This window comes from Nothoprocta perdicaria, unplaced genomic scaffold (assembly GCF_003342845.1).
Source record: "Nothoprocta perdicaria isolate Ctin4 unplaced genomic scaffold, notPer1 scaffold_11, whole genome shotgun sequence".
NCBI lineage: Eukaryota > Metazoa > Chordata > Aves > Tinamiformes > Tinamidae > Nothoprocta > Nothoprocta perdicaria.
The window spans coordinates 6,474,647-6,618,825 of NW_020454205.1; the positions used below are offsets into that span (position 1 = coordinate 6,474,647).

General features: G+C 42.3%; 2 protein-coding genes across 2 annotated transcripts; both read right to left on the reverse strand.

Annotated features, from left to right (window-relative positions):
- Nucleotides 1–13,558: 13,558 nt before the first annotated feature.
- On the reverse strand, nt 13,559–52,106 carry BARD1 (BRCA1 associated RING domain 1). Its single transcript, XM_026049485.1, has 11 exons — nt 51,940–52,106; nt 51,750–51,806; nt 48,373–48,518; nt 40,227–41,224; nt 35,217–35,297; nt 34,338–34,510; nt 28,391–28,499; nt 26,982–27,117; nt 25,937–26,029; nt 15,693–15,790; nt 13,559–15,053 (listed from the first exon to the last, which is right to left on the reverse strand). The coding sequence occupies exons 1-11, from the start codon at nt 52,104–52,106 to the stop codon at nt 14,724–14,726; spliced, it is 2,388 nt and encodes a 795-aa protein (XP_025905270.1). The 3' UTR covers nt 13,559–14,723.
- A 1,519-nt stretch (nt 52,107–53,625) lies between these two features.
- ABCA12 (ATP binding cassette subfamily A member 12) lies at nt 53,626–111,809 on the reverse strand. Its single transcript, XM_026048015.1, has 50 exons — nt 111,775–111,809; nt 110,794–110,979; nt 109,840–110,018; nt 107,610–107,722; nt 106,746–106,851; nt 102,507–106,628; nt 101,756–101,871; nt 100,959–101,065; nt 99,197–99,450; nt 98,955–99,067; nt 98,332–98,456; nt 97,307–97,480; nt 96,212–96,376; nt 95,363–95,564; nt 94,643–94,782; nt 94,061–94,180; nt 92,812–92,902; nt 91,390–91,569; nt 89,766–90,063; nt 87,357–87,471; nt 85,697–86,026; nt 84,953–85,022; nt 84,718–84,852; nt 83,880–84,035; nt 82,950–83,127; nt 81,207–81,425; nt 80,385–80,581; nt 80,005–80,165; nt 78,560–78,784; nt 78,269–78,407; nt 76,669–76,921; nt 75,342–75,428; nt 74,323–74,416; nt 72,725–72,852; nt 71,575–71,662; nt 70,471–70,576; nt 67,719–67,773; nt 67,022–67,199; nt 64,946–65,061; nt 64,186–64,345; nt 62,574–62,842; nt 61,738–61,948; nt 59,972–60,081; nt 59,234–59,378; nt 58,674–58,808; nt 57,241–57,344; nt 56,952–57,044; nt 56,391–56,496; nt 55,579–55,716; nt 53,626–54,348 (listed from the first exon to the last, which is right to left on the reverse strand). Exons 1-50 carry the CDS (start codon nt 111,802–111,804, stop codon nt 54,223–54,225), a joined length of 11,448 nt encoding a protein of 3,815 aa, XP_025903800.1. The 5' UTR covers nt 111,805–111,809; the 3' UTR covers nt 53,626–54,222.
- Between the last annotated feature and the right edge of the window lie 32,370 nt (nt 111,810–144,179).

A 144,179-nucleotide genomic window follows, 5' to 3' on the forward strand; every position in this document is an offset into this window, starting at 1 on the left:
AGCGTCCTTCCCATCCACCTGCTTTTCTTGGTGGCAAAATACGGCCTGAACTGGGATTCTCAGCCCTTTTCATCACTAGCCACCAAGCAAGCAATGAGTTGCCCACTGCACCTTTGAGACTTCTTTGCACATTTTGCTGCCATTTTATATTTGATGCCATTTCACAGACATGGAAATTTGCTTTCAGTTCACAAACACCATTTGGTATCTCCAGCTGCATCATTATTTACACTGATTAGTAGTTACTCTAATTAATTACAGCTTAATTACTGTAGTTAATGTTTGTACAGTGCCTGGAACAAGTACAGCGCTATACGTGCTACATATTCTTATTTTTTTCATTATTAATTAAACATCATCTACATTTCCGTGCTGTGCTACTTCACTATTTTCCAAAAGGCAGTGCTCTTTGGCCCACCAGGTAGTATCTTACTCACAGCTTCCAACAGGCTGCTTTGCAGTGAGCTGCCACGCGGCCTGGGAAGAGCCTTTTATTTTAGCTCTGTGACTTCGGTGGGACAGATTGCTGAACAACATAAAAATGTGCTTTTTTACATCTTTTCAGGCTACTGAGTCCAAAAACAGAAGACGCTAATCATAGAGGCCCTTCCCTGGGACCTTCACAGTGCCTGAACTAGAGAGATCACTTTGTGCAACACAAAGTTCTCTTTGCTGCAGTGGGGAAGAGTGGGGTGTTTCAGCAGTGGTCAATATTAAAAATAAAACATATATACATATATATATGTATGTATACACACACACACATATATATATATTCAGTTCACGGCAACCTGGTGCCACAGGAGGAGGCATCCCAGCTCCAGACAGCTCATACATGTAGGCTCCGCCTAACTGGGCCCAGCAGAAAGTACCATCCCAGCAGGGCTGAGGCGACGGCCTGGTGCTGTGTCCATAAGCACCTGGTAATAAAACCCCTCTCCACTGCCACTGCACTGAGCACTCTCTGCACTTGTGCTCCAGCTCTCTTTTTTCCTTTCTTCTTCTTCTTTGCGTTTTTAGTTCATTTCTCCCTTTAATTAATTGCAGCGCTGGGCCAGCCAGACCCATTAACTACTCTTCTCATTTAGCCCTTTCAGAGATGCAGTTGCAGATGCAATTTAATTTGTTGACCCATGATCGATAGCAATTAATACCATCTCTTTAATCTTGTTGAAAGGTTCGTCCTGGGCTTCCAGAGGCTGCTGTCTCAAGGGAAAGGTGTCTGCTACATATGTTATTAGATGGGGGATCACAACCTCCTCCGCAGGCACCGTCCTTCCCTGTTCCGCTGAGGTGACGTGCAGGGAGATGTCTGATCTCAGCAGAAGTTGTGTCCCAGCTACCAGCAGTCAATGGGGTTCAGTATCTGCGATATCTTTGCAGCAGGAGGCACATCTCAAAACCCACTACTCACGCAACCCTTTCTAAGGTCTTCTGCAAGGTTGACACTGGCTCCATGAACTGAGATAGGAAAAAACCAGTGGAGAACAGCCACGTGATGGCTCTAAATGCTCCCTGCACTTCAATGTGATGCCGTTTCTTACTCCCGCAATATGAAGCAGGTGGCACAGCCTCCTTCTCCTCGCCAAGTGGACAAGCTTGTCCTCATTAAGGACCGTTCCTGAGCCATGGCGGTTGCAACGTGCATGGGCCCTGTGCATGACCCTCTCCGCGTGCTCAAAGATCCAGGGTAAATGAAGTTCTGAGCTGCATTTCGACCACCTGACCCACGTTGGGCTCAGGAAAGTTGTGTGTCCCGGCATCCACGTGGCCAGGAGCACAGCCCCTTTTCCATACAACTTTCCTCTGGAGAAAGGTAATGGAGTCTGGCAAAGGGAAGGAGGAAGAGCGAGCTATCAGGAGCTATTAGACTTGTTTCAGTGGGACAGAGCAGAATTTCAGTAATAATTAATGCCACTATTAAAGATGCTCATTTAGATTATAAGGCATCTGGTATGAGAAAGGACACAGTGAAGGTATTTTTGAGCATTACAGCACACAAAATACTTCCTGCTAGTTATAGAGGCACCCATGAAAGCTCATAGCAAAACCCCTGGGCCACTGTCCCACAACGCTATCCCTATGGACCATCCAACATGGCATTTCAGAAGCAGCCTGGCTTCTTGCTTTGAGAAACCGCCAAGTCACAAGACCACCTAGTTTTGGAAACAATGTGAATTTGGAAAGCAAAAAATTGGAGCTTTCCAGGCTTTGCTTCACCCACCTGAATGAGGCTCAATAGCTGCCTTGCAGAGGGAAGTGCACCGGGAGCTGGGCACAGCTTGGGTAGCCCGCTCTGCCTTGCAGGGCCCTGTTTTCTGCCTCAAAGGGATTCAGAAGCGACCGTAATAAACCCTGTTAGCTGCAGGGTGTCATTTACATCCTTTACATCAAGCGCTTGGTTAATAAAAATCATTCCAGATTAATAAATAGGAAACGGTGACGCTGGCTGCGTCATTAGCTGGATTGATGGATGCAGCCTCTGCCTCGCAGGGACAGTTTCTCTAGACTTCCCAGTGGCCAGCTGTGCTCCTGCAGTTGGCCTGGATTAGTTATTGTGCTTTTTTTTTAAATAACAAAAGCTTTGGGGGAGTTCTCTGGTGGTGTTTTTGAGGGGGTGGCAAAGGGCTTCCCAGGGAAATTTGTCTTTAATGTTTGGAGACAGAGAGATGCTGGAGCGGTGCGGTGTTCAAACAGACTGCCTTCATTCCCTTCACCCACACAGATGAACGTGCCCGTTTCCAGGGGAAGGTGGGCAGGGGTGAGGAAGGAAACACATGAAAACGCGAGGACCTCGCTCTCTCTCACAAACAATCCACTCCTATACGTGCCAAAATGCTCATTTTTCAGTCCATTAAGTTCCATTCAGTGCACCTAGAACACGGCTGGAATCAAGAGAATGGTGAAGGTTTCGGGTTTTAATTTCACTCACATGAAAAATTCTGCACGCTCCGCGCTAGCGTCAGTACTTATGCAGCAAAGGCCCCGCAGGAAGCATGAGGCCAAGGTTAAAGCACTTCTAAGTCAAGACGCTATGATACCCATAGAAGCAATTTTCCATTGTATTGCATATTTTCTGGTACTTTATTGGCGTGAATAGAAGCTGTGAGCAAAAAGGGTGCACAGGGACCCATATCGGCTGCAGCCGGCTTTAAATTTTCCCTAACTTTCTCTAGATTCAAGGTTACTTTCCCGCCTGCCAGCGTCCTGTGTGCTTTGGCTAATTGTATTTCTAAACAGTTAGTAAAGGCTGCCCCTCCCCGACTGCATTAAAAGGAAATAAATGGAGATGTGCTTGAAAAATAAAGCATCACTTTGGAGCCCCTTGGCGCCCTGGCCAGCCTGGCAGTTGGAGGATGCTTTTCGTAGTGGGACTGCTCAGATAAGCATTGAGAACTGTTGCAGGGCAAGAATGATGAATAAATCGGCTTTCTGCCATCTCCACGCCACAAAAAAACACACACAAAAAAAGGAGAAATTACTTCCATTCATGAGCCAGGGTAGACAAGGCAGTAACTCTGGAGCCTGGGCCTGGGGAAACCTTGAGGTGTCGTGGCCTTTCTGTCACCATGAAAGGCTGCTGCTGGCTCCACTGCAAAGCACCAGCACCCGCAGCGCAATCCAGCAAGGGAAAGAAACTGAGAGGGTCAGAAAACACTAAAACAAGAAAGAAACAGAGAAATGACCAGGATGCAATCGCTACCATGAAGATGCTCAAGAGTAACAGGACCCTCAGTGTAATTTTCTCATATTCATCAATGATGAGTGTATGTTAACCCAAGGCCAGTTATTCTGTACTTCCTTGCTGTCCCTGAAAAGGGGTGTTTTCCTCAGGTCTGCACCACTGAACTTGGTAGCTCGCCAGCCACTGTTATTGGGATGCACTGTGTAATAACCAAGTGACAATGGCTGAGAATTCAGTATCAGTATGATAGATTACATCAAAATATGGGCCAATTTAGCTATATTAAATTAGTGTGTGGCCTCAGATTCCTAAAGAGAAGCAGCTGGTATAAAAATGATATAACTATTGATGCAGCGTATTATGAGTTTCATTCTTTTTATTTTTTTATTAAGAAATTTTTCATCCCTCTTCAGCTATGGAAACCCCTTGAGATAAAGGGTGCAGGCATAGTTACCTGCAAAACAAGGCCTTTATTACTTGTTCTGAAACAGATCATTTACAACAAGAAGTGGTATTAATATAAGTTCAGGGACAGCCATTTGCAGGGTGCAGCGTTTCATATCACTGAGAGCAAGAGCTAACTTTGGGAAGGAAAATGAAATGTTAAGCAAAAGGCCATTTCCAAGAGAAATAGTCCCACTGTACATCACTGAACTAATAAAAGCAAGCAACCCTGTAGCACAGGGAAATCCCTCCTTCAGGTTTCTCTTCGGCAGCAATTTTAACCCCATTTCTCTGTGTCTAGACCGTGTGCAATCTCAGAACAGAATTACAGACTTCTATGAGTTTTGTTTGTCAATTTATGTAGCTTTTTGTTGCCCACCTACTTTTTCCTCATCTCGGTCTTTTTCATTTACATATATATATTTCATGGAAGTACAATTAACACTGAAGAGGGAGATAGCACTTTTTTTTTTCCTTTGGTTCACTTTATCAAAGGAAGGCTGATTCTGCTGAGTTTGTAAGGGGAAATACAGAAATGAACAGCTACATTTTCAGGCTGTGCTTTACAAATCCAGCAGGAACCAGTTAGACAAAAAGAAGGGACCTAAAGAAGGATCTCTTGCAACAACAGGACCAGCCTTCAGTCACTCCCATGCAGTTGGCTTTCCTAGTGGTTCTTTTCTCCAAAATCCATCAAAACCATCGTGGCAACTGAGCAGGAACAGCAATTCTGAAATCCCAAATGGAGAAGTCAGCTCACTGGAAGTCATGATAGCAAATCAAAAGCAGAGCCTATAAACAAGGACTGCTGCTTAGTTTGCATGATAGAGAAGCTTAAGAGCTTGGAAGAGGACTCCTGCAGTCTTGAGCTTCTTGCTGTGTCCTTTTTACACCTCTCTGTGCACTAAAAATCTCTGTGGTGAGAAGTGTTACTGTGGAGCTAATCTCACTCTGTCTTTGGAACAGGGCCCCCAGACTCTTCCGAGGTCAGCTCAGGGGCTCATAGCACATCCCTTGCCCCCTTCCATTTCTGCCTTTTCGGATCTCTCACACACACACACACACACACACACGTTTCACCAACAACTTTTCTCTAGCAGCAACTAAGCTACAGACTCATAGCAATACTAGCAGTGAGCCTGTGAGGGCTCCTACTGCCTTAAGGCACATGCATAGAGCCAATACTTAGCGTACCCTTGGCCTTAAGGAAGTATCATTCAGCACCTATAGTGAATATGGCACATAGGCAGCTCATAGCCTTCATCAAATGGCACCATGGTGTTTTCAAAATCGGCATCCAAACTGAAATACATAAAGACAAAGGAGCCCAAGGAGTGGGATATGATTTACTGAAGGACTCTCCCATAGCCAGGACTGGCATCTTTGACTCCTGTCTTGGGTTCCTGCCTTGGATCTAGGCACCAGACTGTGCCACATGTGCCACAATGTGGGCACAAGGATAAAAGAGAAGTTACACAACGATAATGGACAGGACTAAAGAGAACCGAAGAGCTGCTCTGCCCGGACGAAGAGGCTACCTCTCATCTCCTCATCAGTGAAACCCATCACTGCAGGTGAGCCATCCTTCAAAATGAAATGCTGCTACAATAACAGATCTCAAGTGTCCCCTGAAGCCACGCTGTTCGATATTTATAATCGCTTAATAAACACATGAGAAATGGCACTGTACAGCCCTACATAATCTATGTGCAATGATCCTCGGTGACAAAGTGTAAGTGACCAAATCCCTTTCCAGGTCTAATGATATTTTGCTCTACTAAGCTAGTGATATATCTCATATGGCAAAAATAAAGCACTCATGCATAAAATTAATACAGTAAGCTCTGAAGTCATAAAGCTTTCAATCTGTGATATATTGGATGGGAAAATGACTAACCTGTAATTCAAGTTCTCCCAGTGCCTTATTCCCTATAGGGTCTAGGGTCACCTAAGCATTGCATGATCAAACTGGGCTGTTTCAGCAGCACATGAATTATTAACAAACTGGTTATGAAGCCCATTAGGGTCATGTGCATAAAAAGCCCGATGAGGACACAGACAGCGAGTTCTCCTCATAGAGGTCAACTGTTTCCTTTCCTTCCAAAGCTGTATGAGAAAACTTAGAACAACTTGCCTCCATCCATTTTGTCGTCCTCTCCTCATTCGTTGTAGAGGATGTCATGACGTGACCAAACACATTCTGATACTTACTGAAGTAAGAAAGCTGGAAGTCTTTCTAGGCAGAATTCCCTGTTTTTTAATAGCACAAGTACAATTCCCATGGGCCTCTGATATGATTGGGATCATTTCAGCAGGAAACTATCAACACAAGCAATGTGCACAAGGCATTTATGTCACACGCCATTTCCAGAAACACCACCTTATTTTTTCATCCTGTGAGCCTGCTCCATGCCTATGTACACAGCAGATCTGAGCACAAGCACCAGGCTGGCTCCGAGGGTCTGGATCACACGTGGACCATGCCTGCAGTTGTGGACCATTGCTGGTTCACTCATGCTGTGTAGGCTTCTAGCAGCTCCTCCAGAGCCTGGGCCTTCTGTGCTGCAACACCTTTGAGCTCTGCCAGGAAGGTGCCTTGCCATTATAAAGCATTTCCCAAGCAGCATCTAGCAAGGGGCCAATGAAGAGCCAAGCACACAGCTGCAATTAGGAAAACCTTAGTAAAAACATGATCACTAGTGTCAAAAACTGTTACTGCCTTGGACAAATTACCTGTCTGCATACCTTTTCAGTATCCCACACGTTCAGTATAATAGTGCAGGGAGCAAAAAATCCAACTTGAAGACAGCCTTTCAAGGTCTTTCTATGAGAAAAATGCAGACACTGCTTCCTCCAAGCACAGGTGTGGCAGGGAACCACATACAAGAACATGCTGTGGACTCCATCGATCTGCAATCTATCCCTGTTGCAATCAGAAAATAATAATCATCCTTTGTATTTGAAATGATCAAAGCACTTTAAAAAATATATCCAACTGAAGCTCCTCAATCAGGAACACTGCCAAGTTATCAAATCAATAACTTGTTAGATACTTGAAGTATGGGAATATGTGAAAGCTATCACATGAGTTCTTTGTTAATAAACTGCTACAGTAATTATCATTAGAATAGAAATGTAAAGATATGGATCAGAAATATGGTTCTTAATTAAGTGAAATTGAAGGGCTGATGAGATTTTTTTTTTCCTTTTGGCTTTGATTCTGGGTTTGTTTCTGTAGGCAGCTCCTCTCACTTCATGTAAAGACCCTGCTGTAGGACCTCAACCTGCAATGTTCATTATGGAGCTGCCCACACTGGTGCTCAGATGAGACTAGCACAGCTTTTCTCCAGGGACCACAGATTTTAATGCAGTCACTCTGACATGAATCCTCTGTCCAAAGAAAATGGCACCAGCAAGGAACAAAGAGAAGATTCAGGAAATAAGAGCTCCTGGCCCTTCTCTAAAGTTCAATCCAAAGACAAGATATAATTAGAGGTTGGCCAATTATCAGGACAAAAATTGATATAATGGCTTAGGGAAGGAGGGGAAAAACATTTGATAAAGGTCCAGAAATAGCCTGTATTTTAAAGCTAGCTTGGATGTCTATGGGGTAGTCAGTCTAAAGGACCCTGACAGCATTTTTCCTTCAGTTACTTATAGCTGACACGTGGGTGAATGCACAGCTTCACTTGCAAGGTAGGAGATCAGGAGAGAAAGAGAGAGAGAGAGAGAGAGAAAGAGAGAGAGAGAGAGAGAGAAAGAGAGAGAGAGAGAGAGAGAGAGAGAGAGAGAGAGAGAGAAGAGAAGGACTAGTGGATGCACATGAAAATTACCTCAGATTCCTTCATTTGGGAATAGTGTCATTTGCTGGACACACAGTTTTGAGAGGGTAATGCTTAAAAGTGCTTCCCTTCCTCCCCTCCCCACAAGAAAAACAAGGCAGTCTCAGTAGTTACCGTAATGTGCACTAACGAGCTATGGGAATAGGCAACACATCCCAAGGGCTGGTTAGAGCCTGCTTTCCAGACATGTTTCACTGCCACGATCAAATATTGTAAAGTGTACAAAGATTTATCAGCCTGTAGGACATGGGAGGAAATTACAATTTAGCCTCCTCAGCAGTCACAGCTAAAAGTCAGCTCCCTCAAACAGAGGCACTGGCAGTCCAGCTTCACTTGGAGCCACTTTGGAAACCTGCAGCGTGAGCTGGGACTCCCTTGCGATGCCAGCACACATGGACATGGGGACCCATCTTTTGCCACTACTCTTGAGGAGTGCACATGCTGGGTGCCAGGAGGAGGTGACCGATGACTTTGTGCCTTTGTGTCTTCTGAAGACTCTCCTCTCTTGTTCTGTTCCTATTGTTCTGTTCCTATTCTGTCGCTTCCTTGCTCAGATCCATTGTGATAATGCCATCTCAAACAGGACAGAGTATTGCAGGCTGCAATCCAGAGATCGATCTGAAGCCGGTACTGTGGGCTGGAGCTGCGTTTGCTTCTGACCTGCAGATACCACAGAACTTGTCCTTTGAATGGAGGAAGTGAAAAGAAGGTTATGGGATTTTCCTCAGATTTTCACAATGTAGGTGGAATGCAACAGGAACATTTTGCAGATTGAATCCTGGCTCTTTTTCTCCCTGCCCCTCCCCTGTCTGCTGCCTGGAGCATCCTCAGAGACCTCATGCCAACAACTTGCCTTGCTGCAGGCCCAGCTTGCGCTACCCTAGACCAGGACACGGTTAGACTGAGTGCCCGAGCACCTTCCCAACTCCCTGGGCAAGTCTTGGGTCCTATGGATAGTGGAGAAACTGCGTGGTGAGTGTGACCTGAACTAGCTAATCCCAGCCTGCTCCCAAGCCACACAGGCACCTGCTACTGCTGCATAGACCACAGGACCTTCTTAACGCGGCGCACACTTTCCCCCTTATTGTGTCACGGTTTATTTCATTAACCAGTTTTTCTAACAAAACAAAACCCAATAGTCTATGCAAAGTCTTGAAAGAGTCCATAAAAGGGGAAAAAAGGGGGGGAAAAAAAAAACCCCGCATATTTATTCCAGGCTCTTCCTCATACCTTGTTCAACAGGTGTGGAACAGGCAAAGAACCAGGGAGCAGAAACCTTGCACTGTGTATGTGGACTGATCTGGGGAGAACATCTGTCCCCAATTTTTCAGTTAAGCAAAACTGTGAATTTTAATTTAATAAAAACCATTTGCCTACAACCACAAATAATATTGGTCAAGGTTGGATGAGTTTAGAACCGAAGCCTGGCCCCAGTTCAGCAGCATGTTATGACTGCTTTAGAGCGCCTTAGGGCAGAAAATGTTTCCATTTCCACATAGCTGCTGGGACTCGAATGCTAAGAGCAGGAATGAAGCACTGCATCAGGCTACAGGGGCTAAGTGTGAGGAGGTCATGGGCAATATTTAAATTCAGAATCAATACTGCTTTTGTGGGGGCCATACGCACACCCCAAAGAGCAGCTGTTTTGAAACTAGATTGTATCAGCCATATGGGCAACTCTGGCCTTATGCAGTCAACATGATGGCCCATGAAGGATTTCAACCCAGAGCACAGCCTGGCTCCTTTGCCCTTGCCTGCTACTCTCATCCTCCGAGCTGTCCTAGGAAAAGCTCAGGGCACACAAGCCCAAAAGCAAGGCAGAGCATATGGGTATTATATTGCTGTACAGTATAAAAGTATAAAAGAAAAACAGGGGAAAAAAGACTCAGCACCGCAGACTTATTGAATTAAACATTATTGTGGCTAAAACAATCAATACACTATTGATCACATCATCCATATTAATATTTAATTCAATTAAAAGGCTCCCAGTTTGCTTAAAAAAAAGTCTTGCAGATCCTTTGTGCTGCAGAGAAAAAAAAATGTTAAGTTTTGCTACAGACCATGAATTCCAGGTGGAGCAGCGCTATCCATCTTAACAGATCTGGGTTTTATCGGACACCAGCTGTTCCAGCTTTGTCCTTCCAGGAGAGCAGGTGAGAAGCATTTCCCCTCCTGTGGCTCCCCAGTGCAACGGTGGGGATGCTGGAGCAGAGCAGCATGTGGGGCAGTCCAAGTCTCACCTTCCTATCGCACGGGATCCACCGCTGGCTGAAGGGGAAAGTGCCTCTTTGCCCTGGAAATAATGGAAAAGTGGGAAATTTCCTCCCTTCCCTCCCATCTGATTGCACATAAAACTTCCTCCTGCTTTTAAGGGTAATTTAGCACTAGTTAAACTACTGTTAATTTAAAGCAAACAAGTCTGGAAAGACAGAACATGCTGCACTATTAAAAAGAGCTGAATCTTCATTCGTTCCATAAGAGAGACATTTTCCATTTCCTGACTGATATTATCTGGCTGTCCAAAGACATCTTTCTATAGTTTTTAAACTGATATTTAAGCCTGGTCTTAAGCCTGGTGTGGTCTGCTCTGTTATCAGAGAGGAAGATTCGAATCTTTCCAAACTGCTGCTTCTTGCAAAGTACAGAAGAAAGTCAGGGAAGAGACACGCAGGCCAAATTGATTAACGATGTTAGGGTGACATCAAACCCACTCCATTTCCAAGAGCAAAAACAGGTCACCATCTGGCACTGAAGTACCAAATAGCTTAAAAAGGGAAAAAAGTAGAGCCTTGTTCTGTGTTTCCTACTCATATTGAGCCAGAGTGAGGACCTTTAGCTCAAGCCTAACGAAGGACGTGGCTTAGCTGAAGCACTTGCTGCCATTTGCTCTGGAAGAGGTGCAAGTCTTTGGACCTTTCCACACTTGCTATCCATCAGAAAGAGGAATTAAGACAGGACAGATGAGCACCTTTCATATGTTCCGAATCTGCTTCGGGACCAAAAGGAAGCACTACTGTTTGCTATTAACTTACTTCCCTCTTGTTTCTTTAAAACACTTAAAAATAACGCAGCATTGAGCTCTCTTACATTACTTTAGTGCTTTTTATGGGCCACAATTTTCTTCAGAAAAGTCACTTGTGAGCATCTCAGATAACAAACAGTCTCAAGCCTCAAGGCAGCAACATAGAAGAGAATTATTCTGCAGCAAGTGGAGCAAAGTCCTAAGAGAACTATTTCCCAAGTTATCTCCACCGTAACTGCACTTCCTCTGATGTGCTCACCATACAAATATTTAAGAAAATTAATCTCTTGCCTTCAATAATTATCTAATCTCTGCTTCAGAAAGAGTAGAAAGATATTTCAGGGATAAGAAAAAAACGTAAGATTTTTGAAAAAGAGCATGCAATTTAAGACAGAAAAATCCAGAAGTCTGAATTATTCTATAATTATATCGCGTTGAACCTCACACAACACAACCAACGCTACTAGAAGCAACCTTCATACTCTCACATTTCACTTTTGTATATACAGCTACCTTAAAAAAATGCAACATATGCATGTATAATAATCTCTCTCTATATAAATATGTATATTTATATACACAGACATCAACCCTCCAGATAATTTGCCTTAGATAAGAGGTCAGAGCCATTCCAAAAGCTTAGATGAATTCCACAGGATGCTGCCTGAAAATCAATAGCCTTTCTGAGGTCCCCAGCATTGACAAGGTAGGACTTAAGTTTCCATGATCCAGTAAGAAAATCTTGGACTCCAACCTCTTTAAATGCCCCCAATTATTGATGCACTTTAAATGCAAGCATTTTAACAGGAGAAAAGCACAATAAATTACCATAGCCTAACACAAGCCCAGGGAGCTCTGTGCATCGTCTTCAGCTACAGTCACAAGAAGATAGACTGGAAAGCATTAGCATACATGACTCTCTTCCCAGCTTTCATCTATTTTCAGCTCAGAGGAGTTTCCTGAAGTAGTCAAAGTTTTTGTCTTTTTAGTAACCTTTAATGGACTTCAACAAACTCATCCAGCCTCTGCTTCAGACCATACCAAGACATACAGCACCCAGAAGGGTCTCTGGCTCTCAGCTACCCAAGTCTACTCGTATTTCATGCAGTATCTCTTCTATTTGGAGCCTGCCTCCCACTAGCTCCTTTTAATGCACCCTTGAACTAGAAGAGACAGTGAAAAATGATCCCTACACACCCTTCTCCCCATGACTCATGATTTTATAACCTTGCTTTTATGAGTCAAGACTCATCCAATGGATTAAGGAGCTTGATTTATCCATAGTACAAGTCTCTTTTTAGACACATTTTATTGAGTGCTACCCCTGCTTAGAATTAGCAGCAACAGTTGTGAATAATAAGCAGGGTCTGTCATTGAACTCAAGTTTTTCTGTACTTACTGATCACTTCAAGAGCAGTTTCACATTTGTTTCTATCCTGGCATCAAAATCCAGATTATTCCACTCTTTCGAAATCCAGAAGTCTATGCAAGTTGGATTCAAACTTTGAATCCTTGAAGAAACCTGAAGGAGATGGGCCAGTGTCAATCTCAAGCACATTTCACTTAAAATTTGTGGAAAAAAAAAAACCCAATAACTGCTCTTCGGTATGAGGCCATGAGATTCTTAATATGATTCAATGGCAACCTTGGCTTGAAAACAGGACTTGATTCAGAAGAACCAAAGCAGATGCAAGCAAAATTAAAAGCAAGACTTTAAGACATCCAGAAGTAAGGCTTAAAATTTAAGGCTCCATGCTCCAATAAAGTTTCTTTTCCACTCCCAGGAAAGAATAAACGGCTCTTAAAATCTGTAAATCCCCTGCCTCTACAGGGGAGAGGCAGAGATTACAGAAGGTCAAACTCCTTTCCCGCACCGGGCAGAAAAGCTGCGTTCTTGAGACTTTTGCTGAAATTCACTGCTACTTCTGCAAAGAATACTGCAATAGGTATATTGATGCACTATGAAATGTCAAGTTAAAATGAGCTACAATTGCCAAAATAAATGACCAAGCGCACACATTATTGACTCAGTAGCTTATTTTCTGCCAGTGTTTATCTGCACCAACCCCCTGCTCTGCCAGAACAACAGAAAAATCCATTCATCCCATGGGTTGTTCCATTTATTAATGAGCCTTGCATTTGTGCTTGCTCACCCAGACAAGCAAGTACTTGAGAACTGCATTTAGTGAAGAGTAATGACTCAGTCCAGCCTGAGCGATAGATCAAGACGCTCCAGCTTCAAAAGTCTAGGAAACACTATTGAAAACTCTACCTGTTACACACACAGTGGGTAGTTCTGAGTTGCACAAAGGATACTCAAATGTGGTGTGGGATCTGCCATGGGAACAGTTACAAAAACTGACCTGCACTGCAGAGCTCATCTAGCAGATAGGAAGGATATATTATTTTCATGCCTGTAAAAAAATCAAATGTGAATACTTCCATTTTCCTGCTGAGGTACATGTGGACTACTACTCTTTAGCTAAACCCAAGCAATGAGGTACACCAAAAGTGACTGGCACCAGAGGTTTTATTACAGACTACATACGAAAAGAACACGGACACAAAAATCTTGGTTTTATCCCACAATCATTCTCATTGTATAATCATCGTTACAAGACCCCATATCCACGTTATCTGTTCCAAAACTAAGGCAACACACAAGAAAGCCATTATATGACATAAGAACAGACAGTTCTTATGAAAAAGGAGAAAGATTCTGACAATAAGTTATTTAGAAAGAATTAAAAATTGATTATTACAGATAAGCAAGAATCAACCATCACTTGAAAGTAGCCAGATACACTAGTACAACTGTGCAAAAAGTGAAGCATGGGTTTTTTTTGTGGTCGTTATATTTTTTTTTCCAAATTAACCATGATATCAATCATCTGTACTTACAGAAGCATTTCTGATTATAGAGAATCCAATACTTTAAAACATTCAGAAAAGAGACTCTTACACAGGCTATACATTTGCAAGTGCGAAGGGAGATGCTTTGGGGGGATAAAGCATTACTCTTGCTACAAATAACTAAATTTAGATTAAAAATTTTAGAGAGAGTTTCAAAAACCATCTACTGTCATACGACTTCAGGCCACTAGTTCTACTTTAATTTCCACTGAGCTTACCCTATGGCATTTTGACAAGGTCTCCCTGCCATGCTCAGCTGTGAAATATTACTAAGGAAATTAACTGCTGCCCAACAGAAGAGACATCTATATATGCAAATGACTAGATTCAAAAGCATAAAGGGTTTTTTTTTTCCTTTAAAATAGGAATTTTGGCCTGAGAGATCTTGACATGCACGGTAGATCCTTGTCAACACACAGTAGATGCACGAGGAATGTGGTCATGCTCTACTGCCTATGAAGGGCTCGTTTCAAACCAAGGATGTTCAAAGAGGTCTGGTTTTGTAAAGTTTTTGTTAGAAAGTATGTCACTGATCACTGCAGTGATGTTAAATGTAAAATAAAGCTTACTAGATAATTGAAGGCACATTTCTCAATGCAGTAGCTTTACATCTTTTCTCCACAGCAAGTTCATTTATTTCAACACATCAGTGATCTTCGTAAATCATTTGAAGTAATCTAAGCTCTGCTGTATTCCTAAGTGCAAAAGATGAATCATAGCTTCAACTCTCCCTACCCTCAACACAGGCCAGTGTCAAACTGTTTTCCAACCGCTCCTCATTCACCACGCAGCCTTGCACATGATACAGGGATAATCACTTTACCGGCAGCAGCTGAAAAGACATCACACAGTCCACGAGCCAGCTGGAGGGGGCCATCCACACCTTACCCTGACGAATCTTCTCTGGCTTGAATTTAGAAGCTGTGTCGTAGATGACGTACTGCGTGCAAAATCGCTGGTCAGAAGCGGGTTCTGCGTGATAGGCCACCGTGTTGACCGTCTGCGTCACATCGCTCTCGGGCTTCGGCTGCCGAACTAGGACTTGCCCTCCTGCTGCTTTGACCAGCTCTGAAAGATCGCTCTTCTGGGGACGGGTGAAGGATCCCAAAAAATAGAAGTAGCAGCCATCAAACAACTTTGGCAGCTAGTTGGAAAGAGAAAGGTAAACAGATGCTCACAAATGCACACAGGAAAAAAATGAAAAGGAACAATCAGTACCTACAAAAAATACAATCAAAACCAGAAGCTGGATCGGTAACCTAGTAAGATCCTCAATATAATTACAGAGCCAAGTAAAGCCATGCTTAAACTTGAAGTAGGCTTTACTATGTATCTGTTTCCCAGTGCAAAGATTAGCTCCATGACATTCCACCTTACAAAACACTTAATGAATTCCAGCTCCATCGTAACCCAGGAATTATCCAGTATAAGGGGGTCCTGTAATGAAACAGGAAATTCAAATATCTATCTGTCCTTAAAGATCATTTCAACTGGGTTGCACTGGAGAGGAGTCCAAGCAGGCACCACTGCCTGTGCCTTAAAGCTTCACCGTGAATGTACCAGAATGTTCCCCCTAACAAGGTTAAGGTAACACACCCCCTAATACAGAAAAATTGCTGCTTGATGGATGGTCACAATTCTCTCAATCACCTTGCACATAATCAAATTTCTGTACAAGAGCACATTAAAATTTTACATCTACTGCACCTGCCAATGTGGCAAAGTGCAAAATGACATGACCCAAAGGTCATTAAGTCAATCTGTCTCAAGCAATAAAACTCACCAGCTGTTCCCTGTTGAGCCGGCCTCTTTGTGGGCCGCCTTGGACTTCATACTTCTCCTCTTGTTCTCGCGCCTTGGTTTGCAGACAGGCTCGTACCCCTTATACAAGGGCAAGAGGGAAAGCGTTAGTTCCAATTTCCAGGATTATTTCTGAGAGGAATCCCTGTAGTTTAACAGAAGCTTGCATTTCCTTTTAGGGACTAAACAGTTACACTAAGATAAAAGGATTGCCTACAATGCAAAGTCTTGTACACAAATGGCATCAAAACTTTGTCCAATTTAGTTTTTTTTTAAAAAAAAACTTGAAAAGAATTTACAATAGTTAAAAGATGCAAGTTAGATGGAGGAAAAAAAATATCCCACAAAAAGTGCTGTGAACATTAGGAATTATCAGCTTCTCCTCTCACCTACCAAAGGTCAACTACGTAATGTCAAATGTCAGATTTGCCGATCATTTGGAAACCTAAAGCCAGCATGCAGAACCAGCACCACAGTTACAAAGTAAGAGCAATTGCTTGATAAAGAGCAATTACAAAGCAAGTACAAAGCTGTTTCTGAGCAGCTATGGACTCAAACAGCAATCAGATGGGATTTCAAGGTCCCTAAGTTCAGCACAAACAGGAGATTTATGCTAGGGCTCCACACTGGCATTCATTTTTGTTACTATCACTGCATAATGAGATTGCCTTCTACAGTCAGCATGGCTTCGCCTTGTTCTAAGGGCTAGTTATTTTTTCCCAGTCTAGACTGTGCTGATGCTAATGTATTGCTAACATTAGTGGAACGCTCTACCTGACCTGACTGTGGAAAGAGAAATTGCTTTCATCGCCCACCCAAGGATGCAGCATTTTGCCTGCACATGCAGTGCACTCATTAATAAGAACTACCAGAGAGAGTTTGCAAAGCTGATTTTGGAAACGGTTCGTGAGGATTGCCAAGCTGTCAAGGTTGTGACTTTTACAGTGGCATCCTTGCAGAATGTTTCTGAAGTAGGCAACCTACTTCCACCTTGCAAATAGAGAATCAGAGCATTTCAACAAAATACAATTGACAGAACAAAACCACAACTAAAATGATGGGTTTGATCCTAAAAAGGAAGAAAGCCTAAAGACTAAGAAAGGAAGCATCACTGACAGACATACCTGGATACTATGGCAGCAAGTAGCACAACAAAAACCTGAAAGCCAACTGCTACTGATTTAGCAATAGTTTATATAAACTCAAAACCAATAGAAATTAATATTCTAGATTCTAGCTTTTTCAGTTTATTTACATGAAAAGAGATAATTTGATACAAAAGCTGTAACAAAGATTACAAACCTTCCTTTGTTATGTATGTTGACAAGCATAAGAAAATAGCAGTGACTTGTTGCATGCTGTAACATCACATGCCTCCCTCCATGGACAAGTATAAAGTTGCACCCTGAGGTTTGATACAGTTAATCTCTTCAACAAAAAGTCAACATGAACATACACAAAGCTAAAAGAGTAACCTAGTCATGTAGTTTCAGGAAAAGCAACATGCATATTCATTACCAATAACAGCCCTGAATACTGATAAGGTACTCAGGGTACTCATAACTTGAGAATAAATCAAAGTTATTTCAGTAACTCTGCTCCTCCCCATTTTTTTTAAACCGTCAAGGTTTAAGCCAACAAAGTTTCCTTTGTCAATTTGCCTCTACCTTAGTCTAAGGTTATTCTTTCCTTTCAAAAAATGGAATGTTAATGGGTACATCTTACGAGAAAGGCGATGCCATCTCATCTAGTCTTAAAAACAGAACCATTCATTCATTATAAAGAACATGTTTTAATTCAGTCTGCCATCAAAAGCTCAATTTCAAGGATTTCCGCTACAGAGCGGAGATTTTTATAAGGTGGGTACATCACAAATGGAGCAGCTAGTGCCAGCATCAGTAAATGAAGCAAATTCGATATGAAAGTAATAAAAGGTTGAATGAACACAGAACACTATGATGTCTTTATGTAGAGGTACTTTCCTGAAAAAAGCTAAAATTAAGTCATGAAGTGACTGTAATGTTAGCAGAATGCCTGTTTTAGCCAAAAAATGCAAACCTCTAAGTCTGTTTGGCATATGTATGTCTGCCCATTTCCCACTGCCAAGTTGTCCAAGAAATTTGTGTGCGCCAAAGTTCATTGTTATACACAATAAAAATCCTCCAAGACAGCAAAAGGAGATACTCATCTAGATTTGTCCTATTTTCACACTATTCACACTTATCCACCATTTATACATGCTTTCTTAAAGCTCGAAATATGCAAAAAAATCATTCAGCTAGTGGTTTTTGCATGAACAGCATTCCCATTCATTTTAACTTAACCAACTAGAATCAGAAACAGTATGTGCCACAAAACTACCAAGACACAGGTGGTAGTATTCTAGATAGGAAATAAATGAATAAATAGCCATGGATTTAAATTTTCAGCACCCAGCTGTTTTCATTTCTAAGACAAATAAGTTAAGAGATGGCACTGGTAGGTCTACACACTTCTTTGTGGAACAAGACACTCTTGATATGTTTCTTAATGATGAAACAATAGTATTTTTTTCTTCCAGAGCATATTATTCATGAAAGTTTAAATCAGAACTTGCTGTGACTCATGGGTCCTGCCACATAGATTAAAACAAATACTTTGGGGGGACCATTGGGCTCAGGGACTTCTCAAACAGCTTCCTCCAATGTTTTGCCTGTGTGCGTGCAGCACAGAAGTCACCAAAACCCTTGAGCTCTGCAGTGGTGCTTCAAGCTTCCAAACACTTCAGGGCAGCATAATGACTAGGTGGCAAGAGGATCCCTCTGAAAGAGGCAGTACAGACAGTTTAACAGCTGGAGAAGAGCACTGCAAACAAGGAAGTGAAACAAATGACATGCCAGATGTCACCAGAATCACAGTCTATATATTCAATTAATTGCCATAATTAAAAGGTGTTTGATGAAGGTGCTTACAACTCCAAGGTGAACAATTATGGAATAATCATCCATGGAAGAAGATTTCTTACAAAAAAATAGCAAGAAGTTAAAATAATTTAAGTGACAGAGACCAGTTTGCAAGCTGCCCATTAAGTGCCACACGGTTCAGATGCATTTCTTGTGATGCCTGCGTCTCTTGACACCAGGAAGATTTTGCAAGTTCAAGAGCTAAATGATTCAGACATAATAAAGACATCTGCAAAACAAGATTGGAATTGTCTCCTGTTGTCATTTATAAAAAAAGATAGAAGCACAACTTGAGTCCTCTAATTAATTATGCAAACCTCTAATGCATGCACTTATTTGTCTATTCTCTGCTCATCTTTTCCTACACAAAACTTTCCATCAAGTTACTCCTCTAGACCACCAATTCCATGCTACTGTTTTCAGATATAGTGACCCTCATGAGATATAACAGCCTAAATAACATTTGCACACTTCATTTTTGCATCAAAGTATGATCAGCTTCACTTGCATTGCAGTAGCTTCTGGAAGCATCAGATCTGGAGCAGGTACAACCACCACAAAAAGACCATCAGTCCTTGCACTAAATCCTCCCCTCAATTTTACATATAAAATAGGAAGGATACAGACGAATGATTAGAGCACACTGTAGGGTCTTAAACTCTCTTTAAATACCATCAAGGCTTTTATTTTCTCTGATAACTTTTGAGCGCTAAACTAAGTTGATTCAATAAAGATCAAGTCTCTCTCTTGAATAGATCCTATTAATTTTAAAGGCTGCTAATACGTACAAATGGCTGGAAAACCTGACAGCTGCCTTTTTATGGTCCCTCCACCAGCCTTAGCATCCTGATTAAGGGAACTGATAAAAGGAAATAAAGTGCTATACTGTATGCAGAGGCATATCACTGAACTGCCTTCACAGGGACATTTTCAGAAGCTCTGCTGACCTCCTGCTACCCCTGTTCAAGGCAGAGGTACAGTGCCCTTTGACTCCAAACAGGAGCCACGTTAAACAGGTTATAGGCTGCCATCCGCTAAGCATCATATTGAAAAACTACTAATGAGAATTGGATGCTGAAAAAACAGTTAAATGGATTCACCAAAAAGAATTTTGTTATTATCCTATTAAACAAGCAATTATCACATCACCCATACTCTACCTCCCTTCTAAAATATGTTGTTTTGGAAATGGATGTTTTAAATACTTATGTTTAAAAGAAAAAGCATCAGAACAGGACTGATAACCCTGGAAGGCAAGGGCATCCCTAAAGGAGTTTTTGTAGGTCAGATAGTAACAGTGTTATAATAGGAAAACGGAAAAGTTTGGGGAAAGAAAACTTTTGAGAATACAACTAAAATGGAGCAGGGCATTAGAGAACATTATTTTACTCCTTAAACTAGCAGTCTTTGCTTTCTTCACAGTTAAACCTGAGCAGATTTCTAGTCTACAGAATAGAATGAGACCACTCTTTAATCAGGAGCTCAAAAGAAATCCTTATTTATTCCTTGACTGTACTATCAAAAGAGCCTCAGACCAGGTAAGTGTGAAGGTGATGAAACTTGTTTAATTCCATCTCTTCCCTGAAGAGCACGCTCACTCTTCTAGAAGCCCTCTAGTTTATTCACAGTACTTGGATCAGTTATCTGCATAAGGGCAAGACTGATGCTAATACAAGGGTTGTTTTCCCATTTGAAATGGACCAGAAGGGTTTTTTTTTTTTTTTTTTTTTTTTTTTGGCAATATGCAATATTAATGAGTTCGGGCACATTTACAACAGCTTACTGCTTACCTAGCAAATGACCACAGATGTGAAAGCATCATGTAAGGTTCCTTGTAAGAAAAGAGAACGTTAGAAGTTAAAAAGCCTCTTAAACAGTTGATTTTTCAATAGTTATTTCGAGCTAGCACATTGCACAGATGTAAAGATCATGTGCATCAGATTCTAGCAGAAGCGCAGCCTGCGTTAGAGTCTCCAGAAAATTCCGCAGGTGAAAGTGTTGAGCCTAGGACATTGAGACAAGGAGAAAATAGTTTTTTCCCCTCATTGGCAAGATCAGTAAAGCATCACTACTTATACTAACTCTTATTATTTCACCAAACCACTTCCTCTACCTTATCAACTTTTAGTATACAAGGACACACAATGAATAGAAATAGAAACCCACTTTAGCAGTATCATTAATTGACCTTTAACAAAACTGGACATACTAGTACTAGAAAAAGAAACATTATTACTGGCAAAATTTATTAGGATGAGAGGCCTATAATCATCATTCTTCCAAGTCTTATGGTTTATAATGAAATAACTAATCTGCAAAATCAGCTTAAACAAGGCGAAGAAGGAACTGGATGGCAAGAACAAGTTGCAATCGCCCACAGATACCCAGGGGTAGCTCTCAGTAACTCTATTAGCCTTGCTGGAGTTTTGCTGGATTTGCATTAATGAAGCAAAGAGCAAAGGTTAGTCCCCAAAATCTCTTAGAACAGCTAATAGTAATTTAGAGATACATAACAGCAACTAAAAGATAAAATACTACACGTTCTACATCTAATAGAGATGGAAACTGAAGCTTCCTTGATTCACTCTGCACTGGGCTTATGCAGATTAAATAAAGCCTGATGAGATCACTTTCCTGGAAAAGAAGGAAAGCTGGTCGGAGAGAAAGCCTTAGAGAAATTTGGCAAGACTAGCTTCAAATTGCTTTCATCAAGAGTATTACTGGTCTCTACAAGAGCGTGCAGAAAGGCTTAAGAAAGTGATTTTCATACTCTCCTGTATGCTTATAAAGTAACCCCAGATCAGGTTTTTGTGAGGTGAGATTGAGATCTCGTTGGGTAAAACAAAAATGGTCCCTTTTTCCAGCACAGGAGCTATCACAAGATGCTGCAGAGATTAAAATGAGTCTCCTTAGGAAGGGAGTTGACAAGTGAATTCAGGTGATCGTTATTAAACATGACAGACCAGATGCTCAGGAAGTCCTCAAACAGTGATTGCCAGAAGCTAGCAGTATGCAATATGAACATCATTATATTGCTTTAAAAATAGAAGTATCTTTTCTTTAATAAAGCACCATTACAGCTATTCTCTTGACTGATCATCAAAATGACTGGAGGTAGCTGTTCCTAAGGAGTAAAGGTTAGGTTAACCCTCACTAGAAGTGCTCATCCTCATTCCCAATTCTGTTAAATACTCTTAAATTAACAAGCTCACATTCCCTATCCTTTCCTTCACAACGAACTTCCTAAATAGGAGGTTTTCTTCCAATCAAAAAATGAGGGAGCACCAGGTCTAGGCACCAGGGTCTCCTCCTCCTCCTGTTTCAACCCATCCCATTCAGCTCCACAGAGCAAGGCAAACATCATTACCATCACCATCATTACCATTAACATCATTTGCTCCCCCATTTTCTTCCCTGCAAATCCCAGGAGCTTCCTAGTCCAGACTTGTGCTGACCTAAAGTGAAGCAGCCTCTCTCCTCTTCCCCATAAGGTGCAGCTGCAGTGGGAGGGCCAAACTTTCATACTACAGATATGAAACTTTCCTCTCTGCTGCAGAGCCAATAGAGCAAAAAGACGTCCCATTCCCCAAATACTTCTACCAATTGATGAAAGTGTGGGTGCTTTTGTAGAAGGATGCAGGTGAAATAAATCTCCAACTGTTAAACAAAGGTGAAATTCCACTGATCTATAGTTTTGAGTTGTTTCAAGGAAGGGAAGGCTTGACTACTCTCAGCCTCTGCTCTAAACCATGTCTATGAGTGGCAGGGACAGCTCAAGAAGCCATGAGCTCAAGCTGGCTTTGCCCTTCTCTTGTTTAACAGCCTGAACACAGATGGGTGCATTGCTTGAAGATATTCAGAAAGGTGGTTTTGCCACCTAATATTGTCACTTTTGCAAACTGCTGGCCATTCAGCTCAACTTTTTTAAGCCCATAAAGGCAAAGCAGGACTTTTTGCATTCTTGTAAGTGATCAGAGCTGACCCAGCAATGCTGCTTATTCCTGCATCCATTCCCCTTCCCGCAGCAATGGGAGACTCAGCGTTCTGCCAGGGACTTGGCTGCAGAGCCTGGCACGAGCTCCTTTCCATGCATATTGTCACCGAGATCATTCCTCTTTCCCTGCTTTAGCAGATGACATTCCAAGTTTAAGGGGGGGAAAAAAAAACAAAAGCTGAAAAGCTATTAAAGATTTCTGCTCCTTTTAATTACAGTGTTCTTCTACAATCTATAAAAAGCAGTGAGGAAATACGGTAATACTTGAATCTTTGTCTCCAGCTACTTGCCGAAGGGTAACGATACGCTACTTTTGTGCCCCTATTACGGTCCCAGAAATAATGAAGGCAATAAAATAATGAAAGCAATGAAAGATGTGGCCAAGGGCAAGGAGCACAGTGACGATGGTGTCTCAATTGAATTCTGCATGCTGTGAGAGAGGATATATTGCTGACAGTGCATTATGTATGGAAAATATGGAACTAGCAACCGGTTACGTGAAAATATTCTTCTGTGAAGATGCTACACAGTGGCACTATCCTTTCATCTTAACCCTCTAGCGCAAGACAAAAGGCAAGCCCAAAAACAGAGATATATTTTTTTTAATCCTAACGTGTGCAGGCTTCGTGCTTTGCTCAAATCCTGCTGGAAAATTCCACATCACCTCTTCCCTGACACCAAGGAATGCTCTATCTCCGTGCATAGGCACATAAGCTGTAGCACCACAGAATTATACATAGAGATGAAAGACGAGGAAGGAGATTGCTTTGAAACACAGCATGAAAGCCCACCGTAATGGAAGAGTTCATATAAATGCAGACCTTAATTGAACTTTTTTTGCAAGCATGCTATATCTGTTTGGAAGTGGAATAATTACGCTGGCTGCATCTTTAAAAATAGTCAAATGCAGCTTACTTTGTAGGAAAATAAATTAAATATTCACTTGTATGCATAGTCAGCATTTCACTAAGTGCTAAATCAAGCTTTGTTTTTTTCCAAGTAATTCGGTGAAGTTTGGGGACACGAATTTACTTGAGTGAATGGTTCAGAACAGCAAACTATATTAAACTCTTCAGCTTGTTTGCAGCAGCTTTGACAGCAGCACGCCAGACTCTGGGAAGTCTGTGTCACATTTCAGCAGACCTTTCCAAACTGAAGCCAAGATAAACAAACAGAGGAAGTATGGAAAAGCAAAGGACCTCTTCTCCTAGACAAATGTTCCATCAGCAGGAGTCCCATTATTTGTTATAACAATCTTTAACTTGTAATGACTCCGAAGAAGACTAATAACAGACTGGTGGGAACAGATGGAGTGATGCTGTTAATTATAGGCACTTAGCTGCATCAGACCCCATGAGTTATTACTAACATTTCCCACTAGGGAGGAGAATCGCTCGCTTTTAAGTAGTATGTTGCTTACTAAGCTGAGAGCATTATCAGACAGGAGTGTACTAATCAGTACTCTAACAACTCAAAATAGGAGTCAATTGCTAAAAAAATATGAAAATATCCAGAATAATTCCCATCCCCCAATCTATTTGTTTTTCTAATCTCACTTCTAAAAAGTTCTTCCACAAGGATTTAAACACAAATTTAATCTTCCTACCACTCAAAGGAAGAAAGCAACAAACCTTTACTGGCAGTATTAATTTTCCTAGTATCTGACTAGCAAAAAGATAAAAATCGGGAAAGAGAAAGAAGCTCAGCAAGCATAGGGAAGATATGCCAAGCTCCTGATGTGTTGAAAGGGGCTTTGAGCAAAGAACCTGCATCAAATTCAGCCCAGAAAGAGATGTTTCAGTCTTCATTAAGCATGATATTACTGCCCAAAACTCCTTGTCCTATTGCACTACCTAAATATCAGTTTGAGGCCCAAGCTTGCTGCTGCAGCCCCACATCCAAACAGAATTACTTCTTCTTGGCAAGGATCTGAAGTTAAACACACTGCATTCGCAAGCATAAACTGTATTTCTTGCAGTTACATTTGCAGCAAGAAGTTACTGTTATTTGTAGTGATCACAGTACAAAGGCTGTGCACATTTTCTTTTTCCAAAAGCTTGTAAGAGCTCAAACAGAAGCCAATGGAGCTGATGTAGAACACAGCTGAGAGGACACATATTCACCAAACTCTTTTAAAAGGAGTAAAGAACAAATCTATTGACTATCATGAAGCCAAACAACTCTGAAAAAGCCTGGTTTATAGAGATCCTGATGTGCCCTTCTTTGAAAAAACACTGTACTCCTAAGGGGCTTTAAGCAATATTAGCGACTGTAGAAAATTACATCATTAAAAATCATTATATTCTCATGTGCATTCAGACAGTAGAAAACCATAATGAATTTGTCTATGAATTCTTCCATTGATAATTAATTCCTTTGCAATGTACCTATTAGCTAAAAATGACTGAGCTCTAAAGGTCAAGGGGAAGACGATGGCTTTTACAACTACTGTGAAAGCAGATATTAGAGAAACACATTAGAAAGATTAATAAAAATCATAACTTGGGACAGAAGTTCAGAGAACAACTGCGTGGCAAAGCCAACACTGTACAACACTAGTGGCAGACTGCATGACTTGAAACCAGCTACTTACATGCTAGGAGGATGCTACACAAGCCACCTTCTCTTGGAGGTTATTTCATTTGAAGAAATACAACCTGCAGAGCTTGCAGGTGCAAAAACAAGTACTGATAATTACATATTTGCTCATCCATTGAAAGCACGAGCAGAACACGGCAGCTAGAGCTGGCAACTCATCCCTGTGTTAGCTTAGGATCAGTAACCACATGGGCTTGTGCAGCTTTTGCAGGAGAAAGAAAAGGTAGGAAGTGCACATGGCAGTTATCATCAGCAGACAGCATAAGGTTGTTTGCACTTTAACATCCAACAGATCTCAATTTATATACAGATAGGCCACACCATTTACTTGTGAAGTTCAAGAACTTAATGCACTCCTTCCTTCTCTGCCAGAGTATTTACCATAATCTTCCAAATCATTCTTAATGTAACAGTGAGTAAATTCATTCTCCACTGATACATGAGGTAATGACCTACTCAATGCATCCAATATTGCAATACACATGCTTGCCAGGGAAGAAGTAATTATATTTAATCAAAACCCTTGTCACTCATAAGATTAAAATGCACACTTCATGTTAAGCTGCTATCAATATTAGGGCAGTTGGTGAGAGGGGAAAAAAGAAAAAAAAAACAAAAACCACACAGAATTTTCTCAGGAATTCTATCTACAACTGCAGAGGGAAGAAAGAATTTCATGTATTTAATACTCACATTCAAACTTGAGAACCCAGCATCCAGTCAAAACAGCCATCATGCATTTGACAGTGCTCGGCATTGGAGCATCAGGGACAACAAGATGAGTTACTAGAAGAAAGATTACACGAGAAGGACTAAAAGCTCCCAAAAAACCAAAACCATGCCCGTATGAAAAGCATCTATCACCACTTAAACTAAACAGGTCTAATGACTTAGCAATCGCTTTCCAGATGATTTCTGAGCTTTTTGTTTTGGAATAAACACTTACAGGAGTGACATTAGAAGTTTCGTGGGTTTTAAAATATATTTGCTGTGGAAAAGGTAAGTCACTTTTTTACAGTTCCAAGCTTACACTTAATGTCTCCAAAGTTGGTTCAGGTTTACAGGCTAATGTTTTTCTACCCTTTCTTAAGTTTTATTCAACTCTGGCAGGAATTTTTACTATTGAATTCAGTGCTTTACCACAAGGCTAACAGGACTCTCAGTTTTGGAGGAGTAATCAGGAAATACATGGAAGAGGGGGAAATCATTTCCATCCCTCATGAGCAGGAAGAGTAATACTCCAAGGAAATAAACTAACAGCATTAAGAGATAGAATGAAGACAATTTTAAATAATACATTGCCGAACTACTCATGTCTCCTAGAAGCCTCCTGCCTCAGCAAGTAGCCAGGTATGCAGACTGCTCCCCCAAACTTGGGCAGGAAACAAGCAACTAAACAACCATGCACCTCTTCCCCTCTCTCCAGCCCCTCTAAAGCCCCTCTTGAGAGGCTCAGGACCCTGGGGCAAATCCCAAACAGTCTCATTTTCCCCTTTGCCTTTCGGCAAGAAAAGCACGTAGAATCTTATTACACCAGTTAATGTGCAATACCACACACTTTCTTTCTACTACTGCTATAAATAATAGCAGTAGTTATTCCTGTTATTAGGAACTCCGGTTAGTAGTTGTTCCTGTTATTAGGAACAATACTCACTCCAGCTAATATCTTAACAGATAAAGTGCAGATGCTCAGTTGCTTGCAGCATTTGGACACAGAGGTTTCAACAAGAGTACATACCTGTGCTGTTAAATTCAGTACATCTTCGAGCCTTCAGAGCTGCTGCTAGCTTATTCAGCAATTTCTGCTGCTCTGAACTAAGATTGCTCCCAAGAATACCAAGAGGTCCCTCCCTTGGCTGGCTAGGGCTCATTGGCTGCAGTAAAAAGAAAAGTAGTCCTACATAAGCCGAATATTCAGGAACATAAAGAAAGCAACTAATCTGTTTGACAGTTTTATTAAATATAGAATAAGCACTTTGAAAAACAATTCATGGCAAGCTTAGCGGACAGGGTGCATAAATAAATCTATATATAACAAACTAGCTATAGAGTGAAAGTTGACATTATAAGTATTGTTTAGTTTACGGGTGGTACCAAAATAATTTTATGCATCAATATTTAAAAACAAAAAAGACAAAGACAAACTGGTGGGCACGCATTCAGTTGGTACAAGAGTTGACTGTTGCTGATCAGTCATGCTGATTGCAATGTTGAAGGATGAAAAAAATGTCAATATAGTAAAGTCTCCAACAGTTGTACTATCAATATGTTGAATAACATATCAAATTAAGACCTGTTTTTCCTTGCACTAAAAGATGTCCAGGACATTGCCCTGGGAGTAATCCATGCCTACATGCCTACAGTTCTGTACAAAGCAAAAGTTGCTCACTCAAATTCTCAAGTTTTATTCCAGCAAGGATGTATATGGTGCACCCTAACTCCTGGGTTTTGGCAAGTGCTTCCAGGTCCCCCATACCAGACAATTTAAAGACCTCAGAATTAGGATCAAGCAACTCAAATGAGCTGGTAACTAACCACAAAGATACACACACATGCCATAGGAAATAGAAAATCTTACTTTGCTTACAAAAAAAAAAAAAAAAAAAGCTGCATTAGCTTGCATTTGCTACAGTTGGGAAAAACAATAAAACTTACTCTTGCTGATTTAGTTTGCCTTTGGCCAAGGGGCATCTCATTACCTCGAAGAGGAGGGAACACAACAGGCTGTATATCCTGAAGGGACTAGGATGCTTAAAATAAGCCAGCTCAGTTTATTCATCATTCATTAGGAAGCACAAAGCATTTCATACACAATAACTTGTTGAGCCTGGATAATCTGATTTTGCTTACAAGCCTTCAGAAGCCTTAGGCAAAAAATAATAAAAAAAATGTTGTTTTCAATGACTGAGTTGATATCTTTATTGTTGAATGAAGGAAGATACTGGAACAGTCCAATGAAAGTATGTGAAAAGCCCCTGCAGCAAACACTTTCACACTTTCAGCCCATTTAGTGGGCAGAACAGGATTTAGGTGTGCAGAGAGCCAACCAATTTTCCACCTCCCTGTAAGGGAGGTGTCATACTTTACTTGGACCCAAACCCTCGACACTTACAGGATGAACTTATGTTTTTAATAACACACACTTACCTCAGAGGGTTGGTTAAGTGGCAGTGATGCATTTCTCATTGGTAACTGTAGCACAGACTTCATCTTTTCACTTTCCGCATAGTCCACAGGCCGCAAACCAAATATATTACTGGCAAAACAAACACAGTTGGATTTAAGTAAATAAAATGTGACTTGATTCTCAGCTGCTGGGTGCATTAGCTGGGTAGTTCTTCTCCCCCACTTTCTTATTAATATGCAATTTCAGCTAAAACATACAAAGCTTCGAGTAAGAATCGCAGGCAAGACAGATGGATACCGAGTTACAAGCTGCTGCATTCAGCTGAGGAGAAATAGATGTTCAGAGCAGCATGTTAAGTTAAATAAACTACAGCCCTTGTTAAACTGTTTTGAGATGCGCTTTGATATCATTCACAAGACCCAGAAATTTCAGTTCTAATCTTTCATTGCAGTCAGAGAACCAAGAAAACGCATTTCAACTCCAAAAATAAACATGCATTCTGCATCTGAACCCACCAAGTAGTGTCATGCAGCAGCCAAAGGAAAACATTTGCTAAGAGCAAAATACACATGAAACATTAAGTTAAGCCTTGGAAACATGACCCTTCATGGCTGTTATGGCTGTACTCCTTGTCCCTCTTAGCTTCCGTATGCGCCTGAGCTTTGCATAGATAAACCAGCCACAGAAACCACACTACCAAACGCCTGCTGGTCTCCTCCTGCTTCATCCGCAGAGCTATAGGCGACTGTGGATCTATCCACGAGGTTTGGTAAGTCAACAGCTTGATGGGCAACCCTTCTGCCTTCAAAGACACCTCAGAAGCTCCTACCTACGTGCAGCATTTGAGCTTGACGTGGTTATGCTTTTACCAGAAACACCATCTGCTTCTTGCTCAGGAACTGTGGTGCTCTCGCACTTCCAGAATTAGCATGGGTCTTAACAAAATACCACTCCGCAGAACACATGCAGCCAATTCATTCAAAATTGGAGTTGGCTTGCCAGTTTTGTTGATATTATGCAGTGTCTCCAAAGCTACCTTCCAACGTGGCCATTTCATAGTTACTATACATGTTTCAAGCTCCCTTTTCTCCCCCATCCATTTGCCACCAGTCAGACAGACATGGTTTGCTATATACATAGAGTGCAGCTGTGACATTGTTCCTCTTAGCAGTTCTGGAGCTGCAGGACAGCAGCGATGGGAGCAACCTGAACCTGCAGAACAGGCATAACAACATTTGCTAGGAAATATGCTGCTTTGCCAGGGAAAATCATGACATATGACCAGGGATGATATTCTGCTTTCTTTGCCCTTTGTGAGAGTAAAAGCTACTCCAGCTGCTGATCTTCTCTGCACCTCCAGCGGCACTTGCTCTCCAAACACATAATAAGACCTATTGGAAGGAGATAGCTTGTCATGGAGAACAAAACCATGGCTCGCTATCTGCAACCTGGCAAGCTTAGTCATTGAAGCAATGAAATATTTAAAGGTGTCACAGAAACCTGCTGCAGCTTTGAAGCACTGTCCTTACTTAACCACGTGCCCCTGCAAAGAGGAATTCAAAGAGGGTTTATCACAAATTCCACATAAAGGCACAAGCAGATCCAGTCTGCACTAAAGTACCGATCATAAAGTCTTAACTTTGACTTAACTGGGAGGAGGATCAGAGCGGGTAAAGTTGAGCCAGGCCCTCCCATCCTCCTGTGTGACCGCAGCTCTCTGACACATGGACCCTTTGGAATATGCGGATCCGTAAAAACCCCGCGGCCTCCCGGAGGGCCTGGCTGCAAGGGCTGACGCTGCCAACCCCCAGCACTGCCACCCTCCCAAGGAGGCAGCGGCCAGCGCACTGCTAATTGGGCTCGCTAAGAGATAATTGGGGAAATCTAGGCCCAGCCTGGCGAGTTGCAGCCCATTAAATCCTGTCCTGCTGCTCCTGCTTTGTGGCACCCGGGCAGGGTGGCTTTTGTCTGTGTTTAAATAAAGGCCAGATCTGTCAGGACAGTTCCTTTGTACCCCACAGCCTCAGAAACACACATTAGCACATACACAAATATCATCTTTAAAATAGATGGTTAAAGCTGTACTGGGGACTGCGAAAGGAGAAAATCCACGAGGGCACCCGGGGAGACCGGGAGTTCCTGCCAGTTCAGTAGTACAGAAAGGAAGCCCATCTCTGATCGCATTCAATTTTAAGGCATTTTTTCCTTTTCTTGTTGTTTTCTTAAAAAGCATTTCAGTGGCTTCTTCCCAGGGTATTGCAAACCCTGCCTTATCATTATGCATTACTAGGGCTCGTGGCTGTTCAATACAATGTTAAGGTGCAACAGTTAAAATAAGCTGCAGCAAGAAACATGAAAGCTCAGATTTCAACAAATAAACCCATCACCAGGGCTGCTGTGCTTGTGAAAAAAGTGGCTCAGAGAGGAGAGACAGGAGGGCTCAGGAAGAAAAAGCCAACCTCAACACAGGGAAAACACTCACATGTCCAACACACTCAAGGATTTTTTTTTTTTTTTTTTTTAAAGTTTTCACAACTTTTGCAAAGAATAAGGACAAACTAGTTTTTTTCTTTCTACACAGGCACTCCCTAGCTCTCTAAGAAGTAAATAACCATCAATCCGAAAGACTGTCTTAGCCCTTGTAGCTCTGCTACAGGGATTACTACAGATATCAAGGATGCTAGAAATGGCTGCTGCTTCTCAACACTGCGAACAGGATGAGGGAACAGACATGTGGCCACAGGAGCAGCTGTGCCAGCATAGGTGGGGATATAGCATGGAAACAAAAACCTCAAGGTGCTGCCAAAGAGATGTGCTCACTTCTATCTTCATTCTAGCAAGTTAAAGAAGAAAACTCCCACCACAGAAACACCGCAAACATTTTCCTCCCTGTTCTCTAGGTCTGAAGTTGGTTCAGAATGGATCTAAGTGCACACGCCTGCTTACCAAGCCGTGTGCTCCGTGAGGACAGATGCAATTGTTTGTGCAGGAGACAAGCATGTCTGATACGGAAGCCAGAACACCCCGTCTCTAAAAATACACCTGTCTAGCAGAGTGCAAGTGGGCTTTCTGCACATTGATTTAAACATTCAAGAGTCAGATGTATCCTTTGATGCAAACAGTCTCCTATTAGTCAGTCATCAAGGTAGTGAATAGTCAGTGGAGGGCTCTTACAGCTAGAACAAACTCCAATCAAAGAGCCGAGGGATGTCTGTGCTGAGAACAAAGCGGGGCCGATGAGGAGTGGTGCAATAGGAGTTGCTGAGTGCGACTTTACAGGAGATGACAGGTGCTATCTGCAGGACTGACAGATCAAAGAGTATCTTAGGAAGAAGCTTCAGAATGAAGATTCAGTGTATGGGGCAACACTGCTCTCAGGTATGAGGAGCAGGGTTCCTTTGCTCTGGTTAGACACAGAAACTTGACAGCTACTTTCCATACACTTCACGAAACTTTTAGGAAATAACTGAGCAAGCAGAGCACAGAAAATAAACACAGACTCTCCTGACAATTCTTTACAGGCCCCAGACTTGTAGTTTCCAATACAGGCAAGCAATATTCATGAAATACCTTCAAGTCAAGGTTTCTCACCTGCTTCATTTTCACACCCAAAGCTACTTAGTGTTTCACAGCCAAGCGCAAGCCACTTCATCCCCAACCTTACAGAGAGTTCAGTACTCAGCAGAAGACCTGAAACCAGCTCCTAATCTTGTACTGCAACCAATTCGCAGGTAGAAATCTGGCCAATTTTGGACTCGCCAGTGTGCACTTGTATTTTGAGTGCCAAACCTGTGAGGAAGCAAACTGAATCCACATAGCCAGAAACACCAGCTTAAGCATCCGAACAGGGCCAGGTTTCTAATTTACTTACTGCCAGCAGGAAGCCAAGCATATTATCTTGCACTTGGATAGCAATATCTTGCACTATCTTGACTTCAGCTCAGGAAAAGCAGACAAAATTCAGTCAGCGCAGCCTGCAATCACCTGCAGGTTATGAAGATTTTTTTACCTCTATGTCATTCAAAATCCTTAGACCAGAGTCTGTCCCTACTTACCTGGAATTGTTCAGAATCAGACTTAATGTACAGAAAGACAACTAACACATCTAAAAAAAATGAGGCAACAAAACAATTTCTACTAATGCTGAACTTATTGTGCATGAAGAGCGGGCACGATAGCCCATTTGAGTGAAAGCATTTATGAAGTGCTGTGAAATTGCAAATGCACAGATCTCATTTTTCAAATCACTTGGCTTGCTGTGAAGCAAGGAAAAAAATTCAAGAGGGCGAGCACAGGAAAAAAAGCTATAAAAATATAAATTAGCTATGTGTAGGAGATTAACTTAAAAAAATTAACTAGACCAGCGGGACAATTAATAGGTCCACTGGTCCATATAATATTTTCCATTTGCAGTTCATATCTTCCCCAGTCAGTGAAAACTTTGAATGGCAAATGAAGTGCCACAAGCACTAAATCTTGCAGATTTCAATAAATAAACACAAAGAAATACGGAAATTGCAGTATTGCTTTCTAGCAAACTGAGCAGTTCTCACTTGCATTCAGTTTCTCCAAGGATTGTGTAACTGCTTCCTATTATATACTGCTACTTTCTACATCCTATATACTAATATATGAGGGAAAGAGATGCACAAACTTGGAATGAGATGTGCTTGCCGAGCCTCCAGACCCGACTGCCTAAACGGCCTCAGGTGTCCAATGGCTAGTGCTGCACTCCTACCTGCACATCTCTCCACGTGAGATCTCTTAGGAAGTGAATATAGTGGATATGGATACACATGCTCACAGAATTACAAGTCTTAAAGGAAATATTTCATCCTGCACAACCAACAAGTGTAATACTAAATTTCAAAACTATTGCTCTAAGAGGGCTGTTCAACAGAGGCAACGACCACTAAAACACAAGGACATTAAAAACAAAACAAAAAGATAGGTTAAAATCTCTTGTTTTGACTCTAGAACTACGGGTGTGTGTGTGTTGGTGTGTGTGAGGGAGTCATGCTACATATTTTACAGGTTTTAGCATTCACATTTGTTCAACTTACCAAAAATAAAAAGATTGAGTACACACACTCAAACAATGATTTTTTTCCCCCTGGAGATAATGAAGAATTCCTTTAATATAGCAGGATAAAGACGGCCCTCTCCAGGGCTGAAGGTTGGCTTACTGAGAGCCTTAAGAACCAAAATGAATCTTCTGTCATAAAAAAAAAAAAAAAAAAAAAAAAAGGAGAAGGAAAAAAAAACACATGTAATGACCGACGAGACTCTGAACACCCTGGAGATTAAGTCAAGGATATTGCTCATTTAGAAGCCGTAAGAAGGCATTTCAGATACTTAGAAGAACTGCAAGAGGTAGGTAGTTTCCTGAAACATATCTAAATTAACAGAACTGTGACACATCTCATGTCACATTATGAGAACATATAGCCGCATTCAGTGGAAAGCTATGCCAAAATGACACTAACAAACGTTTCCTTCAATGACTGAAAAGCTTCTTTTTCAACAGAAAGAGACCCACTGTTTGTAGACTCTGCAGTGTTAAATCTCTCAGTGCCCAAGTCCTGTCAAGGAGTTGCAAAGCTGCTGTCTGTGCAATACTTTCAAATACCAAATAGAGACGTGATAAGTGTCACACAAACAGTCACAGATGCTCAAGTGGCTGGAAAATTAGCTCCTGAAGTTGTCAGCTTCTTTTAAGGTGTAATGCGCTGGTCTTTGTGGTTCAAGATGACAGTGAAGATGAACAACTGATCCTTACTTTACTTTTTCAAACTTAAGTTTCCTTACTCTGCTATATTCAAGACTGTTTTTGAAAACTCCACAGGGTTTAACACTTACCACAAACACTGCAAAGTAAAATGCATATATTGTATTAATAGCTTTGGTTCATATTTAACCAAACACATTCCATAGGTGGAATAAAGTACAACTTGTCCCATTACTCACACTGCATCACGGGATGCACCATGCAAAAGCAGCAGCTTGACCACGCTCACGTGCCCGTTCTTGGCAGCATCATGAAGTGGGGAGTCGTTCTGATAGCCAGTAGTATTCACCAGTGCTCTGTGCTGCAGCAACAGCTCCACCACCTCCTTGTGCCCGTGGTTACATGCCTCGTGCTAGGTGAGGAAATCCGTAAGTAAGTAATGAGAAAACTCAAATGAAACAGAATTAAGAGGAAACATCTCTGTTGCACAAGTTAAAGATTCTTTTCTTAAAATATCTCTCAGTAGATGGTCAAGGAAGATGATGCAAAAACACTGCATCACATTCCTAATGTGAATTAAGTTTGGAAACTGTTACTCAAAAAGCACGAAAAAGGAGCTAAATAAAGACCAACTGGATGCAAATCAGACTAGAGAGAAGAAAGTCTACTAGATAACAGACTTGGTCAAAAGTGCTCTTCAAAAATGAAAGAAATTATGGCTGGAAAGAGTCCTTTATTTATTTGCTTTAAATCAAGTGTGCAAGACTCTTCATTCCACCACTCCATACACTTCCAAAAGGGAAAGAGCAGCTGAGGGCATTAACAATCCATGAAGTGCACTCATTTCAGAAAACAGGCATGGGTAAAAACTGCAAAATCACAAGCTGACAAACTTGTTTAATATGTCTCACCCTAGCAAAAGACAGGTGGATTTGGGCAGGAAAACAGTTGCTAACAGCTATTCCTTTTACACTTATTTATCAGAACTTCTTCACTTGGTAGACATTAAGGTGACAGGGAATTACGGAAGAGGGTCTAAAATATAAGAGGAAGGACAGAAGGGATGAAATATAAAACCTGATCAAAAGATAAAATGACAAAAAGCCTACAATACTCACCAGTGGTGTCCAACCAGCATTGTCTTTGACATTAGGATCAGCTCCATTTTTTAGTAGCTGTTCAACAGCCGCTAAATCACCCTACATAAGAAAATAAAGAGTTATCATTAAGAAGCAAAGGTTAACTACAACAAAAATTAACAATGCAGATTAATTTAGTTTCAATAAAAATGAAATGATAAGTCTCCTACTGAGGAACTGTGAAGATAAAAAATTTAAATAGCTTAGGATTCATCACTGTTTATCAGTGTTGAAATGAAGAAGTACCTGCCCAAACAACTTAACCAATGAACGGTGCAAGTTAGGCACAAAAGACTGTTTTAATGCAGAATACATAGCTGGACAAGTCTGTTGATCACAATCTACTCATTAGGAGCAATTGCAGGGGTTTAAGTCCAAGATATTTATTCAGAATTTGAGCCTCCTTAAAATTATTATTTTTTTCCAAATTATTCTAAATAACTGGTTAGAATCATGCATAGGTAAAACAGATTAACATGTTTGACAAATCCATCAGCTGTAGTTCCTCAAGTCAAAAGTAAAATTAAAGTGTTTTTCTTTAGAACTGCAATTATAGGCAGGACTTTTACCTCTGGTCGTTACTCTATTGCAACAGCTTTCATTGCACATCTGCAGAAAATACCATTGGGGAAAGCAACGAGAGGGAAAACACTATTCTGAGGGCTCATTATAAAGGAGGGCGCACAAGGAGAGAAAGAGGGAAACTGATGCAGAGATTGAGAGAAGAGTGAGCCCAAATAGAAAGATGGTCAAGAAAGCTACAGCACAGAATTTCTGAAACAAAGGCTTTGATACTCTTCAAGACAAGCATAGGGAAGAAAGTTGGTAAGACTGGACCATATATAGATGCAGCTATATACAGGCTAGGAGAAGCTGACACATGGGAGTCTCCGCAGTACAAATCTTTTTTAAAAAGTGACCCCCAAAAAACAAACAAACAAAAAACCACCAAGAGATTGGAAGAGGCTCTGAGTTCTTCTTTCTTCTTTTGGCAGCGCTGGCCCAAGCAGCCCATGCATCCCCCTCCTTTTTCTAAAGCACTGAATGGCTGTAATCTTTTATTTTATAATTTGGAAAAAATGTCAAGGCAGCAAACTTTGCTTAGCAGAAATGATTCCAACATGCAACAAATATAAATTCAAAATTCACACACACAGAGCGCTCAGAATCACTGGCTTTGCAGCAGTCAAGCAAATCAACATATCAGAGTTAAGTTCCCAGGCATTACATTCACAGTCTAGGCATCCCAGCAAAATATGAAGCTTTTGCAGCTACGGAACATGCTGCTCTTGCCAGAATACTTCTTGGTTGCAAGGAAACACACATACGAATCTCAGGAGTTATTCAGAGGCAGCTTAGAGGGTCATCAACATGATATCATTTTCTACAGACAGGAGATACAATTACCTGTAATGAATAAATGTGAGCTTGGCTCTTAAAGCTAAGTTTGCAAACATCTACAGGGAGGGTTTGACATTTCAACAGCACTTGTACAGAGAAGCCAGCAGAGCCAGTAGCTCGTGTGGGCATTCGGTAGCATCACAGCTGTTCAGAGCAGCTGCATGAACATTAATTTGTAAAATATTACTGCAGTTTTATTAAAGGAAATACCACAGGTGTGGACAAGAGTGCTAACAACATACACAGAATGAAGACTAGGTCTAAAATTAGAAAGGTTGGGATTTCTCAGTTCAGAGAGGAATTCTGAAGAGAAAGGGATTTGTGAGAAGCTACAGAAAGAAAATTGTTGTCACCTACAACTTGCAGGTAACCATAATAGCTAAGGGAAGTTATTCTTTCTATCATACTGTACAAGGACTGGCAAGGTGCTGTCAGTCAGGATTACAGGTGAATTGTTAAGAAAATTATTCACAGCCTATAAATTAATTTCCGGATATATTTCTTCTTCAAGCTCTTAATTCAAATGCAGTGGGCATGCTCATAGGACATGCTTTTTACCCCCTAAAAGGCCTTTAACTGCTATATTGTGAAAATCTGGTATAAAATAAAAACTGAAAAAGCTGACATTTAGCAGGAATGTGCTGAAGTCCCTCCTGCAAGGTGGTACCATCTGAGGGTGATATAGGGGAGCATGTGCCTGGCACATGGCCTAGTTCTATTGAAGTTGATAAGATTACTCATACACTTAAATTAGTTACTTAATTGTGAACAGGAAAGGTTTAGCCCCTAGCAGAGTGCCAACCCTATTTAGGCCAGCCACGAATACCTTCCATCTTTTCAAGCCTCTTCCCTAAAACTAAGGCAGTGGAGAGACCACACCTATATCCAGCTATGGTTTTGAGATTACTAGTTCAAACCTGCTCCAAAATGTTTGATTACTACAAAAATAGATATTTTGTACACCGAGTCCATTGAGGTTGCTTGTTCCAGCAGCACCACCATACAAACACTTATTCTTAGTGACAACAAAGTGATCCAACTACATGGTTCTTCCTCTGCTACAGCTTAGAGGAGCCCTGGAGAAAAATCAACAAGGCAAAGAGAGACACAGGAAAGGCATTGGGGCCATCTGTCGGCAGATCTAGAAGAAAGCGTCACCTAAGTGCACACAGAGGAGGGCATTTTCACAGGAATTAAAGACATCTCCCTCCCAATGAGGATTTGAATTCTATGGTTGCTGATGACAAGAAGAACCCTCACCTGGCGTAGACCTTCTCTCCCTCGTCACTCAAACCCTAGCATCAACTAGGTCATAAGACAAATGGATTGATGGTCAGGAACTATTTAACTTTTAACTTCAGTCCTATTTAATTTTCTGAAAACCTGCACTGTATCAAATAATACTTCACTGCTAAAATAGCTATAATCACAACAACATTGTACTGTGAACCTCCCCATCAGCTCCCTTGTCGCAGCAGAAGACAGAAATGCAACTTGAATGACTTGACCACAGCAGTATAAAGGGGTTTTGTGTCCATACAGATTTAAGGCTCTGTACTAACAATCTAAGTAGTAAAAACAGTGCTGCAGTTTACAATCATACCTAAGAGCCAAGCCAGTGCTTCAAGCTGCTTATTATTTTAGCATAAAGAATTCAGCTATGGAAGGGGCATTGATGGGGCAATTCCCTATCAGTTTAGGCTATCAGAAATGCAATAGGTCACACTGTGTATTTTAACTGATTGGAAATTTTAACCCTAATGACTATGGAAGAAGATAAACATGACTGCTGTTTACTACTAGAAGAGCTGCATTTACTTTAATTTATTATTGTAACTCAGTATTAAGCTCATCCACACTAGATTCTTTTTTTGGAGAACCATTATAATTTCATTAAGTTTATCATTAGAGGAGAAGTAGTAAACTGGGACAATCCCTCAGAATCATTTGGAACAGCACAATACACTTAATTTTAATGCCCGATAATGATCATTATCTCTTAAATAAGGGGGAAAAAAGATAGAACTCAATTAACTTTCATTAAATTCAGGATATTAGACCCTAATACAGATTTCATAATTAATTAAGTCCCAGAGAATTAGACTTCATTCTGAAGAGAGCAGATACGAGACCGCATCCCATTACACACATGGGAAAACATGGTTGGCTACAAAAACCAGAAAGATTTCACACAGAAAATAGATGAGGAAGGAAAACGCTTCTTCCATAAACAAAAGATCCGATAGTGCTTTTTTTAAAAAAAAAAAGAATATACCCCCACACCCCACTGTATGTGCACACATATAGCGATGCCCAATAGTTTTAAGTCCAGCCTCTCCAAGACACACAGATTTCTTGGTTCCATCACTTTTTTCACGCAACAGCAGGGTCCTCTTGCTTAGGAGGATGACCTAGAAACATACACGTTTAACTGAATTTCCTACATTTGCCACCATAACAACTACATACACAAAACCCTCCTCTTTTGCCCGTGTGAAAACCTGCCATGGTGGCCCAATTTTCAGAATCAGTTCTCATAATATGGTGTAGACAAAAACAGCAAGACATGGAAACATAATCTGTAAAAGCTTTCGTAATTAAAGTGGACTTCTGATGTCAATAGCCAAAGGAGTAGTTTATTAAAACAGTATTGAGGGGGGGGCATAGTTATTTATCAAGAAAATTCCCTGTCTCCACCAATAAAATGCTACATAAATATCAGCATGCTTACAGGTGAATCATTTCTACGAGCGCAGGCATTTTATTAGCACTACAGTATTTCTGTATTATGATTTAGCACTAAGGATATTTAAGTTGCCAGAGTACCAGCTCTTTGAAATGACCTCACAGGAAAGAGTCACCATATTATTAGCCCTCACTTGCTTATTTTGCTGAATTTGATTGTATTCAAACTTCCCTCATCTGTGTGCCGTTTCTACATAGCAGAAGGGGGGAGAGAAATTGTTGCAAAGCCCATGAAGTTCTGCCTCTGCAGAAACTAATACAATAATTTCATAGCAAGATAAGTGGAGGTATCACTGCAAGAACACAATGAAGCCTACACAAAAGCAAAGTCTATAACGAGCACCCTGACTCTGCCTTTGCTATATTAACCTGTGAGGACAGTGTTCATGCCAGTCTACAGTACAGGAATCCCAGGGAGCAGCACTTCATTCCTCTGAGCTAACTCTCGAAAATTATGAAGTACTTGAAGATAATTGTGCAGCCTTAGAGGATAATATGTAAATAACGCAAATCCTGTCCTGGCTGCATTACCAGGTCAAGTTGAAGCCCATCAGGATGGGCTGGTGAGATTTGAAACACTTGTTAAAAGTTTCAATGAATCATTTGGCATGTAAGGCCAAAATATTTGATTATTATTTCCCAGTATTCAGAAGTATAATTGACACTGAAATACATTGAAATCCAAGGATAATCATCTTTTAGCTTTTCCACAGTTACTTTTGACTTCATAAAATCCCCAGCAGCACCCCCCACTCTCAACTAGGACATGCCAAAATAAAGGTTTTGACACATTTTTAGTACCACATTTTAAACCTTTAAGTTGAAATAAGATGACAATCCTACCTTGATGGAAGCAACATGGAGCAAAGTCTCCCCTTTGTGATTTCTTCTGGTGATCATGTTACTACCAGGAGACTTCAACACAGAAGGACTGGGTGGTATTCCTATCTGATTACAAGTCTTGGAAGTAGATGGAGTAGAAGGAACTTCTGAAAGTGAAGGACTGTTTATCTCTTGGGAGTGTGCAGAGCTTCTTGTCTTCATTATAGTATCAACAGGGCGTTTTGATACAGAGGAACAAACACGAACTGGACTTAGGCTTTCAGACAGCAGGGAGATGGGAGAGCCCTGAGGCAACTCCTCTAAGCAAGACTCTTGACTGCCTGAACTCCTAGTAAGGATCCTCTCGGATCTTCTTGGTCTTTTAGACTCTGAAGTAACTGGAAACCTGACCTGCTCCCTTCCACGTTTTAAAGGAGTGGCTTCATTTACTACTGACAGTGGTTTCTCTGGAACACAAACTTCTTCCTTGCTGCCTTGTGCGGGACACACATCCGCATTGATAACTTTCTTCTCCGAGAATCTTACCTGTGGGGATATTCTCAGATTTTCCATATTTCTGCTGGAATCTTTTACTGATTCCTGCTGAAGCGACTCCTCAGGGCTATTTGGTTCTGGGGTACACAGGGTTACTGGTTGACTACAAATTGTCACACACTTTTCCCTATTACAGATCTGCTCAACTTCTCCTTTCTGCTTAAGTTTCTGGAAGCCCCACACTTTGTTGATGTCTGCTAGACGCTTCTTCTTCATCTTCTTACTCAGTTTGTGTGTTGGCTTTTTGACCTGCTTAGGAGGCTTCTCATGAGGAGGGGAAGGAAAGAAATGATAAACTGAAGAGGGATCTTCACAAACATTATTGCTTTTAGTTACTGGCTGTCTCTTGCTCAGGGTGCATCTAATCTTCCTGCTTCTTGGGCTGAACCACATCTTTATCTGTTCCTTCTTACCCTTTGCTTCACAATCAGGGCCTGGTTGTGCAGATGTAACTTGTGTTGAATCTAAGTGGGGCAGGGAAGAAGAAAGAATTTGTCAAGTAGTCTTCAGCAGAAAAAGAAAGAAAATATACACAGAAACACACGCAGAAGAGTAACTTAACTGCATGTACACAGTCACACATATCATCTTTATGAAGCGTTAAGCCTTCCTGACAAACTGGGACTAATACCACTGAATCAGTGGATGAATCAGAGAAATATACAAAAGCTATAAATAATTGTGCCTTATCGTCTGATTCTTGAGCTCTTGGTATAAATAATTGCAACGGAGTTACCTTTTTTGGTGATCTTAAGTTTTTATTTAAATTAATGCAATGAAGCAATTTTATGCAAATCAAACCATGCAGCTTATTGCAAATTGGTAACTAAAATCAGTAACTGAGAGGAAGATCCTGTAGCACCTACGCATAAAGTTACAGCTGAGAGCAGAAGTTACAAGCAGTCTCCACAATGGCTTAAGTATAAATTAAGGAATATAGAGCGACCTTTAAACCAACAACTAATTTAATTTGACAACTTCTCTCCGAGTGCTGATGAATGCTAAAAATGAATCCTTAGATTCCTTCTTGGAAACCCAGCTTGCTCTAGGTTACTTGGACATTTTTTCCCCAAAGTAAATGAGAGGCTTATTACTGAAATCTACCATTACTGTAAAACCTCAGGCCTTAGGACATCTCAGGGAATGTATCTCAGGGCAGGGAACATATCTCATATTTTTAGTTTTCTTCAACCACCGGGACTACTACAAAGGTCTCCTTACTTATATGCAATGATCGGAATCACAAAACCAATATTCATCCTGACTAGCAAAGGAGGCTTTTTTTTTTTTTTTTTAATTTTTATACCATTAAAAACAAACANCCCCCCCCCCCCCCATCCTGGAAATAAAAAGCTATGCAACATCTAGCACATTAGAAGTGAAAGTCTTGGAGACATTCTGCAACTCCAATCTTTTCATTTCAGTGAATTAACTCTAATGATTATTTTTCTCCTCTATACCTTCTATTTTAGTGTTGGTAACTGCAATCTGCTTTCCATATCAAGCTATAATAAATCACAATATGAGAAAAAACACAATCCAAACCCCTAACACATATGCAAAAAAAGTCTGAAATGATTTCACTTGAAGCAGAATTATGTAGCTAGTCGCTGAACATCAAAACAAACATTTCAAGCTTAAATGTTTCCTCAATCTTGATTTAAATTACTTATCTATTGAACTATGTGATGTATTAGGAGACTCACGAGCAGGATATGCTAGGCATCAGACCAGAACTGCCTTTGAGAATACAACTTGAGTAGCTAATCAATCATTTGATTGATAAAAATGAGGTCATATAGGCAAGAGTTCTCTTGTAGAAATCTGCAGCTATTTAGTTTTTCTGTAGGGTTGGGCTTGGTGCAAATGGGAAAAACATTGAAATTGAGACTGAAATCTTGATATCATATCTAATTTCACTGCAACAATAATGTCTAAAAAAAAGGAAAAAAACTTGATTGCAAACAGATGCAAAATAAAACACAGTTACTATTTACTTGTCTTGCCTTCACTGTTTACACAACTAGCAGATTTCTTTCTAAAATATTTACCTTGCTAGAACCATCAGCCATCTCCAAGTAAAGCGCAAGAATGAAATCAGCCTGCAAAAGCTGCAACAATGCTGGGATGGCTAAAATCTCTTTCCAGGTGTACAGCGCACTAAGACTTTAAATTCCAAATGCTGCCTCTAATGAGAGGCACTGTCCTTTGGAAGTAGGATCTAAAGTAGCATAACACAAGTAGGTATGTACACTGGAAGCATGTATATACCACCTCTGGCATCAAGGGAGCTGTGAAAAATCAATCACAGGAGGTTCTTGAACTGAGCTGTTCACTGCTGGTTGCTCAGCAGGGACATACTAGTCCAATTATTACAAATACACTGAAAATACACCGAATAAGAAAAATAATATTAGGAAAGCATTCACCTGCAGCTTCTTTAGGTATATAAGAAATATACCGCGCTTTAAAGGGGAAGAAGCATTTGTGGAATATGATTAAAAAGATATCTATATTATGAAAGATCTCTTGACACATGCTGAGAGATCAACCATGCACTAGGAAAGCTCCTCAGCCTATGAGGGAAGATGTTGGCACTTCCACTATGGTGCTGCTTCTGGACCATTCTCCAAAACTATCATTCAGAGTGAAAAACTCATTACACCCTGCTTCCCCTTTCCTCCATTTCCAAAGTGCATTGAGAAACTGAAAAGAGAAAGAACAAGGACACGGCAATGGTGCCCCCTCCCTGAAAGCCTAATGCTTTGATGGACTGAGAGAGAAAGATGACCGTGCTAAGAAGCTGAAGGGAAGATCTTGCAGTTCAGTATGTAAATGTTCATTGATATAAAGAGGGTATTGTCTGAGAGCTAAGTGCATTCAGTTGAACTACCTTCAGAGAAAATTGCTCACAGAAAAATCAATCCAAAGAAACTCTTTGCTGCCTCCAACTTGGAAGCCAATCAACAGGGCTTGCTTCTTAATAGCAATGAAAAAAATTACTAGATTAAGATTCAACTCTGCTTATTAATACATAACTACAAGTTACTCTCCCATCCCAAAATGGTAGAGATACACTGAGATACACAGTAAATTGCAGATCCTTCCTCATTAAGTTTAGGTTACTTTAATCATTTGCAATAGTGTAAAGACTATGTGCAGCAGGAGTCAGTATTAGAACTAGCCTATAGTAATTACAAATTTCATCCATTACTTACGTATTAAATCTAATATTCACATACATGATGTGCTAACTGACGTCCCTCTGTTCACTAAATTACTTATCTGCACTAATAAACACAAGTTCCTTCATGCTGACATAAAAAATAAAATTCAAATCCTTGAGTGTCAAGAGGGTCCAGAATAGACAAAAATATTAGGAGCTGCACAGTTCCTTTCAACTGGGGAACTGTATTTCCAAATTCTGCTGTGATGCAGTAACAGGCTAGAGCAGGAAAAAAGGAGCAATTAGAGAACGTGGTTTAGCTATCATTAATCTGCATCAAAGGAATGTAATGATGCACATTGTGTGCCTTTCAAATTATTCTCTATTATAGGTTTCAGAACAGAAGTTGAGAAATCCCTTTGACAAACTAGTCCCTTATTAAAAATCAAAAGGAAGTGCTTTGGTACCATCTGTGCAACATTAGTGCCTTGACTGAAGAATGATTATTTTGCAAGTTAAGTATTCAACACAGGGGGGAAAGAGGGAGAAATTCCAGCTATTCAAACACTCATCTTTAGCTATTATGAAAAATGTCATAGCATACATGAAATGCAGTGTAATCTGTTACAGCAGGAGTTCAACATCTTCCCCTCCACATCAGTAAATGAGAAACTAAATTGCGACGCTAGAAAGGCTAATCAAAGTTAATCTGTCTTACTGTCCACCAGCATCAACAAGAGCTTAAGAAGATTTGACCAACAGCTGCAAGGTCTAGTTCTACACAAGAAAAGGGGAAGAGAAAATAATAGTCTTCCAGTTTGATTCTATTAGTTTGAGGCAGATTATACTTTGAAGAATAAGGTAGAATCATCTATAAATGGTTGTCAGAGAGATACATGAGAATTTCTTTTTAAAGTGAACCAAACTGAGAAAAATCTGCTGAAGTACTTAGAAACTCATTCCAAAAAGCATTACTGTAAATCAGCCTTCTTTATCTCAAGTATGCTATATACGATGTCCGTGATTCCACAAGTTCTTCCTAATTACCCACCTTAATTACAGTAATTTTACATTTTAGAGTAAACACAGGTAATAAGTCTTACTTGGAAAGACGTTTAATGTCTTTCTGCTGGAAAGTTTGCAGACGTTCTCAAAATAGGTAGATGCTAAAGATTAGTCACAGAGTAATTACACTTCGGAAGTTTTATCAAATATGTACTTAATCTTGTTAAACAAAGTATTCTAGATCCTTTATTAGCTATTGGACTTAATTGCATACACATTAATTATACATACGTATGTATACACACGCACACACATATATATAAAAAAATAAAATCACATCCCCTCATCATGGTGAGGTTAATGAACTACATGTTTTGCTACCTTCGGGATATTTCTTTCAACACTCATTTGATTTTTGTACATTCAATGTAGAGTATGAAACTCCTTTAGAAGAATTCAGATCCATTTCTTACTCTATTTCCACCATATTACCTCCTCAAAGGTCTCTATATATGCAAGTTGAAGAAAAGCTTTGACAGAGAGATGCATGCTCCTGCAATCTTATCAAATCATTTCCAACTAAGATGCAATTGTCGATTGCCTGCACGTTCCAATCTGTTTCACTGGGAAGTAATAAAAACCTGTTTAAACTTGCCCAGCATTGAAATGAATTAGGAGCGTCCACAAGTCTCATCCATAGAAGGAAAAACATTTTAAGCTGCCCCAGCTATGTCCACAAGAGCATTTCTTCTGAACTCTGGCTAAGACCTTTCTTCCTCAACAGAACTCTTGCCTAGATTGAAATACTCCTTTCCAGTACAAAACAAATATCTTAGCAGCTCCCAAAGGCAGTGTCCTAGAAAGACAGGGAATTAAAGTTTTTCCTATAAAAAGGGTAAAACCCAGGAGCCAACAGATGGGCAAGTACCCTTGTAAAGGTACAGCACTAGACACCAGCACTGAGAAGGTCCCAGTTTTCTCCACATTGCCACAGGCAAAGGATATAGCATTTAATAAATTTGAGATGCAGCTTTTGCTACCTATAGCTTGCATTTTCAAGACAGTTGTTACTTTTACTCTATTTGTCCCTCTGTGATTATTCTATAATGTAATTTGTTCTTCCTCCTTTTAATCTAAAAGAGAAGCTTTGGTCATTTTGTGCCAATGCTCCCAAATTGTTTGCTGCTACTTAAAGCAAAGACAGTTTAGCAAAAAAAAAAAAAAAATCCCCATCCCTATCCCAGTGAGATACCAAGCAAGATCCCTCTCAGATGAGCTGTAGAACATGATGGTTCAGGCCTTATTATATGTGAAACATTCAACATGCGCACTTAATCCTGTCCTTTTAAGCCACAGGAGCCCTGCATGTTTCTAAAGACAACACAAACACACCCTGCTGGGCTCACTTAAATTCATCTTTTTAGATTAAAAGATAGGTGGTATGACTCATTTGCCTTGGAAACTTCACTGTCAACAAGGATCTCAAACAAAAGTCTCAAGACAAACTACAATTGCTCTCAAAACAAATGCAAAAGGCATATAAAATAAATAAATAAAAATATTGCCCATTGCAACTGCTACTCTCCTTCAACAGAAGGATTGATTTTCAGTCTATTTCCTTTACTGGAACATAAATTATAATTTCTGACCTTTCAGGGAGGAAGAGGGAAAAAAAATTGCAGAAATCTGGCAAAAACACAGTACTCTAAAAAACATGAAAGTTGCCCCTTAATAAGAAAGGCTCTGATTGTCCAAACTCAAATACATTTCATTTTGTAAATATTAACTTCAAGGCATTTATGCCAATGGAGAGAGACAGATCTGCCAGAGCAGTTCAGAGTGGCAAAAAATCCTAAAGGATTAGCTTGAAAAGATCTCTGCAGGTAGAGCACGTTGTGATTTGTCACAGGGTGACATATAATTGATTGTCATTAGAGGTGTGGACATTTACTTACGGCATCCAAAGCATTTGTGACAGTGAACTATTATCATCTCTCAAATTCTTCCATAACTGAAGTATGAAGCATCCAAAAGATCATTAATCCTTACTACAGAATGAAGCTCAAAATTGATAAAATAATCTTCTACATCAGCTCATAATTCTAGCTCTAAATAAGACCATCTCCATAGAAGGAGACACAGAAATTGGAGTAAATACAAGGAAGGACACAAGAATCTTTTTCTTTGGTTTAACTGCTCCATACAAACTTCTTTAGAAATACTAAGGCATTAAATGCATTATTTAAAGTCTATACAATGAAACTTCGGACTAAGAGTAGTTTATTTTCCATTTGTAAGAGTTCTCCAAAATGTCTAAACAATAACAAAAAATGTAATAGATTGTATTGAAATACTGTATTTACAGCCATAGAAGTAACTCTTCACAGATTCTCTTACAGCTATATTTGGAAAAGCGTTCATCTCTTAGAATGTTCCCCTGAAATCCCATTTAATGCACTATCTATATTTTCTATGCTTCAAAACATTTAATCAAGATGCAAGAGGATTTTACATCTATATAATATTCCTCTGCAGCTGGACATAGACATCTAGCCCCAACACTTCAGCAATATCTACATATTTTGATGTCAAAAAAAGAGCCATCCCTTCAATCTGAAGGGGATGATGGAATTAGACAAAAAAAAAAGCTCTTATTCAGATAAATATTATCAAACAATAAAGGAAGAATTCCCTTTTCTGTATCTGACAGCTAAATTAATGTTTTCTCAAATTTGATATTACAAGGGGGAAAAAAAAGCTTCTCTGTGCTTGCAGAAAGGACATGAAGTGAAGCGAATGTGAGAGAATGTGTTTTTTCTGCTTTGACAGTCAACCTTCAGATTTGGTAAGGAGACTAATTCCTAGAATATGATCTTCCTGGAGTGCCACCCTGCAGGCTGCAGACACAAGCTTCCATTGTAGCAGCTGATGGTTTGGGATGGGAATGATCTAACTGAAACAAGATCTGCCTGCTTCTCCTTTTAGGCAGGGGGGACAGGTTACCATGTACAAAAACTAAATCTGAAGATTACTGGGACACTGTGCGTGCATCTTGGTGCATTAATGGATTAATGCTTTAACCAGACCCCCTTAAAGAAGGTTATAGTGGAAAACATTTGGAGCACATAAAAGATAATTTCTCTCCATCCAGTTTGTACAAACAACTGCACGTCTTAGCAACCCATCCTACATTCATCTGATTTTGAAGGCAGATTCTAATGAATTATGGACTATCTACTCATGCAGATTTCCTAGAAAAACATATTTGAAGAACGAGCAATCCATACAGACAGTCCTCTTCAAATCAAGTTTTCCGAACATGGTTCAGAACAGCCTTTCAGAATGTTAAAAAGGACTGCCCTGCCTGTTCCCTAAAACCACGGGAAACGAAACGGAGCAGTGTGGAGCCGAGGGATGTCAGAGACCTGCATTTGCTCTCACCTGAGGCGTCCTCCCCCAGCAGATGCCGCAGTTTGCTGCAGAGCTGGATCATGTTATCGAGTTGCCGGTTTATCTGCGCATCTTGTACCCAGGCTGGCGTGTGGCACGCGGGGCATTCTCTGCCAACGCAGTCGCCCACACAAGATCTGGAAGTCAAGTGTGGGTATTCATCATCCAATATAAATTATCTCTATACTTGCCATCAACCATTTCACAGCCAAACACTCAGCAAGAAGCTCTGATTTTAACATTGACAAACTAGCACTGCAGAGCACGCAAAACTTAGTCATAAATGCAGGAGAGGGGATATTTATCATGGCAAATCACAAGAAGAATTAAGCGAGGCAAGTCCAGAAGCTTATTAGGTGATCGCCATCAAAATCTCTGCATCTTTTAACTCTCAAACTCGCAGGCTGATCAAAATTTTCAAGATATGCTAAAAGTCACATTCTATTCATTGTCTGTAGTTAACAACTACGCTTGAACATTTAAAGCTCCTTGTGCTTTTAAACCTCAGCTAAAGCTAGGGCTATTCTCCAACAGCCTCCTATTGTAAATGAGTGACAGAAAAATCAATCCACATTGAATTATCACTTCCATTTGCTCCTACTTAAAGTTTTCTTGATATTGTGAAGTTTCACCTGCCTGAACATTTTTCTGTAAGAAGTCCCGCAGGAATCTGCAGGCATTCAGAGTACTGCATGACTTTTCTCTTTTATAGCATTTATCTCCAGAGGAGATCCAGGGGAAAAAACATAGATTTGCTTGGTAAAGGTCATTTAATACTTGTAGCTTCTTAGCAATACTGCTCTTCACATATGAACCCAAAATTGCTTGCCCAGTCAATGAGACCAGCAAAAGGACCTTACAATTTGCTCTCCAGATTGCATTCAGCAGAACCCACTGTTATTTCTTAACTCCCACGTATCTTATATAATTATTTTTATATATAAGAACATAATATATAATTATTTTTATATATAGGTATGTCAGATGGTGGTAAAGTAATAAACATGCAGACATTTGAAATTCATTCAATCCCAGGTGAGATATATAAGTATATATATTTATATATTATACATTATACAAAATATATGATACATATTTTATATATTATAAATTTAAAAAATAAATATCCCACTTGGGATTGAATGAATTTCAAAAGTCTCCCTGCTTATTACCATACCACCAACTAACAGTCACAAAAATAGCCAAAGATATACAGTTAAATGTTAGCAGACCATGCTGGGTGCAAGCCAGTAGCGTGCAAGGGATATCTTGGCCTGGTTATCTGGACAGGAAAATCAAAAGCTGTGCATTAGACTCTAAGCATAGTCAGTCTGGAAGCTAATGGATAGCCCTGCATCCCCAAATCATCTAGGAGCATACAGTTCACAGTATCAAAAAGATTATGCCAGTGAAGGGAGCACTTTAGTAAAATCTCAGCCTCTAACACCACATCATCTCGTATCTTCAATTAACTTCAAGATGGGAAATCCATAGCATGGAAGTTGCTGCTAGCTGTTTGTTTGGTGCTTTAGGAAGCCTGTGCCAAAAGGGCAAAGGCTGCAGTGGTTGAGGCACTGCTCTAGCCACAGCAAGTGAAGGAGAGTTCTTGTCCATATCAATCAGGATATGTCAAAGCCAAATCACTCAGAGCAAGCAGGAGAGCTCTCGCGAGCTAGGAAAGCTGGCCTTGGGTCTCCCAAGTCTGTGAAGGGTAATGTAAGGGAAATAAGGAATGACTTTTATATCACCACGTTTTCTAATTACTTGTAGCTGCTGGGTTTGTACAGTCATTATCTATTAACTATAACCAAGTAGAAATATTCAGACAAAGCTGCATGAACTGATCTTAATAAATATCCTTGCCCAAAATAAAAGTCATGCTGATGGAGAGCCTGCATGACGTGATTACTGCAGCTCATTACTCTCACCTCATATACAGGAAGCCTTCTCTAGCCATTCAACTGCTCTTTCCCAAGTATATTAATAAGTGTCTTTATTTAGCAAGGGATGGGAATAAATTCACGTCAGAATACTGATGATTCAACCCACCCCCTAGCAAACCTGCTTGGGAACAAATTAATCTAAATTTCCTTAGGTTTAATTAAAAAAAATTAATAGCCACCATGCAAGATCTTGCCATCAAAATAGACACTACAATTGATGACAAAAATGTCAGACACACAAAGAACAGATGACTGCATAAGTGTAACTTAGGTGACAGCATCTAAACTTTTGGCGTAAGAAATCACTGCAAGTAAATGCTTAAGATTCCCATTCATTATTTCCTCCAACTTTATCAATACAAAACACATCTTCCTCTGATGTCTTGAAAACTTTTCTTAGAATACTTGAACAACAATAGGTGTTCTTGAAAACCTATCATCCAAATCATACCGAGGTCACCCAAAATAAACCACAGGGCTTCAGATGCCTGACAACTATGCATTAAATCAGACAGATATGAACACTTTTTATAAAAACGTGTATAAGGTTCTGGGGGTTGTTTCAGAAAGCTCTCTGTGAGCAGGAAGTACAAAAGGAGCAAGGAACAAAACCAAGAATTGCTTCAGAAGGCAGAAGCTTCCAGTTAATTGGAATTAATGGCCAAATTGGCAATTAATGGCTAAACCTATGAAAGAATCTAAGTGAACGTATAGGACTAAGTCACTTGCATGTCTTTTAACAGATCCATCCTGGGACCAAGGATGCTAAGGGCATTACTGTCCTTCAAACTGGTATCCTTAAAAGGCATGGAAATACCTCGCAATGTTACTTCAGTTTTCAGCACCTTAAGCTCTCCTTGTCTCCAGCTGCACGTCCCTAATGAGAGCAGACAGGCCTTTCCCCACCTTTTACTGGGGCAGCGACTGTCATACAAACAGGAGGCAGTGCCAAATGCCCAGACTAAAAGTGGAGAGTAGGACATGCCTACCCATCTCTGTGAAAGGGGCACTGTCCTTCCTACTGGACGGTTCAACACTGTTTCAGAGAAGTTTCTGAACAATTCTAACAAATGAATGCTTAAGGTATAGAACTTCTTTTTTTTTTTTTAAACTCGTTTTGTTGTTGTGAGAAGGACACACAGGACAGGGTGTCCCTGCACTCCCCAAGGGGGCTCTGGGCCCAGGGGTCGCTCACTTCACCTCTACTGGGAGCACTGGGAGGCTCCCAACGCCAGGCCAAGAGGCCACCGCCACCTCCTGGGGCTCGCTGGCCTGGCCCAGAGCCCCCTTGGCGCCAGCCAGCTCGTCTCCTCCTCTCCGGGGCGAGTTTTGTTTTTTAAGCGGTGCGTGCGGAGGAGCGGGAGGCGCCGAGGGAAAAGCCCGCTCCGCGCGGCCGGCCTCCCCCGCGGCCGCGGCGCTACTCACAGGCAGAAGACGTGCTCGCATCGCCCCAGGGACACGGGCTCCCGCAGGACGCTGCCGCTGCGCCCGGCAAGGAAAAACACCACAGGGTTAGTGCGCCCGCGCGGCGGGGGGGGGGCAACGGCCGCGCGCTAACGGCCGTAACGGCCGCGCGCCAACGGCCACCGCGCTGCGCGGGAAGGGCAGCCATTACCAGCGGGAGCAGCGCAGGGCGGCCTCCAGCCGCGCCAGGGCGGCGCGGGTGCGGGCCCAGCCGCAGCCCGGCGGCCCCATGGCGGGGCCAGCGCCGTCGCCGTCGCTGTCGCCGTCCCCGTGGCGGGGCGGCCGGTTGCCCGAGCGGCCGCGCAGCGCCTCCCGCATCGCCCGCCGCTCCAAATTCGCCGCGCGACGCCAGCGCGCAGGCGCCGAGGGCTGCGCGCGCCCCAAGTGCGCAGGCGCCGCCCCGCCCACCGCGCTTCCCGCCGAGCGGGGCGGGGCCGCGAGCTGCCGGTAGCTGCAGAATTGGGTGCGCTGAGTTGCGGCGGTCTCGGCCCTTCCTGAGGACGCTTCCCTCGCCCCGCGATTCAATTAAATTCCCTTAAGCGCCTGAGCTTTTTGCTTGCTTGGACCAGTACCTGCAGGCTTGGCTGCAACAGCGCATGTTTTATTTCTACCTGCACTATAAATGGAGAGCTTAGATCAAGGCTCTGACGTGTCTGCTATGAAGCAGATGGTTGTATTAATGCTGTAACTGGGTGGAAAAGCCTAGGATGCTATTTCCTTTTTTTTTTTTTTTTTTAATCTATTTTACCCAATTAAAATACCACTTGAAGTGATTCAATGTTTCAGTTTGTTGTTGTTTTTTGATTACTGGACTCTAAAGAGACGAAACAATAGCTCTGTATCAGTTTCCCCTCAATTAAATGTGAAGTACATCTGGACAGAGCCTCCAGATCCATCTTTTGCTGGCAGCTGCAGCCACATCGATGTAATAAAATAATGCTGTGAGTGGTAGTGCAAAGCTGCATTTAAATCACTGGCATTCACGCTTTGAGTCTTCTGCAGGGAGCACGAGCCCTCCATTAGAGGAAAGCTTAATTTTATACTGTGATCTGGTTTAAGATGCACAATAAAAATGAGAGAAAAAAGGGCTTTTGCAGAGCTGGGGCCGTAATAATGGAAGCTGCACTGAAAGTCTGGGCAGCACTTTGTTACTTACAAACTGCAGCTGTTAAATGCACTCTTGGAAAGCAGCTGAATTTCAGTTTTAATTACAGGCAGCAGGTTGAGGCATAATTCAAGCCTCAGTATTACCTTCCATGCACAACAGAACTCCTCCTGCTCTCAGGGAGTTTACACCAAGTCTGTGCAGAAAATGTGACCTCCTTGCTGTAGTTGGGCTCTAAGCTCCTCAATCCCACTGTAAGATCCTGAACACACCTGATATTCAAAGTGCCTGTGCCATGTATGAGTAGCTTGGAGAGTCTTCGAAGACAAAATCCTAACCTTGTTAGGGGAAACTACAGAGTATGAAGATGGAGAAGAGCGTGGGGGGGATGATGAAGAGGTAGAGCCTCTTGGGAGAGGGAGGCCATGAAGATACAAGGATTTTCTGAGCAAGGGAAATAGGATTTCTGAGCTGGTTGGGTCTCAGAGGTTGGATCCTTGTCTGCTCTGGCCTCTGCTCCAACCTGACACTGGCCAGGCTAGGCAGCATGCTGGATTTGGGAACAACAGTTCAGTTCTCCGAGGTCCAACACTCTCTTGAAGGACTACTGAGTATCAGCAACTGCCTGGAACTACAGCGCTTATTCTAGGGATTACGTAGAGCTGGTATAAACCTAAGGAACAAACCAAAACAACTGGAAGCACTCATTTTAAAATAATTATATTTATACTGACATAACCCACATGTACAGCTAAGCTTTATGTAGCATATGCAGCTCACAGCACGTAACACCTACATCCTCACAACACCCCTGCGAGGTAGGGCAGCGCCAGGAACCCCGTTTTACTGGCGGGGAACTGTCCAAAATGAGCGACTTCCCCATGGGGAGCAGCAAGGCTGTCTGAGCCCGGAGCAGAGCGTGGGTTTCCAGAGAGGGCTGCGGTGGGACGGCCCGTGCCAAGGGCCCTGCACCGCCGACAGCAGCTCTGCTCCCTCACGGCCATCCCACTAGCAGCCAGAGCAGGTCATGTCAGCCAAGTCCTCACAGGCAGAAAAGCAATCGGAAAACAAGAACTGGGAGGAAAAGGCAGGGGGGAAAAAGAACCTGTGGAAAGACCAATCTGATTTGTAAATAAGTATGCCAGATTTAACCATCTACCATGGTCCTAGTAACAAAACATGTGCATATGAAAACAAAATAAAAAGTACTTTAGGAAAACGCGGCTTTTTTATTCCCACTATCCTAAAATAATTCAAAACAGGGCAGGAAGAAATCCCTGGAGTCCTCAGGTCTATTGCCAGCCTTTGATACCCTGTGGTGGGGTCCCTTCAGTAGATGGAGCTTATGGTGCTGCTTTGGCTGCTTGTTTCACAGCAGGTCATGCTTGATGTCACATCAGGACTGGCATCCGCACTGTCAGGATCTGCTTGATCTTTAGCGAAGTTGATGAAAACCTGGAAGTTGAAAGGAAAATATTCAGCAAGTAACAGTCTAAAGAATTAGTAATATAAATGAATAAAAGAGGAAAGGCTGTTTGTTTGACTGTGAGACTGGACAGTGCGCTCAGAAATGAATTCATGCTGATTTGCTGATGCAAATACAAATGTTGGGCCTCTTTGGTCTAATATAAATAAATGGCTGGTTACTCCCATACCTTGGCATCTGAACTCAGCCGAAAAGAAGCCTAGGGATGTAAAGTTAAAGTTTCTGTATAAAACCTAATTGTCCTGTAGCTCTTGCTTCAAAAGTATTAGTGAGATATACTCTCATGTAGCAGCTCTTTCGGTTTACTTCAGTCTTATTTTACAGTTTTCTATACGTAATTGCCATTCACAGTCACACATATCTAATCACAAAGTCTCCATTTCAACAGCATCTAATAAATGCACAAACCTTCCTTCTAGATCACCCTGTGATCACGCTTGCACATACACAAAGGTACATCAGCTTCCTGCCAAACACTACCTGGGGCTCTCTGCTTTGTGTCTGCCTGTTTCTCTCAAACACACAGCTCCTTTTTAAAAATCATATCGAGGCTCTCCTTACCCCTCCCTGCAGACCTCGGTTCCACAATTCACAATATTACAAGGCTGCATTTTTGCTCTCATCTCCTTGACAGACCTAATACTCCAGACACGGCTGCTGCTCAACAGGATGCTTTCCTGTGTGTAGTCTTTACAGTTGAGGTGTTTCCTAGAATATCTTGATGCCAGTGGGAATGCTTTTCCAAGAAAAAATGTAACGTGCCCACAAAGCTGAGTTTGAAGTAATGTTAAATGAACTTGCAATCCAAATATAGCACAAAAAAAGAGAGAAAAAAATAATAATAAAGAAAATTTCCAGGATCAGTGGCCAAAATCAACTGTCAGGAAGCCTAGCACTGGGCTCAAGGATGATCCAGGATCCTGTCCTTCAGAAAATTGCTGAAATCAACAGTATTGCACAAATGTGCCGAAAGGAAGAACAGATCCTTTACACTACAGGCAGCTTTCTATGTGCATTTTCTTAGCAGCAGCACAGGCATCTGGAGACAGTAGTGCTGATAAAATGCCCCCAGGAGGATTCTGGATGGAAATCCCTTTCAAAATGCAGTGTATTATGTGCAGCGGTCTATTATGGTAACCATCAGTCTGCTCCCCTGTTCACAGTTTTAAACGGATGGCCACACAGCCTAAATTCCTTACCTCCTCTAATGTTGTTTGACTCACTGAGAAGTGCCTAATTTTGAAAGCTGCTTTGTTGCTTTCCAGAAGATCAAATATGTTTGCTACCCCTCCTGCAGAGACTGGTACATGATACTCCACCATGTTGAAATGCCGATCCTGTAAGAACAGGGATGAGGGGAAAGTCAAGGGACTGCCAACTATGGAGATCAATAGATCTGATGCCCATTTGGCTGAATATGAAAGGAAAGAGGAGCCAGAACATGGCAGAATGAACAGAAAGAGGGATGTTTCTCTCCTTATGGCTCCTAAAGGCAGAAGAAATTGTTGTCCAGGGTTGCCTAATGTCTCCCCATTGCATCTTTTTGTGCTTTTCTTAACTGTGGAAGGATAAATAACCTCCAAAGCCTGAAGCTTTAAGGAAGCCACAGCATTTCCAACTCCCAGTCTGGTGTTTTGATTAACTGAGCCAATGGGTGAGATTCATGACTCAGTTACTCATGTTTTACACCAGTTCTGTTATTAGAATAACTTGACCAACACAATTCCCACTGAGTATAAACTGAATATCCATGCAGCCCAGGGCTTCTGTGGAACTGGTCACAGGAGCAGAAGTTCACTTGGCTGAGATTATTTATGCCACCAAGGAACTTGGATGCTCCAACCCTCAGGCAGTGCTGCTGATGGGACTGACAAGTGTGTACATGAATCCCTTACACTTTGAGAGCACAGATCTGTGTGTAAGATTTGTTACAAGGTGTGTATCTTACAAGATGCTCTTGGCTAATGTGAGGAGACCGAGAAGGCGTCCCCTGATCCCACTGGCCATTTACCTTCAGGCATGTATTTGGGAAGTGTGACTTCATAAATTGTGTCAGCATCTCTGTGCTAACTGTGTTGCTATTTAAGTGCATCTTCACAGTGAATCCTCTTCCAAACCTAGGAGGGAAAAGGAAAACCAAAATATTAACCACAATAGGAAAGAAAAACAGAAAAAAAATCTTTTAGGGCTGCACTGCCTCTCTCTGGATGAATGTAGCCCAGGCACCGTGAATGATGTTAGGTATGTTAATCTGAGGTGAATCTTAATAAGGAACTAAGCTGTTGTGGTAAACTAGCAAAATTGAAGCTTTAACCCCACCATGTATTTTCCATTTAAAACGGTGGGCAGATTACTTTGGGGAACACATCTCAAAGTTGGAAAGCAGCCTGTATGTGAGCAGAAAACACATTATTAACACAGAATTTCAAGGGTGCAGTAGGAAAAATGAAATAAAACAAGGCTTTACTGTCGTGCCCCTTATTAACAAGGGTCTCATGAACTGAGCCCTCAAAGCTATGTCAGTAACTCCGTATGCTGTTCAGTAACAGTGAAATTGGTGCATTTTACTGACCTGCTCTTGATATGCTGCAGGGAGCCAATGCACTGAAAACTTCCATTCACCATAATAGCCAGCCTGGTACAGAGGGCTTCACATTCCTCCATGCTGAAAAAACGACCAGGAAACTCCAGTAAGTCATTGCAAAGTTATATAAAAAATATATATGGCAATCAGAACATTCCTAGTTTCCCATAAAGTGTTAAGGTGCTGTGGGTCTATAGAGGCACTTTAATAGTGCCGAGTTCCCCCACTCGGCCACAACAAAATCCCAAAGTTGTTGCAGAAACAAAGTCAAACCAACCTGTGGGATGTGAGTATGACTGAGCATTTGTTCTGCACTTCCTCACTGATGATTTTCCAGAGGTGGCGCTTTGCATTTGGATCCATTCCAGAACTTGGTTCATCCTACAGGGAAAGACAGGACTTCACACAAAGTCTGATCTTCCTAATGTTTGTGTGTGTTCGGGGCGCACATGTTAGCCCCGAAGCAAATCAATGTTAGATTTGCTTGCAGTGGCCCATAAATCAGCTTCCATCAGCACAAATTATGGAAAAAAACTTCTTACTCACATTACAAGTTTGATCCCAGGCTCTCTTCATGCAGAAGCAAGTCAGATTGTCCCAGACCTCCACCCACACTGCCCTTTGGAGCTGCTCCATTCCTCTACAGTGGCGACTCTGGGTCACCAGGTTCCCAGCTTCAGTTGGGCTCCTTTAAGCATTTTTGGTAATGCCATCTAAGATCAACTCTACTGTGCATTTTATATCATGTTGTTTTAAATTCCATAAACATTCTAGGCACAATCTCAAATGAAAAGCTATCAACTGGCACTTGGTCCCCACATGCACCTGCACTCTGCCTCTCTGCAAGCAAGACAATACGCTAGAGATGAAAAGATGGTCCGTTGTCTCCTGCTTTATGCATTGCTAATAAAAGTGTTAGCCAATTTCTGAGTGCTAAATTGTTATTGTTGAGTATAACACACTATATGAGGCAGAAATAAAACAGTTTGGGTGCTGGCAGTAGCCGGTACTAGGGAATTTGCACCACCTTCCATTTCATGGGGACTTCGTAAGCAGCAAAAGCAGCTAAAAGGCTGGTGTATGTGGTTAGAACTGAGGACAGAAGTGCCAGACTCGATGCAAGTTGGGACAAATCTATGTCTGTTAGGGATCAAATATAACAGTGGGAAACCTGCTAACAGACCACTTTATCTGTCCAAAACTTAGCAAGTGAAAAATGCTCCAAAAAGGGGTATTTTAAACATGACATACCTCACAAGAAAAACTGGAGAATTAGAAAAGGAAAGAAAGCCAAATCTAGAAGGTGGTTTTACATTCTAATTGAGGGAAGCTGCTCTTTCACCTTCTTACAGGATTGCAGTCTTTGATGCCACTCTCCTGCAGAATCTGTACAAGGCAGTCACGAGCTCTTAATTTATTAAGATCAAGAAACAGCCAGGAATGGGAAATTCAAATAGCAAATACAGGATCTCTTTTTGACCCCGGGAAAATATTAACAGAACAGGTAGCAGATTCATGACTCTGCTGGGGCAAAGAGCAAGTTTTGGTGTGTGCTGGAATCCCTGCTTTCTGCTGATGCATGTGTTGCCATGTTACGTGCAAGTGTTTGGAGAGTGCCCTGTGGGCTGTGTCAGAGTAGGTTTCACTAGACTATCAAAGTGAGCCCAGAGAAAGGCTCATCTTTCACCCAGCAAGGCCCCAGTTTCTTACCAGCAACAGAATTGATGGATTCCCGATGAGAGCCAGAGCAGTTGAGAGTTTTCTGTTGGTGCCATAACTGCACATAGAGGTGACTCTGTCTTTGTAGGCCATCAGATTGAGCCTGTGGAGAAGCTGGAGTACAATCTGGGGAGAAAGAAGTACTGATTTCAAAATAGTGGTCATGAATAAATCAGCAGGTGGACACCTATTACGAATCTTTTTACAACCCCTTGTTCTACCTCATTGTTTATGAGCTGCCTCAGCAAACACCTGTAAATGCAGCACCTGCAATCCTGCTTCCTCTGAAGTTTTTCCATGGTTTCTGTGAATCTGCTTTTAATGTCAGATCATTAAGCAATATCAAACTCACTGTGTGCCATACCTGACTCCAGTGCAATGCAGATCTGTTTCACACAACAGCCATCTGGTTGCTGAGCAAGACAGTCCCAAGCCAGGATTTCAAATTTTGACACCATTAACCTTTATTGTTTCTTAAAGGACTTATTAATTCAAGGCAAAAGCTCCCCATGACTGAAACGTGCCTTGAATTAAACCCCAGTTTTACTCACTCCTTTGATGTCTCTCTCGGGAATGCCATGAAGCCTAGCATAGTAATACATGTGCTCTTCCACTGTCAGCAGCTCATCCAAGGCATCTTCTTGGGGACAGTAGCCAAAGAGAGACCAGTGTGCCTCACCAATGTCGTTCAAGGACCTGTAGGGAAGGAAGTCATTTTAGGTACGCTGAAATGCCAATGCCTTCCGTGAAAAAGGTGCCAGGAGAAAGAGAGGCCTCTTCTTTTTCTTCCTACTTGCTTTCCCCAACTCTTGAAATAAAATGTTTTGAATGTGCAGACCTTCAGCCTTCAGGCCCTCCGTTCTGCCACAGAATCACTGTGTTTGCATGGGCTTTAGCCACGCTGTCTGGTACTGAACTCTCCAGTTACTTCCAGTACTTTAGATTGCACAGCTACCACAAAGCTTACTCCATCCCAGAGCGCTCTTACTCCAGATACTAGCTCAGAAGTATGACTGTGCTCAGCTAAGGATCTGATTCGGGCCCCATTTGCGATAGAACAAATTGGAAAAATACCAAAGAGAACAGCAGAGATGCACTAGCAAAATACAACCCCCAGGGAAGTAACTCAGAGATGGATTCCCTGCCTTGTTCTTTTTTACTTCATTTTTGAATGTTATATATTGTTCCAGACATTAATATGTCTTTTTCTTTGCCTTTGCCAGTTCCTATAAACTGTTCTCTAGGCTGATTTAATCATGTGCCTTCCCCAGAAATCACATCCTTCATACCCAGAATTGTCCTGGACCCGCAACCTTCCGCTGGAAGCTCCAATGTCACCTGTCAGCATCTTGAAGATGGTTGTTTTTCCAGCACCATTCACACCAAGCAGGCCAAAGCACTAGATTGCAGGAAAGAATCACAAAAACACAACCATGAGGTATCTATAAAGCAGAAATATCACTCCGAGTTCAGTGCAACTTGTCATTTCTTTTCTCTGGGCCCTTGAGTAAGATGAATTACACAAGAGAAAGGTTCTCAGAGCACACAAACATTATAATGGAGGTTTTTTATGGTGCAATATACTGTAGCTTATATTAGGACCGTTTGTTTAATATGATGAAGAATCAAGGACGTGTCTCTATTAGAGTCGTTCCTTTTCCTGTGAAGTGCATTCTCCTAGTGAGCTGATCTGACAGGCCAAATCCCCATCACCTAATTTGTGCAAAGCCTCCCATTGACAGGAACAGAGCTATTCACAGGAGTGAGGGGAGTGAGATTTGTACTGTCATTGGTAAAATCTTAATGTGACACAAGATTTTCATCAAATAATCTCACTAATGCACTACATTAATAAGATTAAGAACTTGCTCCCTGTAGTGCAATTTAGTTTCTCATACTAAAATCCATGTTTTATTGCTAGGGCTGGAGATATGCCGCTCTGTGTTGCATAAGCAATCACCATTGTGCTAGTAGCTACTATTATTTTGATACCATTTATAGGGACTAGATAAACTAAAAACTGTGTGCTGGGCTCAGTGCAGCCTCGATCTGAGGCTCTCTCCCATTTCAAGGTCTGTGCAGGGACAGTATCTCAGCGCAGTGTGTGCTGCAGGGCCAGGGCATGCCCCACAGATGGGGTATGAGGTGCAACATTCAACCAGCAGCTCTGACTTCTGCAAGGAATTGGAAGCCTCAGTGCAAGTTACGGCTCTGAAAAATCTGCGAGAAAATCAATGGCCTCATTCTCCATGCGAGTCTGCTGCCCAGCACCCTCAGGCCTTTCATAGGTGCAGCATCAAAAGGGAATCCAGGCAATGCAAAAAACTCTGGTACCAAGGATGACTTTCAAGCTTCCCCACAAGCCAGCTGCAAAGCCTGAAATAGCATCTGGTTTCCAGACTCTCAGAGCTTTTCTCTACATCTCAGAGGTGCCCTCTGTGCTCCTGTCTTGTCTTTTCTCATGGGCTGGTATTTTCACAAGTAATCAAACTGATATGACCAAAGGACACTGCTTCTTTGAAGTCAGTTTTAATTCCTGGTTCATGGAAGTGTCTGTCCAGCTGAAGTGACTAGATGACTTACCCTGATGGAGAAATACAAAGAGATAAGCCTTGCTCACTCTGCTTCATGCATGGTTTAGCGACTGGACAAACGCTGCTGTCTTCATTTACGGTACAGCAGCAGCTCTGACAGGGACCTGCCATACACCTACTGGGTTAGGTGCTGTACAAGCCCCGCACAGACACGTGTTGCTCTAAGCAAACCTTCACCACAGTCCCACCCACTCTCTTTGGAGGATATTCAGACCATCATTCGGTGTCCCAAATCCACCAAACCACCAGCCTTTGGTCAGCAACATAACACAGAGAATCAATAAATAAACAGTAAGTGCAAAGCAAGGGAAGAGAGAAGGAAGAGTTCAGTGCAAAACAAACCACTGGAGTTGTACCAGGGATGAGGCAATGACTGAGGGAGAAGAATGCAGCAGGACTCCAGATCTGTCCCAGTTTCCCTCCCTGGACTGAGCGGTGCTGCCGCTTTCACCCCCACTTACCTCTCCAGCAGGAATTCCCAGACTGATGTTTTTCACAGCCACAATGCGTTTGTGAGGGAGGTGGTAGATCTTTGTGAGATTCTGGAGCTGTACCACATCAAAATCAGCTTTGCCAGACTCCACTCGGAGCCTCTCTCCCCGGACATCCTCATCTTCTTCAGCCATGGGTGGCAAAAGCGACGCCTTGCCGTGCACACTGTCAAACAGGAATCTACAGGAAGGACAGAGGGGCCCTTAGTCTTCCAGCAGGTGCAGCCAGGAGCAGCCCCACGTGTTTGGCATACGTAGGAGCCTTCCTGTGAGAGGCCAGGGCGTGCAAGTACACATGGAGATGCAGCAAGTTTCAATCCTCTCGGGCTACTTGCTCCACTTAGGAAATTATAAAACCCCATGTTCACTTTCCGCCCAAGCTTTCTCTGCTGTTCAGCAAATATAGGGATCACACAGAGGTCCTGCCTTGTGGCAGTGTGGGAACACACCCTCCTCCCTGTGGAATCCAAGGTGCAGAAGGTGGGGGCAGATGCAAACACAAAAGGCTTTAGGGACCGACACCTCTTTCCAACAACCTATCAACCCAGAGAACCCAGAGCCCTGAAAGCAGGCGTTTCAAGCCAGCAGGGACTACCAAGGGGCTCCAGTAACCTGTATCTCTGTTAGTTAACGTCTAATTAGTGGCGGATACTGGGACTGCTGCCAGAGAAAACTTACTCTGTTTTGCAAAGTGTCTTGGAAACGTGTGGGCTTCATTACTCACAACAATGGGGTGGGAGCCCAGAATTAACCCACTGAGCACTGGCTCAGTCCCCCTTCATTGTGAGAGTCCAGGTGCTACTCACTCTAATACGTTGCTCCAGACTTTCTGCATCATCCCATCATGAACGATGAGACGGATAGCAAAGAACAAAGTGCCCTGGATAAACATGGCGAGAAGCTTGGATGTGGTCTTGTCCAGCTCAAAGGTTTTGTCGGGGTAGTCTACTCCATAGGCTTTCAAGAAGCCCAGCAGGGCCTGATCCTGTGACAGCTCAATCAAGCCATAGCCAAAGCAAAATTGTGGGAACAGAAGGAATGCGTGCCTCAAGTTTTCTGCGAGGTCACGCAAGCCCTGAAAGAGAGCAACACAATCACTGCAGTTTTTATTCACAGAATAAATTCAGGGATTTCACTGTGGGGCTGAAGTGTAACAATTACATTGGGATTTGCTAGTGTCTCAGAGCAAAGATGAATCGAGAGTAAAGAGCTCCAGAAGCAGGTTGTTTCACAGGTACAAGGTCAGAAAAGTCAGCAGGCAGCTCTGGAGCTCCGAGCAGATCACTCAGAGCAAATAACACCCTGTTCTTGGTACAGTCCCTCGTTGCTGCTTTAGCTGCCTTATCCCATGCAGCAGCCAAAAACCTGTGTAGGAATGGGGCTGAATATTCCCTGCTGAGCTGCATGGCAGCCGCAGCACCAGCCCAATGCAGAGGTTCTCAGGAGGTGCTCCGGCTGCTCCCCAGTCCTGCTCCTCTGCAGCCCAAGTCTTACCAGTTCTCCTTGGGCACCCATCTCCAGAAACAGAGGGTTTCTCTCTAATAGACATGGAGGTGCTTTTCCAGTTGAACTCATGGCAAAACAGCCAAGTATGCACACCAGCAGTTAGGAGCTTTCTATGCGGAGATTTGGTACATTGCTAACTAAAGCAGCAAGGATTAGCGTGCACAGCAAAGTGGGAAGGCAATAGCTTAGGATGGGGAGACTCTCTGGGGCACAAAAGGATAGAAGATCAGAACTGTACATCCCTCAAATCCAGGGTTTGTGAAATGGGCACCATCAAGTTGGAAAGCAAATTCTGACCCAGCTATTGTTTTATCAGGTAATTACTTTTTTTTTTTTAAATATATATATAATACACACATTTCAACCCACTGATTCCCAGGGAAATCACTATTTAAGACAAAGCTTGACTTGAAGGAAACATCAATGTCTCTGAGTCATTTTTCATCCTTGCAGGGAGAAGATGATTGCATTACATGTCTAGATGACAGACAACTGTTGCTGTGCTTAGCACAGCACACTTTAGACTCAGGGCAATGAAATCTAGTTGTCACTTTCCACAATTTGTACTGCAAGGGCTGAACAATGGTTAAGTCCCCATCAACTTTGTATCAAGCAAGTTTATCTTTTTTTTTATATATAAACTTATCTCACAACAACATTATATCTTTCTTCTCTACAACAATAGATTTACACAAACAAGGAGGACTTATTTGTCCTGCATCCTACCTATAGGAAACCCTCTAAACCCTTCAATGTGCTTCCTCTGCTTGCCCTGTCTCAAAACACCTGAAACCAGCCAACTGCTAAGGATCCTATTCAAACCTACACACTCAACAACACAACTTGTTTTACCCAGTTACTGGTAACTCCAAAAGCATCAGCTGATGAACTGCAGCATCATCAGAGACCTACCTGGTCTGTGGCCTTTTCTTGGGAGAGCAGGAACACAACTGAGTGGGTAATGATGGTATTGATGCCAAAAAACAAGTTGACACAGACATAAACGATGAAGGCCATTCCTGTTTCTTTGAAGAACCCAGCCAGCAGGTACATCCATGAAAATGTTGCGTATCTGCAAATCACCAACAGTGCAGAGAATGCTACAGTAGCTCAATGAGTCGTCAAAAACCAGCAACTCAAGACCTCAGCTCAGGAACTCACACCTCAGGCACTATGTAAAAGAATGTTACTAGATTTTCATATTACAGAAGGGAAATTCATACTATAATCATGGGAAGAAAAATGTCTTCTAGTGGAAAAATTCCATCAGAATTTGAAAGAAGTTATAATATGTATTTTACCATGTAGACCAGACAAAGACAGACCGGAAGTATGAGAAACCTAAATTTTCCTGTTTTATCTAAATTTTCCTGCTCCCCCTCGCGTTGTCCCGATGTTAAAATGCTTCTATATTCCAAACTTTGCAATAGTTCATTAAGAAAGTGTTTACAGCCTGGGCTGTCACTGTGCCTTGAATATTTCATACCATCACTTAGAGTTTGCTGTGAATAGAACAGGGATGACAACAGCAGTTTAGCTCACTGCTCCTTGATGGGCAGATGAAACCAAGCCCCTGTATTTCTCCTTAGGATCCCAAATCAGAGCAGCCTGCAAGGCACAATCTCTCACTCTGTGCAACGATATTTAAATAAAAACTAAGCTCCTCACTTACCCAAACAGTAACAGCAGAAGAAATACAGCCAGTAAGTTATTATTGTTGCAGAAAGCTGGTATCTGAAAGGCTGAAATAACTCCTATTGAGAGTCCAATAGGGACCATAAAGAGTACCTGCAAAATTATATTAAAACATGTTATTAGAACGAGTATTCTTAAGCATTTTTCTAGAATTATACAGAAGCAGGAATGCCAGTTCTGACTTTGGTCCCACAAGTGCTGTTTGTGTTTTCTAAGGGAAAACAAATGCAGGTGAGGTCCCAGGCTTCTACAAGTTTCGGAAAGACTGGAACATGAATTCCCCTAAAGCCTTTTTGAATAGGCTAAGTTTCAACATTTAGGAAGCTGCAACATTCAGCTTCAACATTCTGTGGGCAGAAAGTGCCTTTAAAGAAAAAAAAAAGAAAAGAAAAAAGGTGTGAATGAAAAATACCCCTTTGGGTTTCCCTGTTAGCCTTGGGGTCAGGTGACTTCATTGTGCCCTGTAAATCTGCTCTTTATTATATTGTGTCAAGCCAGGGACCTACCAAGTCTCTACCTCAAGAGGTTCCTCTTTTCCCCAGCTTTGGGATTTAACAGAATTTACTGGCAGGGATTCATGGAGAAATATCAAGTTGCCGAGAGCGCTGGATTAGTTTCAGCCCGCTGAATGCTGATTGTGGCAAGGACTCTGGGGATTCTTCCACAGGCAGATTTACAAACACGCAGTGCTAGAGCGAGGGCCCTGAAGAAGGAAGCAGAAAAAGTCTTCCTGCATCCTTGGGCTTCTGCACAGTTTCTTGGGGCTGCTTTGCCAAGCTGGTCTGCAGCTGTGCTGCCCTTTTCAAGCCCCTTGTGCAAACCAGGGGTTGCTCATGCTTTTGCCCAACCATGCCAGCTCCTAAAGAGAGGCTGTTCAGGATATTTGGTGGCAAGTGATCTTTCGTTAGGGCTGCCTTGTTACATTCATTGGTGTTACTTTAACTCCTAGAAGGCTAAGCTGTGCTGGAGGCTGTGCAGAAAGAGCCAAAGCTCACATTTCCAAAGGATTTTTTTAGTCCTTATGGGATGAAACAGGGCCTGGCCACCTAAATGCCCTTGAAGGCTTCGTATGTTCAAAAATTGACAAATGTTGTTGGGATCTTAGACACTAGTAAAATGGCACCAGTGGCGATCTGTAAGCTAAGTAGGGTTGATCACCAGTAGAGTGTAGTGGGCAATGGCAAAGCTCACAAGCAGAAAGAGAAGCTGCATGCGCAGCTCAAGCTAAGCTCAGGTTTGACACTGTGTACTGAAAGTAATTCATAAGACACAAAGCACTTGAGCCTACAGACACCATGCATATTTATCCTCAGAGCCCAGGGACACTTTCCAGCAATGCTATTAACCCTCTTTATCATGAGGGAACTGAAACTTCAGGGAGGAGAAGGGCATGCCCACACCTCATAATGCAGCACAGTGCTAGGCAGCTCAACTATCTATAGGAACAAGGTGGTAAATCTGTGCAGCACAGTGCAGCATTGTAGCAGGGAACTTGCTCGGGTCCTAGAAGACATATAGCTGCATTAGTAATTTTCCTTGGCTTGGAAACCTCTGCAGTATAAAAATGGAAAGTGAGCATTCAATCCAGCCAAGGGTTTTTTGCCCAATGGAGGACTGTCAGCTGGGAGCTGCCTGCCAATGGAGCACCCTGCATTCCCAGTGATCCAAAATGGCTATAGCCTCAAGCCCCAAATCCTTACCCAGATGCAGAAAGCCTGCATAACAGCTAATCTAGCCCTGCAAGCTAAGAGAAAAGCAGCATGGTGCTTGCATACTAAAATTCAAATCAAGCTCTGGCCTCTTCTCTGTTGCTTTCATAGAAATGCACCGAGTGTTTTGCATACACTCAAGAGAGAAGAGAAATGCCTTTGCTCGGCAAAATCCAGTCTTTTGGTTCCCATTTAATAGCGTTCAGCGCCTTTGAGAACAATTACTACATAACACTCTTGACAGTGATAATATCAATAAGTTTAGGCAAGCGGCTTGAAAGAACTTTTCCCCATCCTGCTACTGAATTCTCTTCTTCATGCAATTAAGAATGTGAATTATTTACCAGATCGTAAACGAAGTTAGTGAGCCAATAACTTGTCATTCCGATGCCTGAAATATGCTGCAGTTGTTTGGCCTTGGTTTGATGCTCTTTCACCACATATAGCACAAAACTGGCTGTTGTGATAGAGTAGCCGACCAGAACAGACATTGAAACGATGATATCAAGCAAGCTGTTCAGCCTGGGGAGAAACAGGGGAGAAAGAAGTACATGGGGAGTCAAGGTGGTGGAGTTCTCTCACTGCAGAGGCACTGCTGGGAGCTCAGAAGCAAGGAGGTCCCAATTCTGTGCCAATATTTCTTATTGAACATAGGGACCTGATAGCAATAGATATTTTGCCTAACCTAAAAGCACTGGCAACAGTGAGTTATAACACAGCACCAGAATATTGATGAGAAAAGTCAAGAGAAAAAAAATATGTAATTATTATTGTTACACCCAAGTACAACGTGTGATGCTCTGGCTGCGACCTCCAGAGGAATATGGGATTTTGTGAAGTAAGCCTAACAGGAATCTTGGTGATATGAGGGATGTTACTTGTGGGTAGTGAGAATAAAGGGAGGAAACAGGCCAGTTTCATCATTTAAAGGAAGTTATACAGTAATTGAGGCTGCTTATCGTTTGCAAGGAGCAAGTTTGAAGAAGCAAGTTTGCTTCTGTTGCAGTCAAATAATTCAAGCAACAGTCAAATGAATCTTACATTACTTGTTCTTGACTCTGTCCTCCAGGATATGGATGAGCTGATAAGAAAATACCTATTAAAGAAACCAAAAACAACATTTAATGCAACTCATTCATTCTCTCATTCATTAGAGGAAAAAACGAAAACAAGAGGAGGAACCTTGTGGGGCTCTGCTGGGACACCCCCAAGCTCCAGAGAAGCCTTGTGCAATTACAGCCTAGTCTCTAAACTCTGACACCTATAAAAGGTTTCACTCTCAGATGTTTATGTGCCCAAAACTGAGGTTCTAAATCCACACTTAGGCACTCAAAATGCCTTAGTCCTCAGAGTGGGCTGGAGGACCTCTACTTGCTATTAAATCAAAAAGATTTGTAAAAACACAGAACACACCACCTCTGAAATTTAAGCTCCTTACAGACAGGTGCTTGACTTTCAGTAGTTAATACGAGGCAGAAGAACTATTCCGTGCTCCTTTCCCTAAGAACTAGCACTCTGACATATGGCTAGAGAGGAGGAGACTGCAGGTTTTCGTTGATCAAATGCCAAACTGAGCGTATACATTTGAAAAGAAAGATTTCACATAAAATTCTTCTTTGAGGGCTAAAATCTCAACCTTGTTGTCAGTGAGCAAAATGGAATTAAAAACTCAGGCTGCCGATAAAGATGTGCAACAGCCAGGAAATGCTTCCCTTCTCTAGAAGGGAGAGAGAAAAAGTCTGCCTAATCTGTTAATGCTTCACTATAAAGCCATTTTTCTTTACTGAAGCTTAGGCTAGAAGTCAAAATTTCCATTTCAATGCTTTCTCTTTTTTGTTGGTCAGGATTGAGAGAAGAAAAAGCACAATATACATAAGTCAAAAGCTATTACGATTTGCTTAGTGACAGGGTAAAAAGCTCTTTATATATTTTTTAAAAATATATGCAGTCTAAGTCAAACGTCTAAAGCAGGACTGGCACCTCTTTTAAACTGCTGAAATGACAACATCCTTTTATCTGGCCATTTCAATGGTTCTTAAACTGTCATTTATTTGTCATAACAACAAATAGACCTAGCTGCCAGGAACATACCACACAGAACGTCTGTTCAATTATATTTCAAAGTGGATTTACACTACCCTGGGGGAGCTATCCTCATCCATTCATTTTATTTTCCTCATTCTATGGATGGGATCATTAGTGAGAAGTGGAGAATTATCTGTCTGGTCATTTACTACTATTCTTTATTTTTTTCCAAAACCACAGAAGCAGCAGGACAGATGGAATAAAAAATGGGGCTATTCTTTTTCACGGAACATTGTTATTTCGCTGGTAGCAGACTATCCCCAGGAAAACTTTCCAACTGTTCACACAAACTTCTTGTGTTTGCTCTCACTGCAGCATGTGCTGGGAATACAGAGACAGGGCAAACTTCCCTGCTTAATAATTCAGCTGCTCTGGGATGTTTGTGCGGCTGCAGCGCTCCGCTCGGGTCTCCTCTCTCCCCACGGGGGCAGAGGCTGCAGCTTTGCAATATGCTCTTCCAGGGCAGACCAAATTGCTCGGCTGTTCTGACCTCAAGGACATGCTGCAAATCCCAAGTGCCCGAGCCCGTGGGTATTTCGGGACAGCAGTGGGGCGGAGGTGCTGGTTTCAGTGCTGGTTTTGCTTGTTGTGAGCTGAGCTTCTTGGGAGTTTCACAGCATCAGTATGTGGAGGTTGGAAGAGAGGCATCTTGTTTTGATTCTGTAATCAGCACTCTGCCGTGTCTTTAATTCATGGCATGACATGCAAAGCTTCAGACCAGATGCCTTTTCTATCATATCTAAATTCATATTCATCACTGGGGAAAGGCCTCATGAGCAAAGAGCTCATAACAAAAAAGATAGTGGCACCTACTTCACTTGCACCTGCAGCTGCAGCCCAGCTGAGCTGAAAGGGACTAAGTACGATCAGGACATGGATCAAAGGCCAGCATTTGTCAAAGAAAATCTACCAGCAAAGCATTTTTGCCCATAATCACTAGTCTCATCACACCCCACCAATCTCTGAATAAGTCTCTCAAAATGCCTAAGTAATTCTTCCTCTCCCTGCACCCCTTTCATTGCTAGGGGCATATACATACATACAAATATTTGTGTCCACACTTCATCTTTAACGTAGGCTAAACAGCAACCAGTACATTAGGGCAACTCTGGTTTATCAGGGGGAATTTGGGTTGCTGCATCACATTAGTGAGGAGAAGCTTTGAGAACTGATAACCCCACATGGGCCAGTAACACTGTGTATGTCATGTGTCAGAGGAAAAATAGAGCTAAAAATTGTTTCTCACTTAATCTCACATGAATTCCCTCATTCGCATTCACAAACACATGCACACACATCTCCTGAGCTGCTCTCTGCAGAAGGGTGAAATATGAAAATTAACTAATATAAACCTCTCCTGGAGATGACCTAAGGTAGTTTTTCTGTGCATAAATAATGGGCATCTCTTAAAAGCCAGTTATTCCACTATAACGGCGAAAGGCAGCAAGACAAATAGGAATTGTCACCAACTGTGGGATAAAGGAAATGTTTTACATAGGAGCTAAGGGCTTCCTTGTTCAACTTCAGTGAGTCTTCGAGTAATGCAATTTATTCATGTTTTTCAATTCATGCTTTTAAAGGCATCCATGTATTTGGAAATAAAATGGCCTCACTGAAGTTGAGATAAGTGTTGTCACGGAATTTAACAGAACCAGGATATTCCCTGCAAAGGGGAGAAAATACCTGTTCATGCAAAGGAGGCACCTACCATATCTGGAAGTCTCATTTTTTGGCAGGTTAGCTCGAAGAAGGAAGTTGTTCAAGCTGTTCAAGTAGGCTGGAAGGCTGTGATAGCCTTCTGGGTTGTACCATACCTGTACACAATTGAGAAATCAAAACAAATAGTGAGAGAAATTGTTAGGGATAATATATATGTTCTTATGTATATATAAAAACACAGCACAGGACATGCACTTTGTGGGAATTCACCATCATCTACTTTGGGCACAATGCACAGGCTCTGAGTCAAAGGTGTAAGTTATCTCCCCAAGGACATAACAGGGTTTAGGCTATTAAGGTTAGAGGCTTAAACACTACCCATAGCACTGTCTTTGTCTACTCCAAGTCCTCAGTGGTTTTATTCTCCCAGTCCTAGTAGAGCAAGCACTGCTAGAGGAAAAGAAGGCTGGAAGTTTGCCCACTTCCCACACTATCCAGCTTTCCAGGTACCAAATCTGACAAGCAATAAGCAAACACAAATAATGTTCAAATGCAGGATGAGGCTGCAAGATGGGAAGCGGGAAAAACATCTGCCAACTGGGCACATGAGCTCTGAGTGTTTAAAAAGCAATAAGCCCTGTGACTCCCTTTCACTGGAAGCACCTCTGGAAACAGCACTGCTCTAGCAGGAGCACTCCCATGGTAGTTAGGTTTTGCCAAGAGATATCTACATCTTGTCAACTCTCTTGCATTTCCCTGCTACTTCAGATTTCAGCCTTGTTGCTTTTAACACTGATGTGTTACAACATTTTCAGTGAGCAGAAACAGAGAAACCAGTAAATCAGAATGTACAAGCCAGCTCTAGTTAATACATATACGCTCTCTCAGGAGAAAGAGATGCCACTAACTTATCTTCTCACCTCTATACAATAAAATTATAAGAGCAGAAAAATTGTTTCCTGCTAGGAAGAGAAGGCAGGCCAATAAAGAAGAATGGGGAGAGGAAAGGAAATGACATGCAAGTCATCTCCTCCATACCAAGTTGCAGCCTTCAGAGGGATTCATTTTTATCTCCTGAAATATCCCTGCATTCACAGCACTCCCTCCTTAGTCCCACATTTCCCCTGCTTTTAGGAGCAGGAAGTTTAGTTACCTTAGTCAATGTCCTGTTGGGGGGCACAGGCCTGATATCAAACTGGAGATCTGGAGTCAGAGGCAGCCCGAAGCTCCAGCCACCATATCTGAGTGAAAACCAAAGGTAAATATGTTATTACTCTCATCTGGACACACTGGAGCCTTGGTTTGTGTCACTTAGCATGGCCTTTGCTGCAGCATTCATGCAGTGCATGGCACTGTCACCCCTATTAATCCCAGGTGACTTAAAAGAGACAGTACAGAAGGGCTTGTTGCAGTATGTGCTGTTAGGCCACATACTGCAGGAGCCCTTTTGTGGGGAAAAAGAAAGGGAAACAAACTTGGCAGCTCTGTCACAAACTCTGGCTGGCAGCCTCTATCTGAAAGGCCCTTTGGAGCCACATAAGGCTCCTAATCTGGCTGGGTACCACACTGGAATGAGTTCATTTTCCCAGATGAGCAGCTTAACTGAGACCAGCGGACAGACGAACACATCCCTTGACTACCATAACGGCAGGATTTTTTGCCCCAGGCACTCTGCTGCAGCACCGGGACACTCTGATAGCTCTATTTTTCTGGTGTCCCGTGGCATAAGAAAACACTCAACTTCTGGCTTTGTTGGAATGGAGGCACTTGTTGAAGTGAAGCATACACTGAGACTCTTCAGAGAATCAAACTTTGATGAAAATTACCCTCTCTCTAGGGTTTACTTCAGGACAAGCTGCGTCAGATCTTCCTCTTTTTTAATATTTCACAGCCAGACAAAGGCTTGTCTGCAGATCCAGCCATCCGCCTATCGTGTGACTGACAAGCTATCCCTAGGCTATCTCTGCTATGATGAAGCACAGCACTTGCAAGAACCTTGCCCTGTAACTCTATCATTGCAATACATTTTACCTTCTTTCATCAGATTCACAGAAACCAAGAGCAACGAGGCCCTTCTATTCCCTATCCTGCACAATCTGCTGCCACAATCTGGGGGAGAAAGAGGAGCAGGGGGGATAACACTCCCAATATTCACCCTCACCCCCTTTCTGCTTCTAACCATCCGTAAGATGCCAATACAAAACAGCTGGCTAACTGGTATACCATCTAATGGAATTACATGTATAGGTAGCTGCTGCCCCCAAAACAATTCCTAGGAGAGGGGCTGGAGACTGGCACTGTACCGTTTTTGCAGGAAATCTTTGGTAGTTGCCAGGATGTAGGTCTCCACATTGTGCCCTGTGAGGTTATAAAGCATCCGTGTGGAGAAGGTTCTTCGGTGAGGGGCAGAATAGTTCATTGGTGGGCAAGTCTGAGAGGAAACAAATGAAAAAGATGGTCTGTGTTGTCGTTTTAGTTAAAACTCGAGGTTTTAGGAAAAAGATGAGGACAGGTCATGACTATATTCTGGTCCTGGGCCTGATTCCTACAGAAAGTAGTGATCTGCAACTGAGGGTGCTGAGACACCCTGCACACATCCTTGTTTGTTGATGTGGACACACTTAGCAAGGTGCTTACGCGGATACCTTGGCTTGAATCGACAGTTCTACTGGCAACAGTGAGACTCTGAAAGGTGCTTGGAAGGAAGATTTTTGCTGAATGCAGGTCTGTCCTCTTTAGCAGAGCCTCAGAGCAACTGCATAGACAGAGAGGGCAAAACAGCTCCTAGAGCAGCAACTTCAAACTCTCAACTTCCATTCATCAGCAGCCACCCTAGATGCTTTTGCTGTATTGTCAGTCACTGGAAATATAGTCTAGAGCTGCAAAGAAACCTTGGGCTTGTCCCGAATATGTAATTTAACACACCGAGGGTCAAACTTGCATCAACTGCTTTGTAAGGTTGAAATATCCTATCAGCCAGCATGCTGGCTGCTGCTTTTAGCTCATACATAACAAAAACCTTAGCCTCCTCATCATGTATCTGTTCATAACTTTGCATCAGAATAGACAAATTAGCTTCTCTCATGCTGAGGAACACCTGCCTGTGCCTTCTGGAGGTGAGAATCAGTTTCACACAGTAGCCTGACTTACAGGAAAAACGATGCCATACTTCTAATGATGTGAGATTAAGACTGTGTCCAAAAAATTGCGTAATAGCTGCATTTTAAGGAATAGCTAGGAATGTTCAACTAAGTGCACACTTTACCTTACAAACAGTATCACACTGTGCCCTGGGTCTTATTTCCTGCTGGAAAAAGTTGAAGACTGGTGAACAGCATGAAAGGGAGGTCAGCTGGACTCCCAGCTCAACACACTAAACTGGAAAGCTCTTGGGGCAGAATCTCTCTCTTCCTTAAGCATATATAAAGACACTAAGCCTAGCAGGGTCCATATCTGGTTCTGTATGTACCACTGCAATGCTAATTGTTACTATTAATCATCACTATTTATAATACTGAGCAAAGACAGATGGAACTACTTGTTGCATAAAGTTAAATTCTGAAGAGCAAAATATAAATAAAATGCAATCTTCCTTGTGAATACATGCTCACCTCTGCCAAATGGGACAATCACACAACAGTCAAAAACACTATTAAACCTTCTCCCACCAAGAGGAGCTAGACAGACAGATATATTAACATGTGAATCTTCAGAGGATGATGTTTCCTTCCTTCTCCCAAACTGATGCAGTCCATGGTTAGCCAGGGTACAAAAACAACAAAGCCATAAAAGAGACAAATCTGAACATCAGAGATGCCCTTAGTATCATGCCTCACAGATCCCGCAAGGCCTCCTAGTGCCCCATGTTCATTCAGTCTCTTCCAAGATTACTCAAGGTTACCTGGATGCCATCTGTACAGTTGCAGGCAGAATACTTGCCGCTCTCATCTCCGTTGGTAATCCACTGGCCAAGCATGTCCTCCGTTAAACACTGCCTGAAAGTGAGCACATTTTCCTCTGAGGTTCTCCATGTTCACGGGTGCAAATGACACTAAAGGCTGTCACGCTTAATGACAGCAGTGCATAGCTTAAGCAGAAGAGCAGAGCTTTTTGTCAACCCTAGCTGCTCCAGAAAATGCCCTTCCTGCAACTGAGTTCAGTGGCTCCATACACACAGCTCTCACTACTGCTCTCTGTGCCTGGATTTGTTCAGTTGATCAGCAAGAACCAAGACACTGCTCGACTCCCACAGGAGAGAGCACAGAGAGTCAGCAGGCAAAGGCCAAAATTATCTTACAGTTTAAAATTAGTAGCTACTCTTACTGCAGTAATTGGCAAGTCCTGTAATGGTGTAGAAGTTGTGCCTAGTCAGCAGAAATCCTTAAGTGCAGGCCTGCCCAGAGTTTAGTACCAATTTCTTGAAAATCTGCAGACCTCCAGTCAAGCCAACCCTTATGGCAGAGCTTTTAGATACAAACAGCTATTCTGAAAGCTTTCTGGGTGGGTTCAGCGCTATACATGGGATCATTAGCAAGGGAAGGGCTGCATAAGAGAACAGCCTGCTCTGGTCCTGGCATCCTATCACCACCAAAGCTGCTCCTCTACTCCAAGGAGTCCACTTGAATGTTGAATACTTCTGCAGGCAAGTGAACTCAGTGGTTTCAAAGCGCTGAGATTGGGGAACTCCCTACCTCTGCCCTAAAACACAGTGTAGTTTGCTGTGTTCAAAGATGCTTAGTCTTATGCTGGTAAATATGAACCTTCACTGCAAGCTACACAGGGACCCATGTAGACCCTCGCTAACATACGAAAAAAATCTGTAGGTGACTAAAGATTGTTAATAAGGTCTGATGGCTATTAATGTTAGGGCAGTCCCTCTCGCAGATCAGGAATTTAAACAGAAGATCGAGAACTACTTACGAGTCGCTTTCATTCATGCATGTGTTATCTGTTCCAGGGAAAGAAAGCATTGAAGCAACTAAAGCATCTGTGGTTTCATTAAAATTCCTAAGATATAACAAAAGGAGAGAAAAAAAGAGTGAGAGAGAGAGAGAGAGAGAGAGAGAGAGAGAGAGAAATGGTCAAAATACTTCTGCTACCAGAGGAAAACTGTGCCTGAATGAAACAGGATTTATTTATGAGGCTAAATAAATTATTATGTTAGGTACAGATGCTGCAAGCAATTTAAGTACATGCAACACATTAGGGCAGTCGCACAGGTTTAGGAGGACTCTCTGCTTAGAGCTGCACACCTACTCCAGCACTTGGCTGCCTCCAGAGCTAAGTAAGATTTTGATGCACTTTTGGACAATCAAAATTCTGTTCTTAGGGTCAGTAATCTACTGCAATTTTCAGGAATATGTAGGATGTGTTGTAGGTCATTCAGAAAGGTACTTCTCCCTTCTGATCCAGCTCTCTAGCAATCACCCATAAGGAAAGATAGAGAACATCAGGAATAAAAAATTCAGAGACAAGTGTGTCTGGCTCCTTCTCCCATATAATCTTACAGAAACATTGCTGGGAAAAAATACCTTAAAGTGGACATGTATGATCTGTAACGATGTCTGAGCTAAGTTTTATAGTTGTGACTTAAAGCTGAGAACTACTAGAGAACAACAGATTTTGACACCATAAAATGATGAGTTTTATCTTTTTTTTTTTTTTTTTTTTTTTTTAACACAATGAAATCATTCAGTGGCAAAGTTTTAATGACACTGAAAATCGCAAGCCCTTCAAATGACTGTGTGCCCTGGGCAAGCAAGATCTGGGCAGGAGAGTATTGACATTGTTCCTAAAGGAACTGTCCTTTATTGGCAGAGAGGAGGGTGATACAGACAGTTCACAGGACAGACTTGGATTCCAGACTAATTTTGGAGTCAACTGATGTGGATGCTCACATTTCTAATTAAAGGGAATGATTTCTTATTTTTTAAAGAAATCATTTGGGGAAAAAAAGGCTGTTACAGGGCCAGAGGTCTCCAAAAGCAAACAGTATTTCTAACATGTTTCATAGGTCATTCCAACTGAGAGGTTTTCTTTCTAGAGCCCTCAGCTTGCTGGGTCGAGCAAAGTCACATTCCCAAGAGACTCACTAGGAAGAAAATTTTATCATTACATGGTTATCTGCATGATTAAAAGCAGTAATCTGCTTAAAAATAAGCCTGATTGTAGAACTGGCTCTTTATAAACCAATAGGTTTGGTCCTATAGGTCCAATAGGTGCAGGGTCTAAAAGGAACACCACTTACCCAAAGAAATCTGCCTGGTCAGCTGTGCCATACAAGGAAGGGGAAAGAATCAGTTCTGGATATTCAGTCTCTTTAGTTCTCAGCGTCCCAAGCCCCATGGCAGCTGTCACAAAGAGGACTGGGAGGATGACCTGAGCAATGAAGCCTCTGACATCCCGGCGGGTGTGGTGGAACCTCTTAATGAACAGAGCTGAGGTCTTCTTGAGCAGCAAGGGCAAACCCTTCAGGCTTTTGGATCTGATCAGGAGCTGATCTGGGTACAGAAGAAAAATGCATTTTGTCAAGGATCAGAACACGTAAAATATAGGCAACTGAAGATTACAGGACCCCTGTATAGCTAAGTTTAGCCTCCTACTCTCCTTTACAGATGGAAAATAAAAACTACAAGGCTAGAACACATGCAAGCATGAAACAGTATCAGACCTAGGAGAGAACTCAGGTTTTGGCTTCGGAGTCACGTGCCCAAGTAATACTGATTTTCTGCACGATTTCTAATAAGTGTGTGTTGCTTATGCATTCTGACATCTTGCAAGACGAAAACAGACTTCCAGATGCAACAAGTCATCTACCTCCTACCTACCCAGCTGTAGCTTGCCAGGGAAACATATTATTCTTTTATATTAGCAAACTGAAAATTCTCATCATTTAGAAAGCAGGTCCTCAGACACAAATCAATAACAGAATTCATTCTGAAACAAGCAAACAAGGCACATAAACTAATCGATCATTTGCATGGACAAGGTTGTGGCATACTAAAAACAAAGCCAAACCCTGTGCAACACATTCGTCTTTATGAAATATTCATCTATGCAATACAACACGAAGCAAATCATCTTCAGTGCTCTCATTAGGGGAGACATAAAACACTTCTCTACAGATCTGAATTACTGTTTATGTTGCTGCACATTTAAAGTGCAGGTCAGCTCTGAGAAGTGAGCCTGAAAATACCTCTGCGCTGTCCCTTGGCTGTTTCTCTATCTATAAATGATATATTCATAGGCAAAAATATGTTTCTACTCTGTAAGAGAGGAGATGCAACCAGCTATTTACTCATTTTTAGGCAATGCTTCCTTCTGCAGCCCTCAGAGACACCAGTAAAGCCTGACACTCATCTGAACCTGATCTCACCCTGCTGTCTGGCCCTTTGAGCTGTTGACAAAGCAAAATGCATGAAAGCAGACCCAGCTCTGAGCTCTGCTGTCTCTGCAGCAGATGAAGGGGATTCCATAAAGTTTTTCTCAAATAGAGTTAATTGTAAGGAATTAGTCCTCTACATCAATTACAGCAGTTAATTGCAGAGGTATACATCTGTTTTTTCACCCACACACTGTATTTGATTAGATTAAAACCTGAATCAATTTGAAGGAAGGTGGATACAAACAGAACCCTCTGTAATTTATCCCATGACTCAGACTACTCAAACCAGTGCATCTAAACAACTGTTGAGCACTGTACTTCATGGAGTTATTGTTTCATGATTCCAGGTGGGGTGTTGCTTGGTTTGCAGCAAAGAAAGAGGACAATGGAGCCCTAATCAGTACAATTATCACTGTTTGCATCTTGGTTAAATCTGGAATAAAACCTGGAGGTAAATTAGTACCATCTCTTTCCGTGAAGGTATCTGTGCTCACAGACATCGCATCACTGCCCATTTGGCCACTGGATCCAGGCAGCTGTTGGGGCAATTCAGTATCTTCTTGCTGGCCGTTTCCTAGCTCTTTTGTCAGATTGAGAAACACCTATGGAGCAAGAAAACAAAAAGGAAGACTAGAGAGCTGCAGAGTGTGTAGGGGAGTGGATTCTGATTACCATTTCAGTAAATGGAGTTCTTTGGACTAGTCTTTCTTTAATCTCCACATTTCATTAAACTGAATGGATTCTGAGCTCTTACCTCTTCCACAGTTGTGTTTGAAATCCCATAGCAACCAAGGTGAAGATCATTCAGACTGGTATCAAGAGCTCTGAGAAGTGCCTGGTAGGCCCCAGAGACTGTCGACTTGAAAGGTGGAAGCACATACACAAGTTCTCCACCAATATCCTCCTTGAGATAAGCCTCAGGGAGGTGTGACTGGATCAGGGAAGTCACTGCTGCTGTATCACACTCCTCTATCATGTTCTGAAAATGAGAAACACATTGTGGTCACCAAGAGGGCTCTGAGATTGAGTTTGCAATTGCAGAATTCAACTGAAATCCTGTCTCACAGCAAAACCACGTAGATCATCTCTCAGTCCAGCCACGGAACACTCCTATTTAAACATCAAAGAAATAAAACTGGGTTATGGCCCTCAAAGGAGACATGGGAAGTTCAATGCCAAGCTGTGGTACAGATTTTCTCAGGCTCCCTGCTGCTAGAGCCGAGTTCTGGGTCCTTTGGGGAGCCATGCTTTGCACTGCTGGGGTCCATCCAGACTTGCATGTTCAGGGCTGGGCTCCCTCTGTCCACAGATGTGATGGAATTGAGCTGATTTAACCTCCTTGCACATGCTGGATGGTTTATAGCAAGACAGAGATAAAGCCTTGCTATGACATCTGCACTGGGCTGCCAGCACAAGCATAGTCCTTCTTCTACATTAAAAATGGGGCTTGCACATGGGTCCTTTTTAATTTTCTCTATCTTGCTACCAGTTTGGGAGAGAAGGTGATTTCTCTCTGTATCTGCACAGGAGAATATGTGCTGGGTCTAAGAATACTACCTTAATAAATAATAATAAAAGCAGAGTTTCCTGAAGCCTCCCTGTGCTCTGAGGGAAAGTGGGGGTGACACGCTGGGGTAGCACCTCTAAGGAGTGGTGTTCACACATCCAGACTTTCCGTTGTTCTTTGGTGTCTCCCTGCATCTAACACAACCTGCTGGCCTGTCACTCAGTTCCCGCTGACAGTCCTAAGTGGTCGCATTGCTGAGCAAGCTGCCAAGAGCTCTGACTTAGCACAAAGTGGATCCACAAACCAGGCAAATCTCTGTCCCTGCCACCAGCAGCATCTGCTGTGGCAGCCAGACCAACAAGGCACCAAAAGGGAGTGATGGTCCAGCAGGGAAGAGAGGATCAAAAAGCATCATGGCTCTGCAAGATCCTCTGGAAAATTTAGTGAGACTATAGTGGAATACCCATTCCACAACAAAGATGTTGAGAGAAGACTGAGATGAACCTTCTGCAACATGCTTTATTGCTGGAGGACACTATAACTTGTCTCTTTTCCTCCTGCCACACAACTGATTAGATATCCCACCCAAGATGTTTATCATAAAAAGAAACATTTTTCTTTATATCAGTCTGAAAATTTAGGGTGAACTCTACATAAATCTTCATGCATTCTTATAAATACCGTACACAAACCTTCTTTTTGGTGAGAGTCAGGTGGTACCCATCACCAAAGGTTTCCTTGAGATAGAACGGTGACCCACAGCATTTGAGCCCTCCATGCTCTAGGAAGGCAATTCGGTCACTCAGCACTTCTGCTTCATCCAAGTGATGCGTTGAGAGAATAATGGTTCTGCCTGGAAAACACAGAGCTGAGGTTTGCCAGCGCAGAATAAGCACACATAACGAGGAGAGACAGGCGAAAGCTGCACTGCATTCGAGGACACAATATCAGGTGAAAATAAACAGCATTTTTTGGGAATTAACAAAAAAAATTCTTTGAGAATTAAAAAAAATTTTCCAAAGTGGCACACTTCACCTTTACCACTGGGTGGCATCTTGCCTCATCAAGGTACCTTTTTTATTCTTGGAGATGATTTCCCAAATACTCCTCCGAGAGCATGGATCCACCCCTGTGGTTGGTTCATCCAGTATCACCACTCTTGATCCGCCCAGGAGAGCAATAGCTATTGACAACTTCCTCTTCATCCCCCCAGACAGGGAGCCAGTTAGTTTATGACGATGGCCATACAGTCCAGTCTCCTTCAACGTCCTTGAAAACAAAGGAAAAACAAACCCTAAAGGTTGCACTTTAAGAATACTGTAAAAGCAGAGAACCTGAAAACAGCAAACAACGTAACTATAGATGAAAAACTGCTCAGATGTGGGCGGCCCTGCTGAGCGGTTACAGTGCTGAGAGATGATTCACCCTGCAGCTCAATCACTGGGATTTTAATTTTAACATTTTTAGAGTGTTTTCTGACAAGTCAAGGTTAAAGGCGTAACCTCATAAACTGAGAACATCAAATCCAAATTCCCTGGGATGGTCTGGCTGCGTCACTTCCTTGCAGAACCAATAAAACTAGCATCATCTTTCTGACTTGTTGATTAAATCTCTTTCTGGGGAAAACTATAAAGAATCAAGGACCAAACCTGTAATTCATCTCCAAAGAATTGCCACAGAAGCTTGTAAACCCCCTGGAGAAGAGACCTTGTTTTCTTAGTCACAGATGTCAATGCTCAATATATTCCCCTAGTCAGACCTTATTTGGACTCTTAAGATGAGCCTTTAGCAGAGCTCAAAATCACACATCTGAACTTTGCAGTGGCAATGATGACATTACATAATAAGTAATTCTGGCAGCCCTCTCCCTTCTCCAGCCCTGCTATTTTTATACCTGTTCACTTCGTGGTAGAGCTCCTCTTTACTCCAATGAGGAACTTTGATGTACCCATAGAGCAGCAAGTGCTCCTTTGTGGTGAGGTAGTTGAACAGCACGTTGTGTTGCATACACACCCCCATGTTCTTCCTGATAACCTCCTGGTCAGTCTGGATGTCCTTGCCATAGACAACAATAGTACCCGATGATGTAGGGAACAGCCCGGTCAAAATAGATCTGAAAGGGAAAAATAAATAGAAAAGGAAGTAAAAAAAGGAGAAAGCCACAAGAAATCTTTCCACGGTCTTGTACCCATCATCACTTGCAAGGCTTCCTTACATCACCATCATGCTTCTGTATATAGCTAGACACGAGAAAGTTCAGCTTCTCCTGGTGCTTTGGCTGAGGGGTGGCTGGCTAACACGCAAAGGCATCCTTCCTCCTTCACCTCTGTGACAACACGGGGGAAATATTGAGCTTGTACACTGAATTCTGGTGACTTTTAACATGCACTTTCATCCCCACCAATCTTTCCCTTCCTAAGTCAGATTACTGTGCACAACTCGTACCTCAATCCACACGAATCCCCTTGGCTTCCACTTTAATCCTTGGAAATTCATTTAATGCAGGTATTCTTCATCCTTTGAGGTCTGGCTGCAGTGTCTAGGCTGCTTTTGATTGATATCCACATCAGAGCTAGAAAACCACATCTTCTCTTCCTAACCACATCAGAGCAATAGAAACCTGATTTCACTGCCATTATTAGCAGGAGACAAGGGAGGACTCCCAGACAAGACACCTCATGGAGGGCAGCACTTCCCATCTTGTTCAAGCAAATAGTTACTTACCTAGCAACACCTAACAGACCTGAGTTAAAAAACTTCTATCCTGAATAACTACGTGCACAATATGGGTCATTTTTATCACTGTCCTGCTGGGCCTAAAGAGAAAAGATGCATCTCAGACTGCCCTTCACCTTCCCAGAGCTTTTCTCTCTCCTGAGCCTTTTAGCCATCATTAAAAAGAAAAGGAGAGGTAACTTGTGACCTTACTCAGGATTTGAGATCTACGCTAAGTTTCTAGAAGCCATTATATTCTTCTATATAGCAACTTTGCCTACACTTTGCAAAGGGGGCATGAGATGAATTTGTAATTAGCTGGGATGGAATGCTCACCTGTCAGTGTTTTTGGCTCTTCTGGGGGTTATACTTATCAGCTTCATGTGGCTTTCACATTGATGCATATATATGTATGTATATATCAGTGGGGAAAATCAAGTTCTACAGGTCTATTTCAGGGCTGTCATCTAACAATTTAAATAATAAAAGGCAACGCTAAAAGGACTGAAAGGTCAGCAGATTAGCCCAATGCCCTCCCTGTCCAGCCTACACATATGCACAGCTTAAATATACCATTACTAAGCTTTTTTTGCTAATACCACTCAACCTTGGTGTGAGCACAAGCTGCTGACTGCTGATCAGCCTAACCCTGGGCACCAGAGCATCGCTTGAAGAGCGGCTCTGCTGTGCATTACAGGAATCCTGCAGACTAAGCAGCATATTCCTATGCAAAAATAGGAATATCCTTTAACAGGTGAAGGTCCTGCTTAGGTTGTCAAAGAGTGAGATGAAACTACAAAGAGATCAGGTCTACTAAAGCATCTTATTCAGCCTCAAATCACTGTGTGGTCCCACTTGTTGCCTCCTCTACGGACTGCACTCTACAGAAAAAGAAAATAACTCTGCTTTAAAGGAGACATACATGGTCGTAGTCTTCCCTGCTCCATTGTGTCCCAGCAGGGAAGTGATGTTCCCTTCATAGAAGTTTAGGCTGAGGTTCTCCACAGCAGCTTTGGATCCATAGATCTTGGTTATGCCATTGAGGGAGACTCCTAAGGTGAGGTCAGTGGGCTCCGGTTCGAGGTGAGGAGGGGGTGCACCTGCAACACCAAAGGAAGGGTCAGAAGACAAGTATTTGTGCTGCCTTTTTTTCTTTCAGGGCTTTTTTTTTAAAAAAAACAAATGTATCAAAACTAAGCATCTTTCAGCTAGGAATGTAAAGAATATTTTGAAGGAACTGTATCTTTTTGTGCTCTCCAGGATTTCTCCCTTTCACCTCTGCAACTTCTAATAACTCCTGACAATAAACATTAATCACTTTCAGACAGGTCTTGTATTTAAATGTTTCAGGGCACCTAACTTAATCTACGCTAAGCCAAGAAAAGCAGAGGGCAGAGAGCAAAACTACTGAGATATGTTAGGTAGGATCAGCAAGCACTTACGTGTGGTCTGACAATATTTTACAGGTTAGAAAGAGAGAAAAATAGAAGCACGCATCTCTTTTCCCAATTGGAAACCTGTATTTGATTGTACAAATAAAAATGTATTTCTACACAGAGCGCTGCAGTGAGATCGCTATATCCAAGGCAACTGCTCACCTATAGCATACACATAAACAAATATAGATACAAATACTAGTTTAGAATTCCAAAACAAATAGGAAGTAAAATTTAAAAGTGATGTCTCCTTTCAGATATGTAGCAGCTTTAAAACTTTCCTATGCTACAAAATTGAGAGGAACACAGAAATGTGCTGAGTGTGCCCACAAAACTAACAACTACATAGAAAATGGTGTCCCTTCATTTACTTAAGATATAAGCTAGCATCATTACCCCATCTAGCATTCACATACATATCTTATTGCTGATGGTGGCTTCTTTCCTTAACAGCAGTTTGGTGAAGAGAAAGGCTCTTCGTTTCTCATTCCAGAAGGGGATATAACCATTGTACTCAATCCAGTAAGACGGAAGCAATGGAAAATACCAGGGAGCAGCCATACCGTATCTTCCTGCATTAAGAAGAGGAAAGATATTCAAGTATCCTACAGGATACACCACAATTGGGATATGCTCAAAGAAAAAAAATCTGCGGAGAACTCTCTCCTCTCTATATGTGCTCATGCACTACGGACACTTGGTAGAGGATATTCTCATGATTGACACAGCAGGAAGTATTAGCTAATATATTATTCTGAATAACTTCATAGCCAGAGGGCTGGAGTACTTTACATTTTCCACTGGGTAGATTTCTGCGTGCCAGGGGACTGCTTCATTAGGTGGGAAAGAAAAGCAAAAGACAAATGTACTGTCTCTTGCCCACGGCAGGAATTACGTTTTGAAATCAAATGATATAAGTAATGCAACACAGAATCACTTGCCTGACAAAAGCAGGCTAGCGGGCTCTGTTCTCCTTTCCATCAACCAGAGTGCACACATCCTCCTCTCCTCCCTTGGTCTCCACTTACTCAGAGGTCCCAACTACCCATGTGATTAGCAGGAGAATCCTAATGCTCCCCTGCTCTGTCCTTTCAAAGGATCCATTAATACTCCCAGACCCACCAACTTAAGTCCATTTTGATCCTGAAACAGGGGCATCCTTGTGTGTGCTGACTGTCTTATTGCTTTAATTCCAGCACTAGCCACTGTTTTCTCCAGGTATACTACTGCAGTCTTAAAGTTTCATATCATTACCTGGGAAAACATTCCTTATATACCATCCCAGAATGAAGTAAATGAGAGAATCTATCAGGATAAGCCAGCACATCCAGCCAAAGGAAGTGTTGTCTCCAATCATTGGAGATTTATACATGTTGTCCCACTGCAGACCTGCAGAAAGGAATTTAGAAATGCAGACAAAGGAAACCATGTTAATGAAATGACACAATCATGACAACTCAAAGTACAGTTCTGTTTGCAATAAACATACCTATGCCCTGGGCCTCATATCGAGCAATGTATTGACTTGCATAACTGAATGCTGTTGGAGACAACAGGCTCTGTGGAACAAAAAATATTGATACAAAATTGTTTATGAATTAATCTCAGAGAGAAATCAAAACAGTCAGCAATCAGATACCTCACAGACTTGATCCAGGAGCCTGAATTAGTGATATTTATTCCAATAGCCACTCAAAGAGCAATGGACTAGATCAGTGACAGGTGACACTTTGAGGGACAGGCTATAATCCTGACTTAAGAATCCTCCTTCCTTTTGTTTCCCATATTCAAGGCCAAACTTCCTTCCTCATACAGGGCACTAATCTTCCACAAGTAAACACGCATAAAGAACATAGGTAATTAGCTGCTACCTAACCCGCTTACTGGACACAGCCTTACTGTTCACAGAGGCTGCAGCTAAGCCATTTGGTTTTGCAACTAGAAAAGGCAACACATACAGGTCAAGTTACTCTGAGCTGACAGGCTGTGATGTATTAAAATGCCACAAGTATGGCCTTCACTCATGGGACAAAATTCTAGGTTTTCCTTCAGCAGACCCCCCACAAACTTCTTGTCATGTGCTGCTGCATTTGTCAACACCCACTTCTGGAGTTTAGAAAAGCACCAAACTCATGCATATTTGTGACACAAATCATAACAGAAGTGCAAGTTTACGTAAAGCTAGTGTCTGTTTTCACACACGTGATCCTTGTTACTGAAAAGCAAAACTTACCAGTAGGCTCTTCACAGAGAAGCTCAAGTGATTCTCAATGACAAGCAACACTATGAAGGGGAAGAAGGTGAGGATGTACACAAGACTGCCCACCAAGGCTGCTATGTTGGTGTTGTTGAAGAAAACACTAATGAAGTAGCTCATGGCGATGATGGAGAGGCTGTAGTCCATAAGGTACAGGAACAGGAGGGCTGTGTTTGTTTTTGGAAGGATGTCACCTGCTTTCAGAACGATGACGAGGAAGGTGACAGTGATTAAAAGGAAGATGGCACACTCTATGAACCAGGCGATGAAATGGCTGCTGGCATTAACGCCCATCATCTTCATGTACTACATAAAGGTGAAAGAAAGAACCACAAACAACTGCTAAGACATCTTTTTTGCTGATATTGAACTGTTTCGTCCTTCTCTTTTCAGTATCTCGACAGGGCATAAAATCAAAACACACTTTCACATTTTGGCATAGTGTCATACTGCTGACAAGGGAGAAACCAAGCACTCGCGTTGCTGGCATGTCCTACACTGGCAAAACAGCCCACTGCCAAGGTCAACATAGACAGGATCTACAAGTACAAACTGTTGCATCCCACAGGCCCCAAAGACACAACTGCCTTTGGTTTGTTGCTTTTCTAAAGCATTTTGTTTACTTTTAAAAATAACACCATGGAAATGGGTGGTTTGAGTGTAAAGAAACTTTCAAAAAAATATTTGAAATAAAAATATTTAACCCTCGCCAAAAGACAATAATAGGTAAATTAGCATGGTTCTAATGAAGCAATATTAAATTATATCATCTGATGAACAAGTCTAAGACTTGTGTAGCAATGGAAATTTATATTGCACAATCCTGAAGGAACACGAGCTGCCAGCATCTTGTTATAGGTTATTATACCCCTAAAACGACTGCAGACACCTTGATTCTTAGAGACAATGAAACTAGATTCACAAGACCAGGATAAGCGGCTGTCAGCTAGCCAGTGGAGTTTGTTCATTTTAATCTTATTACAGTTCATAGAGCACCCTTTTTCTGCTGAGTTTTTTTTTGGTGAACAAGCGTTTGTTTCCATGGCACCAGATGAAAAACAAATCTGCTGGAGCTTTTGTTGCTTGCTGAAGCTTAGTTTTACAGAAGTTCTTTGCTGTTCATCTCTGTTGACTTTGTTCACAGTGAAAACCTGAATTAATTAAGTAAATTCCATTTGTCTCCCTGTCATTTCTTTTCCAATAGGCAAGCGGAATCAAGAGCTCCATTTCAGAGGAACTAATACAAGATGTAGCACCTTTTGAAATATTTAGTAATTTCAAGGATAGGAAATAAGTCCACTTTTCAGGTCTTCATCCCCACTAGGCATGACTTAACATAAATTTTAGACAGCATTTAATCTTCAGCAAACTTGTAATTTTTTGACAGCCCAAAGTTTCTAGTATTCAGAACTACAAAGTAATGGTCTCAATACTTTATGGGCAAAAGTCCTGCATTTTTAGTTTTGAACTTGCTTACAATGTCAGAATTCAAGCAGTAGGTCAAACAATAGGTATTCAGAACACCATTTTCCTTGATGCTCGTTTTGCTCCATTTAATATTGCACATGAAATGTACTATTGACTACTAAGGAAAATCTGTTTATAATTTTGCGTGCCCCAGAAAGCTTCAGCGTACCTCATAAAGCCTCAGATCTTTCTCTTGAACAAGTGTTTTAACAAAATCAGCTATAAACAGCACCCAGGCAGCCATCAGAGCAAATGGAAGAGAGTAGGTCACGCTGGTTAAGAACCTGTAAAAGACAAACACGGGCTTTAGCTGAATACAAAATGCTTGGAGGATTAAGGATTTATACTGAATATATTTTTCAGAATAATACTTTGGCACAGGAGGAGAAAGGCTTATATTTCAAAACATGGAACATAATTAATAATTACAAAAAAAAGCCTATTTTGCTCTTGCATTAGATTTTCCATTCATAAAGCTACTGCCTGTGGTTATTTCCAGCAATGTCTGGAAGTAACTTTGCTCAATACCACCACTGGCTTGAGCAGGAACTGCCACTGGGCAGGGACATCTCCTGGCTCTCTGATGAGGGGCATCTCCCAGTTTGAAAAACTTCAGCCAGTTCTGTCACTAAACGTAATGGCGAAAATCTCTAATCAGGCCATATTACCTTGGTCCTTGAGTCTGGATTTAGGTGCTTCCCAGCAGAGAGACATATCTGCCCCCCCATATCTGCAAGGTGGACTTCACAGTCCTCTATTCCTGGCTTTAATCAAAAACCTTCCTCCCATGCTCAGTGTGCCCAGAGAAAAGAAATAACAACGGCCAACAGTAAAACCCTCCTTCTGTGATGGAAAGTGTGTTTTTACAGCAGGAGATTCGCTTCATTTTATCTACAGGGCTTATTCTTCCCTTCTTTATTTCTAGCCCTGGCTTTAAACAAATACCAGTGTTATTTCCTAGGAAAAGTTTAATGTGCAGTAACAGTAAAAAATGAACTTTGGGGTTTCATAATTTTCTCTCTGAAAAAATGAAAATTTTCCCCAAAGCAGTGCTTTGAGGAAAGGCTTCTGTACAAATGAACTCATATTTAAAACAAACAATAAAAAGGCATTTCAGTAACTCCACTTCTTTATTTTGGCTAGCACCTTGTGCATGATCTCTAGGCTATTAAAAATGCAGCATTTCCCCACACCTTCTGCACAGTGGTATACAAGATTTTATCGTCTCCCTAGAGGATGGCAACTATGCAATAACGATCAATAGACATCCATTTTATAATGACTTCTTGGGGATGCAATTCCAAAGCCTTTAGGTATTTTAATAATTGAGCAAATTCATGTCCCTCTGAACCTGGGGGAGGGCGAGGATACCAAAAGCAAGTTGTGTTTTTTTAGCAGCTCAAAAACAAGAAAGGGAGCAGATAACCCTGTACTACCTGGCCCTGGCAGCCAGTTAATCATGGTATAGGAGTATCTCAGAGCAATAACCCATATATTTGCAAGCAAGCAGTTGACATTTGGGATGAATACCTACTGCCTGCGTACCTAGAGGAACAAAAAAGTGGCAGGCACTTTGTATGCAGTTACCTTACAAGATTATAGGCCCCTAGCTCTCCTAAGTGATAGGACAACACAAGAGGTTAATGTGTCTGCTCCAGCTCCTGCTTTTAGCTCACGCAGGAGACACGCGGGCTTTTCAGTAGGAAGAGCTCCTGGGCTGAGCCTTTACTCCCGGTCCAAGCAAGACACTCCTATTATCAGTTGTGCCGTGACTGTCCCCCCACCACTAATACTTGCTGAATATCCTTCAATGCTTTGTAACGGACATCAAATTCCTTCCCTGGGTGTTTTTCACCCGGTTTGACCGCCAGCTGTGGTCAGGGCAGTAACTCAGAGGGAGAACTACGCTGCCAGGTTTCCAGTGCCAACCACAATTGTCTTGCCAGAGGGGCTGGTCCTCAGCTGTGAGATACTGGCTTCTCTGTATTGCATTTGGCAGAGGTACAGTTTATACTAGCTGCAGATCTAGCTCAAGATCAGTGGAAAGGAAGATAATCCAAAACTTTGGATCTGCTTTATCATTCAAATCTTATTCTGGGCCACACACCATTCACACTGCACTGCTCTATATAACCTCCTGTGAACCCTGACAACTCAGTGTGTCAAAAGCTCCTTGGTCTTCCTCTATCACTGTGGAGGAGAACAGTACCATTTCATATTCCTTCTTACTGTTCTTGATGTATCTGTGAGAGGCACTTGCATTGAGAACTGTTCACCATGTACTGAATATTAGCTGCAACTGGTGGAACGAATAACAAATACCACAGCTACATAGCAGTGTCAAGGAACAGAGCTCAAACTCGGGGCCTTTTTTTTGCTCAATAAATACATTTTCTCATTCTGTTGTTCTGTCTACATGTAAACATCCAATAGAAGCCAGTCTTATCTTTAACCTGAGCCCTGCCAAGTCAAGTTAGTTCTACAACATATGAAGTAGAGGCAGCAAATTACATCTGCAGTAAAACTCACAGCTACCATGACAATTCCAATATGAGGACAAAAAGTCACATAAACTTACATATCCTTATTATAGCAGGGGTAAGGCATGGCCTGGACTTGAACAGCTACATCCTCCAGCCTCTTCCCAGTCTGTAATTCAATAATGGATCTTTCAATGCTGTCCTGGATATAGATAAAGGCCCGGCTGTAAATCTGGCTCTGCGAGGTTGAATTGTGCGGACCCACTGTCCAGATCCGCTCCCTTATTCTGTTGGTGGTTTGGGTAATCCTGCTGCTCATTCGGATGGTGTAATTGAGCACCGGAGGGAGAACATGCTGAGGGTCACTATGACTTGAAGGCAGCTTGAAAATGATACCTTAGGAAAGAAAGGGAGAATGCTTTTATCCACCTTGAGTCAATAGCATTAGAGCAGTACACACAGATACATGAAAAACTCTAGTTTCCTTTAGTTTCTTCTGCACTACACACCTCTGCAGCCACTTGCACTTCAGAACGTGACCGATGATCCTCGCTGCTAAATACACAATATACCTTAAATGCTTTCCCCGTTGAGCATCAGAAAGCCCAAAGGCTCTCAAAATACCCAGCTGTGTTTGGAAAAGCCTTGGCATTAACACGGACTGACGCATATCTATTGTGTATGTGACTCAGCACGTGCACTGTTTGAGAGATCTTGCATAGTGATGCTCTGACTTAAAAACCTCACAGACTTTGTTTTAAACAAGGACAAGTTCATGGACTACATGCATTTTTGTGCACACAGGATCTCATACAAAGTTGAGAAATATCTTAGAAGCTAAAAGCTTTGTAAGTTCCTGGTAGGCAATGGTGTGCTGTAAGTGAAGTCTGGCAGATGGGGTACCTTCTGTTTTAAAATGCCTGTTTGAATAGAGGCAATATACCACAGAGGGTTCTCTTTCCAGAACATTTTGCATAATTATTTAATATATAAAGCATGAAAATTGAATGGAGGAAAAGCATAGAGGAAACTTGTCTACTCCTGATGAAGTATTAAAATTATCATGGTCTGATGATTCAAGAAAAGGAAAATTTTATGTCAATACTTGAATCATGAGACACAAAACCAAACAGGTCAAGAGAATTGTAAATAAATTCTAATTGACAATACGCATTTAAAAAAAAGCCTAGTATTTATCATTCAAATTAAGATACTATCTTTCCCCACTTGTTCCATTCCATGGTGTGACCTAATGCTGCAAGCCACTCCTACAAAATGTAAAAGCTTTAAACATGAAGAGACACTGTAGTACTGATTTGTTCGGCTCTAACATCTAAAGAATTTTGTGATCTCCTTATAAAGTGGACAGTCTCAAATCTTGCTCAAGAAAAGCACTTTTTTTCTCTTTAGAGGGAGGCCTGATAGAAGCTCTATCATGAAGATCTACCAAGGGCACTGAAACTTCGTTCAGTTGAGAACTAATCTGGAGAAAAGATGAGTCTACTAAAGGCTTTCTATACAAACATTGATGGTATAAACCATGCAGAAATAAAAGGGATAGTGCAAAATACTGCCATAAGGAGATCTGAGAGTGCTGGTGGGCAGACCCGGTGTTGTGTGTCTAGAGCCATGACTACGACAGTCACTGATGGAAAGCCAAGCCTCTTGCACTGGACCCTCATCCTGTACCTAGACTAATTCTAACTTGAAACTGCCACATACTTGCAAAAAGTTCATTCTTCAAAAAGAGCTCTTTGGCCATCATTTCCATTTCCTCCAAGCTTTTGGCTGCTTGAATGCGATTAAATGAGACACATGAGGACACATTCACAGCAAGCGTAGCTAACGTATTCAACTGATGGACAATGTCGGCGTTGTTCTGTAATTCCAATCGAATATTATCTGGAAAATAAAATTCAGTGGCATCATCACACAACAAAAGCAACATCAAATCATTTTGCTCTTTACATTAGCAATGACACCAGGAAGGAAAAAAAGCCATCATACTATCCATTAAGTGTAAAATACATTTCTGCACTTAGCAGGGCAATGAAGGCATGTTGTTGACCCAATTTTTATGTTAATCGCTCGTAATGTACTCGTGAGCTTGCCCTTGGGAGGATGCCAGCAATGGAATGTGACAGCCATCCCAAATCAGAAGTTGCTATTAACCTGCTGGGTTTTTAGACTTGAATGTGACGCTCACCATTCATTCCACATGTAATGGCTTTCGATGTAATCAGCACATCTGCTGAGCTGCTCTGTCTCAGGGGAGAAGGTGCTTTTGCCAGGCATATCAAGCAAAAGCTAGGTCTGTTGTGCTGATGTGTGTACTAAACCTGATAATGCAGCTTAATAAAGATACTGTCATCTCCTGTTTTAAAAGGTGACTGCATAATGCAGTGTAACTAATACGGAACAGCTGCTGCAGGGACTATGATTTTACTGGCAGTGCAGACAGAGGTACTACTTGTGAGATGACTAGTAGGCAGGGTTCACTGTAAACAGTAGGTTGATATCCTTTTGACTGTAATGGACTTGTATAAGCTAGATGTGTAGGTACAGGTATGAGCATCCACTGAAAAAATGGGAAGGGGCTGTGAGCACCTTACCATCAGCTCTGTTAGCTGGTGACTCCCATAATGCACATCAGGAATTCTCACTGTGCACAACCATGCACAACTGCTGAAGAACAACAAATTCTGGCAGAGTATCTTTCTTAATGTCCTTGACTTGATCATCCAGGATTCTTTTATTTGATCCCTTCCCTTTCTGCTCTGGGAAACTTTTAAGCTAAACCCTGTGGGTGATGTGAATGAGGTCTACATCATTTCCCACCGGAGTCCCAGGTAGCTCATTTGAAGTGATAATTACAGCTAAACAGTGTCCTCCAGTGGCCACAATGAGCTGCAAAGATTCCCATCCTCCTACTGCTGTCGTTTTTGCGAGCAAATTCCCTTCAAGCAAGTCCTTTGCTTTCTAGAAGACCTTGCCCACAGGCTACTAAGTTTTTTTTAAATGACAGCTGAGATTGCCATGTGCTAAAGATCAGATACTGGCCACAGGAAGAGGATCCGAGGATGGATCTGGAACTACCAATGTCTGGAGCACAAACAGGAAGGCAACATTCATGGACCAACTTACCCAGCTCATTTATTTGATCCAGCAGTTCAACTGCATCCAAGTCCACCATGAGCTTGATAAAAACCTGCACAAACGGATTCTGCAGGGCATTCTATCAACAAGCAAAGAGAGAGAGCATCAGTTTGGTCACAAGTCCTGTGAGCTTATTCAGTGCATTTCTAAAGTAACACAGAGCAGTCTCCTTCACAGAGCATTTATACAACCTCCTCCTACTCTTTTTTTGACCTTCCATTTTTCATTCTCTGTATATCATGATGGGGAAATGATAGCAATGAAAAGGACTTCAGTGTTTCTTGAAATCAGAAGACACCTTTAGACACCACTAGAAATTAGTCTCCCCTGGAAAAAAATTGGAGTTTGAAATCTTTGTTAGTAAATGGCCCTTCTGTCTGCTTCAAGTCGTGTAAACACAGCCAGAGTGCAATGAAGGGGGTCCAACGTGTAGCTAGGAGACCAGCTGTCAGATGTTTGTTTGAATTGTACGTTATTCCACAAACAAATGCAGGCAACAGAGAGCATTTCATTTCACTTTCACACATTCCAGCCTGGATTCTCTCACTGTGCCACGGAAATTGCAACGTGTTCAAGCCACTGAAATTAACTTATAATGCTTTAGGGTTCCAGAGATCTCATTTTTATAGAAAGCCACCATAGTCTTGTGAGAAAAGGAGACAATTTTTATGGGGGAGAATGCAAAGCAAGTACATGAAACACTACAGCATTACTGCTTTCTGCATCCAAGCAAAGATAGGCTTCTTATAAGGGGGAAAGGAAATTTTATTTAGATTCACTGAGGTACAAAGACATCTTCCAGCTCTTATGTGTGCACCCAGAACTACATGCTTATTATAGATAGTTTTTCATTTTCTGAAAAAGTCATTTCTTGGCTGGTCTTGGCTGGCTGGATCACTCCATCAAGCAGAAAGTTAATTTACAAACTGCAGAGCATTCCCCACTCGTCTTAGCCCTCCAGCAGGCCTCAGCACAGCCAAAGTGCCAGGGAACATATTACAGACAAATCATTTCAGAAAGAGGATTTGCATGGCAAGGTGCTTCAGGATTATTTCTGTTAAGGGGACAGGCAGGCATGTCTGGGAACTGGGAACTCAAGGACAAAAGCCTAAGAAGGCTTTTCCCAGCTACAATAAGATCTCCCTGAAACCACTGGAACACCCATTTATTTCAGTGAAGAAAATCATCCACAAAAATCCCTCTTGCAAGAGGCCCAAGAGAGGCAAGACCCTCGTACCTTGATAATCGGAATTGTTTGGTTTAACTTTGTCAGTGAATTCATGATGACAGGAGACTTGTCCAGCCATTCCTGGGACTTCAGTGACAGGTCAGCCATCTGCGTCAGTGTTGTATTAGACTGAAAAAAAAAAAAAAAACAAACAAAAAACACCATATAAGGCTCTGTTTATTCACTACTTAAGAGAATGAAAAAGCTAAGACCAGATTTTGTTTCTTTAGGATTTTTCTTGGCACCTTATCACTGTTCAACTAAGTGCCAATTTAGCACATGCTGAAATCGGATGCGAGGCTCATATGCAATGTCTAGAGCATGTCTTGGTTGCCACTTTTCGTTCTACCATTATCCTGTTTACCAGTAAGTGCTGATTAGCATTTGTTCTGGGAGACGTCTCACCACTGCTAGTTGAAAATAGGGATGAAACTTCACAAACTGAAGGCCTTGGGAAAATCTTATTATGGATATCAGAGCAACAGCAATTGTTTGGCAGTAAAGTTTATATAAATACAAAGGACAGAACAGCAGAGGAATTAAAATACCCTTGAGTGGGCATATCCTGATGTACTATAAGCAGAATCATACCTTCTCCATGATTGCTCGAGTTCCTGGAGTATCTGGTGTATAAAGGATCTTCCCAAGAACCATTGGTTTTAGGAAAGACCAAATTAAAGCACCAGTTGGGGTCTTGACCAAGTCCAGGTAAAAGGATAAACAGAATGGTGCTGCAAGGGGATAAAAAAACAAATTGGACAGAGCACAGGTAGACCAGAAGAGAGCTACCAGTGGGTTCTTCCTGTATGCCTGTTTCATTGCCGTGTCCCACAAATTACTTCAGAATCCCCTTTATGGTCTGATAAAATGGTCTTGACAAAAGTAACCCACCCTCACCTCCTGTTGCTGAATGAAAGTCAACAAGAGTCTCACTGGCCAAGCCAAGATTCTGTGTTTGATGGTTAAATGGGGTTTTTGTGAACTCAGAGGAGCTAGTAGTGTCAGTCCAGATAAAAAAACTACATTAAAAAAAAAAAACAAAAAAAAACCAGTGACCTGTGAAGCCCTAAAACCAAATCATCCAGATCTGGCAAACAGTGCAGCAGATGTTGAAGTTCTCTACAGATGCTTTTTTCCTTTTTCCTTTTGTGAAAATGAGCCACCAACATATGGAGCAGTGCAGATTCTCACCTAGCATAAATTATCAGTTCTCCAGAGACATATGAGGGAAACAGTTTACTGCTAAATCTCGCTAGAAATATTTGGGTTGACTTCCAAAAAGTTTTTGTCTCAAGGTAAGGCCAAACTTACTGGAATCATGAGGAATTCCATATTTCCTTATCAGTTTTTGGACATAGACATCCTCAATGGATGAGCTGTTGCCTACAGGGTCTCCGAAATCAGGAAGCAGAGACTCAAAAAACAAGGGTGCAATCTCCTGGTTGCAGAGAACTTTTGACATAGATTTAAATGTTCCATGTGTTACCTTAAAGTTGTTTGATTTTGATATGGCCTGTAGAAGAGAAAAAAGTGCAAATAAATCCTCCATGTTAAAAGAATGCCATTCTGAGGGGAAGGAAGAATGGCAGAATTAGAGAAATCTTATTCTTATTAGAGAGCAGGGATTAAATATTTGAGTTAATATCAGAAGTTCTCTCTACAAAACAAGGGTCTTCCCTTGGAAAGCCTGAAACTATCTGCATATTCTTTGGTACCCTTACTTGGAATACCTGAACATAAAATATGCCTTTATGGCTCACTTTTAATATGACAGACATGGGAAATTCACTTTAAGGCATGGGATACAATGCAGGAATTGCTTGCAATGTGTGTAATGAGAGTGCCTGGCAACCCTTATACATCTTGGGTTACAAGAGAGATTTTGTCACACAGATGTGCACATCCTGTATCCCAATTTGTCCCTGACTACATATGGTCCTGCTATGACTGGGTAAAGTGATTATCAGTGCTACCTGGGCTGCCATACACTGCAGATCAGAACAGGTGAAGATACAGAACTGAGTGAATTTAACAATTTAGCTGAGAATGCTGTGAGGATGCTTTAAAATAGACCCAATAACCCATGATTTTAATGCACCTCTGGCCTCTAGGATAAGACATTTCTGTGCAAACTGTCTCCAATGCAAACCTTATACATACCTTAGACAAAGGCACATTTCTAGACTGTCGGAGCTTGTTGAGTGAATGAATAGCTTGTAGCAGTGGATGCATGCCAGATTCAACCTGGTGCCTGAAATACTTCATTTGTGTCAGAAGGCCTAACATCTTGTCCACAGGTTTTTGGAGTTCCTTCGGGAAAAACATCTACAAGCAACAAGAAGAAAATCAATTACAATTAGCAGGAACCTGTGTGTGCACACAACATGCACACATCCATATTCTTGTTTTGATTCCAAGGCAGAAACTGTGGTTTTTCAAAGCCATTAGGAGGCTTAGGGAACAGAGGTCCCAGGGGAAATGAATGGAATTTCTATTCCTAAATCCCCAGTGACTTTGCAAACCTCTTCCTTGAATATTACATTGAATATTCTAAACAGCATGTTTCCAAACACCTACAATTGGGAAACGTGCATCAGAATTGGGCCAGGGTAGCATGTTGTACAACACAGAGGTCAGACGCTACAAATGGCTTTTGACTTGAGCCAAATTCACTGGCATTCTCATTTAAAAATCTGGTTTTTGCCAGGACTTCTTTTACAGCATTTTAAACATGCATTCAATACATATTTCTCAGTGAACATATTTTGGCATTTTTTTTTTTATGTAATTATACATGTGGGGTATTTGAATCATGTAATTACCTCACAATGACAATTGCATTAGGAAAATGGGTTTTTTTTCCAAGACTTTCTGCAGGGCTTTTCTTTTCAAAGAGTAATAATAATGATTAAAAAAAAAAAACTCAATGTTCTATTTTTTGGGAAGCCTGAACTCAGCTGGGAATGTTCAAGAGGTTGTGACAGCATATAAATGATACTAGCAGATTGGGAGACATACAGAGTAGGTCCAATGCCTTCAAATGAGGTCTGCCAGCTTACAGCAGCTGGGCTCTTCATTTATATCTGCACTGTTACAGCACAGATATCCAATAAAAATAATACTGCATGAGCAAAGCCTGATCTTTGGCTGGTGTAAATCAGCATAGCTTCTGGCCACTGCAATGATATTTTATGACCTTTCAGTGACTACATGCAACAAGGACTATAGAAAATACTCTACAAATCCAGCACTAACCTTGTACAGGAAATTGTAAATGTCTAAATGTCGTAAGAGAGTGACTCCCAGGATGTATGTCTTACGACTCCGCTCTGAAAGGGAGAGATTGCAGAACTCCTCTGCTACTCTTTGCAGCTGTGTGTCAGCAGGATGGACAGTACAAGACTCTAGCTGGAAGATCTGAGAAATCAGCTGTGGAAGAAAATGAAAAGACTTGTTAGGGGCTAGACTGCTTCAGCATGCATGGATTAATCCTGTCTTGTTTTTGCTCACAATGTCATATTTCAGCCATATTTCTACAATGTCATATTTTATCCCTGAGAACGATAAAATGTCTCCCCATTACTCCTGTTTCAAAGAGCGAATCTTAAGGATTGTACTTTAATGCCAACTTGCACAGTAGTGAAGGCTTTTATGGCTTCAGTTTCCTATTGACTGCCACATGCAGAGGCTTGGAAAAGCAAGTGCTTCTTGGGGCTCAGTCCTGACTAGGTATTTGGGAAGGGGAAAAGCATTTGGAGCTCTACTTGCACGCGAGGTCAAGGAAGGCAAGTTCATCTCTCATTACAGAAATCTCTTCTCTCCTCAGGAAGCTATTTTTGGATCCCAGACTGTTCTCACGAATCCTGGTTGGAATTGTGTTTTCCCACCTGGATTGCAACAACTCCTCAGCACTGAGGACCCTACACACTTGGTCCTCACTACTCCGTTACAGAGAATTGTGCTGAGCAACCACTCACCAAGCAGCGTGGGGCTGCTTACCAGCTCCTGGTGACAGCCAAAGAGACCATGTGGCTCTCAGTCTCCAGCAGCTGAACTGACATTAGTGACTTCTCCTACTTCATACCTAGTTCTGATCTGCAACATCTTGATCTGTAACATTTTGATCTGTAACATTGCCTATGTCTGCGGGATCACATATGCCTCTCTGCTGTCATGTGTTCGGTGATCTGCTCAGCTGCATTCATCAGCAAATCATGGATTTAACAGCCTGAGAGGCAAAACCAAGAGGACCTCCCACCAGAATCACAGTGAACAGAGACCTGAGTTATGTTTTCTGGAAGAGATGCTTCCAGGAGAGCATCAATGCCGGCTACGGACATTCCTGTTGTATTTCTGAGATCCTCTTTGAGCTGCTCCACATTTTTAAACATCTCTCTCAGCTTTTCTATAAAGCAAACCAAAAAAAAAAAAAGAAATCTATATTACAGCTCTCTCCAGACATATAGACATAGAGCAATCTCAGGCACAGAGGACTTTGTGTTCAGGCAAACTTTGCTTAATGTTATACCCAGAAACAAGGCTCCCACTACCGTGAGACCAGTCAGCTTCAACTCACAGGACAATGTGAGTGTAAATCCTAGCACACTGCCTCCTGCAAGCTTTTTCATCAGCAGCCGTGTCCACCATTTACACCCTTTACCCAAATCAAAGGTTTAGGTCTTTTAGCATACTAAGCTTTTTGGGGGCAATGAAAAAAAGACAGACAAATTATGGACAGTCTGAAATTGGCTCTAGAATTAACCTAGATAAAGGATCCCAAGGTATATACTTATTTCATTAAGACTGGCTCTTCCAGACAGTTAAATGAGTCATACGACTGCCAGCAGAAATTCTATCAGTGATGACGTTCACAAACCAACATAAAGTAAATATGGGAAACTACCTTGCTCACTAGTATCTCTTAAATTCTCAGTGATGTTCAACATGGAATCCAAAGTAGTCATATACTGAGGAATCTCTTGGAAGAAAGCAATTTCTGGTACATTTTCTTGAAACCTTAATTAGGGGGAAAGAAAAGCCAACAAATAAGTAGTAAAGTGGGGAATATGAAAAGAAGGCAAGAAGCCATTCAATCATCTCATAAGCAGAGTATTACGGAAGCGTAACTCAGAAAGAGAACCTTACCACTTCACTTGTGACTGGATGTTTGTGGCATCCCCAATTAGAATATCTTGAAGTTCTTGAGAGACTCTTCTGTGATTCAGTACATTGGCCACAAACTGATTGCTTAGTTCAATAGTGCGGAGGAGCTGCTCATGAGATTCACTCTGCTCACACAGGTCTCCAAAGCTAACATTAGGGAGATGGCAAATACGCTGAATTGACTCAAAACTCTCGTAGTCACAAAGAAGTCTTGTCAGATCCCGGAGGCGAGATATCTTTAAATGAATTTTTGAAAAGGAAGAGAAACGAACAGACATCGGTCAGATGACATTATGAGTTGTGCTGAATTATAAAAGTCACATTTAAAAAATAGCTGCTCCTTTGCATCTTTTCTTTACGATTAAATAATTTTGTATATTTAGTTTATTCAGAAGGCCTCAGACAGAACAGTTCACAAGAACCATTCCTACATGCATTTGTAGCTGACCTGGCCACATAACATTGAACAGGATACAGGAAACCTTGCAAGCTTTACCATACCATTGCCTCTGTGCAACGTACAAACGCAATACCCAACTTGGGCTCACCTGCTGACCAATTAATCTTTCCATAACCCAAACAAATACACCTTGTGCAAGAGATTCAGCCTTTTGGACATCACATGGCTTTCTCTACTAGGACAGTTGATAAGGAGTTGACCAGAAGTCATGACTTCCACCCCCGGGAACCTGCTTTGTAAAACAGCAATGCTTTGCCTACTCTTCATACTCTGGGCTTCCCTCTTTTCTGTCATCACTACTTAAATTATCTGTCTCTCATGTCAAGAACAGTCTTTTGTTTTGTGCTTATGAATGAATAGATGTCACATCAAGACTTGTGTTGTTATTACTGTTGAAATATTAAGCAGCAACAGTGGGGAATATCAATGCTTAAAAAAAAAGTCTGAACAAAAGAAGTAGAATACTATAGGGCTATATATATATATATGTATACACACTATACATATAGGAACGGTGTAAGCAGCCTTTTATCCAAATGCAGCACTGCTAAATTCAAAGCTGATGGAGAATATCATTGAATCAGTACTGCTTAGATGCTTAACCTCTGAAATTGTTACAGTATTTTGAGACCTGTAATGCTAAGGGAACATGCAGAGGAATGTGGTCTCCAACCATGCTGCAGGATGTAGCTCCGTAGGCATAGGTTACCTAACGTAGTGGTACTGCTGCTTCCACCAATTTCAACAGGTCAGGGGTATCTAACTGCTGTTTGTGCTTTTGAAAACTTCTCCCTACATATTTCTCAAATGAAGCTGAGTCAGCCAGAAAATGGTACTATCAATTTCAGTTGTGCACAGTGTTTTGCTAAGTCTAAACCTTCTGAACCTTTAAAATACTGTTGCACTGATTTATGAGGAACATGCTGTCACTGGCAATGTGATCAGTGATCATGCTTTGGGGCTGTGTGACAGAAAATAGAAGCTATAAAATAGGCTGGTGGGACAGGAATACCTCTACCTTCTCTAAAACTTGAGTGCATAGCGTATAAGGGCAGACAGAGGGGCTGGTAGAGGAGACAAGTTTCTCAGCCCGGGTTGGTGGCAACATCTAAGCACAAGCAGCACACCTAACATTTTCAGTCCTGCATTCTATCAACTGTTTTTCTAAAACATCATTTTTACATATGCCTTTTTTTTTCCCCTCTCTCTATCTCCAAGACCTCCATTACACATTTGTGTATCACTGTGGGATGTCCTTCCAGTTAGCATTTTAAGCAGACTCACTTTTAGCTTCAGGAGCTCTGGTATGGATGAATGTTTCTCAGAAGTATTATTTTGCATGAAAGGGTCATTTTTCAGATGAGTTTTCTTTAAAAGCAGTGTGATGCTTTCTGTGGGAGGTAAAAAAAATTACTTCAGATGAAATCCATCAAACTTACAGAAACTTTACACATGGCAATAACTATACTTTGTCTTTGAAGCCTACCAGCCTATTTATTTTCCACTAAATTTACCTGGCTTTGGACCCAGTAAAAATCACACTTGGACACTTGTACTGTAAGCTTCTGATCCAGTCTAAGTAGTTGCTCTGCTCTCATAAAGAAATCTACCCAGACTGGAAACAGGACTTGTGACTATGCCTGACCCTTCAAACACATTCAGTATCTCTGTGAGGAGATAAACCTCTCAGGTTTTGCAATAACCATATTCCATGAATACCTGTGTGAAATATGTTAAGTCTCAAAATTACTGCTGCCATCTTAAGGGCATATAAAGCTGTGACGGGAATATAGGTTTCTATCTTTAAGGATTCTTTATCTGAGTGTCAGCAAACTGTCATCACTTAGCAAAGAATACACATGTTTTTTGGATACAGCTGGGAGGAAAATTATATCCGTGATGTGACATAACTCAAATAAAAAGGAGCTTACCTTCCTGAGGGCCCACAGCCCCAGTTAATTGCCAGCAGGTGAAAGTCTGCGGCATCTTTCTTTCCATCATTAGACAAAACACTTTGAAATTCAGACAGGCACAACAGCACTCCAGCCAAGGTGCCACTACATTAATGAAATCATGATTACCTGTCAAATTGCTGTCTTCAGTTTCAGTGGCATTTATTAAACACATCAGGTAAGGATTGTAGCTGCTATTCACTGTCATCTGTAAGATGGTGTTTTCAAATTCTAAAAACAGAAATCTGAAAAATAAGATGGAGTTTAAATGAATTTCTCTTTCAGAAAGTGGTATATGACTGTGTGACCTGTCTGCTGCACAGATGCTGCTCCATGGCAGTTGTAAATAAAAGTTCCAGATAAAGCCATGTGTTTCACGACATTTCCTAAGCAAGTATTCTTCCAATTTTATTTCATCAGTTACTTTCTCTGTTATCACCTTGGCTCCCATTCACTCTCAAACCACACAGATAAAATAAATAAGCTTGAAAGGTTGAGAGGTAGATGAGAGGTACAGTTGGGAGCCCATGATAGGGATAGTCTGAGGAAAAAGAACTAAGGAATGACACCACAAAGAAAGGTTTTACAGAGAGCTTACTACTGGTGTAACCCACCTTTCAGTAAGCATATTCCTGAGGGACCCTGCTCCCACTGTGAACCCAGACAGACCAACACTGAGTATCTCAGAGAGTCTCACTTTCAGTCATCCATTCCATTCTGTGGTTTCACAAATAACTTTCTTGCCCTTTGCTTCAAATCTAAACGTCTAGACCTGGATTCTTAAATGATGGTGGTAGATTTCAGGCTAAAGTTGTTCTAAGGAAAGAAGAGGTGATCATTGCCCATAACAGCAGTTATGATATCCAAAAAACAAACTCACCGTGTGATCAGATTGGCTGGAGATAGGATTTGGTCACTCTGAGTCCAAGGTAGGGTTTTGTTGAACAGGGTTTCTGCTCTAGCAATGAAATGATTGGCAACAATGCTGATCACACTGTCGAAACCAGTTTTGTTGGAGAGTGAAGCTGAGCTGGAGCCTATATTCAATTTAGTTAGCAGCTCAGAGGAGTGCAGCCTCTTGAGAATGGAGCGACCGGCTTCTATGATTTCTAGAGCTGATGCATTGTTGGCAGGATTGTGCATCAGTGCTTCCAACAACTTCATGTAGGCAGCCACTTCTGTTAGATTCCATTTGGTGTTTAGCACACTGTCAACCACCTCCCAAATGCGTGAGGAGTAACTCCAGTCAGTGAGACTGAAGGTGACCTGGAGCCTCTGCATTTCATTCTGAGCCATTCTGAGGAGTGCAGAGAAGTTACCCCAGTCTGTGGGGCTGCCTGAGAAATTGAGGGAATTGAAGCCCGTTTCGTTTAGCATGAAAGGAATGAGGACGTTCAAAAGCTGTGATGGGAGCACACCACCCACATCCTGCAGCACAGGGACAGGGCAGGACACGTTACTCAACTGCAGCCCCTCCGTAACAGCAGCCAGAGCCTTGATCTTCTGCTGTATCCAAGAGGAATGTTGCTCAGAGACAAGGTCTAATCTCGAGAGGAAACTCAGGGAAAACTGTAAGGACTGGATGATGCACGACAGCTCCTTGGAAAAACGCTCCCTGTTGTGCTTGTAGACAGCATCAAACTCCGGAGACAGCCTCAGGTTTGTTATGGCAAGTTGCAAAGCTTCGGTAAAGGTTGCATTGGCCACTGCTCCACTGTCCACGTCCATGGCAGCAAAGAGGGCCTCGCAGGGGCCTCGCAGGGCTACGCACTCACTCAGAGTGGCATTTTCAAACAGCATCCGAAGTGTTATGTGGAGAACGTCTTGAGCAGAGCAGTTTTGGAGCATCTCATAATTACTGTCACTATCCCTGAGGAAAGGACTCAAAGCTAAAAACAAGAGATCCACCACTTTTGATTCCAATGAAGTACCAGGCTGTAAGGAAGACTCACCAAACTCCTTCTGCAGGAGCCAATTAGAAGAACGATAGATAAGGCTCATTTTTTCTTCCAATGTTTTGTTTATGTTGGTATCATGAAGAATTTTCATTCCTATTCTCCATATTTCAAACATCCTCTGGGCATATTTACTATAAAAATCAAATAATATATTGATATTTTCAAGATCACTGATATTATAACTATTCTGCAATTCTTTCAAAAAGAATATACTCTTTTGTATGGCCTGTGAATATATGGAGATGTTGGAGCCTCTGGAATCCTCTTCAGCATATACCTCAAATATGTCAGATAGAATGCTTATCAGCTGCTTCATTTCTCTACTGAAAGGAAGACTGGAATCATTTTTCATGGTTTTAAACTGATTTTGCAGTAGGCTTAGAAGTGACTGGGAAGTAAGACTGTCTATGCTATTCCCCTTCATGGACTGCAGAATTGCAGTAATCTGCCCAAAATGATGAAGTTCACTTCCCTGGCTTCCGTGAGAAGAGCTCTGGAGTCTCTGCATTAGTTTAGACAAAGAAGAGATCAGCAGATAGTGACTGCTGGTGTTCACCTTTGCCACGGCAGCAAGAAGCTCCTCAAGGGCCGAGAGCTGTTCTGCAAAGTTCTCAGAAGTTACGGGGGCCAGCAAGAAATCGGAAAATAAGGATGACACCTCTATGTCTTCAAGGGGGACTGCATGAAGTGCTATCATTTTAATAATCTCCCATGCTTTCTCTGTATTAAAATGAGTCCTATTTAAAATGATCTGATTCCAAATTGTTACAGCCATAGTTAGAACATCCTGATTTTCTTTCCCATAGGGGTTAGGATAGAACAGTCTTTCACCAGCAATCTCATACAGTGAGGCAATTTCTTGAAATATTCTTTCCAAGTCCACCGTGCTGTTTGCAGCAAAAGTTGAATTGAGAAGAAGTTTTAGGGAACTATTCAAATCCTTCAGATTGGACGAGTTCATTACTCCGCTGGTATTACGAAGAATTTGAAATACTTCTGTTTTTCTGGGATCTACCCCAATGTCGACAAGAATTAGAGCTTTTTTCATAACTTCCAGGAGTTTCACATATTCATCCACTTCTGTTAAGTTCCATTTGGTGGTCAACACATTGCCAGTGGCGTTCCACAGCTGCGAGAAATGTCTCCATTCAGACGGGTCGGAAGCGTTTCCGGGCATCTGCAGCAGTTCATATACACTACTATTCCAAATGGAAAAACTCGGTAACAGATGGGAAAACAGAGGCAGCTTATGCCAGTCTGTGGGGCTGCCTGAGAAATTGAGGGAATTGAAGCCCGTTTCGTTTAGCATGAAAGGAATGAGGACGTTCAAAAGCTGTGATGGGAGCACACCACCCACATCCTGCAGCACAGGGACAGGGCAGGACGCGTTACTCAACAGCAGCCCCTCCGTAACAGCAGCCAGAGCCTTGATCTTCTGCTGTATCCAAGAGGAATGCTGCTCAGAGACAAGGTCTAATCTCGAGAGGAAACTCAGGGAAAACTGTAAGGACTGGATGATGCACGACAGCTCCTTGGAAAAACGCTCCCTGTTGTGCTTGTAGACAGCATCAAACTCCGGAGACAGCCTCAGGTTCGTTATGGCAAGTTGCAAAGCTTCGGTAAAGGTTGCATTGGCCACTGCTCCACTGTCCACGTCCATGGCAGCAAAGAGGGTCTCGCAGGGGCTCCTGGCTAGGGATTCGCTTAGAGTGACATTTTCAAACAGCATCCGAAACGTTATATGGAGAACGTCTTGAGCAGAGCAGTTTTGGAGTGCCTTATAATCACTGTTATTATCAAAGAATGGTATCAAGGCTGAATGTAAGTAGTCCCATATTTTTGCCTGTAATGAAGCATTGTGCTGTAAGATAAACTCATTGAACTCTTGCAGGAGAAGACGTGTTAAACTATACAGAGGTTCAACTTTTCCTTCACCGGAAGCATCCCCTGTAGCTGTATAATGAAGGATTTTAATTCCTAACCTCAGTAGTTCAGACAAGTTGTCAAAGATTTTATTGTCAAAACTAAAGAACAGATCTATATATTTTAACTTGCTGATATTATAATGCAGCTGTAAGTCTTTTAACACATACAAGGTCTTCTGTATGGCTTGAGTGACCAGTGAGATATTGGCTGTCTCAGAGCCTTCCTCAAACTCTTTAAACACGGCTGTTACAAATTCTGACAATCGATCCGTTTCTTCACTGAAGAAGCCATTTGAATTATTATTCAGTTTATGCAAATGGCTGTTTAATACATCTAAAAATTGCTGGTAAGCCACGATGCCTGTGATATTCCAACTCATTGACCTTAGTTTTTCCCCCATGCGCCAGTAGACATTCAACTCATGCCAGCGGGCTTCACCCATGGAGCTTTCTACTCTCCGCATCAGTTCAAATACAGGCGCCAGCAGGTACCGGTAACCTATGTTTGTATTTGTCATCATGAAAAACATTTTCTGGAGAGCTTGGAGCTGGTCTGGAAAGTTTTTGTAGGACACTGGTTTAAGCAAATGGTCAGAAAATAAAGATGATATTTCTTGTATTTTATTTAAATGGTCTCTTAAGTCTTCCAGAAATGGTAGCATGTTAGTGGAGAGGAACATTTGGAGAGCATCCTTAGTTTGTTCTGTACTAAAATTAGAATTATTTAACAAATCTGGATTCCAAATCATAGCTGCTAATTTTAAAGCACTCTGAATTTCTTTCCATTGTACCATTATATTGAAAATGGATGTCCCATTAAAGTTGCTTAGTAATTGCAGTGATGTGAAGTTATAGATTTCATCAATTATTTCCTTATTATATGATTCTTTTAATTTATAATCATCATGTGGATTCATTCCCAGTTCAAGAATTGCATACAGTTTCTGTAATGTTTCATTCTTTAAATTTCTGAATACGTTTAAGCTTTCTAATTCACTTCTATTCATTTTTTCTTCTAAGCCTTTTAAACGATACAGAGACTTTTGTATGGCTTCTAAATCATCTGAATTAATGGATCTCTTGGAATCTCTTCCACCAATCTCTGGTAACTTGAATTTTCTGTGTAGGAAAAGAAAAAAGTATTTTAGAGAATACAAAATAAGTACAAGTGATTTAGAGCAAAGACCATAGATTTGAATTATACTCTTAGTAATATCCCTTCACACGGTGTCTTACCTCAAAACTTCCTTGAAGGATTTGAAATCAGATTCTAAAGTCTGGTTGAATTTCCGGTTAAAAAACACGTCACAAATCTCTCTGGTCATTGAACTTCCTTCCTTATCTACACAAGGTACATAAAGAAGATATGAATATCAGTTTGGAAACAGAAAAGAATGGTATGGCAGAACTGTCAATGAAAATATGCACATCTAAGGTTTAGCTCCTAGGATGGAAAACAAGATCATGGTTAGAAATTTGACTGTTCTTCTGGGCATAAGAGGATATATTGATAACCCCACATGTCCAGTCCTCTCACCAGCCTCTCACTCAGCACATTTTCACTCCTTACACTGTATCAGTCTGCCTCCTTTTTATCCACACCAGTCTCCACAACCTTCACTGAACTACAAGCAGAGTGGATGGTGTTTACAAGGCCATCCTTATTGTCCCTACACGCTGCACCTTTGCAGTTAGAGATGGATGTTTAGGGTCATGCCTTTGCTATTAGAGGGTTTAGCAGGATAGCAAACCTTCATATCCGCAGCCTATTGTGCAGTCTCGGTCCCAACTGTGAGGCCATCACGTGAGTTTAACAGATTTGGAGGAAAAAAAAAATGAAGATAAAAAAATACTGCTCCCCATTTCCACTGAGATTGCAAACTCATGTTAACGCATTGGCTAGTGACAAAACCATACTTTTTTATTTCTGCCTTTGGAATGAGGTATTTTATTCACATTTCTTAAAATTTAAAAGGAGAATTTATTATGCCCAGGCCTGAACAGGCTGCAATCAGTATGGTTACTTATTGCTTGGCAGTTTGCTTCTCCTTGGCACCACAGGTTTTTCAGAAGAGATGTGACTATGTGGAGGAATCTTACCTTGCTCCAAGCAGTTCAGGGGAAACAGAGGATCTGCAATCCTGTCTTGAGCTTTTCTGAATCTATCTTCAGTCACAATCAACTCCGAGACATTTGGAGCTGCCAACACAACACTAAGGGGAAAAAAAGATGGAAATAAATTGTGGTTCCAGGTTTATGAAAGGAAATAAAACAAGCATTCAAATAGGGAACAGCTGGAGTGCAGCACATCATTCTTAAAATATCTGACAGAAATTACCCCTACTCTTAATTATTTGTATGATTGTGCATAAAATATAAACACAGAGGGCTATGAAGGAAAGCCATGGAGGTAACATTGGCAAAAATGTGCATGTTGTAGTCATGTAATGTACAACAAGGGATCCCTACGAGGCAAAATTTTTGCACAGAAGAAGCAATCACAAATAGCTGTTACCAAGTTCAGATTCCTGAGTTGGAGGCAAGGAATGTTTTTCAATCTTAGAAAAGAACAAGCTGATTATCTGGCTTACTGTATCACAGAGGAAGTCATTTAAGGGAATGTCTCAGTATGTGTGGGTTATTGAAAACTTCATGGTGATTATTAGCCTCTTTTGCTTCTCCCATACAAAGAGTAGCTCTTCACTGTAGATATAGGGTCACCGTGAAATGCACAGTGCCTCGCTTACCTGAAGCTCTGCAAGTGATGCACAAAAGCACCTCGCTGAGCTATTTCAGCAGCAGGAATAAATACATAGCGATCTGTGGAAACAGACCGCCTGTTTCCACAGAGCACTAGACATCTCTTTTCTCCACATTTAACTTAATGCATAAGTAATAAAATTTGCTGCGAGATTTTTTGTAGAAGTTATGACCTTGACATGACTATTTCACTATGGTCTTGCTAGTTATCACATGGTTAATATAGATAGCACATTGAGCAAAAGTTATTTTCTTCTGCATGTTTGTTGTACTACTAAAAGAAATCCCTCTGCAGTATTTCTTCAGGAGTTCAAGACTATCTGTGTAAAAGACATGGCACAGCCAGCCAAGACGTGATTTTGCAGGCATCATTAAAAATACTCTTTGTGCAATCTCTTTGCAATAACTGTTTACTCAGGCGTTTACGCTGCCACACGCTAGGCAAAAAAGCACTGCAGTTCTGGTGATGAAATTCTCTGTGGCTATTTGTTGTGCCTATGATAACTGGCCCAGCTCTGCAGCTGAAGAACAAAGCAGAACAGTAGAGTAAATATTAATCTTTCCTGGGCAGTCAAATAGTGCAGGGTTTCAGGCTCGATTCTGCAAGCCAGTGAACGTGGACAAACAGCATGACTGAAATGGTAGAAAGGACAGAACATCTCTGAACAAAATTAGGATTCTTTCCGCACTAATACTGACTTCTTTTAAGAATAAAAACATCAAGTGTTTTCTCAGTTGCAGGATGGCACATTACCTAGATAGAAACAGTATGAGCTTTGAAGTGCCTTAGCAACACACCAATCATGAGAAATGAGCTCCTCCAAGCCCGGCTGTAATCAGATTGGCAAAGTTTCTACAACCACTTCTTGAATCTTTGTCCAATTGTTCATGTAAAGGCATTTATTGGGGGAAAAAAAGAGTCAAAGGACAGTCAGCTGATGCCTAGTTTTCTTTATGTGCTGTAACAAGTGGACTATCTAGAATAATTTCTAGCAGCTTCAGTCATAGTCAATAGATTATTCATGACAGATTCTCCTGATCTTCCAAGCAACTCAAGCTTCACTCAACTAAATTCTATGAAAGGGAGTTTAAAAGGCTAAGTCCCGTAGTGTTCATTGCGTGTGTTCATTGTCCAAGCTGCAGACAGCATCAAATATCTCAGCAGAGTTAATTAACGCAGTTCACAGAGCTCAGCCAGCTCTGCTTTTCATATAACCATTGAGCAAGACTATAACTAGTATTTTCTTCAAGTCATACATAGCCAAAACCCCATATGCTAACCCATCTCAGTCTGCACACACACAACAGTGCCTTGAAGAAGCCTGAAAGACAACTAAGGGTTCAGGACATTTCCCATTTTAAGAGGGACAGAGAGTCGCTGAAAAACAAAAGGCTACTCACTGTAGAGACCTTCAGAAATACATTAGGATGGAGCTGTACTGCACAACAAAAACAAGTCATGTTTTTAAGCTAGTATCCTTCTTGCTGATGAGAGGTGACCTGTGTTCAGTGTTCAACACACAAACCCACCAGGATTTCAGTGCTCTCCTGACATTTTCTGCCTTCTTACCTGCTTGCATTCTGAAGATTATCAAATATGTCTTGCAGCTGCATGCTGTCCTGAAACACGTCTGGGGCCAGCAAAAGAAGATGCCACAAAGAGGTGTCATTCTGCACTTGAGAAATGAGCAATAGTAATGAGACCATTTCTTTGACAAACACTGCCTGGTATTCAGGGTTGAGTTGCACCTTAAAAAGAACAACGCAAGAAGTTATTTAAGCACAGGAACCCTTGGTTGCTAGTGAGCCTTTCTAGGCTTTTCAGCCTGCACTGCACTTGTACACAATCTGCCAGACAACAGGTTCTGGTGACAGACAATAATGGTGAGAGTGTGACCATGCTTTACTTTCACACTCTAGACAACAGCAAAAAAAATTCCTTCTATAGATAAGCCCTAAGATTCAGAATGTCCCAACAATTTAAAGACCAGAAACGTAAGAAAAATGAGTATCAACCCTCATTTGGGAAAGAAAGAAGATCCATTTGCTTTAATTACATAACTTTCCCAAAGACAAGTATTGCTTCATTTGTGAGCTGCTGGATCAGATGCAGAAGTTATATGGCTGATGTAACAGATGAGGAAATGTATTGCCCCCTCTAGCTTTAAATATTCTTATTTATGCCACATTCTCACACTGTTCTATCTACTTGTCACAGCAGGAAGGCAAATAAAGCAGAAAAAAAAACCCTAGGCAAGGCAAGGAACCCTCAATGGACACTAGCTGATGCCTGTCTGTCCTTGACTTTCCTCAAGGACCGTTTGCTCAATTCTAAGGTATTTGGGCTAATCCCATTCACAAAAATTAGTTCAGCCTCATCCTGCATAATAAGCATTGTAGTGTAGAAATGAGCTATTCCCTGTAATATCAGGTCATGTTCTACCTCCAAAAAAAATCTGCAATAAAGTGGGAGAATCATCACAGCCAATATCTGCCAATGTTGGAAAGAAACCTAGACACTCACCTGAGAGAGCTGATTTCTGAACTCTTGGGTAAATGACTCTAAAAGAGACAAGTTGGTAGAGCAGAACGTCCTGTGGATACTGGCTGCCATCTTCCCTTCGCCAAGACCAGGCTGTGATGTATAGCGTGACAAGACCTCACATAGAACGACTCTGAGATTTGCTGCCGTTGAATATTGTGTCTGACTCTAAAAGTGAGATATAATGTTAGATGTTAGTTTTAAAGCAATACTCTGGGATGGTTTTAAATAGTGCGGTGAGACATTTTTAAGGTACAGTAGTGACATGTGAAAAACATCATCCTTACAAGTACCTCTGCACATACAGACTTTTAAGAAGGGAACAATGTCATTGAAGTCATATATATAAAGAGAAATGTGTGTGTACCTGTAGGCATTAATATGAGAATAGAAGCATATTTCAGATATTTGTTAATCTACATATTAATGGTAATGCTCCTGGCATATTGGTGTCCATTAAATGATACCAAGTTTTTGTTACAAAAAGGAGTTGTTCCTGAAGTTATTCAATCTCCTATGCAGTAAATACACAGCAACTCTGAAAGCACTCCACAAGTATTGTGGGCAAATAATGAAATTGATGGCAAAGCCTGTAACATCCATCTTCAATTTCATGTGAGAGAAATTGCACTCTAAATGTTCGAGAATAACTTGCAGCCTTAGCTCACACAGAAGTTTTGAGCAAAATACCTCAGGGTACAGTCTGTCAGCATTTGGTCATTTGTGGTATTGTGTCCCAAGGTATTTTGTTTCTGCTTAGAGAATAATAAATTCACCTTGGCACTTAAAAGTCCACCTACAATAACGATCTGCCTCATCACAAAATGAAGCACATTTATTTGAATTTCTAAGGGAAATACCAAAGCTACAAAAGCTGCATGTTGGTATTTTGGGCTTTTAACTCTTTAAATGTGATGATGCATAAATGCTCAGATACAGTTAGTACACAAATTCAGACATTACCTTTCCCAAATGGAGGATTCTGTTGAACATGTTGATGCTGGAAGTCAAGTTGGATGGTGATGAAATATTCCAAAGGGTGCTTTCTCCATGAGGTACCAAATCCTTAAATGCTGCAATAGTAATAATTTGAAATGCAAGATTTTACTTAATGCCTTTTAATGTCTGCTCTACCACACCTATACATAGGATAAATGTCTAGAGCTTTGCATATGCCATCATTAATCTTTCTCCAAAGGGGCAGTCAATGGCATCCAGTAATTACCTACTTAAGACTTTTTCCTTACATAATCAAATCCCGGATTACACTATTTCCTTCTGCAACTTTTTAAAATCAAAAACATTTAACTATTTGCTTACAGTTAATTATTAATTTCTCTAGCCCTGCAGCTCCTCCATGCAGGGGCAGACACTGACAGTCTTTCAAGGAAGCCCACGTCAGCTTCAGCGGCAGCCCTGCAAGGCAGGGCTCTCCAGGCCCCCTCGGCACTGCTGGGTGGTACTCGTGCCATAGGAACAGCTCCAACACAGACGCGGGGAGCTGCTGCCCGCTGTGCACAGAGACAACACTGCCAGCTCCCCAGCTGACACACACCAAAGCCAAGGTTTGTGCTGAGCCGCACTCTCAAAACAGCTCAGCCTGCTGAAACCAGAAGAGTTATGCCAGTTTGCACCAGCTGAGGCTATCACTTTTTTTTTTTTCCCCCTTAAAATAAGGAACATAACCGAGTTCCTTCCGTACCATTCATGTCCACCAAAATGACCTAAAAAATCATTCTGCAAAAGCTGTTTAGTCATTATTTTTTCATTCGTTTGAGTCCTTTCACCCAAACACCCGACGAGTGACGGTGCTGGCAGGAATTCTAATTGAACGAGTGAATGGCTGGGGCAGAACAGTCGCCGAATGCTAATGGGCAACCCTTCATTTGGCTGTGAACTCCCCGGAGAAACGACTATCCGTCATGAGGCATTCCAATCGTACTAGACATTACCATTAATAAATAATATCTGTAATGATTTTCCCAAAATTGAAGTCTGAAAGTTCCTTGAGGAAAGAGAACATCGAAGGAGAACACCACCAACAATAAATATATCCACTGTGGCTCAGAAGACAACTTATTTGCTGGATAATTGTAAGAAATAAATTTGAAAAAACAATAAGCTGTTTATGGACAATATGTGGGCAATAAAAGAGCAATATTCCAAATATAGCCAGGTCTTTAATTAATGTCAAATAGTCTGTGATCTCACACTGCTCCTATGAAGCACAGCAATTTAAATCCTAGTTTCTTGGTTGAATTCTGAGTCTTTTCCACAGATAGCTACTTATAATTATTCACAAGAATTTACTATACTGCCATAGAAACTGTCATGTAGGTGATCACTCAGCTGTCCAGAGTGCTTTAAAAGATCAGCCTTCTGCATGCAGCACTGGATAACCTACCCAGCAACGGGCTCTTGCTTTTAGGAACCTCAGCACTCCAGGGTGAAGTGTCCCTGCTCACATTTGTGGATCTCCTCCGTCTCCTGAGGAAAAGAAAAGGGAAAGGGAGAAGAAAAAAACACAAAGAAGATTTATAATAACTCAGAGATACTCAGAGTTTCTTACGATTAAGCTTATGCTTAACTATTGCATGACTCAGGATAGGTCAACAGCAGGATTTCAGAGGTGATGTGGTAACATCTGAGTAGGGCAGAAGTTTGGTTTCCGGACTGCTGTGCATTTTAGAAGTGCTCTCAGACACTAAAGAGACAAAAGGCACGACGTTCATGCCTCATGCCTCTCCACTGACAAAACATTGAACCCATCAGAGACAGAGACATTTGATAAATGTATATTTAGCCTAATCTTAATTTCCACATCTGCAAAGAAGGCCTCATTGTATCAGGTCATACTCTATCTTCCACTGACACATACACAACAGAAAAAAATATGACACCATTGAGGACACTCTGGCTTCAAGACAGGCCTGAGTCTCAACAGAGAGAGCTGAGATAGCTCTAAGTTATAAAAGGATTACATGCCCATACTGGGAAATCCTTCAAGACATCAGGATCTTACTTCACACTTCCTTAGTATTTCACTTCAGAAGAAAAGTAAGGGTGGGAGTTGTTGGTCTTGAGCTATGTTTTTGTACTTCAGCTGCTTTTTATTCAGGGAAATCTCACATGGCCATGATTTGTACTCCTCAGCATATGTTTCTGGGGAACAAACCAAAGATGAGAACCTCACCCATTTTCACTGCTGGCCATTGGTAATAAAAATTTTTATGGCAAGTTAAGAAATTGTTCAGTAAGAGTTTAGGTGAGTTGCACAACGGGAGAAAAAATATTCTGAGTTATTAGCTGAAGATTATAAACTCTACTGTATTAGAGAGTAATATCTCCAAATAGTAAAGGTCATAGCTAAAATATTTTACCTCCATGACAAATTCACCCTGGCAGATTCTGCCCTCATGGGAAGGTCTATTCACATTGGTTTATGGAGCCTTTCCTTGCCCAGCCAACCTTCTGCTGAGGTTTTATTCTCTGCCAAATCCTGCTAGGCTTGCCCTGACTTCTTAAATGTGCATCTTTTCCTTTTAGGATACTATATATTTCTAAGACTAACATTGACTATGCAAGTACAGGTAGCCTCACATAGTTGTGTGAGACTTTACATAGCTAACTTCTAACATCAACCGTGGTCAAGATGCGTATTTATGATTCATGTGACTTGAGCTATAATTTAGAAGTACCCTTTGATTTTCAGCCACCACCAAAAAAAAAAAGTAGTTATTTCCTAAGCGGTTGTATGGAAACCAAAAACATAATACAAGGAGGACTGATAGCTACTGAAGCGTATGGAATATCCTAAACTTTAGCACTAAAGATTCCCATTTCTTCACTCAAGGCCCCAAATTCATCACCGTTTAACCTGGGAAAAAAATAATACTGAGTGACAGAGAGCTGGGAATCCAAGGATCCAGTTTCCATATGGCTCTGCCCTTTTCTGCTGAGTGGTCTTCAGTTTACATAAATTTAGTTATCCATCTGTTTATTCATCTAGGTTCCTTCTAACTCAGTAACTGATCATTGAGACACCCAAGAAATACCAGTTCCTCTGCACTGACTGAGAAGGCCCTGTTGGGAGTCACCAACCGCACGCTCCCTCCATCCTGTGTGATGGGCTCTCTGGTAGAAGGTTTGTGGCCCCGTGGAAGCTCTTCAGACTCCAAGTCACCTGAGAGGGATGGATTTTGAAAGAGCTACTCTAGAGCAGTCTCCCCTCTGACAACCAGGATGAGGAAGCTGGGACCTTGGATGTGGATCTCAGCAGGTAGCCAGGGTTTAGAGCTGCACATCTCTCAGTCCGTGTTTCCTCGTGGCCTGCCAAAGCCAGGCAGCCAAGAGACAGAAGCATCCCTGGCTGGCACATCTCAGAGTAACTGCTACTTGGTTTCCACTGGAACATCACCAAGATTGAAATGTGTCCACTCAAGATTTCAATTGCAAAAAAACCAGCACTCCAGCAAAAAAAATCCCCAACCAGCTTTGCTCTGCAAACCTACATGTCTCTTCATTTTCATTTGTCTATAAGATATGTGTTTTCTGCTAGAGAAAACTGCATTTCCCCATTTTGGCTGGTCTCTGAACACACTACTAAAAGAGCAGACACTCCAGCAAAAAATACATCTCTAAAGCAAGAGTGGCTTGGGAACATTTGGCACTTTTATCCCAAGTAAATCGAACCAAGAGGTGTGTGCAGCACTCTGGGCTGCTGAGTGCAGTTTTACTGACTGACACTCCTAAAGACCTGACCTCCAGTCATGCAAAAAGGTATCTTCAAACTAATTTGAAAAGCCTGGTTCATCAGAAGGCATCTTGCACGGGGAATAAAAACCACTTACAGTAGAGAACCTGAAGCAACTGATACATCACTCGTAGCTATCCTGAATACAAACTTTTTTTTAAAGTCCATATTTTCATTTCTAGGCACTCAGGTGTCTGAGGCTATTCTCTTGGGGGAACACGCATCTGTGGCTGCTCCCCCACATCAAAGCAGCCTTGCTCTACAGCACGTAGCACCCAGAGTCATTCAGATTCCCTTACAGTCTGAGGGATGAGATGTCATTAAGCCTTGGCAGGAGATCTTCTGGAGTGTATGGTGTGCCTTTACATCTGGCGTCTGAATCACACAGCACGGTTTGCAGGAACGGGAAGAAGCCAGCACTAGGGAGGTTTCGGGGTGCAAGGTAACCTGGAGGAAGGACGAGAAGAAAGCAAACAGCATTATCATGATGTGGAAGTGTTTTCTGTTGCCACATGCTTTACCAGTATGTGTTATTTTCCTCTCCCAAGCCAGGGCTGGATTCTCAGTTTTATGGAGGTTCCTTTACTCCATCCTGGCATCATTTCCCAAATCCCACTAGAAGGCCCCCAATCCTGGGACCCTCAAAAGGGAATTTAATAAAGAATCAGGCCATTTACTTGTAAGAAAGTATTTGTCAGTCTCAAAGCAACTGCAGATGTTTTCACCAAAAAAGACAAGAAATGATAAAAACATCCTAAGGTTTATGGTGTCCTAATTCTGCCTGTCACTTTTTTTTTTTTTCCTTTCCCCTCTGAATTGGACACATGGCCAGACTAATCCCAGGCATCCACAAAGACATTCTCCAAGATCCAGTCGGACCGACCTCTGCTCAAAGCCACAAGCTTTAGTTTCAAGTCAGGCTATTTAAACAGGACCCTGTCTCAGTCCTTACTACAAAAAGAGCAAAGCAACCAGAACCAGATGACCTTTGTTGCTGAGAAGTTTGTGCAGATCTATCCAGGGAAGGCAGAGGAGCAATCTGTCACCACTCCCCATGTCTCCTGCCATTACAGAGTGGCTCCAGTGCCATCTGTTTGGTGACCTGCGGTGCTGGCAGCCAGCACTAAAGGGTGAAATGTATGTCCCTGTCTCCCATTTCTGGAGACAGAGGGAGGACTTGAGCAATTAGACCTGAGCTTTTTGTGTGCGCTGTACTGCTTAGCACCTCCTCACAGAGTTCACTTACTGCTTTTCCTCTCAGTGACAAACACTCTAATAAATCTTGAGGTTCTCTCACTTGATCACAGCAATGTGTTATTTAAAATAATCATTTGGAAAATTAGCTGGCAAAGGATGTGGCTATTATTTCTACCATGGGAAGGAGCCAGATAATGCACAAGGCCCGCAGGCAGGCTTGGGGTAATTGATTACCTTGCTGCTCAGTCTCTCTTGAGATGACCTATGACTCAAGTCCAGGCACAGCTTTATCTCTAACCCCTCCAAACACAGACAGCACTACATTTATTAATTATAGCAGTGGTCAAAAATCAGACATTCCCAAAGGGAACAACAGTGTTATGGGCAGTATGCGGGTATTTGTCAATCATTTAGGAAGTCTTAAATGAGAGAAGTTGCCTGGTCCTCAGATGTGAAGAGGACGTTCAGGCCCCAGCAGCAGAGCTCTGGGTCAAGCAGAGCTCACTGCAAGCTGCAAATACTGACATGCTGGTGTGAGAGCTTTGCACTACCTCAGGCAAGGCAACAGGCTGGCACACAGCGCTACTGAGAGCCGGAGTGTCGAGGGCTCCCATTTGGGGCAGCTTTCCCATTCCTCTGTACCTCAGCAGTGCATTACCTTACAGACATAAAGCCTGAACCCTGCTAGAGGAAAAGCCTAAAGCTCTACGTTGGGCTGTTTGAAGCTTCCCAGTAGCTCCTGCATCTCCCAAGCCACTTGGGGTTATAAAACAGGTCAAGCCAGCTCCCAGTAATCATGGAGGAACAAGGATAGCAAACATCTTTCTTGTCCTTACAGGCAATTCAGCTACTGCTCGGGCCAAAAAATGAGCTATATAACATAGTAAAGGTTTTTAAGTGCAATTAATTCACTGCACATGAGGGAATCTTCAGACTAGCACACTTTAATCTAGAAGCAACCTTTTGTAAATGTTTCCTGCCATGTCTCCGATGATTGCCTTCTGAGATCACCAACTGCAACCCTGCAAAATCACTTTTTGCACATGTTGGCATTTTTTTCCCCTCATCTTGCTCTTGATCTTCTGTATTCTCATTCCCACAAAGTGGCTCACACCTCAATCCAAATATACTAGTGGAAAGCCATGGACTTTAGGATACAGAGTGCAGCCACAAGCAAGTAAAACAGGCAAGAACTGACTGTCATCCACATCTACCAGTGACAACCAGGGCCAGCAATTTATCCTAGATTTTTCACTTTAGTCTGCAAGAAAAGGTGTTTTCCTGTCTTCATCAAGAAGGGAAAGATACATAAAATATCTCCAAAATATGAGCTAAAAAAAGCTCTCAGTTTGAGACTGGATTTGCCACCTAACTGCACCTAACTACTGGAAGGATAATTGGTGGCTTTTAAAGCTCATGTCTCTCAGGAGACCTCACGATGTGTTAACCTCAAGTGTGAGAGCAGACACAAGCAGAGGATGAGGAGCTCAGGCTGCACCGTTCTCAGGAAAGATGCGGGATGTTTACAGAGGGAATTATGCAAGGGATCCTGCTGGATGCAGGGCAGGGGAAGACACTTCCTTGAGATAAGTAGCAAATGACAAACTTTAAAATTAGACTGTAAAGGGCGGTACGCTGTACCAAGAACAATTACACAACCAGTTTCTGTACCACAAGCAAGGTGTATGTTGCAACATACTGATGACTAATACTTCTTTTTGAACAAGCAGGCAAAAGATTAGGAGCAGATCAGCATGCTGAAAATTATTGGGAAAAACAATTTTATGAACTTCATGGTACTGAGAAGGAAAAAAGTCTGAGGTCTGGAAGTGCTTCTTCTCATGGTAGCAATATGACACCTGCATAGACATCAGTGGTCCAATGCAATGAGATATTCAGTGAAGTTGGGCCGATTTTATCAGATGTTGAGCAGTTCACTGGTTACAACCACCACCGAGTCACTGAAGTTGTGCCCTGATATAACACCACAATGTTCTTGGCACAAATGTGGTGGTGATGACAGAGTGGACTCTTCTGGAAGAGGCCTCAACTCTCAACAGCATTAGTGTATCAAGGTAGTTTCAAAAAAGACTATGACACAGAAAAATCTGCAATACATGGGCCAAATCCTCATTTGGTGTAAGTGATATCTCTGCTTATAATTCTGAGTCAAAACATAGCTATATTAGTCTGCATCAAGAACTTGGTCTAACATGGATTTATCCTTCAGGATAGGATGAGCTGTTGCCTTGACTCTGCCACCCATATTGATGAGATCTCCATTGACCATACAGTCAGACACAAGCAGCTCTCCTGCTGTCACTTACAGATGGGAGAGGAATTCTACACTCCATCCCTTGTTGGGTCAACCTTGCTGCCATCAGAACCACCAAGGTCCTTTCCCCTTGTTCAGACTAGTCCCTTCTGCTAGATTAGCAAAGTAGTGCCTTTCAGAGACCATGCAGACTAGCAACTCCAGTTAATGGAAGTAAAGCAGCACAGACTCGGAAAGCTCATCTTCTGATGATGACGACGACTTCGGCCAGCACATTTGAGCTCAAAGCAGCCAGTGCTTAAGACACAATGCAAGAGGCTGGACGGTCCTGAAGTCAGTCTCAGATGGACAAGACAGTCTCAGAGCTCATTCCTATAGCTTTCTCTCCACAAAGGAATGAATTTACTGAGGAGGAGAAGACAAGTCCAGAGTCTACTGCACTTACCCCATCCTCCCTCCTCAGCCTACCAGCTCAAGGCAAGGAGCAGCAGCTACACAGAGCTGCACTGGCTGCTCTTTCCACCCACTCAAATTCATAATCTGTATCAGTCGCACACACTGGTGCAAGGAGGCCAGGGGAGGAAGCTGACTCCCGACTCCCTTACACGGCCCAGGAGATGTCTGCAACCGTTTGTCCCTTCTTGGCTGGGATTCATCCAGCACTGCAGTCATATTAATATACAACATAAACACTAAATACGAAATGTTTTAAAGGAAGCCTGTCCTAAATGCTCTGCAAATTTAAAAGGCAGGTGTTTTGATATGGTTGGTTTTGCAATCATTAATAAATCCTGTAATTTTTCTATTTCACATATTGCAGAAGGCATCTCTTTTTCCCCCTGAAGTATACAGTAATGCAAAGAAAATTTGTCTTCCCTAGCTCTGGAGGAGCCCACAGTGCAGATCCACAACACATCACATCTCATTCCCTCCTTTAACTTTGTTTTTGAATCTTTCATTTCCTAAAACTGTAAATAGCTTTGGAGCATCTCATTACCCTGCCTAAGGGCCATGAGCTGGTAACACTGCACCGACTGCTGAGAGGTTACCCTAGCATATTTCTTGGGAAATTAATTTGACTATGAGCAAAATCAGACCTGTAAGGACCAACTTTTGGATTTATGAGCATACATCCTTTCTCTGTCCCTCACTGTGGAGGGTTCTGCATCGGACAGCACTGAAGGGAAAAGCTCCAACGCTCAAGGAAACACCACAGCCATCGCAAAGGGCAGGACAGGCCACATGCCACAGCCTGGCAGGTTTGCCCTGCCTCTACTTGGTCTAGCCACATGTCGGAGATATGTAATGAAATGAGTGTTTCTATTCCACTCATTCTGGTGGAAATGAATCTGGAAGTTCTGGTTTGTCCACATTTGTTTTTACTCAGAATAAAATGAAAAAAAGAAATGCATTTCTTTTACCTCCCTGAATGCAGGAAATTTCAGCACATTTCCCCTTCATCAACAGCAAAACACTGTTTTCCTCAGATAAAGGTGTAATAACAATGAAACACGTCAAGGCAATAATAAATGTCACACAGAAAAAAAATGGAAATTACCATGTCACTGTGATCTACAAGATTAATTGAAATTGACTGAAACGTCCAAATCGACCTGAAACAGGTTCACCTCGCCACGGGGATTTGGTTGCTTTCCCCACGCTGGGGGTTTGGGCATTCTCACTAGCGGAGTCTAACACCTATTTTAAGGAATTGAGGATTCCGGTGGATCACAGGCCAGGTGCAGTGAGTGCAGTCCTGAACACAGCCCCCTTCTCCCTGCAGTGCCTGTGCCAAAAGAAGCAAGTGCTGGGAGCTTAGCAGCCATTACTACCCCCGCCAGGGCAAAGACAACTGAATATGTAGCATTTTCAGGATATTGCTCCTGGTATTTATTACTACTCCTCTGCATGAAATGAGAGGGTGTGACTTACAAAGCTAGGAACATGTCCACACTCTGTATCAGCCCCATCACTTGCACATGCAAATCCCATTATATGCAAGGAAATTGTATAGATCTTTTGTTTTCAATTTACCATGCTTGCATTCTTTTGCTCTTTCATGTCCATACCAAACTTGGTGTTTCAGAGCTTCCTATCTAGCTCTGCCATTTATTCTACAGAAACAGACAAAATCTGTATTTCATTCCGTTCACGTCAAAGATACAGCATTTCCATTATGAGCAGCTACTTTTTAAGTAAAGGTGCATTAACTAGATATTACTCCTCCTTCAACATTCATTTTAAAAGCTTTGCTGAAGTTTCCTATCTTCTGCTTGCCCATAGTTTAGTGACTTATCACCATGCTTTGGCCAGAAGAAAATTTCTCTTGCCTTTCAGAAAGAGAAATTTTTTCTTGCCAAACTCTTAATACTGCATACAACTTACTCATTAAGTTCTCTCATATCCTTGCCATGGTTAAGAAAAAAAACATACAAATCTTAACTACCCAGGTGATGAATTCATGGCATTTATGGGTAAACAGCTTCACTAAGAACTGTGTTTAACTGAGAATGCATTTCATCATTGCCAAAATATAGGAAGGAGGACTCATCTGCAGAGAAAAAGATAGCCAGAACCTGTAGGATAGAACAACAAATCAAATCATGGTCAGTACTGAGAAGGTTGAGTAATTGATCGTTCCTCGTAAGCCAAAGAAACACAATGAAATCATGAGGCAAACCAGGCAAAAGTACCTTTTCTCCTAAATGCCAAAATATTGTGAAGCTCACTGCCACAGGCTGATGTATGCTGAAAAGTTGCATTCATTTAAAAACAGACAAATTCTGCAGACAGAATTAAACAGCAAGTAGATTTGTCAGTGACTATTAAGTATGATGGCCTGCATTACACTGCTTCAGCTTCTGGTTGAAGATACCTCAAACCCTCAGTCCCTTGAGGGTTATCCTAGTGGAAATGGCTCGCTGTTCGAATGTGCTCTCTCACATGCAACCCTGAGCTCTACCAGAGCGTCAAGAAGGCAAAGAATATGCCTGATTCATGGCAATGATGACTGAGATAGCTTGTCTTCTACATGTAGCTGCTCATTTCCAGCTTTACTTGCCATTTACAATCAGTAACTTACACTGTCATTCCACAGAATCACAGAATGGTTGAGGTTGGAAGGCACCTCTAGAGAACATTTAGTCCAACCCTCTGCTCAAGCAGGGACACCTAGAGAACATGGCACAGGCTTGCATCCAGGTTTGGAAGATCCTTCCTTCTCCAAGGAAGGAGACTCCACCACCTCCTTGGGGAACCATGTTCCAGGGCTCTGTCCCCCTACCAGTAAAGAAGTTCTTCCTCACATGGAGATGAAACCTCCTGTGTTTCAACTTTGTAGAAAGCATTACAATCTGCTAGGGCTACTGATAACTCTCCAAAAACTGGACCTGAGAATCGTATCTTTGAGGTAAGATTATTTCTGATCAGGATATTTTTTTAAAACATAAGGAGAATGACTGAAATTGCTGGCTGGCCTATCCTGCCATTTATGAAAGGACAATGTTTAATTGCTGCTGCACTCATTGCTGGAAAGTCTTGAAAAACAGTCACAGCCTCTGAAACTTAAGTCTGACTTGGAAGATGAAGAAAGAGACCTCCATCTCGCTGTTACCTAGAAATGTTACCTACCTCAGGGAAAGTGAGCCCAGGAAGCAAATGCCAGCTGAGCCTTTCCTATTCTTCTTTCATACCTGTAAGCTGAACCCAGCAGCAGTCCCGCAGCTGTTGCTGAAAGGTGAGGACAGTAAATTCCATAGGTACAGCCCCAATCCTGTTCCATGTGTCCAAAGCCCAGAGCACAGTACTGATTAGTCTTACTGATTTAAATAGGATTACTCAGACTTGAGGGCAAGCGTGTCCTTAAGAGCTCTGCTGGATCAGAGCTCATGGTTTGGCCTGCACTCCCACAACTTGCTGTTCAGGCTGCACTGCAAGAAGGGATTCCCTGAGCTTACCCTGACATTGCAAGGCATCCAACACCCTTGGGATATACCACAGCACCGTCATATTTTTCCTTCTCTCAGCCCCATTACTGCTGTATGTTGGGGCACATCCATACCATGGGGGGACACAACAAAGTCAGACCCACACAGTGCAACGTAGAGCCTCGTGGCTCTACCAGCACAGCTCTAGACACCACACAAGCCGGGAAACCTGTTGGCTAGGCTTACTGGTTTGGGCCCAGCACCACCAGTAACGACAAAGATCCAGTGCTAGCCCATGTGTGGCTGTGCCTGAAGCATACATGCTTCCCAACTGCCTACTGGGCTCAAGCTCTGCCACCCATGGGCTTTCTTTCCTCGTCTTTCCCTCAGCACAAAGCAGAGTTTTTTCAGATTTCCCCATGCAAATAATTATGTAACATTCTGCAAAAGATGCTGTGAGCACCAGTTACACAGACACTGATACACAGTGGTCTGGGCTGTACCACTGCCCTGATTTGCAAGGCATACTCATTCATCAGCTCCTGTTTCTCAAAATGAAAGCTTACCAGGACCATAGATAAACATCAGCCTGGGCCTCCACTCAACCTCCCAGAAGCTCAGATCAGCAGGATTAAATTTTTCATCTTTACACTACTGGCATCTTTCTTCTCCCAAATATCCCAGTAACAGAACCTCCTCAACAGCCTGCCTGGAAGATATGAATCAGAGGTACAGACAAGGCATCACCTGGTTCCTCCCAGTGTTGGTGGTCTCAGTGGAAGAACAATTTCCTATTGCCTAATTCTTCCCTCCAGTCTCTGCAAATAAGAGGAACAGCCTGGAGCAGACAGCACACTCACTTCCACACTTGTTAGAACCAGGCGAGCCAGTCTGGCTCGCCCACAAACCTCCACCTTTCATCCCCTTCTTTAATAAATCAAAAATCAGCATTTGAACTGAAATGCATTGGTTTGCACATACTGATCACAGAGATTAAAAAAGGCAGAAAAGGAGCTTGAAATCTGTGAAGTAGTAGGAGAAAAAACAGGTGTAAAGGGAGGAGAAAGAAACCCCAAACAAGCAAAGAACAAGGGAAGGGAGACAGAAACCCAGTATGAGATACTAGGAATTCAGGTCAAGATGCAGAAATGCCAGAGTCAACATCTGCACCGCGGGGCTGGGCTGATGGAGTGGGAAGAGCAGAGCCACGATCGGACTGGAGGTCGATGGCCTTGTGGAGAGACACACCAGCACCTGCAGCACAGGCACACCAAGAGAACTCCAGGTCTTTCCTAAGCAGTATTTAATGCACCTAACACTATCTGGCTCTTGCTGTAGTAAAGCCAGCTCAGTCTTGTTTGTGCGAGTAGCAGGTACTGCAGCCACAAACAGCCTAAACTGAAGAGAGTCAAAACATTCCCCTAGGAAGTCCAGATCCACGTCTAGACTCAACAGAAACTGCGCTGATTTAACCAACATCTTTCAGTGCTGGGTGGCTCCTGGTAGTTGCTAGTATCAGTATTTGTACTCAGGATTAAGCAAAAGCACTCACCTTGTTGGAAACAGACACCAACAGCTGCTTACTTCAGTGCATGCTGAACTGCTCAGCACCTCTGGAAAAAACAGCCCTGGGCTTGCAGGGCCCTGCATGCAGGTTCAGACGCTTTGTTTCAGGAAGTAAGAATCAAGGGCTGTCCCAAGTCCCTGTTGTAATCCAGCAGGGAGAAAAAAGGCCTGGGAACTCAGGGAATCCCTGTCTCTGACTCTAAATCCCCTCCTCTGACTCTGACAATCTTCAATTCCACACTTCCCAAGACTGAGACGGCTGAAGAAAGAAATTGGGGTGGAAAAGATTTATGAAGAGGTATCACAAATATCACAGGGCTCTGTTCAGGCTCCAGGTCTCTGGACTAAATGGGAGCCTGGGTAAGTCACAGGGGCCCGTCTGGCTGCGTCCTGCTTATCTAAGGAGGCCGATATGTACTTTTTTGTCCCAGCAAACATGGAGAATAATCCATGCCACCTTCAGCAATGTGTTGAGGAAACAGCGTTAATACAGCAGCCTGCTACCTAGCACGAGGGCAGCGCAGCAAGACGAAGGGAAACAACACGCACACAGGGCAAGGGCACCTAAGCAGGGATCTGCAGAGGTTTTTTTGGCTAATCATGCTGTAGCAAAGACAAAAAAAATGGATTTGAGGTGGCTAGAAAATGCACTGACCAAGAGAAAAGGGAGGAAAATGAAAGCAGCAGTGGACAGATAAGGGAGTGGGGCTGCAGCACAGGCAGACTGAGTCTGCCTGTCCTTGTCTGTACACGGAGGAGGAGCAACCCATGGGGAAGGCTGTACCTTGCATAAATACCATGACTTATCCAAATGAATGGAGAGGTCTGTACAGCTCAGCCACCATCTCATCTCCCTGTAATTAGCATGGGAACCCATTAATTTATCCATGCTGCTGGGCAAAGAGATGAGCTCAAGTCTTCCAAACTCTGAAGCAAATTCTTTTAAAATGCAAGCATCTTTTCCAGAGCTTTCTCATTGCCAGCCTGGTATCTCAGGGAAAGCCCAATGCTGTGGCCACCTTGCTCTTGCCCTCTGCTCGTGCACGTGTCCCTCTGACAGCCAGAGCCATCACTTAGCATTTGTGGGGGGCTACAATGTGGAACGGCCTTTAAGACCCAAGGCTGCAGCACACAGGAACCTTCAGATCAGCTTGGTATTGCCCTGGTCAGGGTATTTTGTGTCTCAGTTGCATTTAACACTAAATAGTGTTCAGCACAGAAGTCACAAGAAAGCTCCACTTGCAGATACAAGAAGCCACAGCAACTCTCCCAAGGCCTCTTTGAACTGCACTCTGACTCCAACCTCTCTCTCCAAAGAGTTTTGGATCTGCTTAAGCTCCAGGGACCAGCCATGCCAAGACCAAATGAACGACATTCGGTCTGGACCCTCTTCCAGGAACACTGGTGTCAAGAACATGAGCAGGGTAGGCCCTGCTCCCAGTGTTGTGCCATGAAGCACTGGCTCTAAACTAGACCTAAATAGCCTAAATAGACCTAAAGGGTACTGCAAAGGAGTCTAATTAATTATCCTAATAGTTCACTAGTCTTGTGAAGTACTTTACCAGTAAGCCTAACACCAGTATGCCACAGGAAATGCAATACACCATGCGGGCATCTCTCTGGGAATAGGGAAATGCAATACACCATGCGGGCATCTCTCTGGGAATAGTAAATTCTGGTTGAAAGTTCAGGTAAGATGTGCTTTGCTGAGAAAGTTCAGACAAGGAATTCCCTGGCAGAAAGAATTCAGTATATTTTGGGACCAGAGCCGAGGACACACTATTAGGACTCTCTTTCTACAAAGAAGGAAGAAAACCTATGAATGAGGCATGGTTTCTGCAAGCCACATCAAGCACTCTTTGCTGGAAAGCCAAGGGGAGCAGAGCCTTGGGTGTAACAGGACAGCAGCGCTGCTATCACATCCTCGCCATGGCACTGAAGAGCAGGGAAAGCAGACTGAGCTGACATCCGCACCCAGGAGAGCTTCCATGGAGAGTAAGGATGAGGTCAAACTGACAGGGGGAAAGGAAGAGAGCAGAAAAGGAGGAAAGCGGGTGGGGAGGGTGTGACAGGGTGTGACAGTGCTCACTGCAGCAAAGAGGGTAATTGGGCTTCTCCGTAGACTGCGTGGGTTAGGCCTTGAGGGACAGATTATATCTCACATAATTCCCATACCTTGCAAAAATCCATAGCGACAGAAAGGGATTTTTGTCCCTACTCAGTGTAGAAAACAGCATGAAGGCAGAAAAGCCTGGAAGATACCATCAAACTCCATCTACCGCTTCCACACTGCAGGCTTCCACTCGGAAACTTCCTACTCCACAGGCATACCACAAAACTCATCCCAGCACCTTCTAGCAAATATAAGAGCTATAATAAAAAGGTCAAAAGTTACAGTTGTGATGTGCACAATGAGTGGGATGGGTAATTTGTTTGGTGAAACTCGAGTGATCACAGGAACTGGGTCTGCAGAGACAGAAAAATCTCTTTTCTCATCTTTCCTGTCAGTATTCTACACTGACCTCGAAATGCACCCCAGAAGCCTGGGAGAAAAAGCAGAGAGAATTCTTGCACTTATATACAGGATGCCTTTTGGTGAAGGAAAATACGTACCAGATGGATTCCAGCTCGTTTCTTTTTTTCCTCTTCCCCCCCCCAACTCAGTTCTTGTTTTCTTCTGAGCATCCTCTTGACTAGAGATGTTCACTTGACAAGTCACTAAATATGGAGTTCAAGTCTAGCACCAGTTCCCATTGCATTAGGTGCTATAAAAACATAATACTAAGCAGGTGCTTTCAGAAGGAAATCTCCCTGCTTGTTCCTTCTTGAATGACATTTGTTAGATATTTTCTCCAAATAATCCTCAGTCTAATAGAGCCTTATCAGGTAATCTTCAGAAGAACTTACTATTTTAAAATTGAAGAGCTGGGTTTAATTGGACAAATCAGATTTCCCAGCATTTCTGTAGACCCTTCATGAGAACCTTATAGACTGATGTTTTCTGCAAGGTTATCTCTAAGGCTTCAGAAGTCAGCATGTCAGTAGCTTATTCTGTTCTGTCTCTGTACCACTGATTCCCAACTCTACCATCAATAACCTGTTGACAGCAGCAGAACTGGAAACAGCTGCTTGTCACTGTTTAATGGCTGTGTTCCTCAAGGCAAATACTGGATTAACAATAACTGGATTAGCAGAAAATGGATTTTATTCCTTTTCAAAACAGCAATAAAAGAAAAATTCCTGTAAGAGTTTTCTTAGATATGTTCCCTCTCCCCACCTCCCTTTCCATCTATCAGAAAATCAAGTTCCCTCAAAATTTCTCATTTGGCCAAAAGATGATACATTTTTCAGCTGTCAATATAAAGAGGGTTTTTTGAAATAGCTGTTTTTATTGAAGCAGAAGAGACCCAGAAAGTGGCTGTTCCAGTTAATCTCTACTCTCTCTGGATTCTTAAATGGTCCCTAAAAATCTGGATCACACGAGTACACAACTATTAAGGTATTTTCCAGCACAAAATCCCTCTGCAATAGAAAGCTGTTAACCTCCTGTTCCTAGTGAGAAACAGACACACACAAAGACTTGCCCCAAAACACAGCTGATTTATGGAAGGAAAATGGGCAAGTCCCAAGATACTGTCTGATCTTTCCCTTTCCCACACAGTACAACTGATGAAGCTACCTGATGTTCCTAGGAACATTCCTTCCAATCCATTAATTCAAAGACCTAATCATCCAAAGCAAACAAGCGCCTAATAAATACACATACAAATTAAAAGCCATGTATGTAAAATATTTTACAATGCAGCTGGCTCTCTTGACATACATCTTATCTGATTTATCAGGAAGTGTAAGTGATGGAGCAGCGTGGGAGGACTGCCATTTCCACGCCTGGCAGAACCCAGGGTTTTCACAAAGCACAACATGTCCAGTCTTGCCTGCTTCAACTAGTTCAAGAGAATTGGGCAGAGCACAAAATATGTAACATGCCTAAAGAGGCCTTCTGCAGACAGCAGATGGGGCTGAGGTTAAAAGACAACCCTAACACACCAGAAATGTTCGTCATTAAAGACTTCCTGTGATTTTTACATCTCTTTTGCATATAGAAGTTGTAATTGTTTCTCCCTTCAGCTTCAGCATCACGCTCAAATGTCAGGAACATGCCAGAATTAAGGCTGTCCTCTCTTTAAAGAGATGTTCTTTTTGACCAGAGATTCACACGTGTCACCAAGTATCAGCTGATGGTTCCCAGTGCACACATCTCATAACTCAGCGACCACATTTGACACATTCAGTGGCTGCAAGCACTGTAAGCCAACTGCTCATCCTCACTGCTGTCAGCAGCTGTCGCCTCTTCACCTGCATCAGCAGTGTCCTCCCTTCAAATATCAAAATCCAGTGTTCCCATACCAGGGCTTTGTTCTTCGCAGCCTGGGCCATCCACACTGGTGTCTCTCCTCTGAACCGGGTGCTGCAAATCTTTCATCAGGTCAGTTTTCAAGACGCATTCCTGTCTGGTGTTGGGAAGCTATGGCTGTTGGGATATCAGCTGTAATGGCTCTCTGACCAGCTTTGCACTGATCCGCGTGGATGTGATTCAGCAGCTCAGATGTGCAACACAACGAAATAAGAATCTCACACACGTTCAGGGGCTCTCCAACAGCTAAGCCAAGCAACCCCTCTAAGGAGCCGATAGCAAAGAGGGGCAGCTCCACCATTGATTTCTGTCAATACGGAGGTAGCCTACTGCTGAAAAGAGAAGTCAGCCCTTCCACGCAGTCTTCACTCCTCTCATGGGCCAATACTGACATAGAAGAATAAAGGAACTGATTCAATTGTAACTGCCCCTGAAAAAGGGCAAAAAGAATATTTCTAAATGGCTAAAAAATCTCCCTGCTCTGTCGCACCATTTGACTTCATGAACATAGCCAGGCTGTGGACATGGCAGGACTGCTTCCTCTGGTAGTGACAGAGGCTCAATCAATGAGAGCAGATTTTTCAGAGCAGATCCAAGAGGACCCAGACACATGTTCCCCTGACCCTGGAGGCAAGGCATGCAAGTGAGAAAAAAAAAACCCACCAACTTGGGCACCTTCTCCCCGCTTTTCATCACCAACATTCACTCACCCACCCACGAGCTGGCACTTCATTGGTAATTACAGGCTCACATAACATCAGTCACAGCAACCAAACAAATCACTACTCTTGAGCTGACCCTTAGTAGTAGCTGCCTGAATAGGCACTCTTTCCCTGTGGCAAACAGCTGATCATCAAAACCTGGGATTTCACCTCACCTTCATAACCCCATTTGATGCCTGTGCCCTTCCTTATATTACCGAACAGCATCTCCTCCAACTGCTCTCATCCCTTAATTTATGTTCCTCTTCTGCTGTCTACAGCAGCAGTATCCGAGTGCATCTTGATGAGACATTTCTGCAAAGTTGTTTTCTAATTATGAAACTAATTTGAAGGAAACAAATAGAAACAACCTCAAAGGAACACAGACATTTTATTTACAACATGTTGTATCCCAGGAAATCTCTGCTGGAAACTACAAAGAACCAAATTTGTAAAAGTAACACAACACATCAAATTAGCATATCAGTCACTGAAATGAGAAGTAAACCCCAAAGACATAAAACAACTCAGTTACTTACAGTTTGGCTGTGGTTCTGGAGGAAATTTGAGACGGATAATGGCCAAGATTATGAAAACAACCACAGGCCAGGAAATTAAAATGAACGACCATACCTATAAAATAGCAATGAAAATATATTGGTTACATTTGTCGCATTGATGTGTTCCAAAACTTGTCTGGAATGTAAAAGTGCTGCCCTGAAAGAGTTTTAAGATGTAATGCAAATAAAGTCTGCCTTGTTATTAAAAGGACACACTATTAAAAGGAGATACCATTACGAAGAAAGAAAAACTACCGAAGTTTGTAAGAGCAAATAACAAGTATGAAAATAACACCAGGTTTCCTATGCTTCCTATTTTTTGAAATATTACATGTTTCTTATGTTTGGAGATCACTGTGAAGGACATAATGCTTACACAGCTTTGTCCAACTTGCAGAGACTTCTAGGTAACAGTAAAAGTCTGCTGAAAAGTACAGGACTTCTTGAGATACCAACTGCAATATATGAGAGCTAAAGTGGAAAGGCTGATTTCACTATCAGGATAATATAGCCCTGCTCTAACAATGGCTTTAAGATCAGCTTTATTTGATAAATTATACTAAAAAAATGTAGTGTTTGACAAAAATAACTCTGTGGCTTTTTTTTCTCCTCCAAAAGTCTCACTGTTGTTCACAAACAGTAGTTCAACCTATAGTAATAGTAGCAGTATGGCTAAAATGAAGAAGAGATTCATAATATCTGTTTAGAAGCCGATCTCAGGTGAAGGATAGGGCTAATGGAGTCATTTATCCACTCAGTGTTAGACGCCACATTCAAACCCCAGCCACCAGAACCCCTTGTATGAGCTCCTGAGCAGAGCAACCTAATGCCTTAAGATGTCTTCAACCTTCCCACTCCCAACTGCAGCAGCCTGCGTAGATGGAAGGAGACAGAAGGAAGGTGAAGTAAAAGTGGCCTTGTCTACCTTGAAAAAAGTATTAAGGTTTAGTGAGCTCTTGTTTCTGGCATGAGGATTGACCATTTCAATGAATGAACTTGAAGAAAACACAGCCCGACTACCATTCAGTGTAATAAAGTGATCTAGGTAAGAGGCCCAACGTCAGTCTTACACCTGCAAGGCTTTAAGTCTTGTAAGCTAGGGAAAGGCAACTCCTCACATCATCAGCCACCTCCACACTGGTTGGCTGGCTTGCTACTGTGCTTACTAGATTAGAGCTTCCCATCCAGCGGTAGTCCCGCACAAACCACCAGCTGCTGCAAAATTGTTATCTTCATGGCAATTTTTGAAACTGAAAAGTTGTCTTTCTCTAAAATCATCCCATTTTTCATCATTGTGTTGATATTTTTTTCAGATCAGCACATATTACCCAATACTCTTTTTCCAGAGGTAATTCCAAGCCCATAACAATGTTTTCATTTTCTTTCACACTTACAGGCATATAAAAAGAGACAAACAAATCCTGGAAAGCAATTAAGTTTAAAGATGAATGTTTTACAGCAACTCCATCCGTATCATGCCTTACGAGATGACACTCAGCTATGGCAAGTGGAAGCAAGATTTTATTCCTCAAAACAAGGAACTGACAGAAGTCAAACCACAAGTCACCTCCCAACACATTTCTTTCCCCTCAGAGAGGGCACTCCTATAATTCCAGCATTTGGCAACATTTTAGCTTTTACAGACAGCACTATTTCTGTCTTTCAATCATGCTGCCATTTATGACAAGATTCATGACAGAAGCAAGCCCCTTTTTATCATATTTTTATGTCACATACTTCCCTATAATCAGTGCCCAAACACGCCATTTAACTTAGATTAATTCACAAGCACACAGTGTTATTAACACATCCTCCTTGCTTAGAACCATGAAGGCCTAAGGTAAAATTATGGGGTAAGAGCAAAGAAACTGGTATTAGTCAGAGGCCGCCTAAAGGAAGAGCAAGAGATCTGTCATTTTGAGGAGAGAGAGAGAAATGAATAAATCCTGAATTTTTCTACTCAGAGAAATCTTAGCACCTCCCAGTGCAGAGTTAAAATGATGCTTGTACTCCCTACTCTCCAGACGGCAGTTCCCTTAGTATCTCTGTGACTTGACTTAACTGGGTTTAACAGTGGGAGGGAGAACCACACCAGCCCAATTAATTGCAGGGAAAACATCTTGACTTGAACGGAGCTTCAACCACCGTGAATTTGGCTCTTGGGACATCAAGTGCTCTGCTGCGATATGGGTTGCATAACCTTTTGGCTGCTGGATAATTCACTGCTAAAAGTGGATGTAATTGCTCAGACCTCACCTAGCTCATCATCCTCTGAATGCAGGTACCTTTTGCCTCCCTCCCACCTCCCTCTAAATAACCAAGCTGCCTAGGAATGATAGATGGAAAGCAGTAAAGTACAAGAGGCACTAACTGGCCCACTTCCCTTTGCATGTAGGCTAAACCTGGCTCCCTAGAAGGCTGCAACCTGAACTCCTACCTATTCCCTCCGCAGCAGGAGGGACCATATTGAAGCACTCTCTGGCCTCTGCTGATTTTAGCAGACACTGAGAGCCGCAAAAGCTGCAACTCTCCCCATGCTGCACAGGGGCTCTGCAGAGAGCACATAGAAGAAATGAAAGCACAAAGGAAAAAACAAACCTAAACGTGTTCCCCACACTGCAGAGAAAGATGGACTGTGCAAGAGCCACAGGAAGGCACTGCAGTCCTGGGGATGACAGGAGCTCATTTCTGTTGGGTCACTCCCCTCAGTCCCAGTGGGGACACCAGCATGGGAAGAGCCTTCGCCTGCTCCCTTGGCTCATCAGGAACCAAGGAGCCCAACCAGGTGCCTCTCTTATGAAACAAGCACGCTACAGAAACCATCTGAAAGCCACATCCATCAGTGAAATCTAAATTGCACAGATAAACTACAGGCAGCAAAGAGGGAGAAATCAGGATGTGTTTGGGAGCTGAGTTCTGGATTTATTTCCTTATACCCTCTTAAAGCTGAGGAAGTTCTCTAATTTGGAGAAAGGAAAAAAAGAAAAGGTTAGAAGGAAATGCTCGTCATAAAGGATCAGCAGTGGCCACATTTTTATTATTTCAGTTCTAAGAACTGACATTTCAACTCTGCAGGAAACCAAGAGAAGAACTAAACCAATAGAGAGCGCAGGATCAAAACTAAAGACAGGGCTTAGGTTAGTATTTACTCTGACAAGACAGGAACTAGGAGAAACCTGAGCTTTCTGCTTCTAACGAGGCTTGGATTGCTCCTGAGAAATAAGGGAAATAAGAGAATCATGTTGGCCATGATCCTTGGGTTCCTCTGGATTTCAGGAAAGCTCTCCTGTATCCCTGGCAGCAGCCAGTGCCTTGACTCATCTCTGAAGGCACAGAGCACGTCTGCAGCCTGCAGAGCATCGCAGGGCGGGAGCTGCGCTCAGCAGCTCTCAGAATCCGGCTCCAGACCCAAGAGAGGCAGGAAAGGCCGGGCGAGAGGGAACCCTGCAAAAGCAGGTAGTGATTATGTTCCCTCCGTATTCACTCCCTCTATGGCCATCTTGCTTCCACCTGTCACCATTTTTTGAACCTGCCAATGCTTCCCATTCAAATAAAGACAAAAGATCAAATTGGATTACTAGCAAAAGATGGGTTTCAATGCAAGGCACCCAACTGCAGTGTGATTCTGCTGCCGTTACAGGGCAGTTGGGTAGAAACCAGCCTTGGACAAAACTACTGGGCAGCCACTGCCTGGACATGCGACGGCACCCAAAGGAACATTTGCTTCTCTGATGCTGCTAGAGTCCAGATTGCTCTCTGGACAAGCCAGCAATGGTTCATCTTTGGAAAGAAAAACCATTTGGAGTGTACAACTTGCAACACACCGGATTGCACCGCAGAACTGTTCTTCACCTGCATCTCAGTCATTTTTTTCTTTTCCATCCTTCACAGAAACCTCTATACAAGAACACTCTTCTCCATCCCAAATTTCAGGGACTCCCTGGAGGCTTTACACAGACTGCAGGGTCTGCTCCTATGGGAGCAGATTCAGGCCTGCCACCACAACACAGGTCTACTTGTGAGCGTGTGTGTTTGCACAGACCACTGCCCTGAGAAAACACCAGAGGCAACCAGTGGTACTGGGTCTAGACTCCAGAGCCAGCATAAACAAGCTCCAACATAAGCCACACACCTCCTCTTCCATGTCACTCCCTTCCTTCCCTTTCTACCCCTCTGTGATTTCCAGGTCCCCTTGTCTACTGCTTTGTTTTCACACTCACCGGCTGCCTCTTGACACTCAACCAGTTCTTCCATAGCAGGATCCTCAGGTGCTGAGAGAGCGCAGCCATCCTTGGCTGACCCAGCCAAAAACGAAGGGGCTGCTGCGTGTTCCTCCTCCCTAGGCTTAGGAGGCAGAAGTGGAGGCTCTAACCCAGACGGGCATCCAGTGTCCAGTATCCAGGCCCCTGCCTCTTCCCCACAGCATAGCTCTGAAGCAGCTACCTCATCCACTTGTGGCTGCTGCACTGCCTGTAACTGTAGCTCTTGTCTTCACAGCAATCGCTCCTAGCAAATTGAACAGGTTATTCCTCTACAGGCAGGCAGAGGCAGCAGCCCGCCTCCACTCGTGGTAATTATAACATCCAGCCTCTCCTGGCTGCTCTTTGTTCAAGCCCTAACCAATAAAATGGGGAGCATTCCAAAAAGATGCTTCTGCTTAAACAAAAGGTGAGGCAGGTCTCCTCCTCTTCCCCATGATGAAACTACCTATCTGCCCACACACCTCTCTGCAGGAGAGCTGTCATCAGCAGGGAAGACTTAGGCCACTTGCCAGGCCAGTCTGACTTCCCCAAGTTCACAGGGAATGGCTGGGAAGGAGAAGGCATCGACAGGCACCGCACACAGCATTCCTGGCACTGCTCAAGTGAAACTCGCATCTCTCTACTTTTGAGAGTCTCAATCAATCCCACCCATTCAGGAAGAATTAATAAAAAAATTAAGATGTATAAAAAAAATCCCAGGGACATACCCAATTGCTCAGTTGCCTGCATCTTCCCTTTCTCTCTAGGGAGATGAGTCCTGCAGTTATAACTGCTGGAGCTCCATTCAACACATGAAGTGGGAATGGGACTGCAAGATAGGCCCCACATAAAGGCTTGAGGGCATTAGTGGGACCTGAGCACTATATCTCTTATTACTGGGGTTTTCAAGCTATTGGCAAGGTAGGTGGCAAAGCAGCTGCAGATGAGAGGGGAGAGTAAACGGCAAGTAGAGAGCAAAGCACAGACAGCAGAGGATTACACACAGCATCAGGAGTGTAACAAACCTGGGATTTCAATCCGCAGTTGCCTGATGAGCACTCATCAGGCAGGAGAGCTCTGATTCCACACGGGAGAGGACAACACACAGTTCAGCACCCCAGGGACCCTCACAAAGGGACCCTCAAAATCAATATGCTGCAGATCAGGTGTTAGGAAACCATCAGGCAGTTGAGGAAACAACAGAACTCCTCTCCAATGGTCTGAGGCCAGCCAGGAATTAAGACTTTGCATTAAAACGCCGTTTGTATGTTACAACTTGAGTGTTTGGGTAAAACAAGACCAGCATGTTTTGGTTTTACCAAAATCACTGAGTGGCTGAAACACGCAGATTTTTCACTGGAGCACCAGAAAAGAAAAGAAATTGAGCACAAGGAAAACATTTAACTTTTGACCAAAAATTACTTGGAGTGCTCTCAATTAAGGATTAAAATATCTGCATACAGTAGTTTCATGGCTAAATTTTATGGTTGCAAAGGGTTTAATTTCTTCAGTGCACGAGTACAATATTTAAACAAAAATAATATATACCTCCAACCAGTGATTCATGAAATATTTTGACGAACACATTTGATAAATGTAATTATTTAGAATTCTCTCCCTGACTTTGTCAAACTTCTGTGAGGCTACATATAGGTGTGCCCTATGCCTAGTTTCTCCATTTGTCTAGAGAAAAGCCATCTTCCAAGAAAAGAAAATGGAGTTTTGAGAATGGAAGATCCTGTATGAGAAAAAAAACCATACTATTGCTCCTCTCCCTGTAGAGGTGGCTGAGCCCCTACCAGGACCTTTGCTTTACTCTCTCGCAGACACCGGCCTCATATTAGGAATGTCTTTGAGTTTGCTTCTGTTCTCTAACATTGAACAACAGCACTTCTTTATGAAAGCTCTTGCACTGTTGTGCATGGCAAAGTGACTCATCAGGTTGCAATTATAAAAGCTCCAATCATCCTTGATCATTTTTCATGGTTTTTACTCCCATTATAGCAAGTGTCCCATGGGCTGGCAACGCCTGGTCCATTTTCTGCATCCCACAGCTCTTCAGCACACTCCACTATCTTGAAGGAAGAACACGGCAGCACTGGACCCTGACATACCCGACATACTCTTCTGGCTCCAGCAGCTTAAGACAAGATCCACTACAGCCCCCTGTACTCGTGCCAGCCAGAATGATCTTGGAGCAGGGCAGCTTTGATCTACAGTGGCTCTGGGAACTGGAAGAAAGGAAGAGAGATGTGGTACTCAGTGAAGAGAAACAGAGGGCTAAAATAAGTATAACAGATTCCCCTGCTATAATTTTGATGGTGATTGGGAAGAAATCCAAGCATCTTTGACTTTCCAGTCTACATTTACATTTCTCCTACTAAATATCCTTAGGAGAGAGGGATGTGTCTTGGGCCCAAGTCCAGACCCAGCACTGCTCCTCAGGACACTGTTCTAGTTTAGTTACATGTCAGTGGTGCAGCAGGTTTCATTTTGATCCAAACACCGTTTGCAAATTTGATTCACTTCCTCTCCAGAACTGCAAAAATATAAAATCTCAAAATAGATAATTCTGCTCTGAGAGTATGGAGAGAACAAATTGATGATTTCACCAGGCAGTGTTTTGCCAAGGTCTTTTGAGGCAAGCATCTGATAGCTTCTTTTTGGTATTCAATCAAACAACTGTTTCAAAAGAACGCTGTGATTTGGATAGTAATTTTCCCAAGCAAACGCACATCCTTACTTCCTTTGTGTCTGAGTCAACAAACATTCCCCTTGGGAAGTACCCAGAGGATAATTAGAGTTCACTACTACAAAACCAGAATAACTCAATGCCAACTCCTCTCAGAGCACTGCATTCAACTCTCCAAACATCACACTCTTCCAGCTTGGGAACACAAGATGAGAACTTTACTAAACCATTAATATGGGAAGTATCTTTTTACTTCCCAGTTCTTCACATGACAGCTCATACAGATGGCACAGGAAGCCATGCAACTACACGGCCATCAGAGTGGACAGATGTTCCAGAGATCATGAAAATGTGCATACAGGAAGAGAAGACGGTGGAAGGAAGATGCTCCCCATTCCCCCCAGGGAATCTTCACTTGCTTTATTCCATCGTTGAAGAACTAAGCCTCCTCACTTCTGCGGAGGCTCATAATGCTGTTTCAGGTCACTGGGAAGAAAAGGAAAGCCTGCTCCTGTGAATACAGAGCAGAAAAACCCTGACGGGAGCTCTGAAATGTGACTTCATCCCTTGAAGGTCTTTAGAGACATGGATCACCCTTTTATACCACAGAGGTGGCAATAGCCCATGACAAAACCATGGCAGGGGCTGCAGAGTTCAAGGCAAAAAGACTCTCCCTGTACCAAGAACTCACAAACTCTGAGTCCTTGGGATATTTATACAGTTGGAGAAATTTTTACTTTAGCAAAAATGAATGTTCATCTCTAAGGGACATGAAAACTTCAGGACGTGGTAAGATAGAAGTGGGAAGAGAACAAAGCCAATGACTGAATGACATGCAAGGGTACTAGAAACATGCTTGAAGAAGGGCATGTCCTTATGGCTCCTGCTGTATCAGGCCACACCAGGAACTCTAGGGCTCTCTCCAGATTTAACACACTGGGAAGATGAGAAGAAATGGCCAATCTCATAATTAATGTTTCACTTAATTATGGCCAAGACAGCAGATCAACAAAACAGAGATCTAACCATGCCATACACACCCATCTTATTAACACTCTTAGCTTGCCTTTTACACACAGGAGGTGGGCGGCCAGAGAAAATCTGTACTTATCCTCTTTAAATCACTACTACCGGGAGGGGAGAAAAGTTTAAAAAAAAATAATGAACACCAATCTTGCACTGTCTGCCCAGAGATGTCCAGAGGTAGGCAGGGGAACAGTGGGTAGGTGCCTTCAAGGGCCTGGAGAAAGAGACTGCACTAGCAGTGAATAAAGAAGCATAACCAGATTAACTACCATGCCTGAAAAACACACACAAAGCAGAATGAACTGCAGGAGGTCTGCAAGGGGAGAGATGGGGTAATGCTGTGACTCACAGAGAAGCAAGACTGAGTGCGGTACTTTCCTCTTGCACTGCCAAACTCCGCTTAGGAGCAAGGCAGGACCCTGCAGATGGGCCTTCCTCATTTGTACATGTTCATGTCAACCAAATGTCTGACTGTCTCTCCACAGAAGGCTCAGAGATGTGTGCAGACTTCAGCTGTAGTCTCCTGCACACAAACCAAGCCAGACTGAGGACTACTGTGAGTGGCCTTGGGCCCCACGCTCCCATCTGCAAGTTGCAGGGCATTCGCAGGCTGATGCTGAGCAGACCTGTCTCCTCACTTACATGTCCTGTTAAGAATCCACTCTTTGCCAATGTCACATACACTTGCTATATGCTATCCTGTTTTTCTACCAAAATAGAGTCCAAAGCAGAATATAGAGAAAAGCATTCCTGCAGTGGGAACTACACTGCTGCTTTTTAGCCCCAAGCCCTTAGGCAGTGCTTCTTTTTCCACAAACTAGCCCTCGCCTTCAAACTAAGTCAGAGAGTTTGGAGATCCTCTGAAACTAGAAAGGCTACAAATCAAAGGGTGCCCTTGTAGCACTGCGGAAGGCTAAAGTGAAGTCTACACTCAGCTTAAAACACTGCCCTCCTCGCAGAGAGGAGAACTTGCCTAAGGATTCAGCAGCATTAGGCAACACAGAGCAGTGCTGGGTTAGGGCGTTAAGAGTCCTGTGCTAACTGGAACAGCACTTGCTAAACGATAAAAAAGGCTTGTGCTGAGCAGCCCACAACATTCCTCAGTGCGTGATTACACATACTCCCTGGGCAGCTCCGGATTCCTTCCAAAGGCTCGGCAGAGCCTGGAAACGCACATTTCCTCCCTTTCCTGGGTGCTCAGTGTCAGACACCTGCACAGAGACAGTTTAGAGGGCTGCTTGTTCAACATTTTTGAAAAATACAAACAAACAAGACAAAAAAAGATCGCCCAGGAAAACCTGTAAGCTGCATACAGCAGTATTTTTAGACAGTATGGGAGGTGTAAATGATCCAGCTTCACATAATGCCATTCTGCCATCAACACATTTCCAAAAGCCTTTGGTCATTTTTTAAAATATTATTCACCATCATTTGCAAGACAGCTCCTTTTAGGAGCAGTCTGGTCTCCAATGATCCACAGTCACCAGTTAGCTTAAAATATAAGGATGCTGTTGCACAGGACCCAATCGAGCGAGCTCAAGGAAAACTGCACTAATGATTTTCCAACTATCCAGAGCAATCCTATTTCTAGGATTGATTCCTCCAACCAAGTACAACTTTGGGGGACTCTTAAATCAAAACAGTTAAGCACAAAAGCCATAATGTCCAAACTTTCTGCAAGGGAAGTGCAGACACTCCAGCCTGAAAACTTTAGGGATGGGATCTTCAAAAAAAGCTCATCTTTGGTCCTTTCCTCTTATATCATTGATTTCTGTGGGGAAAAAAAATAGTCTAATATCGAGCAGGTAGAGAAATACAACTTTTGACTTTAAAGCCAAGGTGCCTGCATTTGCAAGGACATTGCAGAATCACCAGGCAGCCCTTTCCCCTACTCATCTGCTCCCGAGGCCATCTTCATCTGCATGTGGTGCCAGCAGAGCTGCAGCCACGTGAATCACTTCCCCCACACCCAGCAGCTGGGGCCTCTATTTAGGAGGTGCCCTCACACATCCACCTTGCCCTGGGCAGCTCCCAGGCTCCACACTGCCCCATTTCAGCCAGTTACAAAACACCTGCGATACCAACCCCACAGGGCTGGCTGCTTCGGGAACGCATGTTAGTCAGAAAAGAGCTGTGGGCACAAGGAGTGTAAGTTTAGTTGAGTCTCTCCCTGGTACAGTAAAAGTTCACCAGCAGAGCCATGCACCTTTTCCCTTTCACTCTCACCCCCATTAAATAAGCCTGGCAGTGAATAGCAAACTCCTCAGCATGTGTGTCCAAGTCCATTCCACTAACTTGGTTCATGTAGCACCTCCTTCACTAAAGCTCAGTCTGACAATCCTCATGCTAGGAGCCAGGCTCCAGTTGCATTCTGCCCAAGCCCACTGATCCCACGGCTAGCAAATGGCTATTACATGCTGCAATAACTGGCATGCCCCTCTCAACACAAGCTTTGCTCCAGAGCCTTGCTTTGCAGCAGCAAGCAAGTGCTATCACTGAAAGGTTCACCAGCAACCCCTCTTCCAGATCATTCACCATGTTCAGACCAGATCTAACATCAAGGCTTGCAACAAGACATTAGACAGCCACCAGCATCCAAATCCCCTGCTCTTTCTCATTTCTCATTTCTCATTCTGTGTGCATTCAGCTGGTTTCCAGGTCGCATGGCAATGCTCCTATCCTGTCACGTGAATCTGGACAGCTGACAGATGGACTCATTAGAGATCCCACTATTTCTGGTCAGCTTGATAACAAGGTTAAAGCAAGGTCGCTGTGAAAAAAGACATCTGACTTCGCCAAGAATAACGGGTATTTCCAAGGCTGGGGGTAACAGCGCTTCCCAAATGAAAGAGTCAGCAAAGCTGCTGAAATAAATAAATAAATCATTCAAGGCAAAGGCAGACTGCAAGGATAAGGAAACAGCAGAGGCCAGATATATTCATGACAATATCTATACCACGGGTGTGCTGCTATACATGAAACAGAAACAGCTGTTTTCTGAAAGATGCAAATTGTATTAAGTTAAAAATTAATTACAGTTATCTACACACAATGGAAGATAAACCTCCAATCATGTGGATTTAGAAATGAAGTTGTTTTTTAAATTTATTCCATAATAAATGCAGGATTGGCCTCACAGCTGGCTGCCTTGAAGCAGTGAAAAGAAATAACACCAAGAGTGAATTTCCAGACTGATACTACATCACAACACAAAGTGAAGCCACCATCATCAGAGCAGTCATCACGAGCATCAACAAGGAAAGCTCAGGTTGCTTCATCAGTTTGAACCTCAGACCAAATAGCAGGCATGCTCATAGAAAGGCAGAGACAGGCAGCCTTTGGAGCGAGAAATAGCAATAGAAAGACCTACACACTGGGTTGAGCACGGATGAAGGGAGATGACCCAACTTACCTGCAGAACATGGGGCAAGACATTCTTAAAGAAGGTATTTGATGGTATTTAGCATATAAAGGGAAAAAAAAGAACTCGGTTTTGCAAATCCCTAGACATCACTTAAAAATAAGTCAGATGAAAACCAACCAAAGTAAAACCAAACCAACCAAAGCAAAACGCAAAATTGTACAGAGGAAGCACTTAACTTTACTGCGCCATCCAAGAAGCACCCAACTGAACTAAAACCCCACTAACTGAGATGTCCTTGGTCAAACACATACCTTGCTGGCAGACCACTTCAAGGCCCCAGGTAGCTTCAGAAAAAAAAAATGGCTGATAACACGCAAAAGACCACAGAAGTTCAGCAAATTGAAGGATATCACTAAGGTGCTAAGAGAAAGGCATAAAAAGCAGATAAACACAGACTATGTTTATTAAGGGGTAATAATAATAAAAAAAAACCTACTTATATCCCATGTTGCTCAGAGTTACTGAACTCTTAAAGGCATTCCCCATAGCTGGCCATTTATATATTCTTCTTTCCCTGTGGATTTTTTGCTATCCAAACAAGAACAAGTTTCTTACATACTTCTTACATATTTAAACTGTTCTTTCTTTTACACCTCACTACAAATTCCTATGAAATGTCTGAGTTTTAAATATTTCTGTAGGCTTTATCAACTAGCACAAGCTGATTGAAAACAGCCAATAGCTTTAAAAGCTACCAGGAAGGACAAACAACCATTTAAGAGAATATTCCAAAGATAAGAAGTTACTATATCCCTATTTAAAAGGTTTCTAGGGTGTCGCTCCATCACCAAGTCACCTGGGAATTATTATGAAATTGGCTAATTAAGGCCACTCCCTGAGATCCAAATGAGTATGGGATGTGCTGGTGAGTAATGGCAAGTTACACAAGCTGCTGGTTAACCTCCCATAGCTGGGAACTTGCTTGCTGAGAAGAAAAATATGTGTGGAAATACCCTGCTAGAAGCACTGCAGGTGATGGAGGAGTACAGAGAGAAGCCAGGGCTCCTGAAGGGCTTGCTCCCCTTCAGATGTTTTTGACAGCTCCTCAGGCTATAGCAAAGGTTAAATAATTTTGATCTCTCTTTCAGTCACTGAAAGAAGACAGCTGTCCTAAAGTGGTTTTGATCCTCTGACTTACATGGTGGAAGGGGAGAAGATCCAGGAGGGGCAACTGTCACTCAATGTGCGAGGGAATGTAGCTCATTTAGAGGCTCAGATAATCAGCCCAGGAAACACTGCTCACCACTCCTCTCACTAGTGACTTCCTGAAAGAAAAGTGTGTGGGTCTCCATGAAGTGTTCTGGTCTGATCCACGGAGCTGAAAGCAACAGAGTGCACATGAGAAGGGCGTATTACAAGGCTAGCCAAGTCCTCTGAGTTTATGGCCAATATTGCAAAATCTATTATGCCTGAGCCCTACAAGGTACACAGCATGTACCCTGGAGAGCTGGGGGACATGTAGGAGTGGTGCACATGGTGGAGAAGACTGCACCTTCTTGAGAATTACTGTAAGATAGGCCAGCCATGTGCCTGGGCCCCAACTTGAGACCTAGATTGTGCCCAGCTGCAGTGCCCAGCTATGAGTTGCATGATGTGCCATTACCTGTTATGGAACAGAACAAGAGGAGGAACTAAACCCCATTACTTTTGGACACAGTCTTGCACTGAGAGTACAGCAAGCACAAAATCTTTTGGTGATCTTCACTGTTAGTCCATCATACCCAGAACAGGTCATGCCTGATGAGCATATGGTGATCCATGACAACCTTAGCAGATCATAAATTGTGATTGTGCAGGTCCTGCCGTACGTGCACTGCAAAGCTGATATGCAAGTTGTTTAGGGCCATTAGTTCAGCACCTCTGGATGTCCAGCAGCCCCGGAAGAGCTCTTGACTATTAGCAAGGCTGCTTGGTGACTATATTCTGGGCTCCTTGGACCAAGGGCTGATTTCACACCTCAAATTACTTGCTGGCTTTTGCAGCTACCTAGTTGGAGAACTAGGCCAGAATTCAGGTCACCTTCAGCTTGGATGTCTGGAAATCCCAACCAAATGACTTCATTTGTTGCTTCTTATTTTTCGCCTACCCAACCAAAATTGCTGTCTAAAAGAGCTGAACCCAGACATGTGCCCTTTTGGACATCGCTACCACTAGCACAATAAAAAGTAAGTTCTGTAAGAAATAGCCAAGAAATATAGTTAGACCAATGCTAAGGCTGTGTCCTGTGCATAAAGATGAATAACTGCTTTCAGTGGGAATTTACAGTCTGTCTACAAAGGGTCCTGTTTTATTATTCATGGACAGTCAGTCCCATTACTTGGAGTCCACAGGTCTTCCCCCTTTCTACAGCTTGATTCAACAAACACCAAGGGAGGATTCATCAGTGTCTTCCTCTCCACTGCCAGGAAGTAGTATTAATAATAATAATCAGAGCTCTTCCTAGTCAAAATGCCCTTTAAAACCATTCTCTAATTACTTAATAGCTAAATATTTGACAATGTACTGGAAACAAGAGTTATTGCCTCCAAGAAAACAGAAGGAGCACCATGTGTCTGCTTGGGAAAAAATACCATGAAGGGATTCACTTCCCAAT

Coding starts and splice junctions, on each gene's coding strand:
- BARD1 (XM_026049485.1), bottom strand. CDS start 52,106: ATGCGGGAGGCGCTGCGCGGCCGCTCGGGCAACCGGCCGCCCCGCCAC. Junction 41,225..48,372: donor GCTGGGGGAGGACGCCTCAG/GTGAGAGCAAAT, acceptor TGCCCCACTTAG/ATTCAACACAAGTTACATCT. Junction 15,791..25,936: donor CTGGGTTCTCAAGTTTGAAT/GTGAGTATTAAA, acceptor CCCTTGTATAAG/GGGTACGAGCCTGTCTGCAA.
- ABCA12 (XM_026048015.1), bottom strand. CDS start 111,804: ATGTTCAACAGAATCCTCCATTTGGGAAAG. Junction 67,774..70,470: donor AAATGAGACTTCCAGATATG/GTAGGTGCCTCC, acceptor TTTCTTTAATAG/GTATTTTCTTATCAGCTCAT. Junction 61,949..62,573: donor GTCTGGAGCAACGTATTAGA/GTGAGTAGCACC, acceptor TCCTTCCTGTAG/ATTCCTGTTTGACAGTGTGC.